The sequence below is a fragment of the Chlamydotis macqueenii genome, chromosome 20 (assembly GCF_036417535.1).
Source record: "Chlamydotis macqueenii isolate bChlMac1 chromosome 20, bChlMac1.mat, whole genome shotgun sequence".
In the NCBI taxonomy this organism is placed as follows: Eukaryota; Metazoa; Chordata; class Aves; order Otidiformes; family Otididae; genus Chlamydotis; species Chlamydotis macqueenii.
In genome coordinates, this window is record NC_141575.1 from 664,889 (window position 1) to 770,000 (window position 105,112).

The 105,112-nt window shown below is 52.2% G+C and overlaps 1 protein-coding gene across 8 annotated transcripts; it reads right to left on the reverse strand.

Moving 5' to 3' along the window:
• Positions 1–23,549: 23,549 nt before the first annotated feature.
• MVB12B (multivesicular body subunit 12B) lies at positions 23,550–94,410 on the reverse strand. Of its 8 annotated transcripts, none has more exons than XM_086763738.1 (11): positions 94,335–94,410; positions 88,273–88,358; positions 87,037–87,159; positions 80,996–81,103; positions 77,297–77,393; positions 74,150–74,279; positions 73,723–73,845; positions 59,718–59,815; positions 38,453–38,508; positions 36,641–36,700; positions 23,550–23,847 (listed from the first exon to the last, which is right to left on the reverse strand). In XM_086763738.1, the coding sequence occupies exons 3-11, from the start codon at positions 87,145–87,147 to the stop codon at positions 23,749–23,751; spliced, it is 882 nt and encodes a 293-aa protein (XP_086619864.1). In that variant the 5' UTR covers positions 87,148–87,159; positions 88,273–88,358; positions 94,335–94,410; the 3' UTR covers positions 23,550–23,748. The 8 variants fall into 8 exon arrangements, with proteins under 8 accessions (XP_086619864.1, XP_086619865.1, XP_086619867.1 ...); XM_086763739.1 differs by having other exon boundaries at positions 88,273–88,390; positions 94,335–94,398; XM_086763741.1 differs by lacking the exon at positions 94,335–94,410 and adding an exon at positions 94,120–94,222.
• Positions 94,411–105,112: the final 10,702 nt, after the last annotated feature.

Genomic DNA, 105,112 nt, shown 5'->3' on the forward strand with positions numbered 1-105,112 from the left:
GGTGAGGTTTCCCTGGTGCCGTGGCAAAGTCGCCCAGGCCAAAGGGTGCTGGGGGGGAGGGGGAGGGTGGGCGAGGGCACAGCCCCAGCCAGGCTGCACCATGCCAGCACTGGGTGAACTGGAGCCACGCGGCCGCTCTCCCTCAGAGGCACCGGACCCCAGGCAGTTAGAATCATAGAATCATAGAATCACATGGTTGGATGGGACCTATAAGATCATCTAGTCCAACCGTCTTCCCACTACCATTGCTGCCACAGCTACTAAACCATATCCTGTAGCTTCTCATCAAGCCGCCTCTTGAACACTGCCAGGGACGGAGACTCCACCACCTCCCTGGGCAGGCCGTTCCAGTGCCTTACCACTCTTTGAGAGAAAAAGTTTTTCCTCAAGTCCAATCTAAACCTCCTCTGGTACAACTTGTGGCCATTTCCTCGGGTCCTGCTTGTTGCCTGGAAGAAGAGGCCAAACCCCTGTTCATCACAACCTGCCTTCAGGAAGCTATAGAGTGCAATGAGGTCTCCCCTGAGCCTCCTCTTCTCCAGACTAAACAATCCCAACTCTCTCAGCCGCTCCTCATAAGACTTGTGCTCCAGACCCCTCACCAGCTTTGTTGCCCTTCTCTGGACACGTTCCAGGGCTTCAATGTCTTTCTTGTAGTGAGGGGCCCAAAACCGAACACAATACTCAAGGTGCGGCCTCACCAGTGCCGAATACAGGGGGATGATTACCTCCCTGCTCCTGCTGGCCACACTATTTCTAATGCAGGCCAGGATGCCGTTGGCCCTCTTGGCCACCTGGGCACACTGTCGGCTCATGTTCAGCTGAGCATCAACCAACACCCCCAGGTCCCTTTCCTCTTCACAGTCCTCTAGCCACTCAGCTCCGAGCCTATAGCGCTGCATGGGGTTATTGTGGCCAAAGTGCAGGACCCGACACTTGGCCTTGTTGAACCTCATGCCATTCAGCTCAGCCCAGTGACCCAGCCTATCCAGATCCCTCTGAAGGGCCTCCCTACCCTCAGGCAGATCAACACCGCCACCCAACTTGGTGTCATCTGCAAACTTACTGAGGGTACACTCAATCCCCTCGTCTAGGTCATCAATAAAGATATTGAACAAGATGGGCCCAAGTACCGACCCCTGGGGGACACCACTTGTAACAGGCTGCCAGCTGGACTTGACTCCATTAACCACCACCCGCTGGGCACGGCCCCCTAGCCAATTCTTTATCCAAAGAAGGGTATACCTACCCAGTCCACAGGCAGCCAGTTTCCCTAGGAGAATACTGTGAGTTGGTCACCATGTCCTCACCTCTCCCTCCCGGGACAGCTGGAAGCCTTGCTGTGCCATCAACCTGCTGGGACCTACTTTCAGGGGGTACTTTTCTAAGAACAAAATGCTTTTTTAACACCTCATTTTTAAACTGGTTGAGAGCAAACTCCACTAAGACAGAGCCTGAATCCAAGGGGACTGTATTAGCACACCTGAACAGCTTTTTTTTTTTCCTTGCGCACACTCACAAAAAAATGAAAGGGATCTGCTTTCATCTGTCTGAAAACAACAATTTCCTACTGAAGATCTTTAGCCCTGAGGGTGCCGTGGGTGTCTCTCCCCCTCCCCATCAATATTCTTCTGCCTGCACAAATGGAAAAAATTGGGGCAGCCCCTAGGCTATTAATACTTCTCCAAAGGTTTCTCTCAAAATAAAACAAAAACCAAAAGCATAAAAAACCTCCAGTGACTGCTGCAGATTGCATATGGAAAATCCAGAGACTTCCCAGCATTGCTCCAAATTCAAAATCCCCCGGGGAAACTGGTCTTGTTTTATAACTAGCACAGGAGCCTGTGATTCCAAAAGGGGTGGAGGCACGCATGAAAAAAAGACAAAGGAAAAGACATGGTATTGAGGGAATTCTCCCGCCGGCTGTGAAGGGGAGGGGGAGAAGCAGGGACCCTGGCCGCAATCACAGACCTGCTCTAGAGCACGTGGCAAGCGACGCCCGCGCCTCCACTCACACCTCCTCCCCACGGGCCTGCGCGCTCCACGCGAGCATCATCGCCGCGGCTGCCGGGGCTGTGCCGGGACCCTGTCCGAGGGGCTGGGCGGGCACGGGGTCAGCGCCCGCTCCCAGAGCCAGGGGCCCAGGGCTGCAGGACAGCCGGATGTTCAGAGCTGCCCTTGCTCTTCAGGAACAGCAAACGCCCCAGTTCAACAGCCGTCTCAGTGGTCCTGCGCAACGGCTGTGGTGCTCACTGGCGAGAACACCACTCTCTGCCAGGCCCTAGGGAAAACCAGACTTGAGCAAGGGTGCCTGCCTGGCAGGCTGGGGCCAGACGCTGAGGGAGGCTGTATAAAGCTGAAAGGGGTTTTTGGTGCAGTTTAATGGCAAAGGGAAAACACACAGGGAAGAAACAAAATAGAAACAGATTAAGAGCAGTGTTAGACACTTAATGCTCCTGTGACATTTCTGAGAGCGCGTCCGGCTGGCAGGTGGGGGCCTGAGTCTAACCTCTCAGTGGCATAAACGTTGCTGAAGAAAACTGAATCAAACTGATACAAAAACCAACAAGATGCATTTGTGCTGCACCCACATGGACCTTCCTCATGGACATCCTGAGCAGACCGAAGCTGCGTACTGAGCAAGTGTAACTTTCCCACACTGTTTCTTTGCTCCCATTTCCTCCCGTCCCTTACCTTTCCCTCTACTTATCAGCAGAAGAAGCAGGGACATTTTTCCCAAACTAATAAAACAGCAATTTGCAAACAGTGCAAGTGACGGCACAGCAGGCTACAGCAGAGCCTCAGAGCTCCACAGGTCTTGACAGTGAGATGTTCTGCCCTGGGATGTCACAAACTGGGCTGAGCAAACTGGGCTAGCTGGAACCAGGATTTGACGCATCTAAGAGATGCCCATGGTTTCAGTACCTCGGGTGAGTGATCACTTGCAGGCCAGGCTAACAATCCGGGAGCCAGCCACTAACAGCTCTATTCACAAAGCAGCTGTGTCATAGCCAGGATCAGCAAACTACGGAAAACTCTGCAAGGGAGCTCACTTTGTGGTGGGTTTCCAGGGAAATTCCCACAGTCTCTGACCATCAGACGCCTAAGCCGAGCTCTGAAGCCCTCTGATTGAGTGTGACGAACAGGGACGGCTACACAGCCCACACCATCCTGCGCCGGGCGATGCTTCTGTGCGTGTGCGACCCTACCGAGACGCCGGGGCCGTCGTGCCGTGCAAGAGCAGCAAGCGAACACCGTGGCTGTGCCTAGTCCACCGCAGTGCAGCCCTCAGCTCTTTAATCCGTTCCCCTCCTCCTCGCTGTTATAAATAACTGTTTAAAGCACCTATTGAGCCCTGTCTGTAAAAGGCCTGGGTGCTTTTTGATCATGCCATGAATCTTTTCCTCGCAGACTTCTCCTGGACCTACACAGTTTTCCTGAAGAGCTGCACACACTTCTGTTCTTTTCAGAGGAGGAGTCCCAAGCGAGGATTACAGAGCTATAAAAGCGGAAGCAGACTGCTTGGCAGAGCATTCCTTGAGATTTGCCAGCCTAAGCACACAGATGTTTCTCAGATGGGTGAATTTGGAAATGAAGATCTACGTGGCATCTGTCAAAGGGCTAGTGTTTCTGATCTGTGACAAACACTGCGCAGGATCCTGTCTGCCCTTCCAGGCTAACGCTGCACACAGCAGATCTACCCATCACTGAAGCTAATCCCAAGTAATTTATTAATCTTCTTGTGCACACTCGTTTGTACCTCATAATTCTCTTGTCCATAATGAAAAATTATCTCCTTGCAGTTGTCCTTCCAGGGCCAAGGAGACCTGCAGCAAAGGCACCCAAACGCTTTTTGGACCATGGACCACCCCTTAACTACATTTGCCGCAGTAGCCCTCAGAAACGTGCCTGCAAGCCTCCTTGGAGGGAGGTGGTTCTGAACCGTAACTGCAGTGACTTTCTCGCCAGCTATCTTCAAGGAGCTGATCTGAGCAGAAGCGAGCAGCTGCTCTGCCAGACACCGGCGTGGGGCTGGTTGCTGGCAGCGTGCCCCAGTGCAGGCTGCTGCAGGAGGGCGAGCTTTTCAGTCTCCAGCCAGTCCCCAGATTTGTTCTTCCCAGCAGCCTGCCCTCTGGGAGAACAGGACTTTTACCTTAAACAACTCACGTGGTGGCCACACTCAAGGCTCACATCCACCACTGCTGAGGGCTGACCTGGTGTTCAGGGTCCAGTCAGACCTGCGGCATGTCACCTCTCACAAGTGCAATGGCAAACCTGCTTCGGCAGCGCTCGCTCCTACACATGACAGAAGTTCCCTGCTCTGAGCAGGGGCAAGCTCTAGATGGGGGCAGAGAAGATGAAAAGGATGGACAAACACCAGAACACATTTGCTCATGATAAATGCTGAATCATAATTCTTCACTTTGGAGTATGCAATAAAAATCCAACTGTAAAGTGCTTACAGTTGTAATATTCTGTAAATCACGAAAGAAAGAGAAAAGAATTAGGCTACAGGTTTTGGAGGGTTTATGAATAACGGATTGTCAGCCTCAGTTCAGACCCATGCTAAAAACCTTTTTAACTAATGCATTAACTCTTTCACTGCTACTGCAGATGAAAGCATTAGGGTCACAAGATGTTACAAATTCAACATCCTGCTCCAATCCATCCAGATATATTGTAGGTGCCTGTTGGACCCAACTCCTCTTTCTGCAGAGTGAAATTTCATATTCAAAGCTGCTGAGAGTGTTATTTAATTGTTAGAGTATTGCAGAAAACATAGGAAACTCACTTGCCTACATTTAAAAAGTCTGCCAGAAGTCATCAAATGAAGAAGCCATGAAAAAGGGAAGGGATTACTGGTAATCCCTCATGATGATACTCATAGCCTGCAACATGCAGTTCTTGCACAGAGGGTAAAAAACCCCAAACTTTTCTATAATTGTCATCCAATGCTTTTTCCTCAAACAGTGCTGCCACAGGACTCCTTGGGCTACTGGGGTATGCTCCAAGTTGTCTTTACATCTGCTGCTGAAATAAGTGCTCACAAGCAAGAGATCCCAGTCCTGCCTGCCGCTCCCTGTCCCGCACCCTGCGGGGGCAAGCACCGCGCAGCCCCACACAATGCTGCTACACGGCAGGCACATCTCTGCGTCTGTTGGGATACAACTGGAGCAGATCCCCCAGCCCAAGTGCTCAGTTCTGTGCTCCTGGCTGCAGTGGGACAGAGGGCACTTTATTTAATCCCTCAGTTTTGTTGCTCTGCTGCTTGGATTCGTTTCACAAGGTCCTCTGCGATTTCACCTCCACCCTTCAGAGTGTGACATTCCTCACTACTTTGTAGTGAGGACAGAGGTGTCTAGCACAAAAACAGGCACGGCATGCTGCTCTGATAGCTGCATGGAGAACACAGTTGGTTTAGGCAAAAGGTTATTGATGCAGAGGCATTGCAGAAGAGGCGAAGGGACATGAAATGCACCAAGCTCATCCAGCGACCTTGCACTTTTCCTTGGGGTTGCTGCTCCCTTGCTGCCTCCTACCCCTGACCAGGCCCACAGCCCCCCCCCCGCTGTGGAGCGGTACCTGCCTGTAAGTAGCAAGAGACTCGGGAAACTGCTGCTGCGGCCAACAGTAACTTCCAGCAGCAGGACAGCAGACGAGTGCTTTCTAAGGTGACCTGCCTGGCTCCTCATTTCTCACTGCTGGAAACCTCACCAGACTCCCAGAGTCACCAAACGCTGGTGTCCTGCACCGCAGAACTTGCCTCTTCCCTCCTGGAAGCCAACAAGCAGTAGAGGTGCTGTGTGAGCAAGGGGGAGCAGCAGGCCCACTGCCAGGCAAACATACCGCACGGCATGTCTGACCTCAGAATATTGATTAACATGAGGACATAATTGCCTGCAGAATGTCTAGCAAAGTGCAGCACTGAATTTCATTCAAATGTTTTTTTGTTTTTTTTTAAAAAAGACACAAATCCATTTGTGAGCCTACCGAGCCTTGCGCTGTTTGTTCCCTCCCCTCCCCAGCAGCAAGCCTGAGCACCGGGCAGGCAGCGGGCAGCAGAGGCATGCTGTCTGCTGGCTGTGGCTTCTCTCCCACCACTGAGCGCTCCAGCAAGGCCAGCTCTCCAGCACCGTGCCAGTAAATACACTAAATATCAAAACAGCATAACTACATTTAATAGCATTAACTGTAGTTAAACCTTGCAGGACAGATGTGGCTGGTGACGAAGGATGCTCACAGCCCAGCGCAATGGAAGACTGAGAGCTTGGAAAGGCCACCCCAGCTGGTGGGCCATAGACACTTTTTTGCCCTCTCCAGCTGCAGGGATTGCTGCACGGCGAAGCAATCATTCAAGCTGAATGTCTGTCTATGGTGCCAATTATGAAGTAATTTCTGATCTCTGAACAGCACTTGCACTGCTATTGTAAAGGCAGCTTCAGAGGCAACTGCTGGGGCTGTTGTTAAGGTCTCAACCACTACAGCTTGGTACCTTCGAACCTCCCACCCGCATCCTCCCACTGACAGCATCGTCGGTGCTGGCACAACTCTCAGCACTTTTGAAAGGAAGCAAAATTGTGCAGTGTGTCTCTCATCGCTAGAAGCAGGGATCCCTGCACACGGGATAAACTCATTAACCGGGCAGGGTGACAAACCCCGGCTTGTGCCGCAACTGCTCTCGGACAGTTTGCATCGCAGCGCCAGCTAGCCGGCTCCGCTCCCCGCGCCCGCCGGGCGCCGCGGAGCAGGACAGCAGCGCACAGCACGGCACGGGAAGGGGAAAGCATCCTCAGCCTTCGGCCCAGCGGAAACCAGAGCGCACGTTTTGGAGGAACGGGCGGACGACCGGCCCCGCTCTCGGGTCCACCCACTGCGGGAGGCCAGCGGCGGCCCCGGCCCGCTCCCGGCGGGGACGAGGACAGCCCACCCGAGGGGCGGCGGAGCCGGGCCGCGCCCGCGTACAGCCCTGCCCGATCCGGCCCGCGCTCCGCGGGGCTGGCCCGCTCTCTCCCGCGATGTCGGCCGGGACCACGGCTCCTCCGCCCCCGCGCCGGGCGGGCCCCGCCCGCGGCTCCTCCCGCCGCCCCGGCGCTGACACCTGGCGGCCGCTCCGCGCACGCGTGGGGCCCGGTCCCACGGGCAGCAGCGCAAACCCGCCACAAGGCACTGCGGGAAAACTCTGCCCCTGCTCCAGGTCCCGCACCAAGGCGAAAGTTGCCGTTTCTTTACCCAAATCTCTCCCTGTGCACAGCGGCCGCCCGCGCGGGCGTTTCTCCGGGCAGACGGAGCCGCGGGACCGAGGATGAAAAGGGGCGGTGAGTGAGTTACGAGCAGCACAAAATAGTCCTCCAGAGTAAATAGTAAAAATCGCGGTAAATCAAAGACAAAACTAAGACCACCCACAATAAAGACGTATGGAAAGTGTTCAGTTCGTTTGTGTTTAAGGTAAAGTTTCCTTCCTGAGCAGGTTTACAGGTTGTGATATATGGGCAGCACATAGGGAGATTTATGCACATCCAAAATCTTGCCTCTCTCCTTCTCCATTGCTTTTGCAGCCCCAGAAGCCCCCTGATGAACTGGAAGGTGCGTGGTGCCACACAGAGCATCCCCCCGCATCGCTACAGGAAGCAGCACACAATGTACAGGAGGGCTTCAGGCTCTCACAGGTTCTGCGATGGCCCAGCTGTGGTCTGTGCTGGATAACTGGCTGGATGCAGGACGCCCATGGATGCTCACACTCCACCAGCTACAGAGAGCAGAAACACCTCGAGTGAGCGAAGTCTGCCCTGCTTCCCGCTTGGCAAGACTGGCTGAAGTGTCAGCTCACACACTGCTAGGCTACAGAGCCTGCACCTGAGCAGCTCTTGTAATCCAGCACGATCTGCTTCCCTCACCTTCCTTAGCACCCTGACTCACCACAAGGTCTTGGCCCCAGGTTGCCTCTCGCCACAAGTGAAAATATTTGTCTCTTGGGATGAACAAAGGAACAAGACAAAATACTCTGCCCCTTACTCCACATTTAGCACAGCTGGCAAGACCTCGATCCCTGGGCATGAAGCTTACTGGGAATAGGTGCACACAGATCAGAGCACCAGCACACAGCTCTTGAGGTTCATGATATTCTCTGGTGACATTTCCTGCCCTCCCCCTGCCCTGTGCAGGCCTCCTTCCACCAGCCACTTAAACTTATTCATAGCAGGAGATGCTTGGCAGTCAGGCACTTGCTTGCCTGTCTCAGAAGAGCTATTTGGTGCCACAACAGATGGACAGAGGTTGGAGAGCACTAAACAGGACTCGAGGGGACCTGGCACACGTTTCTTTAGTCTCTGCTCTTGCACGCTGGCCTTTAGCTTTAGTCATCCTCAACAACGTCAGATACGAACAAACTCATCTCCTCCCCTCATCCAAAGCACAAGTGTTAGCATCCTTCCCTCATGATTGGTCCCACACAACACCTTGCACAAGTCCCAGTGCTGTCTGGGCACCAGGCCAGTTCACTCTCTCCTTTTGGGTGGCTGCCATCCCGTGAAGCCCTGCCTGACCCGGGGCAGCACAGCCCTGAGCCTAGCAGTGTCACCAAGGTGTATGAAGCTGTCCCTCTTCCTCTTGGGAAGCTCCTGCATAGCCAGTGAGCACTTCTGCTTTGGGAAGCAGCTGCATGCTGCCTGTGACACAGGGCGACAGTACACAAGGTCAGATGAGCCTTAAGGAAGCCTACACCTCTCAGGCGGTGGGCAGCAAGCTGTTTGTCTAGCCAGAGCTCCCTCCGCCCGGCCCAGCCCACGCCGCCCCAGCTGCAGGTGCCAGCTGAACCCACAAAGTGCAGAGGGGACAGGGCAGAACCCACCCAGCAGCAGCACTCAGGGCCAGGTACTGCACAAAGCGATCTAATAGGCAGCATTATAATTATTATTATTTAACCAGTGTCAGAAGCACACACGCCGCTTTACAGATTAGTAAAGGGAAATGCCTTACCACTGCGGTTTGCAAGTGTAGAGATTCTGCAGTGGGAATCAGCAGAAATTATTCATCCAGTTGATACAGGAGAAATTAGAAACACATGTTCTATCTCCAGCATACAGTACTCCCACTAAAGTTCTGTTACTTATCTCTAGGTACAGGTACAGAGCGTTCCGAGCGTTATTCCCTGCAAATATGTCTGTTAGTAAATATCCACAAACACCCATCCCCGTGATCTCCCCGAGCGGGACCAGGGCTGGTCCAGTATCTCATAATGGTCAAGACAACTCTCACTGTTCGTACAAGGCAGAAGGGGTTTTTCAGACTGGAAGCCAACAGCTAACACAGAGCTCCTAGGAACATCAGACACGCAAGCCCAAACTGATAAAATATTCCAAAATAAACCCTGCAAATGTCAGCAGCTGATGGTGCAGAGTCTAATCCAGCCTGGCTGTTAATATCCGAGTGACGCATTGGTCATTCTTATTCATTGTGATGTTCATTAGTACCCGGGGAATTCATTACTAAACACACACAGGTTACCTCCTTGTAGCTACTGGAAGAAACAGGCACTTCTGTCCTCAGTTATGTATTTTACAACTGCAACGACATCAGTAACAGGCATTTTTGGATCGGATTTAAAACTGAGAAGTCAAGGCAAAGCTTAGATGCCGCAGTTGTGAGGAACTGCCACAAATACCTTCAGCAGAGCTGGATATTAAAACCTGTGAGCTTGTTTGGTCAGAGTAAAGTAATAAACCCCTATGTTCAATCACTCTGGAATGCAAGGGCTGCAGCAAGCGAGGCGATGCCTCTGTGCCGCCGTGCCCTTTCCAACAGCTGCGTCATGCAAACTTTTCAGCAAAAAATCCAAACGGAGAGCAAACTCTGATGCAGAGAATACACAAAACAATATTGCAAAAAGCAGCAATGACCAAAAACTAATCTGCATGACACTCCAGCACGTATGACCGAAGAACAAGAGACCTGTTGCTGAGAGGCAAAGGGCAGCTGGGCTAAATTAGCTGAGCAAGTTTGAGTCTGGATAGTGTCATTAGGAGAAAAGCAGAACTATGCCATAAACTCTAATGAATGCATTAATGGATGGCTTGTGCCTCTCAAAAGGGGAAAAAACGGTTTAAATAAAGTTATTAACACAGCCCACCTGTGTTTGGCTCTTGGACTATGTTGTTTAAATAGCCCATTAACTCTTGGAGTAACTAATCTTGAAAGTGAATATAGCCTTTCTGAAGTAGACATTTAACTGCATTCATATAATTCAATTAGATTGAGCATTCTTAGTCCAAAGCCAGTATTCTAGGCTTTCATCTCTAATAATGGTGCACAGCAAACTTGGTTAATATGGTGTTAAAAAAAGAATTTGCATTTGTAATGGTAAAAAAAAAATAAATTGCTGGACTGAACTCTAAAATATAACATGTAATTTAAGTGGTATGAGTTCACATTATTATAATAGCAAATTTTAAGGTTGTATTTAATTCTAAAATCAGTATTACAAGAGTGAACTGAGTTTTATGGCTCAGCCTTAAACTTGCAAGGGAAAAATCAATGATTTTTTTAAAAACAGATACTGAGATAAAGTTTCTTCTCCGGGTACCAGAGCTCACATCAGTTAACAGACAATACCCTGGACTGCTTCTGCTTGGGGCTTTAGGGGGGCAAGGGAGGGGGTGAGGAAGAAAAACAAATCGTGGCCTGAACAAGTTCATCCAGTTAATAAATAGTTAAAGCAAATTCATTAGGAAACAGGAATTTTATAGATTTAGTTAAAGGTTTCTTCCTATTTATGTCACTGAGAAATGATAAAATTCCTTTTATCACTCTACAACTTGTTAATGTTTTACCCCAGGACCACTTCATCTGTAATAAACATCTTAACAAAATATGCATCCCTAGGGAGGAACCGTTAATTTCCTTAAGGCCTCACACATGTAATAGGTTTTTATTGCATGCAGGTGCTTTGTGAAATTGCATTGACTTGTAATAAACGTCCAGTAAAGAGCAGGTAGCACCTAAAAGGGGGAAGTGTTTGTGCACCTGTCTGAAGAGAGACTTAACACACCCTAATCCTCCACGGGCTGCTTCTCGGCTGCACATGGACACATCGCCGAGCCTCCCCTTCTAGGTGCCTGCTGCCTCTAATCACTGCAAGGTAAATGCTTGGATTTTTACAGTTGTGCTTAACCAGCTTAACAAATAAATTGAATTTAATATATATTCAGATATATTTATTGCTGCTTTGACTAAAATTGCAGCATAAATTACAATCAAACACAATCTAAAGGATAGGGAAAATAACGCGTGGCAGATTTTCCTTTTCTTTGTAGGAAGTCATCTGTGTAAGACTCTTCATGGAATTAATATCATTTATTAATCTGTTTAGAATTAAGTACAAAGAAAGTTCAACATAATTCTTACCATAGGTAAGGTACCTTCGGTATTTCAGTGAGGATAGATTTGACTGAATGTTTAATTTTGAGAATTTATTATTTTTTAAAAGGCACTTGAACACAGATGTATCTATGTATCTAAGCATCCCCCATGGATGCTTATTGAAGAGGGCTATTTTGCTCATCACAGTAATTAGTAGAGATGAAAACTCTGTGTTTCAAAAGAACCCCCACCTAGAAGCAGCATTGCATGTGTATGTTGAAGCTCTTTGCTGTGCAAGCGATTGCGTTTCCAGTTCTCCGTGTTCTGTCAGAACGCTTGTGCTACCTGCCAGCAAAGATCTGCTGCCCCTCCTATCCTAGGGGAAGGCGGTAGGGGTGTCTGACAGACAGCATCCACAGAGAACTAGGGAGTTCGCGTTCTGTGTCACTATTTGAGGCAATACTACAGAGTTTGTGTCTCTGAGGACTTTCTTAAGTTTAGTTACAAAGTCTAGAATTTACAGAAGTTCTTCAGTAAAACCTCTGCATATTTCATTTCTCTCTCCCCCTTTTTTCTTTCTAATTACTATTTCCCAGTGAAGGGATATCAAGGCAAAATTGCAGTAAATAAGACAAAGAAACGGCTCTGAAGAACTTGAGTAGCTCGGATCAGAAGTCTCTGAGATGGGACTGGCCCCGGTGCCTCGGTCTGACACTGCCTGGGCTTCATTCGCACCAGGGCCGTGGCTGAGGGCAGCGTCCAGCCGCTCCGTGCACCCCTTGGGGAAGCACAGGGCAAGCTTTTCAAAAGCTCCTGTGGTGCTTAAAAATCCAAGTTTAGTTAAGATTTTTACTCAGGTGCATAGGAGAGCCTTTTGACCTTTAACAGGACTACCACTGAAGTACCTAAGATGCTTTTGCATTTCATATTTGGGCATTTTTGAGAACTGTAACCATATGCAAGATTAAGAACTTAAATGTTTTGACTAGCCCAGACAGGACATACACTTCCTAGTCCAAAGCATCACTTGAAATATTTGTTAATAACTGAAGTGTTTAAGCTCAGCAAAAGCCTGTAAGAATCTGGGAAGTATTTTAGGTGTGTGTAATTTAAAAAGTTACGTACTTCTCACCAACACCTTCCTGAACTGGGTACATAATGTAAAAACTCAGGTGTGATGTTACTGAAGTCAAGAACAACAACAAACAAACATACTAAAATGAATCTCGACTTCTTAGGGGGGCAAAAGGAAATTTACTCATTACTGAGGTGTAAGAAAGCTATTCCTATCAAAGCGAGTGAAAGAGACAAATTGAGTCCTACGTGAATAAATAATAAATAGTAGGAAAAAAAGAACTGAACAAAAAAAATTCAAGAGCAAAGACTAAGGTGGTGAATTCTGAAGAAAGTCTCCCTGAATTCAAAAGGCAGAGGAAAAAGAAACAATAAGTAACTTCACACCGGAGCTAAGATGGCAAAGAAATAAATAGCACCGCGAAAATCAGGAAAGCGTTTAAGGACATAAGTCACCCGCGCGCAGCCCCATTAAGGCCGACGGGGCTGCGCGCACACACGGGCTGCGCCGAGCCGGGCCCGGGCTCTGACCCCGGCGGAACACCACACGCCCGGGAGGCTGATGAATTGCTCACGCGGCATCCGCGAGGGCTCATTAGGAAACACTGCAGCGCGCTGCGGGGGCGGGAGGGTGTTGCGGGGGAGCAGGCGGGGGTGCAGAGAGGCTTTGGGGGTCTCCTGCAGCAGGTGATGCTGGGGCTGGGGCCAGGGAAGGAGCACAAAGCACGGCCGGGCACGGGGGCTGGGCTCTCAGCCCTCCTCCTCCTCCCCGGCTCGGAGCGAGCCCTGCTCAGCTTCGGCGGAGCCTGCGCTGCGGCACAGCGTGGTGCGGGAACCGCGAACAGGCCTAGGGCTTGATGAGAAAAGGAAAAAAGCTTATGCTTGTCCACGTGCAGCATTTGAGCAGCTCCCCCCAAAACTGGCATACAGGAATTTCCTTCCCCCCCGAGCAGCTGCCCCGCGCCCAGGCTGTGCTCCCATCCCAGCAGGGACCGCACGTCCCGCAGCGCGGGTCACTGAGCCTGCCCTGCAGCGAGCCCCTGTCCCGCGCGGAGCCCCAGCGAGGGCAGCGCTGTGCGGCAGCCCCGCGCGGGACAGGCAGGGTCCAGAGCCACAGCCCCCACGGACGGCGCGGCGCGGCCCCGCTCCGTGCGCGCAGAGGGGCAGGGCCATCGCGTCCGGCGGCGGCGGCCGCACCGCGCGGGACGGGGCGAGAGCAGCAACTCGCCTTTCCTGCAGCCCTGGCCGAGTTGCTTTTTAAAGGGGTCAAGCAGTAGGAACGGTCATCCTCAGAGAGAGGGTCTCTTCCAAGAGAGGGTCTCTAGACGCTTCCGGGCCCCAGGCTGTGCCCGCCGCAGCTCCGAGCAGACGCGCGCTCCCTGCGCTCCCTGTCGCAACCCCGCGTCCCACGGCGCTGGCGGCGGCTGCCGCCTCAGACATTCCCGCAAAAAAGCTTGACGTAGCATCTTGATTTTTCAAAGAAAAAAACAAACAAACAAACAACAAAACAAACAAACCAAGTAAAACAAATCAGCCCCCTCAGTACAATGGAAAAAATAGAGACAGGAGTCAGAGGCAAATGTAATTAGGAAACATATGAGAAGATTCAAGAAAGTTCAAAAGAATATGAGAAAGGAAATGTATAAAAAGTAAATAAAACACGTTGTTTAAAAATGTTTCATATTAGACTTCCCCTATAAACGTTTTACTTTTTATTTTATAGATTTCATGCTATTCTAATCAACTTTATTTTTGTAACTTCACAACTGAAACTGCAAACCTTACAGCCTGTTTTCACATTTCTGGAGTGTCCTGTCAGTCTTTTATATCTCTCTAGATGGGGGGAAAAGAAAGTCAATGAAGTGAGCCAAAAAATTCTAATTTCAAAACTTTTATAGAAATTTCTCCTGAAGAAATTCGGGCACCACATCATGGAAAGATCATAAAGGTTTGGTGAAAACAGTTCCAACTCCCAGACAAACCAAAGACTAAATAGTTTGCTATTGCTTACGAAGAGTATGTAAACTTGTAAAGAATATTAATGAAGGTGTAAACCCTTACTGAGGAAAAACAAATCTTTGCTGTAGAGGACTGGGGCATTAAAATAAAGCAAACACAACACCTCATCTGCCATGCCTTAAACTGTGCCAGAACGTTAGAATTAGAGAAGCCAGGTAATCTAAAAATCAATTTAAGAGATGCAAGGCTTTTGCTGGCCTGCAGTCATCTGGATGAAGGTCCCATCTCATCTTTACAATCAAAGAGTTAACTCTGATGTCCCAGCACACAAATAAGTAAATGTGGGATAATTAGGAAACAAATTCTGCAAACATCTTGAAAGGGGCTGGAGACCTTTGATCTTTATAGAAAAGAAAACATTACAATACAGTCTAGCTTTTGGGGTCTGCACACATTTTATACCAAGGCAGAGGATGGTATCTTTCTTAAAAATCAAGTAACACCTAATTCCATCATACCCTAATTATCTTAACTGATTTCATATGTCTAAAGGTATTTCACCAAAAGATTAGAGTAGAAAGAGGGACTGACAAAATAATTAAATATGCAATTTGCCAAGCTTGGGCAATATGGCTTTGAAATCACCTTTTCAGGAAGTTTTACAGCTTGTTCATTGACATATATATTGCAGCCTTCAGATTCTTATTTAAGCTCTTTTGATTACTTTAATGGATTAATACCCGAGTACCATCAATGTAAAGTCTAATACTCAAGCCTGTTTCTAATTTGCCAAAAGTCACACGAGTTTCCTTTTAGTATTAGGATAAGAAAAAAAAAAATCTCTATCTTGACACATATATATTTTCTTTTAAATCATAAAATTCATTCTTCCAAAATAGTTTTGTGAATACAGAAATAGGTCTGCATCCAGTGTCTGTTTTGGTTACACAGTGCTTTAATGTTTTCTAAAGTTTTGGTGACCTAACCAACATGCACACAACCATCAACACGTGGGATGTGTGTCTCACCACATGAGTGCAGAATTGCTGCTTTAATGCTTTCAGGTTTATTTTGGCAAAAAAGATCTCCTACCTCATAGTGAATTTGTGTCTGGAGCCTTCACCACTGCACCGTTTTAAGGGGCACGCAAACCCAGGCTGGCATGGCAGCACCTGCCCTGGTGCCCCCAGGAGACACTTCCAGCTCAGCAGCATCACCCACTCTCCCCTCCCACCCCGAGGATGCTCCTGCCTCCGGAGCTGCCGCGGCTGCACGGGCAGCTCTAACTGTACATCCACAGCACGGGAAACACCAATGCGAGAAGATGGCCACGACATATTTCCAGCTCTGTCTTCCAGCCAGACACAGAGAAAACACTTCCATACTCACAGCAGTAGCCATATTCCTACTCCTCTCTCCTGCTCTGCGTATTTAGTGACACAAAGTTTGCGGGAAAACTTTCCATATAAAATCCATGACCCACTAATGGAAACCATGAAAGCAACCACAGGAGGTCAAAGCAAGAGTTGTCCAACCGAGACTGACAGTGGCCACAAGCAAACGCCTGAAGCAGAGCAGTGCATCCCATGGATGCTGTTCTGACACTCCACAGCCAAGGAGCTTCCCAAGATACGGCTGGTTTCTGTGTCCAGCAGCCCTCAGTGAACTCCTTGCCTCCCAGCTCTCATCACAACCCGTCATAAAGCATTTAATCTTATAATGCCACACTGCGTGAAGAATCACCTTCCTCGGCTTGTTTTGCACAGCAGAGCATAGAAACAGCTATCTTGTGCTGCACGTGAATCCATGTTTACACAGCTCACCTGGCTTCTTGTTATTCAGAGCCAGGTGTGGCTCTTTCACCCAGGTGAAATACAGGAGGAACACTGCTGAAGTTGAAAGACATTTTCAAAAATAAAATTAAAATACACATCTGAAAAGCTAAATGATGTGGACACTCAGAAACATCGTTACTCAAATACAATTCAGGTATGAACCAACCAATTGTGTAGAAGGGAAAAGGCAGCCAACTTCTCAAACACCCGAAGCAGTAAGGCTCCCTTTACCTTGCCAAAGTCACCTACTGAGGTTTCCTGCTCTGCCCTGTGTAGAGACCAACAGCCATCCAAAATTCCCGGAGAAACCAGCCTTCTCCTTCTAACACTTGTTTGTCAGACTTTCCCGAGCTACTCAGTCGCCGGCCATGCACACTGCACCCGTACAACCAGGGCTAACCCGGCTCCTGCTGCCACAGCCCGCAGCACACACCATCCCTCCAGTTCAGTTCAAGTTGTAGGAAACCAAAAGGAAAGACAAGCTTTAAATGTCTAGATAGAAAATAAATTCAAAGTTTAGAAACACACAAGACTCCAGATCTGGATTTGGAAATACACAAGAAGGGGGAAAGACCTTCAGCCATTTCTCCAGAAGCCAAAGCACATTCTTAAATGAAGAACAGTTTTTCTCGAGATGTAACAAAACAACCTAACCCAAACCAGCACAGCCTTTGCCTCTTCCTGAATAATTCCAGTCTAATTATAAAGTTCCTCTGAAAGATGAAAAAATATAGCTGATACTCACAGTTTGGAAGAAGATGCAGCCAGCAGCAACTCTAAGGCAGCCATTCTGCAAATGGCTGCTAATTGGCTCCACACCTGAAGGAGATAATGAGAAAAGACCTCCCCAGCCTCCCTCAGAGAGGAGAGCTCTCTGTCAGGTCCCTCCTTTCATCCTCAGTAGGAGAGCCTGGCTCTGAGGGCTCGCACCTGGGTAACTTCCATGGCGCGTGGTCACGCCAGCGTCAGTGGGGGTCCTGGCCGTGCTGTGTGTCAGCGCCCTTCCTTCTCCTCCGTGAACAGACCCAGCTCTAGGTCGTTGGCGTTGTTTTCCTACTGACTTTTTTCAGGTTTATTATTTCTCTATTGCACATTATCGTTTGAAGCCATCAGAAACAACCCAGGGGAGAGAAAGGGCGCTTGCTGACCCCAAACACGTGTGCAATGTTCTCGGTTAGGAAGGTTATCTGGGGGTTACTTGAAGGTCTCAGGGCACGGGATGGAGAAATGCTGCTGGACTCCGGCCTTTGCTGCCCACAGGACACTTCTCTCCCCTCAAAGACAAAGGAGAAGCCGGATGTGCTGGCCGAAGGTCTCTGCCAGGGCCGGGCCCCTGCCCCGCTGCGTGCTGCCAGGAGGAGACCGGCTGCAGCTGCAGCCTGGGACGCCCAGCATGGGGGCTCCAGGGAGTTTGCCCGCGCCCCTTGGGCCCAGTTCCCGTCACCGGGCAGCCTGAGTCCGGACGGGCCGGAGCGGTGCTGCCGCCACGATGCTGCCTGCTGCGAAGCCCACCATCACTGCGGGTCAGTGGCGCAGGGAGCGCGGGCTGCTGACAGGTCCCTGCCGTTGCCAGCGGGAGGGTAAGGTGCCGAGGGCTGGGAAAGCAGGAGAAGAATGGTGCTGCTTTGATGCCGAGGCATAGTTCAGGGCCTGTTTATTTATTAGTGTCCATAAAGTTTCGCCAAGTGACATAGGTTAGGATTAAAAATATAGGTAATGTCAGATGTGTTCCCTGGGAGCCACAGTTCAGCAGAGGCCTTTAAAAATAACTAATTGAAGCACAACAGAGAGACACCAAACTGGCCCAGTCCTTTCCATCTTTAAAATCACGCTCATACACTGTATTTCAGGGTCAATTTATCACAACATGCCCCTTCCTCGCTGGTGCATAGCAAAAGGGAGTGCACAGACATATTTATAGCAGGCACTGCTTATCAGATGGCATAAATACGTCCGTGCCAGAATAAATCAAGACGTGGATGTGAAGCTCAGTGACCCGTAGCCAGAAGGAAGTGTCGATGAGCATCCGGACCGCGGAGCCTCTCCCGCGGGCACGGGGCAGGCTGCCCGCCCTCTGCGCAGTTCCCCGTGTCAGGGCAGCGCAGGACTGCTCAACGCTTCCGTGGGGTTCTGCCGATTTTTTTTCTTTCATACTTGCACCAGTGAGCGAATGGAGAGGATTAGAAGGAGACTCCTCTGTATTCTCTTTTTCTGGTCATTCTCCTGCGGCTGTTTACCTAATTGCATTGTGGATCTAACGAAGCTCCCCAAGACAAGGGTTTGTCTCAGCTTATCCTAGTCAGGTCTTGGACCTGTCTCCCGTGATAGCAGTGGCTTTAAGGCACATTAATGTGCTCCTCTGCTGAACTATCGAGATAATAAATGGTTTTCCTAAACTTTTAGCTGTTACTAATTTACTCTAATCTGATCAGCGCTGTTGTCCAAATTCTAAACATCCCTGCAGCTGAAAAACCCCAAGGAAACTTCCAGATAGTATGAGATCAAGAACAAACCCAACAAAGTGGGCTCCCCGCTAGCCATTGCTTTAAGAGAACAGCATCTTGTGCATCCCCAGGCGCAGAAGCAGGCTCAGGAGAGGGGTGGGCAGACTTTTGGTTCAGGGTTGTTTTTTGTTCACTTGTGCATCTTGTGTCTCCTGCAGCCTTGGGAAACAGCGGAGATTTAAGGTTTGCCAAACCAAGAATACAAATATATTGATAGGAAAATCAGTTCAACTTTCAGACAGAAAAACATCATAATTCACAGATCAGCAGAAGCAGAGCTGCTGGCGGCAATGCACGAAGTATTCACAAAAGAATTACAGAAATTGCACAGAACTGGCCTGTTAAGAGGACCACTTAGCAAGCAAAAGTGCCAGCAAACACTGCCAAACCAGAGCTGCTGTGTTTCCTACGGGGACCGTTTGAGATAACGCCCACTCCTGGGCAGTCGGGGCCTTCTGAGGATAAACTGATTAAAGAACATTTTGCAACCTATAAACCTGGTGCAGTTTAAAAGAAGTCTTTTAACCTTGGAGGTCTTATTTTCCTTAATAAGAAGTTGGGAAACCTCTTGCCTTCCCCAGTTTGATCAGCTCATTAACGGACTGACAATATCTCAGGAGCTGCTGATGCTCAATGCTTTAATAATAACATCTGCTGACTTCCTCAGGGCCTTTTCAGAAGAAATTAGGTACAGGTTTGCATGCCAAAGAAAGCAGGGTTGTCATGAATCTGCGTCCAGCTGGGAGGAGCAGACAGGCCCCAGGTCGCTGCCGCGGCAGTCACCGCCCGCGCGAGGCCCGGCCGGGGCAGGCAGCGTTTGTCCTGTCTCACTCCCCTTTTACGAAGAGCATAAACCCGGGCTGCTGCGCCTGGTCCGCGGGCCCCCGCCCCAAGCATCGCCCGCACAGGACCGAGGGGGTGGGGTGCCACCGAAGGGGCTGGTAACTGCTGTGGGATTTTTTTAATCTAGTTTCCTATGAAAACAAGGTTCCTGTGATCCCTGTGTGCTTGTCTGTCTGCCTGTCCTGCCCAATAACTTTGAACTCTTTTCTTTGCTGATTTAAACCAGATTTCACAGAGAAGTAGAAGCCTCAAGGATAATTAAGTTCCTAAAAGTTTCATATAAGTAGGCATTTGGGCAGAAAAAGGAATTTAGAGTTAGGACAGGCAAAAAGTTTGCATTAAGGGCTTTGAGAGCATCACTGGCTTCTGCTGACTGCAACAGGTCACTGCCAGGAGACTGTGGGAAAAGTTTGAGGTGTAGGTGGGACGAGCAGAAAATCTTTGTGTAATTCAGATAAAAGCCGGTCGCTGGAAACCACATCCATTTCCTCCAGTGCTCGTGAAACAAACTGAATCGCACGTGTCTCCAAAGTTTGTACTTCTTGGTTTTCACCGACAGCGTGTCCTGATTCGGGGACACCATGGCTTTATCCCCGCCAGTGGCGAACTCATTAGTCACTGTAAAATAAAAAAGTGCTGTTGTGGAGCCCGCTCACCGCTTCCCGTGTTCATCGCGATGTCACGCAGCTTAGCCCCGCGGTGGGCAGGGTGCTTTGCTGCAGCATCCCGTCGTGGGGAGCTGTCACGCAGCCGTGCCCTCGCACCGCGCAGCACCCTCCTGCACCCGACCTACCCGCGTCCTGCCCGCAGCTGCGGCCGGAGGGACGGGGGTTACGGTGCCGCGCAGAACTGTGCCGCGGGTTCTGTGCTGCGTGGCTGGGGCGGCTCGGGCTGTTTGTGATCTGGGGTGGAGGGGAATTTTGTACGTGGGCTTTTTACACAGGTAAGAAAAGTGTTGTTCCAGAAATGGGTCCTAGTTTAGCAGCAAGTCTCAGTGTGCTGCCGTTAGGTCCTTACGCAGCACACCTTGCCGTCGTGCTCACACTACACCCAGTGCCTGGCCCGCCGCCACAGCCCTGGTACGGGGCCGGGCAGGCGGCGCGGGAGAAGGGCCGTCCCGGCCGCAGCCACTGGCCCCCTCTCCTCCCCTTGCTGACCTGGTGCCCCGTGCTTTTTGCCCAGTGCATCCCAGCCAAGCCCTCAGGTGCTCCTGCAGGACACAGCACAGGGAAGAGCAATAACCCGCTTGCCTGTTTTTTGCAGAAGGACTATTTTCAGATGCTCCTGCTGGGAGCATTTCCCTGGCAGGAAAATGACCTAAGATGACCTTACGGCACGTCAGCTTCTCGGACTCCCTGTCTTCTTGACACTTCGGTGACTTTGCAGGTGCCCTCCCCCAGCTCCCAGCAAACCCAAACCCCCAGCCTTTGCCACGGCCGTGGGAACAGCCCACCAGCGTGCTCCCAGGGGAAGGGCAGCGCCGAGGGAGGGACGCGGCTCGGGCACCGCTGCGCTCCGCTCCCCGCAGGGGCTCAGCTTTGCCTCTGCTGCTCCCAAGTGTTTAGCAAAGACAGAGACCACACACCCCTCCCAGGGCTCACCTGTTTCCCCTTTAGGACTTTCTCTTAATATCCAGTATGAGTTTTCCATGTTACCATTTAAAGCCAGCACTTTCGGTGCTCTGTGTCAAAGGAGAGGAGACCCACAGGGGCGCGTGGGTCCGTCACCACGGGAGCACATCCCTCCCAGCCTCTTCTGCTGATGCCCCGACAGCGATGCGTCCAGCACCGTCCCGTGGTCAGGGTGCCCCTGGGCCAGCGACGCTAAACCTGCCACAAACCCACCCAAACCTGCCCTGGCCCTGCTCTTGCAAACCATCTGGTAAAACTTTTTAAAGTTGAACATGAGATTTTATTTCTTTGCCCAGCTGACAGTGCAGTTTAATTTGGACAAAAACCTGTTCTGGACAACTAGTATGTTTATTTTTCCATGCCAGATTAGTTCAAATTATAAAACTATTAGCTATAAGCAAATGGTGGGCAGACTCACCTGCTTGGCATGGGTGTGAAAACCCCGCGCAGAGAGCAGAGCCTGCTCCTGCCTGTGTCCGGTCTTCGCTGCAGCAAGGACCTGCCCGCTGCAGGCAGCGCAGGAGCAGCCCTGACCCGGGCAGCGCGGCTGCTGCCCCGGAGCACCCGGGCCTGGGGCAAAGTCCAGTCCCAGTCCCCCCCCGGCTCTGCCCTCCCTCCTCCGTTCTCCAAATGGCTGGGGAAACAATGGGCTTGCTAACTTTTAAAGCGATAACCAAGAGTGAATTTCTGCTTATGATTTCATGTATTTTATTTTCTTTTTAATATCCCCTGAAGTAAAAAATTATGGGGAAAAAGGTACCAATGAAAATGTTTCAGCGGAGGCCAGGAGGCGTGGGGGCTCCCGGCGCGGCTGCTCGGATGCCGGCGGGGTTTCTCTGAGGAGCTGCCAGGCCAGCACGGGAGCTGAGCTCCAGGCACTGCAGCAGCTCGGACCGGGGCTCAGCCCTCCTAGAAAGGCCGTTTGCTGATTAGGAAAAGGAAGATTTTAGCTATAACTGCAAAAAAAGAAACAAGTGAAGGAGGACGTTTTTCTTCCAGCGCGTGGCTGCAGTCACTCGAGGACAGAGGTACCGCCCAGGGTTTCACAGCCACGTGTTGTTCGCAGTCAGTTTACGATCACTGTGTGAATCATCAGCGTCGTCCCCAGGGCTTCACATTGCACTCGCCGACTCCAATTGCTTCTCCTTCCCGCGGGGGCTTGTGCTCTCGCAGCCTCACCCGGGAGCCAGTGGAGCCCTGGGCACCCGGGGCAGCGCAGTGGGGGTGGCAGCGTTGCTGGTGGTGCCTGCAAAACCGCCCGGCGTGGGCCATCGCTCCCCGGGACAGCGCGGGTGCACAGGTATGTTTTGGGACAGCTCCGATACCGAACAGCCTCCATCGCACGAGTTGGTGGGAAGACTGTAAAACAAAATCTGGCAGAGCAGCTGGGTGAATACTCGGTTCAATTTGAGATCCAACACTCACAAGTCAAACTACAAAGTGGTCCCACTTGGGGTGTTCTCACAGTTTTTGGTTTAATCGAGCAAAATTCTGGAGGTCAAATTTCACCCTCAGTGGAAGTATGTAATGAGGCTTCCAACATTTCTGGTGGAAAAAAACCAGCCTAGAACCCGTTTCCTCCGGAGAATTGCACTAGGGTTTGCTCGAGCTTTTCCTCCTTGACACTTCGCCCACTTTATTAACTTCTGCTTCGCTTTAGAGAGAGGCATCTACCGTTTTGCTTCCCTGAAGAAGCTCATGATGTTATAATTCAAGTGTCAGGACAGATTAGGTTAAATGTGCTGTGTGATTCCCAAAGGAAAACAAACTTCCAAACATACTCTATTTGCCTTGTTACATGTCATGGATTGCATTAGAGCTGAACATGTAATTCTGTCGCCTAATGTGTTAAAGTTGGCATGAATTTTATTTTCTGTGCAAGGTGAGAAATTACTTAGCTAACAAAACATTTCGTTTCCCCCTCTTTGCGTTCCTTCTTTATGAGATTCTGAATGTGACATTTTCACAAAAAAATCCCTGCACTTATTTGTGAAAAATGTATATTAAAACCAAAACAGATCAAATGGAAAGAAATCACAGATGGTTTTATTCACAAGCAGTAGAATTAATGGCCTTCCCCACTCTTTATAAATATTGGAAGCAGATGAGTTCATTACTATTTCACTCTAATAAAGAAAACCTGCTTTATTTTGACAAGACATCTACTTATCTAGTGTTTCTACTGAATAATAAATCTATTTTCTTTGAAAAATAGAAGAAAGGTTATCAATAAACAAAAACCTGCTTGGAAAATTTGTCAATCATAAAATTCCCAAAGATCTTCGTTTCTGATAGCACAGAAATGGAATTTGAGGGATTTTGAAAATGTCACTAATTTTCAGAATAAAAAGTTTTGAAATGTTTACTTTGTGGTCGTCTTAAATTTTTACATCTTTCAACAAAGCAAGCAGAAAAGTGAAAACATCTGAAAAGGCTTTTGAAAAGAAAAGAGTCAGCACAAGCTGGATAAGCTGTGGGCTCCTTTATCTTCGAGAAATCTGCACACATGGAGCGGAGTTCAGGACTTTTTTTTTTTTAACCGTGCATTCAAATACTTCCCAGTTCACAATCCACGCTGCGTCGACTCTGCCAGACCTTCAAAGTGCTGTTGGCAGCCTTTCCTGCGCGGGGATAAAACATCTTACCCTGGGGAAGCAAAAGCTGAGTCATTTTTAACCCCAAACAACATTCACTGATGTGGTCATCTTGTTAGTCATGGAAATCCTGTGTTATTTCTATTTATGCTTCTTTCAACACTTATTAACCAAGAAGTGAGGGGGTTTTATTTTAAACGGCAGAAGATGTTTATCCTCTCCAGGGCCATGACTATCAGTTACATGGCTTATCCATCATTTCAGAGAAAGGAAAAGATTTTGAGAAACTCCCAAGGCAAGTTAATTTTTAAAGCTGTAGGAGGGAGTGGAGAAAAGAAAACAAACACCACCACCAAAGCCACAGGCACACAAAGCCGAACACAACGCCCAGCGCCGCGGGGACCGCGGCCGGCTCCTTCCAGCCCTTCGCCTGCTGCTCCCCCCTCTGACAAAGGGGGATTTCCTCGGGCAGGGGTGGCCAGGAGACACCTCGCCAGAGGCTAACGGCCGCTGCGGCTGCCAGGAGCACGAAGCAGAGCAGAAGGCTGCCATGGAAGTTCCAATTAATTTATCGAGTTTCCTTAGAAAACAAATTCTGTGAATGACAAACAACGTAAACCGGCTCCGCTGTCACCCTACGCGCCCGCCCAGGGCCGGGTCCCTGCAGCCCTGCAGATTCCCAGGGCCTCTGGTGCAGCGCGGAGGGGCCGCACGGAGCCGACGCTCCGGTACGAGCCGAGGGCCCGGCGGGTCAGCGCTGTCGACCAGCCAGGCCTCTGCGCCGTGGCGTGTGCTCCGGCTGAGACCCTGCGCAGGGCTCGCTGCCACGCCAGCTCTCCGTCTGGCAGCAAAAGCCCTTTGCAGACAAATTTAAATTTAGTTTGTCCAACAAGGGAGCATCGCTGTTGCTCCTGCGGGGGAAATCCCTTCCAGCACATCGCCACCAGTAACAGCCACGCTTTAGATTACTGCTGTTTCAGGAGAAACCCTGCAGAAATGGCAGAGAGATTTGGTGAATAATTATTATTCTTTTTAAACATTCAATAATTACCCCCAAATTCTGAGCAGTGACATTAGGAAATGTAAAAAATGAGAGGCTGAGCAGAAATACTCGGATGTTGGTGAAGTCTGGAGTATTTCAGCAGCGATCCCAGAGGCCTCTCAGGGAGGAGCACTGTGCACCAGCAGCGGGAGGAAGGGCAGCTCGTGCCACAGGAGTGGTGCTGGGTCCGACCACAAACGATAGCGCAGGTTGGAGGATGAGGGTTCTCCCTGGCAGGGGCGCCTGGAAGCTGGGCCGCATTTCCAGGCCGCGGATGCGCAGCCCCACGCTGCTGCTGGTGCCACAGAGCAGAGCCCACGTCCAGGGGCACAGCTAATTAGGCAGAAGCGGCTTTGATGTTTGCAGGCATCACTCGCTCAGCGATGGCTCTGAGGCAGCTCCGGTGCCTGCCCGCCGCACAGGAAGATGCGAGCCGGCACGCGGGACAGCCCCACTCTGGTTTATGTCCCCCCCGCGCCGCCCCCTCCCTGGCCAGGATATTCAATCAGGTGCTGGTGACGGCTCCCACAGCAGCTCCAAGATGCAGTTTCTTAGGTTTTGGTGAAACAAGTGGTACTCGCTTTCAAAAGGAGGTTATAAAAACATGTGCCTGAAGAGAATGTCGGGAACTTGGGTATTAATCTCCTTTAATTCAAAGGCCACTCAAAATAAGCGAGACAGAAATATTGGCTGGGGTGAGAGAAGATGCCAGAGGTCGTATTGTGCACCACCAGCTTGGGTCAAGTTCAGAAGAGCAATTTAACACAAAGAATAACAATTTCCAGTTTCAGTGGGGTGGTGTTAGCCTCTCCCTGTTTAGAAGTCCATGTCCCCCGGCGGGGCTCGCTGCCGCCAGCTGTGCAGGTACCTGCCCGCCCGCAGCAATGCCGGCCCGGCCACCGCAACTGGGACCCAGCATCACTGCCTGCCCGCGCCCAACGGGAAAGGCTCTGCGCCCGCGCTGCCGCTGGCACAGTCCCTGCGCTGGGTATTTCTTTTGCCAGATTTCACCCTGTCCTGCCCAGTAATGAGGCGTCTTCCCGATGCTGGGAGGTGGCCAAAGGGATTTCAGCCCCTGGCACCGCACGGGCACTGAGGGTGAAATGCGTGCGTCTGAGTCTCCCATCTGAGCCGAGGCCTGTCCTGGCAGTGTCCTCAGAGCCCTCCATGCTTGGCCAAGCACGAACAAAGCTGGGCCGCATCGGACAGACCATCAGTCACAAAAACACAGCATCTCCCCTGCAACTCGCACTTCTGTCCTTAACTGCCTCTCTTACAGCGCAGCCGTATTTCAGAGTTGATTATAAACTCCTGTTTATTTCTGCAGAATCCCAGTTTACAATATTTGTAAAAAAAGAGACCGTGGAGCCCGAGCTGGGCAGGGCCACTCTCAGCCTGCAGCAATGCGCAGCCTCCACCCCGCTGCGCCAGCTCCGAGCTGAAACGCAGCCCCAGAGAGCGGCTGCTGGGGTGGCCTCTGGGCGAGAAAGCCGTGCCCGCTGCCAGGCCACCGTGCAGCAGAGCAGGCAGCACCCAGGGACCTGGGGGCCAGGGAGCTGCGGTGAGGTACCGTGCAGCCCCATGCATGCTGCTGTCACACTGCTCCCTGCTGTCAACTGCTGCACGCTGCAGTCACCTGCTGCACGCTGCGCTCATGCTGCACCCTGCTGTCACTGGCACTTGCTGCATGCTGCTGTCACCTGCTGCACGCTGCTGTCACCTGGTGTGCTCACACTGCATGCTGCTGTCACCTGCTGCACGTGGCTGCAGCAGTCCATTGCTGCTCTGGCTGCAACACCAGGAGCTCCCTGCGAGAGCCATCACTGCCCAGAGCTGCGGCAGCACCGGCATCCCCGGCACGGGCAAGCACGTCCGTACTGGGGGGAAGGACCAGCCACGCACAAGCGTGTGCACGTTAAAATAATCAGCTCAAAGACAGCCGGTGCTGACAAGTCAAGCCCGCGCTGGCGTTCCCAAGCTTTGAGGCTGACCGTGACTTTAACTTCACCTCTTCATAATTACACACAATGCAAACTGTGCAGTCGATAATTACAGGTGCCTAAAGTTGTTAATCTTTACAGAGGATAAACAAGTCGTTTCATTGACACTGCCATCATTTACTGCAGTGACACACTTACTGCCACAAATATTTGGGGCACGGCCTGTGTGGCACTGTAGACGTTACGTGTGGTCCCTGGTGCTCCAGAAAACGCTCCAGTTAAGCTGTTCCGACTTCTGTGTTTTGACTTTGCAGCATAGATTGCAGGAGAGACATTTTGGACAGATTTTTCCAAGGCTTTTTATGTCTAATTGCCAAGGATAAAAACCACAAAGAGAAGCAAATTACCTACAGGGGGATCAGGTGCTCACCACTGAAGTTGACCCTTCAGATCCATGAGCAGACTGGAGCTCCCCGGGTCAGTGGAGACCGGCCAGCACTGCGGGCAGTCACCAGTTCCCTCCTCGGAGGCTTCACAGCCCCACCTCCAACTCTAACGATGCCTCTGCTCCCATTTCGTATTCCTCCTGTGCCTGAAATCAGGTCCCATCTTTGTAGGGTCCTTTGCCTTCCCGGGCAGCTTGAGAGCAGAGGAGTGGGCGTCCCTGGTCTCAGCCCTCACGTCCCACCAAAACCACTCAACAAGTCCCCGTGTGCCCCAAGCAGAAGCAAACAGCAACCTACTCAGCTGTGCCGGAGGAAAAAGCGCCCTTGCAAGTAAGTCTCTGGCATTAAAGCCTGCAATCCCTGTTCTTACCAAGAGTTTCCACACCAAGGACCGTCATGTGTGATGATTTCATATTTTCTTCCAAAACCAGGTCAGAGATCTATGGGTAGGAACAGCCACCTCTGTGGGGCACCACTGGAAACACCCACTGGGCGACAAACCTGGCTCTGCACCCCTGCAGTGGGTAAGGCTGACCGCGCACCGCTCTCACTCCTTAAGGAATGTCCGTCGGGGTACAGCGCCCGACGCCTGCTGAAGCCCAAGCCCACCGTAAGAACCATTACCTGTATCTGAAGACGTCAGTGCAACAATGGGACAGAGAGAAAAGAGCCGCTGGACCCAAACGATGCCCCTTTCCGCTCCCGTGAGTCACGGCTGCGGCCTTTTAAGCTTCTTAAACTCCAAATTTAAAACACAAAGCACAGAGAATAAACTGATTAAAACAAGTTTTATTTAACAAATTATATTAAGAATACAGACTAAGTTATCACACAATGAAACATCCCTTTGTAAAATACAGGAGGGTCATCTAAAATAAATATAAAACGTAGTAACATTCATAAGATTAATGCACAGTAAATTCACTTTCAATAACCCAACAAAATGCATAGCATCTTAAAAAAACACTTTGCAACTGCATAAAAGGTTTCTCTCTTCTGTTTGCATGGTGACATTTAAACTGTTGCTGTTGGAAACAATTTCACAGTAAACAACCAGAATATCCGAGCTGTTTGGTTTCCCTGCGTTGAATGAATTGAGCAGCACCTTACTGAGCGTTTCCACGAGCAGAGAGCCGCCTCCCTGCTGCACCGCTGTTACCTCATGGCTCAGGATACGCCACACCGGCACCGCTCGGCTGCCTCGCTGCCAGAGGGATTCCTGTCTGTTCGTCAAGGCTCGAAGGCTGAGGTAATTATTTGAATGCAGTGAGATACGCGTGCCCTTTAGGAGTGGAAACGGCTCTCTGGTGAGCAGCTCTGCCGGCACCCGCGGGACGCGCCCGCTGCCACCCTGGGCACGTTCCGGGGCTGCTCTGGGAGAGCCGCCGGCGGGCAGAGCCGGGGACAGACCCAGTGTCGCCCAAGGGCGGCGGGGAGGTGAAGGCCAACGTGGGACCGGCCAGCTCCAAAGGCCCAGTCCCATTTTTCCTGCCCCAAGAAGATTTTTAGGGCCCCACTGACGAGGAGGTGCCCAGACCTGCGGGCGTGCGCCCTCCCCAGCAGCGTCCACCTGGCACGTGCCGTGCCCGTGTCGGGACCTTCCCCGGGCTCTGCGGTGTGCGGGTGCAGTCTGGGAGCTCAGGAAACCGGTGGGGGCAGGGGCGGGCAGGAAACCAAACAAGCCCAAAGCTACAGACTACCAACAACCTCGCGCTACAAGGAGGCTCACAGGGATCCTCTCCTACAAACACCACGGGCAAACTCGGTGACAGTCAAAGGAAAAAGGGTTGACAAAGTTTATTCCTATGTAACTACAGCTATGAGATGCTCCCACAGGGAAGACACCTGCTACGTCTGTCCACACTTGAATTTTTCACAAAGTTCACACTCTACATTATTTTTCTGGACTAATTTCTTGCCTTTCCATTGTTAATACATCAGACAGCACAGCCTGGCCCGGACGGCCCACGGGCACGCTACCTGCTTTTTGCCATGAGAAATCCAGGAGGCAACGTGTCACCGCCGGTTCCCATCAGAAGGTGTATGCAAACCCCTCACTGCTGCTTTGCTGTCTCTGTTGCAGACATAGAATAATTTGGCAAATTATTTCTCCATCAGCACAAGACTAAGCTACCTAGAGACTAGTTTTGTTCTAGAAACAGAGGCAAGGTAGCCAAGCACCCCTGGTGAAGCTCTGCAAATCCACTTCTCTCGCTTTCCACTGACTCATCTCCTCTCCTTATGCTCCAGAAGGCTTCTCCACAGCCAGAACACCAGCATCAGGCTCCCTGAATATTTACTGCCTGGGCCAATGCTACCACACTCAACTTCCCGACAGGGAGGAAGCAAGATGCAGAGAGATGCTGGTACTGGCTCTGGCATGTGCCAACGGGGAGGACTTGCTGCGAGGATGCAAGGGCCAGCCTTGCAGTGAGCTGCCAGGAGTACAAACGTTACAGAACAGCAAATAAAACCTGCCTGTGGAAATGCTGACCTGATGGCCAAGATCCCAGGAATTCAGAGGTGCAACAAAAACGCTTCTTATAGTCAGTGGACTGAGAACACGACACATGCAGTCAACCACCCTGCGCCGTGTGTCTCGCTGTGCTTCCAAGCACTGGCTCTGAGCCCCCTCCCCGTTGGAAATGCCCAGTTTTCCAGCCCTTGGCCAGCAGGTCTGAGAGCTCAGCTGGCTCTCAGCAGCTGCAGCTCTCTGCTTAGCACACCTCTATTGCATTTGTACTGAGAACTGCATTTGCACTGCTTATGCTTCAGCACAGGCTATCCTTGCAGCGCCACAGCGCAGAAACACTCTGTACAGATCACACTGAGCTTTCAAGTTTCTCTGCAGATGCACCCCTGAAGCAGCTTTGCTAGACCAGTGTAAGAGAGGGAAGAGTGAGCACCAACTATACAAATACATCCTGAAGATTTCTCAGGTGCTCTTCCCAGGTGCATGTCCTGCCAGAGTTTTGTGCCATCCAGTGTTTCTTGCAGGCCACTGATGAGAAAGTGGAGCTCACTAACTCTAAGGCAGCTCCACAAACGTTACTGTTGCTGTGAGTATTAAAGCACCAACGTTATCTACTGATGCTCCGTAAGCTAAATCTCACAGGAAGGGTCTCAAAGCTACGCACCCATTTTTCCAAGACATTCCCAGGGAGTGCCCCACTGGACGCGGGACTCGGCAGCAATCTGAACCTGTTCCTCACGGAGCGCTCCAGCTGCTCAGCAGTCAGCCCTGCCTTCAGCACGGAAGATGCGGCTCCAGGAGGGGCTCCTGGCAACCGTTTCCCCATCTCCCAGAGGCAGGAATGGCCCCTGGAGTTCTGCAGACTCTGCGCTGGCTGCCCTGCACCAGCCCGCAGCCCTCGCTCCTCCAGTACCAGGGAAGGTCAGCTCTGGGCAGCTCCCGCATCCCAGGGTACGAGGAACACAGCGCTGCGGACAGCTCCTACCTACCTGCAGTGTCCACCGAGCCACAGGAGAAGCTATCAACAGATGCCACAGGAACTACAGAACAAATTACAAGCAGAAAAATAGAAAGACAAAAGATGGATGAGATGGGCATAGTAGTACAGCATGGAGTGGATTTGAACTTCAAGTGAACCTGAGCCGAATGACCAGGCTGCCATGGTATGTTCATTTGTCGATGTCGGCATCATCAATCTAGCCTTTGTGAAGCTCGGCAGTGAGGTCTGGCTTTGCTTTCCTGCAGGATAAATAAGAACTAAAAATGGTGCTGCAACCTCCAAGTAAATGAGCACTTCCCGGGAGTCACCCAGCCCTCCAGAGCTGGTGCAAACGGCACAGCCCTAACTCTCCTGCCCAAATGCAACACACCTGCAGCCAAACCAGCCTCTACCTTCCAATCGCACAGCCTTGCTTTATGGAGGCAGTGTTACAAAATTATTTACCTGACTGGAAGAAGTTGAAGAAAAGACTTGGAATCAGTCTGTCCTGAATGTTACGGTATTTTGTGCTCATTATCCCAATACGGTATGGTGCCTTAAAACCAGAAATGAATCTTTGGACAAGAAATATTTTACATATGTACAAACAAAAAATACAAGCTGACAGTACAAAACCTACCGTTAGTCACCATTCTGTCCAACTAGAAAATGCAAGATCAATCAAAAGCAGTGCAAAGCAGGTCAGGGCATAGGTATGACCCACGAGAGCGGCAATACTGTTACTTGTTACTATGGCAATTGCATTTCAATAGCATTAGGTGATCAGTACTTTACAATACAAAAAGTTGAACGTTTTAACACTTAAAAATTGCCATTTTGCTGCCATGATGTAGCTTTGTTCTACAGCAGAGACTTGAGAAAGCAGCATGGAGTCAGATGGGCACTTCTAAATAACTTATTACAGCAAGAGACTTCTCCAAGACATGCGTCTGACTCGGGAGCGAGCGAAGGTCAGCGATCACAAGGAAGCTGAGGTCAGGGTTTAATGCATCCCACTCTCATCCTGCACTACGTCAGAGTTCAGTGCTTCCCCGAGAGGGCACAAGGGAAGAGGCACATCTCTTGTTTTAGCAGCTAGCGGGGCAAATATTAGAAAACTGTCCAAAGTGACGGGCAGGTGAAGCACCCACGTTGTCAGCAGGGCCCCAGCTCCGCAGGCAGCGTGGCCAGGAGTCAGCGGGGCGCTGCCAGGTCTGCCCGGGCCACTGCCAGCATCCAGCCCGGAAAGAAATACAGGACGTCTGTCGCTCTCCGTCCTGACGGATACCCGGGCACTCTGCGCAAAGCAGAGGTGCTCTGCAGTGCATCTTGTGCTCTGCATGCCCCTCCGCCTCACCAGTGCTGGGGAGAGGGCCCAAGGCAGGTCTGAGCGAGCGACCCTGGCTCTGCCAGCCAACAGCAGAAACAAGCGACCACAGCCTGGGGCTGATCCCGGCCGCAGCAGAGCTGCTGCGCGCCCTCACCTCGATGGAGGCAGGTACAGCATCCGCTGTGGCTCGGTGCTGCCTGCTGGACTGAGCGCTGCAGGGGCCTCTTGCAACGACGCATTGAGAGCCCATCAGCTCCACATCAGTTCGGGTGGGGTGCCCAGGGCCTTGCGGGTTAACCAGCCATATCTTTTAATCTTCCTTACTTTTACGGCTTGCTGCTGAGCACGTCTTGATGGTCTACAAGCTCATGGCTTGCTGCTCGCAGCAGTTTGTTACAGCTCCAATTTTTTTGACTGTCCTGTCGCAGGGGTTAGGAACTGGGGACAACGGAAGGGCTGCCGTCAGGCTCCGAGTCACGTACTCACGTGGAGAGGCGTCTGCAGCAGTGAGGGAGGGTGGGGGCAGCTGCCGAAGGGTTGCACAGTCCCAACGCATGGAGCAGCGTGTGCAGGAGGAGGTGGTGCAGCGCAGGGCGGGTGGTGATGGCCGGATGAGCAGAGGTCTGCCGGGACGGCCCCAGCGTCGCATCCCGCGTCCCGCTCAGTAGTATGCACGCACACGTCTGCTCCAGCGCCAGCGGACCCTCTCAGGACTGCGGGACTGGCGGGCACCTGGTGGGGCTGGGCGGCAGGCGGGCCGCCGCGCTCTGCTCCGTCCGGAAGCTGTAGTCGTACTGCGGGGCAAAGCAAGACAGAGGGAACCGTGGGACACTGCCCGACGGCAGCCCGGGTGCGCAGCCACGCTCCCCAGCCTGTGGCGGGACGATACAACAAGCAGAAAAATGAGGTGAGAACCCGGCCTGGCAGCACCCTGAGCTCTGAGGGCAAGCCTGCTGGCACCGCCTGACCCCATGCTGGTAACCATCTCAAGGCAGGACTCACCCCCCTGCCCTAAAACCCAGCGTTAACACAAACATGACCACACTCATCCTGCGCACAAAGCAACCAGTCGGAAAGATTCTCCTTTACAGGCCTCATCTATACAAGCTGGTACCACCACAATTAACATTTGTGGTTTGGCAAGGTGGGTGAAAATTCCTACATGGGTGTCCCTGCACCCGCTGATGTCACTGCAGCTGGCTGTACGCTGCCGCAGCCCAAGAGATGTCTCTGCAGGTGACAGACATCCTCGCAGCCGAGGGACATCCCTGCCGCAGGCTGGACGCAGCCGAGCGGCCTGGGTACCGCAGCACGCGTGAAGCATGCGGTAGCACGGAGCATGCCGTCGTGGAGCGTGCCGTCGCAGTGCCATCTCGTGGCACGCTGTGGGCCACACCCCGACAGCCCCAGGCCCCCCCGGGCCCTTGCCGGGCCACAGCACCCCCAGGAGAGGCCGGGGCTGCGGCGGCTCTCCCGCTGCGGGTGGCACAGCCGAAGTGGAGCAATGGGCCAGGGCAGGGGCCACAAGTGGCCCCGGCGCATCCACTGTAAGGGCTCTGGACATAGGCTGCGTCCCGTGGGTGGCTCCTAGGATGTCACCACGATGCTCCTCCGTCCCTGCTCCTCGCCAGCCAGCCCGGGACGCAGGATGCACACTACCAGCGAGGTGGTTCCGGGAATTCAGCACCTTCGCTGGCGCCTGGATCGGCCGCAGGCGCGGGGACGGAGCCCGCAGCCGGAGCGGCCGGCGGTGCCGGGGCCGCCGCGGGCTCGCCCCCGCTGCCAAGGCCCCTCGGAGCTGCGCGCGGGCTGCGCGCTCCTTGCGCCGGGGCCGGGGCCGCGCCCGCTCCTCCCGAACGCCGCGCCGGGGGCTGCACGGGGGCGGCCGGCCGGCAGGGGGCGCGCGGGCACCGCGGCGCCTCCCCCCGGGCGCGAGCGGGGCGGGAAAGCCCCGCGCAGCCCCGCGCAGCGCAGGCCGCGCGCCTCGGGTCCAGGGCGCAGGGGGCTGCGCGGAGGAGCCGCCCCTCCCCGGCTCGCCTTTTAATTGGCAACCGCGTCTTCATTAATCTTACCTCAATGTCATGATGTCACAGGCTGCAGCGCCAGCCCCCAGCTAAACAAGCAATAAGCCTCATTTTTCAACACACAAACACATAAAGATGTCAGCTCAAACTGTTTACTAATTAACACTTAAAAAGACACAAATTAGATATGCGTGGCTAAGAGCAATTATAATCAAGACGAATTTCTCTAGTCATTTGGGAACTGAAAAAAATGCCTAATTGCTGGAACCAATGTTTTAAAAACTGAAATCATGCCAGTTAGCAAATATGTTCATTTAAAGAACATTTCATGTGACTACACTCTGGAGAATTGACTACAAACACGAGAACAAGGAGAAATATTTCTGTATAAAATGAAAATTTTAAGCTCTCTTAGATTTACAACTTCTTCATTAAAAATATTTGCAAAGAGCAGCCCATGAAAACTTGTAGCAATTAAGTGGTTAAATGAACTGCCTTCCTTGTCAGTTTAAAAGGAATGATTAATATTAGATGCTCACTTTGCTAATTAGACTCTCTCCAGACCTTTCGCTCAACGCCAAGCTAAAACGAGGCCGAGGTGCGTGCTGCCAGTGCCCCAGGCCCACGGCAGCCCAACGGCTGCCCACGCTGCTGATGGCCACGTGCCACCGCAGCACCCGCTGCTGCCAGAGCCACGCGGTCCCGGCGCCTTCACCCGGGACGGGCAGCAGCAGCGAGGACAAACCCCTCTGTGGCCCCGCAGCGAGAGCCAGCGGCAGCAGCGCCGGGGCTCTGCTCCTCTCCGCCCTACGCCCACCAAAACAGCCGGGGGTGAGCGCCGCCCTCAGCTGCAACCTGCCTTGGCCCGCTGGCTTCAACGCCTCTCCATCCACCGCTTCCTCACGCGCTCCTCGGGCGCGGCTGCGCGGTGCCCGCGCCTGCGGCCGTGCGACGCTGACTCCAGGTGCGGCCTGAGCGCGCAGAACAGGGTGTGGGCCTGCTTCCATCCGTTTTCCTGAAAGGGCGCGGGCCTGTCATTCGGCTTGCCTCACAGCTCGGAGCATGGGTGCGTGCATGTGCAAACGTGCCGACAGAGAACAATAACTCCTGGAATTCTTCAGGAATATTTTTTGCAAGGCATCCAGCTCCAGGGAAAATATTCTCGCTGCTTTGGAAATCCAGAAGATTTGCTGTAATGGTGCTATTGCTTGCAAGGGAAATAAAGCCACGCAGAAATTCACAATATTTATATGCGTAGCTATCTACGTGCAGACAAGATGCTTCATCAAGGAATATGGGCTGCATAATTATACTTTTCATTACTCTGAAACGCACGCAGCCTGTAACGGAGCAGGAGGGTGTGGGCAGAGCCAGCAGGTATCAAACTCTCCCCCCGAGGCCACTCAAACGGCCCCAGTGCCGGTGCCCCCACACCCCGCAGGCCTGCGAGGGGCACAGGGCAGGGCCGCACAGCCCACCCCTCCAGGCAGTGCCCCGAGCTGCCCAGACCGCTCCCGCACCAGACACGCAGAGGGGTACAGAAGCAAACCCAACGCCACTTTGCTTCCGCTCCAGCAAAAGGGACCCACGGCCAGGGGGACAGGCATGGGGGCCACCAGCCCCAAGCAGCCCCGGCTCCCAGCACAGCCAGTCCCCAACAGAAGCACGGCACACACGCCACGCGGCGGGACCACAGTGCCCGAGGCAGCAGGTGCTTCAGCCAGCCATCGCCCCCGTCGGGCAGCATCTTCAGAGACGCCATCGCTGCTGCCCCGGCCCACCGCGTGCCTGGAAAGCCCTGGCAACCAACCACCTTTTCGCACTCAGACAAAACTTTCAGGCAGGAAAAGAGGATGGATTTAGGAAACTGGACTCACAACTGGAACCAAAAAGTGGAGAAGCCATGAAGTGTCTGAAGTTTTGCTATGCCATCTTCTTACTCTCCGCCTTTAACCCAGCTGGTCAGTGCAAGGGAACACGTTTGTGACAGTCCCCAAAGCAGCACTTGCTGCTGAGACAATTTTCCTCCTGGTCCGAGACTCAGCTGAGAGGCAGCCCCTGCAGAGCAGGCCGCTCCTCGGCACCGTGCAGCCCAAGTCACGGGTGTGCCAAAACGCTCCCTCGGGAACACGAGACCACCCTCGGTCTAACGGCTGTGTCCTCCCCGAGCTCCTGGAAGACTCAAGCTCACTGGAAGGGCAGCCTGGTTTTCCTGGTAACAAGTTACCAGCACCATCAGACTGAGAAATGATGAAGTAGTTCACCTGACATTGCTCAGTCAAGTTCATTTGCTTCCCTGAGACGCAAGAGGCAACCTAACACAAACAGCATCGTGCGTGTAACGTGTTTTGTTAATAAACGAGAAAGAACGGTTAAGAGAGGCACCTGGAATTAAACAGAGGGTAGCAGACTTTGCCATCAGATTCAACACCTAAAGCGTCTCACCCACGCAGATCACAGAGGACGTCCCTAATTCTGAGTTCACTGTTGGACTCTGTGTTGGCTTTATCCAGCAGCAGTGACTTGGAAAAAGAAGAGAGGCCTCTTCCTTCAGGGAAGGGATCTTACAGCTCTCACAACGCTTTTGCTTAGTGCCTGGCCGGGTACCTACCTCCTTCTCGATTTCTGCAAGGGTTTTGATTGTGATGCCCAAGAGATCAACTGGCTGCATCTGGCAAGAAAAAGAGAAAAAAAAAAAAAAGAAAAAGAAAAAAGTCAAATTTAGGGTTATTTGGTTTTGTTTTGTTTCAAGTCAGCACATACTCTATCACCAGAGATTTAGAGGCACCATCTGTAAAGACAAGCATAACCCTGTTTCTCAGCCCGCCACGTGAGCGAGGCAGCCGCAGGCGGGTTAGGGCCAACAGCTCTGACGCCTCCGTCCCGAAGCGGGGACAGCCGAACCCAGCTCAGCGTCGCTTGCACAGGTGATGCTCTGCCACTCCCTGCCGCAGGATGGCTGCTCCTGGGATGCACTTGCTGACACCCTACGGACTGTGTACGGCCGTGGCGTGTAGGCATGAGCGGTGCCGGCTGCGGGAAGCCCCAACCACACTGACCATACGGTGGCAATGGTGTCTAAAGGATCCGAGGGGAGGATTAGCACGACCTAATCTCTCTGCATTTGTCCTCACAGCAGGGACTCCAGCTTTCTGGGAATAACGGCCCATAAACAACCCTTTCAGAAAGTAATGGTTGTGAAAAACCACATCCGCTGCACACGCTGGTTGTGTCAGCAGGAAGAAGAAAGCACAAAGCGTGAGCATGACATGAAAAACAAGACACAGCTGATGGCTTTGGTGTTTGCTGTAACAGCTTCTTGTAAACTGATTTTTAAAGAGATACTATTTCAGGACTGGATAGAGTAGGGAACCGGTAACGGGATGCTGAGCCTTTGAGCTCTGGATCACCAACTTAAATTAGCTCAAAAGCCATTCTGAACCGGTACCGGGGTTTCCATTTCGGCCAAGCAAACCTGCCCTCCGCCAGCCGTGCAGCACTGGGCGCCGAGCAGGCAGGACGCAGTGCCCTCCCGAGCTCGCCCCACTGCCAGGCAGGAGCCACGGCCACCAGCAGCACAGGCACTCCGAGCAGGACCCTGCTCACAGAGCGAACTCGCTTAGAACTGTGCCGTATGTGAAAACAACCCAGGCTGATATTTCGGCTCAGATAATCTCCCACATCAGAGGGCAACAGGAATCCTAAAATAATTTTTCCTTCCCTGCTCTTGCTCCCTGGAACCCAGCCAAGGTCCAGCTGTGGCATCATTAAGACTCTGTAAGCTGGAACTGGAGAACAGGAGGGCATAGCCTCCCCTTCAAACTGGAATTTGGCCAGTGCAGCCATGGCAACCCTGCTACCCCCGTCAGCTACAGCCGCTTGCAGAACCACCAGTGCCCATCACGACTGAGTAGCTCGACCTGGAAGATCCTCGCCCACACGCCGCTGCCTGGCTCTGCCCACGCAGGGCGTGGAGCCGGAGGAGCCTCGCGGCAGTGCCAGCACCGGGAACCATGCCGCTACCATCGCCTTGAGCTCCTGGGGTGCAGAAGGAAAGTCATGAAGTTGACTGCACTAGGCCACCTCCACGTCAGGTTAAATCCAGGAGGGTTGTACATTTGTACTCTCTTAACAATCTACACTAAGAAATGGGAAACGCTTCCAGCCCCAGAGTTCCATTGCCATTCCTACTTCTGACAGCGGTAAACCTTCACCTCCCGGGAGAATTTAGTCTTAGGAGTGATCTGGCAAAGCCATTCCCACCCGACGGGAAAGGGCTGTGAAGCACAACCTGGGCCACCCCAAGCACTTGGGTGTGTATGAGGCCTCACAACAGAAAAGCTGCCAGAAGCAGGGAACTTGTGGTGATTGCTCTTCACAAAGACAGATTTCAGACACTGGGAAAAAAGCGAAGGCAACTCACCCCTTCAGGAGTGCAGGCAAACTTCTCCGAAATCATAAAAGGCACTCCGTCCATTGCTGAAAGGGACAAAACCAGCAGACAGGTCACATTTCCAGCTGATTTCTGACAGGCAGCTTCACACATTGCCAGTGACAGACAGGCATTGACACGTGACTGACAGCTCGTAGGAGTTACTGCCGGCCTTCTCCTCCCTCTGACCTGCCAGTGGCTTCTCTCTGGTCGAGGCACAGCTGGGTTAGTCCCCACCACGTCAGGAACCCAACGAACCCTCCCTGCTCTATTCATATACAATTTCACAGTCTCTATTTTGAGTCTTCCAATTTGGTCTAGCTACCGAAACAGGACAGTATTTGAAAGTGAAAACAAATACAAACCGTTTAGGAGGACAGGCATCTACTCACCACCACCCCCCAGAACCACCTGGGCCACCTCGGAGGTGTCTGAGCGGGAGGGTAGGGAACACACCTGGCCGCAGTGAGCTGGCCCTCCCAGAGCAGGGTGGAATGAAAACAGAGACCAGGGCCAAGCACCCTCCCCAGCCCGGCTGCTGCCAGCACAAACTCAGCGGTGAGCAATGGCCCTCAATCACTGGCAAACCACATCTGGAGGGTGGGAGGCAATGGAGCGTGAGGACGCGCGCAAGGACGCGAGGCTGGCACGCGGCACAGCCTCCTGTCACTGGGCCAGGCGCTCTGCAGCACAACCTGAACCATACCAAGGGGACTGTGCATTTCTATTGTCTTGTATGTTCTTCTTAGACTGTGCAATGGTGTTTAGTGTTTCTGTCTTGCTACCACCACCTCAGAACCCTCACAGAAAGCCTCCCACAAGACGCGTCAATACAAGGGAGACACTTATTTTTAAAACACGTAACTCAGCGATTTCCACACAAGACTGAAAAGGGCACGTAGCTAAGGCAGAGCGCAGCCCCAAACACACCCGCTTCATGTCAGTTACATCTTTAACATTTCAACTCTCTAAATTTCAGCTCTGAAAGAAGTAAAAACTTCAAACTAGAGCAAATTTAAGCCCTGAAATGCCCTCAAGTAATCCTCAAATAGGGTTTTCTTTCACAAAGCATCTGCAGCCACAAACCCCGCGTTTCTCTGCCTGCTGTTTGTAACTTCCACCAGCACCAGAGACTTACCACGGCAGTGATTTAATACGGGTTACTTAGGAATACTTAGCATTTTACATTTGCTTTGTATACGTTTGACTTTAAGAGCCCCCTCTGCTGGAGTAACTTCATTACCAAAGGTGCTGTGTGGCAGCCCCAGCGCTACATGAGACAAAAGGGAACAGATGAAAAGCAGCATCACCAAATCCAGGAAGTTTTGAACCTGAAAGACCATCTGCATTCGTTATCCCGACAGAAACCTGCTTTGATCAGTCACATGCCGGCTTTGTAAAGCAATTTAAAGAATAAGCCACGATGAGCGCGCACGTTCCCCGGAGCTCCCCCCGGACTGCTCCCACCCGTCCTGGGGTCCCTGGCGCTCCAGCCCTCCCGGAGCTCGGCGCTGCAGAGCACAGCAGCGGATGAAAGCAGGGCGTGCCAACAGCTCAGCAGCGCAATTAGCACTCTCCTAAACAAACGAGCTTCAACAGAGCTGTAATTAAGCAGGCCTGTAATTAAGTATATGCCCTTTATCATAACAATCATGCTTAAAAATGGCATGATGCATGGAAGTGTGTTATTAATGCTGCACTCCCAAAGCGCAGGAGCCGGTGTCAGGCCCGTCGCAGGCTGCTGGTAAAATGCATTACAGGGAGAAATCGGAAAGCAACACGCTCCTTCAGCGGCTCTTTTCACAGCCAGGCACCGGGAGTCACAAGGACTCAGACACCAATTCAGGAAACTTTAGGCAAATACAAGGCCGTGCTGCCACAGCCAGCCACCTCCGCCAGCGCCAGAGCGGCAGCGTCGCCGCTTCGCCCCACGGCGGGGCCGGGCTGCGGGAGCGCGTGGCGCCAGCTCTTTGGGTGCTGCAGGCAGACAGTGGGGACCCCCCAGGACGTGTGGGGGGCGGCCGCTGCCGCTCGCCTGTGCTCACAGGCTGAAGGATGGCCCCGGACAAAGGTAATGCTGCGGAGGAAGGACACCTCGTCGTCAGAGGTGCCCCCAGTGTCTGGACACGGGTGCCATTGCTCCCACCCTGCACCGCGAGACAGTACGCAACTGCTGTTTACAGCAGCCAGTTAATTTCATAATAACATTAAATGAAACCAGAACTGTAGGAGGCTTTTAATTCCATATCCCTTGTTCTGATGCTGTGCTGTAAATACACATCAGCAGCAGCCTCTGATTACTCCCTTTTTCTATTTTTTTTTTTTTCAATCCTGTTGCTTTTGAAGCATTCCTGGAAGTCTCTGATGAGCAGAGCGCTGTGCTAAGATTCTGCCCGGTGTTACCCGTTTCATGGGCAGCATCAAAACTGACCAGCCAGGCTCTGGCCTGGAGCTGCAGCTCTTGTTTTAGTCTGGTCAAGAGCTGTCCAATGCTCCTTGATGTCAACTTCCGCCACGCTGGAGACCAGCGGACAGTAACTCAACGGGATAAGAGAAGCTGGTGCTGGCGAATGATAAGTACAACTCTTTCCAAAGGCCACACATACCAATTCAGAACAGAAAAGGTGGGCAAGGCCCCATGTTTACAGCATTACCACCATACCACTACACGGTAAGCTCCCGCACTGACCCGCAAAGGTTCTAACATCTTCAAAGTGCTGTAACTAAAATATTTTTAAAGACCTATAAAACGTTTGCACCTTGGACGTTTCACTGACAGCCTCCTTGCACAGGTAGGCAAAGCGTCTCTCGCCCTGCACTGCTGCGAGCAGAAACACCACCTCCGCCTTCCCGTGGCAGCCCCAGCCCTAGGGCGGTCACAGCCCCAGTCCCATGCCGGAATTGCCGCTCGCCCGCAGCGCGTCACCTGCCGGGAGGACGCCCGGGGCCTGGCGCGGAGGGGCTGAACCCGGAGGCAGCAGGTTCTCCTTATGCAACTACACCCACAGCCCCTGCAACAGATTAGGGAGGTGCCTGCGCTATTCTCCCCCAAAACAACAGAATTAAAAGGTATTTCAGGAAGAAAAATGTTTTCAATGGCTGTTTGCTATCTCCCAGGAGCAGCTCCTCCCGGGGGGTCACATCCAACTAGCCCAGTCTCTGCAATCAGGTCAAAGGGCCAAAAGGAGCCAGTGGCCAGAACCGCGCTCCTAAAAACAAGCCCCGAAGGACAGGGTCCCCACGAACCCCCGACGGCAGCCGGGAGGAGGCCGGACCTCTCTGGTGAGGGGCACCCGAACAGGCTCCGGAGCCACCCCTTGGTCGGTGCAGGACCACCAGAAAGTACAACCAACTTCTAACTGGTGGCTACTTCTTTATAATTCACTAAGACTCACTCTCGGCCTTTAAAGGGCAGGCACAAAACCGTGCTCTATAAATACAACTTGTTAGCTCGCTCGGAAATTCTCCCTTTAATCTGGAAAAGTACTGCCACCCTCCCCTAAGCACGCGATAGATGCTGCCTTCTGCACTGTAGACTCCAGCTAAATCTCAGTTGTCAAATTAGTAATTCATCTTTCTTGAATAACTATATTTTTAGCAAAGCTACCAGATTTAAATAATCAGACCTGCCAATGCTACCCTAATTTGAACACGCTGACGAACTTTCACAGGCAGCATCAGCTAACATAATGAGTTTCTGGATGACAAAGAACTTCAGACCGTAGTTCTCTACACTACCCAGCGTAATAAGCACTTGTTCTTTTCTACAATGCGCACAATAAAAGAGGAATCTAAATAATAATTGCTGTAATTATCTTGAAAAATATGCGGTGATTAATGGTGATTATGAAAATCTGTATAATTGTTCATTGAAATCTCCCATGATCAGATGCTTTCTTGAACAGCCGTTAATGAAGAACTCGGGAACACAAAAAGCATCAAAACCCAAGCCAAGCTCCTGGCCGTTTGAAGCGCGCGAGGCGCAGACGCCCGGCTCGGCGCTCACCCCTCCCGTGAACTCTCTGCAAGAGGTTCCGAGATGTCCACGATGTGACGCAAATGTCACCGTGGTTCAAAGCACGAAGTTCAACCTGTTATTTATGCAAATAATTAATTACTCTTGTATCCCACTAGCAGTTTGTCATGACACATTAATGACTTGATAGACTTCTATGAACTAGTGAACACAGGACAGCAGAGCGCTTTTATCGTCATTTAATTTAAAAACGATCCTGTGTGAAATTATCTAGTCGTGAGTGATGGAAGCATAAAGAACAGACTCAGCAAAGCTTCTTTCGGATCATTGCTTTATTAATGGTAACGTCAGGGAAATGAAAAATGCTAACATTGTCATATTTAGCTCCTGGGTGTAGATGAATAGCTGCCTCAGTGCTCGGCGGGCTCAGTTTGCACACTGCAGCGTGCGCTAATTCTTCACACCACTGTTGTGGGGACAGGCAGCCGTGGAGTTCACACACCTCGCCTCCCAAGGAAATAACAGCTGGTTCTGCGTTTAAACTCTCACCAAAAGCTTTTACAGCTTTGCATTTCTTTATTGCTATTTTTGCATGGCCTTTTACACTTGAATTTTCAACTGCTGATATTAAAGATATTTAAATAAATAAATCCCTTGCAAGACATCTCCCTGCACGACTCTCAAAACGAAGCACTGCTAGTCCAAACCAACAAAAACCGCAACGCTGGATGTACTATTGCCACCTTCACAATTTAAATCACCTTACATTTTAGAGATGGCTTTCTGTAACACTGCAAAAGCCTTCAGATCTTCCCCAGACATGGAACACTTGCAGTGTTTATGTTTTACCAGATTAATATTCCATAAAGCAGCCTGCAGCAACACCATCAAACCAGCAGAGCTCACCTGTTTGGAGAAAACATTTCCAGCCAAATGACGCTGGAGGAGACGACGTCTCCGCATTTCCATTGGGAACGTGGAAGTGGGTGAGAACCAGGGGGCTGGCACACAGCGCAGGCTGTGCCCGGTCCCCCAGGCCGAGGAGGACAGGAGATGGCTCTCACCACCAGAAGCGGTGCCCTGCGTGGGGCGAGGCCGTGACTCGGTCACAGTCACCCACAGCAGATGGAGACGGCTCTCCCTCGGTGACCACTCCCTGACTGCAACTCGAGGGGACAGCGCCAGGCTGGCGGCTTCCCAAGGAACAGCACAGGGACTGCCCAAGGGCACGCAGGCTGCCAGGTCCACCACCCGCCCATCTCTGCCAGCGGCACGGCCCTTCCCGGCCAGCCGGGGCTCACACCGCCGGCCAGGTCGGCTGACCGGCCGTGGGGAGCTGCTGGGAGGGCACCGCGCGGGCCAGGCCCTGCTCTCCGGCACCGCAGGCGCTGCATGCGGAAGAGCCCCTGGGCATGGGCTCCCAGAGAGGGACCGGGAACATCCCTGCCTCGTGCCCCTCAGCCCCTGCCTGCCCGCCACAGCCACGCACTCGGCACGCGCAGGCAGCTCTGGCTCCCGTCCGCACCTCTGCTTTCCCCCAAGCGCGCCGGCGCGAGCTGTGCGCGCTGAGCCTTCACACCCGTGCGCGGAGGGTGGCACAGGACACCTGCAGGAACCCAGGCGCGTTGTGCGATCTCAGTATGGGGGAAGTCACTCAGAAGTATGGAAAAAAGTGTTTTACAGCAGTCTGCAACACATCAAGAAAAGGATGCAAGCTTTTCAAAACAAACCATGCTCTCCGTAATGCACAGCTAAGCCTCCTACTTCTGTATCTCTGTACACAGCGATTTAAATAGCAGCCCAAACAGTAAACATGTGTGTGTGTACGCTCTGTGCTACCGTGCGCCAGGTCCCAGACGGAACACCACCGCTCTGCGTTTCCAAATCACTAACGATAGCAAAACCTCTGGGGAAACAAAAGCAAACTCTCCCGCGAGCCGCTGCCAAGCCGGCTGCAATCGGGAACGCTGCAACGCCGCAGGCTGCATGCCCTGCCTGCAGACACTGTCCCCCGCACGCACACACTTCTTCATTTCATAAAGAAAAGTACCCAGATATTAAGAAGATGACCGCATTTCCTCTGGCTCCCCTCCAGTCCCTTTTCAGCCTACCTAGAGCAGCCCTGCAGCACAGACCTTCGGAGCAGGGGCACGCAGAGCTGTCCCAGCCCGGCAGGCCACCGTGAGGTGACAAACCAGCTGCAGCCCGGCGGCGGCCCCAAGACATATTGCAGCCTACACCGTCACTCGGGCTCGCCATCTGCGCCGCTCCCGCAGCGGCCACCATCCTCGGCTGCGCCAAGGGCAGCGGTGGGTTGCTGGCTCTGCACAGCCCCTCGTTAGTCGAACACGCTGACGAGAGGAGACCAGAGCAGACGGGACCGTCCCGTGCTCTGCTCGAGCGAGCAGTGCCACACCTTAGCAGGCAGCGCTGCACGGGCTCTGCCCTGGAGGTGCCCCAGCAGCTGCAGCCCCGCGCCAGCCCGCAGCCGGGGCCGCAGGGCTCAGCCTGTCACCCCTCCCCGTGCTCAGCTCCGCTGGACCAAGGCACAAGCCCCAGCCCAAGCTCACACCAGCGCTGAGCAGGGAGCAGGAGCTCGCCCCAGGGAGCTGTGGCGGGGCAGCAACCTGGCTGGGCGGGCGCCGGCCCCCTGCCCCGCATCCAGGCCCAGGCCAGGCAGTGGGACGGCGGCAGCGCCGAACCACATGGCACTCGGCGCAGGGAGCGGGCGAGCAGGGGCCTCCTGGGCTGTGGAAGGAAACCTCCGTGATGGGAAAGGTTTACAGCTTTCCTGTTCGTCTTGAAATGACTTTGATTAAAAAACCAGACGTGGGCTAAATTTTCATTTTTGCTAATTTGATTGTCAGCCTTGATTTTCTCCGTTTCCTGCATAGCTCACTACACAGCACAATTAGTTCTTTACTGCTAGATCAAGCCACGAAAACACTCGAGAAAATACTCCTGGTTTTGATTATTTTCTTTTTTAAATAAAGTGAAGGTTAAGTACTGCACGGTGACGGCTAAGTGGCACCTCAGCGCTGCGGCTGTATCAGCACCAGAAAACATGGAGAGACTTCAAACAAGCCCTTCAAATTGCAAGTGTTTAGGAGCTCTTGATTTTATTATTTTTTAATAAAATGTCTCCTTTGAAGTCTCCGCACCACACTAAACTTCAAAGATCACACCTAAGCATGTGCTACTTCCAAGCAACAACCCTTAATTAATTAGACCAGAGCAGATACAAACCAGGGCACTGGCGAGGGGCCATGGCAGGGCCGGGGCAGGTCCCGCTCGAGGACAGGGCGGCGAAGCGCAGGCACTCCTCAAGCCTCCGCACGCGGGCCGCCGCGCTGAAGAGAAACACAGACGCTTTTCAATTACTTTCAGCTCTAGCTGTAACGATAGACAGACTCCTTGGAAGTCATTAAAGATGTAATGTCTACCGTAGAGAGGCAGGGAGGCGCAGGCAGGCAGGACTCTGGCTGGAGCGAGCAGTTGCAAAAAGCATCTCGGGCAGCACCCACAATAGCTGCAGTGTTCCCCGGCCGGCAGCCGTAAATTTCTCCCTCTTGATGAGAGAAACATCCTGTTGGGTAAGGGCTGCTTCCTTCCAGCACTGGTGTTTTTTGCAGCTCAGTCATTTCAGCATTGCCGGTCGGGAGCAGGGTGTATTAAAGAAACACACTGCATTTTGTTACAATACTGGCCCTGGAAGCTCTGGTTTTCCTTTGCTGAGACACCACAGGGGTGTGATTTTGTACAACAGGGGCAGGGAGGCTGTCACTGCAAGGGTACCGGGCTCTCCAACTCGGAAACCTCTCTGGACAGGGGCCAGGCCACCGGGCAGTGGCAGATGCTCACGTGTGCAATGACGGCTGCGATCCTGCCCAGCACCGTGCAACCTCCGGCTGTGCACTGGGCAACCAACATCTGTCCCACAGGGCTCCTGGGGGAGATAACGGTGCACAGCGCCCTCTCTTAACATGGTTCTGTTTTAACGGACATCAGTTTTTTTTAAACACAGAGGCACCTTTTTGCTTCCAATAAAAGCAGGGGAAAGAAGATGGACCAGCCGTCCCAAAAGCACCGTGCTCTCCAAACCACAGGCACTCCTAAAGTGGATGGAAAGCAGAAACTCATCACAAGTACAGCTACAAAGGCCAGTGGGACCCCCATCTCCTGCCTGACGCACAGAACGTGCTCCCACCGCCCCGCAATGTAATTCTTATTTAGCCAGAAGAGCCTTGACAAGGACCCACTGCTGAAGTCTCCGGCACAGGCGAGGACGGCAGTACGGCCCAGGCGACATCTGCGCCGCACGAGATATCGCCCAGCTGCAGGAGGCTGCACCCAGCGCTGAGGTTCGGGGAGTCGCAACGACACGGAGAGGTTTGCCTGTCCTCCCAACAGCTGGGCCACGGAGCCACGGCCCCACAGAGCCAAAAGCTCTCCTGCAAGAGGAGATCCACCGTGCCACTGCACAGCAGCTCAGGATCTGGATCTCCTAACGTAATCTAATTTTTAAGTGCTCAGAGTCATTAGTGGAGCCACATATTTCTATCAGGTAAATTTCATTCGCATATGCAAATTACATCTAAATACACTGCACCATTAATATGATCACTAATTACATAATAATAGTCACCAATCTCCACGCAGATCAAACTTACAGTTTTGTAGCTATTAAGGAAATTGTGCTTTGTAATTAAGATAATCCTCATTTCCAGATGCTAATTAACTATATAATAATTAGCTTCTTTTGCTAATGCAAATTAAGTATTTTCATCCTTATTGGTAAAAGAGTTGCTTATCACTTAAAAAAAAAAGAGACAACCTAGAAATAATCCCTCCTTCCCATAAAGGTGAAAAGGTAACTCCATTTTTATCAGTCTCATTTGTGAATGCAAATTAGCCCTGATTAATCAAGTCACAGACAAAGCGCCCGCCTCGTAGCACGGCCGGCCGGAGCCTCCCTCCTGCCCTCGGAGGACAGGCGCCATGGCGGCCCGCAGGAACGCCCAGCTCCCGGACCCGGGCGCGGCGGGGAGCGGCCGTGAGCCCCGCTGCGGGACGCGCTGCCCGGCCGGGCAGGGGACGGGGCGCAGCCTCGCGCTGGTCCCACCCTGCTTCCCCAGGCGCGAGGAGCGCGGCGGGCGCGAGGCCCACCTGCAGCGGGACGGCCACCCAGCGCCAGCCTGGCCGCCGCGGCAGGGCTCGGCCTCGGCTGCAGCGCATCCATCATCCGCTAAACCAATCCACCCGCTCCGCACCACCATTTGTCATTAATTATGCTAATCAGCAAACCATTACTCTCTGATGACACCACAGCACTTATTAGCTAGTTATGGCTTTTCAAAAGCACAGCTTATTGTGCATGCAAGCGCCGCGCATATATTAGCCTACAGGGAAGAAAAGTCCAATTATGAAAAGAAGAAATTTGCTATTATCTCCTTCTAACAAACCAATTTAGTAATTATAAAAGTCTCTGAACTCAGAAGGATTTCTTAAGAAGAGCTGAGTGATGAAACCAGAGAATTTTGTTTGCAATAACTTTCTGGGTTGGAACTGAAGTGACAGTGGGGGAATGAACGGGTTTTATGATCCTAATTACGATTCTTGCATCTTAACTCCAGAAGATAAAAAAGCAGAATTTATGTACAAGCACGACTGTGTTTGGCTCTTTCCTTACAGCGCGCGATTTATTTATTGTAGGAGATACACAACCAAATTCAGTGAGGGGTTACAGATATTTACGCAGGTCTAGCCTACTCTCGCCCTGCAGTTTTCACCACGGTTACCGCCTGCCCAGGCCCTGCACGCCCAGGGGACGACGCAGGGTGAGTGGGTCTGACCGGCCGGGCCCAGAGGAACGCGCCCGGAGCGCGCAGCAGCCAGCGGGGACCCGGCCCGACGCCGGCAGAGCCGAGCAGGCTGCAGAGGGTGTCGGAGGGCACAGCTGAAGAGCAGCCTCTTTGGAGCACCCAGCTCATTTACAATTCCGGAGTTGTTTTGCTTGCTGCGAGAGGAATACCACTAGTTTTAGAAGCTTAATATGTGTTAAGAGCTCATTAATATCATCAGAGTAAATGGGCCTATTAAAACATCTTTAAGCAATATCTGAACATAAATCTCCCTAAACTATATTTAATGACTGTACTTAAGATACATTATATGCAAGTCTTAATGAGACATTAGATAGCATTTTGAAGATTAAAATTAAGGAATCCATATAAAGTCTGTCCACTTAATATAGCCTTAAGCTACACTGATGAAAAGCATTACTACCAAATTATTACTTCATTAGAACAAATATTTTCTAATAATTTCTGATTTATGCCATTAGTTGTCTCCATATATATTATTCGTATATATACAAAACAATTTCCTAGTTCTGCAGGAGACGTGAGAAATTTTGAACTTTCTAATGGCTGAGTTAGTTACTTGTCTTTTTCCTACTGAGTTAAAATAAGCACTCCTTATAAACGTCCATTTACTGTACCCCCACTTTTCTAGTGTAATTGGAGATTTCAATTCCATTAACCACAAGGTCACTTTGGAAACATTTGCTGTTGTGCTCGCCCAAGACCGGTAAGACACCTTGGCCCCTGACCGTCCCTTCAGCCCCCACAGAGGTGTAAGCGCGGTGGCGCAGAGCCCCCGGGACGAAGCCCGTCCCAAGGGACGATCAGACCCTCGCACCGCGAGGCCGCCCGCTGCGTCCGGGGGCAGGCGTCACAGCCGCGGGGCTGGCTCCAGGAACACAAACTGTCCAGCGGCAGGGCAGCAGCGCCAAGCAGAGCGCCTCACACCAGCCCGCGGCACAACAAGGGACGGGACGCAACGCCAATGCTAACCGGGGCCTGGTGTTCCTCCTGGACAAACCCGCGGCAGCGCGTGACCGCCCATCACGCGTCCCGGCTGCTCTGGCAGGGCGCAGAGCTGCTGTGGGAGCCCCCACCCACAGCACGCCCGCGGGATGGGCGCCCACCGCTGGGACCCGGCACAGCCGGGACAGCGAGGCAGCGGGACGCCTCCCCCAGCAACTGAGTCACTGCCAAAACGAACAGCAATAACCTTATTAGCAAGAGGGCTTTATGTGGGGTTTATTTTGTACAAACAGCTTTTCATTAGATAAATGAAGCCCAACCACCTTTAGAAATTTTTTCAATTACGACATTACGCCATTGAGATATCCAGATGACGAGAATCAGGGAAAACACCAGTGACATCTCCTGACAGGAGTCAGAGCACGCTGCCTGGATGAGTGCTCCTCCCAAGAAAACACAGCCTAGCCACACCACTCATTTAAAAAAATCCTCCTTTATGCGATGAAATCTGTAGCAACAAGGCTATTTCCATTTGTTCTGCCCAAGTCTTCTATCCAAAAGAGAGAACATCTCATTGTAACAACTTTGCATTTTTAACTGTGCAAATTAAGCATTCTTCATAAATAACAGCCTGGTTTTCTGCACTAGAACTCCTTTTTATTAGCAGCACAGTAACGAACAATGAGCAATGTGTTCTATTATTCTTTGTCAAATCACAGAATGCTACATTAGAATAACTCTGCTGGTCAATGTAATATAGTAGATTAAATTCAACTTCTGTGCAAAAACCACTGTAAAACAGCATGATAAGAAGGCTATAAAAAAATTTAATTTTACTCCAAACTCCATCAGAAAAAAAAAATGGTGTGAAAAGTAATTTTGCATAATCAGTACACGCCATCTGGAACAATTAACCGATTTCTATAGAACTATGAGGATCAGTCATATCTGCTTATTAAAGATCAGAAATTATACAAGTAATAAATCCTTGAAAAAACTAAGCATACTCCCGCCTGTCAACGCTATTTTAACTTCAAATACTGAAGAACGCCTGATAAGGCTGAAAAGAAGAGATTAATATATGCAAATTACATCCAGCATTTAAAATCCCCAACAACTGTCTCCGGTTTTCCGTCCCTTATTGCTGCCTTTATGTTTTATTCATACACCGACTCACCTGTCACTTCATAAGCTATAATATTATGGGGGTATTATTAAACAGCATAAAGCCGTGCTTTAATTGGAAAGCTTCATTGCATTTTCCAATTATTTGGAGTAAATTAAAAGCAGATGCACATAGTTTAATAAGGAGTCTAATATCAGTTCCGGGAAATCAAAATTCATTGTCATTACTGTGCCGTGATAGTTTTGCAAACTGTACTCAATTTCAGAGGTTTTGAAAAGAAAATCTGTCTATGCAATCTGTTAATTGTCATTCAGTTAATAACTGTTTAAATATCCAAACCACAGAGCAGCTTCCTACTTAAAAAAATAAACTATGGCACTCAAAAAGCACAACAAACACAGCGCAGCGCACCTCAAAGGTTGTGCTCCGCAGCAGCCGGCGAGGTCCCGCCAGCTCGTCCCCCTCCAGCAGCCGGGCTCCCACCACGCCTGCTGCTGGGCGCGCAGAGCGGGGCAGAGCAGCACCCTGCCCTGGGCACACGCCATCACCGGCGTCCCCGCGGCGTCACCCCCTCTCTCCACGCAGCCCTGCTCCAGCCGCCGCTCACTTCCGGATGCTCCCTGCACGCCCCGCCGGCTCAGGGCCGCTGGCGTCAACACCTTGGCCACCGCCCACGCCAGCGGGATGCAGCGGCCCTGCCCCAACACCTGCTCAGACACAACGCCAGGCAGCGGGGCCGCAGCCAGAGATCGACACGCGGCTTCCTCAGAAGGAGACGTGTGATCTCAGGAAAACGGGCGAGATTTGTACGTCCGGTACGGCAGAGCAGAAGGCGAAGCTTCCGCAGCAGCCTGCAGCTTCGTGGGACAGCCGAGAACACGAGAGGAGGAGCAGTGCCACAGCCAGAGCTGTCACGCTCTCCTACAAGCACGCAAAAGCGAGATGATGAAGGTAAAGAGTGCCACTTTGGACGACAGCCGGTTAATCAGAAAAAAGTTATACAGGCGGAGAACTGATGGCTTCACCTCTCACCATTTGGGCCAAGCCTACCTGAGCGCAGCACACGACGTGGGACGGTACAGCAGCACACACGCAGAGTCTGTATAGCACACATGAGCTAATTTAATAAAAAATACTCTTTTTTGAATCTCATCAAATATAGTATTAAGTAACACTTACATTTCCCTTTCTGAAACGCACAGCTGCAGCATTTCAGATGAGACTTCCGTCTCCCTGAACGGCTGGATATTAATAGAGCATTTTACATTGTGAAGATTATCCAGGTATTCAGTCCAAAGACTGGAAATTGCAGCAGGGCAAAGGACAGGCTGACTTTAATCACAGCCTCAGTAAAGAGGCTTCAGTGCAGAATAAAGCTTGTGTCACAACTTGTCTGGTTTTTGGACCATCCTGATTAAAATTCAGTTGCACAAAAAACGACTTTAGTTCTGCTTCTATTCTTAAGAAGCGCGAAGAACGTACGCATGGCAGTCTGGATCGACAGTAAAATGTAGCACAGGGCCTCCCCCTTCAGAGAGCAGAGCGTGCGAAAGCACACGAACATAGGAGGGTATCGCAACACCACCAGAAACTAGGCTGGAAGATGAAGATAAAAGCAATTCTTGTGCAGTGATCCAAAAAATAGCATCTTTCTTTTTTTCAGAATTACCTGTTTTAATAAAGCAGACACACTGTGCCAAGCGAACCGGTTAATTATCTGCAAAAATGATGACGCAAAACAATAGTTTGCAAAAATAAATGACTAACCTCTGATTAAAACGTCTGTCCTCATTACATACAGATAAAAGATACAGTATCCTTTAAAAGAAAACGCACGCTGAAGAGAAGGAAGTGGCAGTTGTGGCATAGATAACCTGACATTTTGCAACAATAAAGAAGGTGACATATGGGCACTGAAACGTAATGAAATCTTCAATTTTTCTTCCATTTCTTAATCTAGAAAGACCTCTGAAAGAGACTTCTTTTGTCATTTAAAGAAAAAAGAAAAAGAAAAAAAAAAGAAAAGGGGACATGCAACAAGGCATTTCTGAGTCACGGGCTGAGCACTGGAAAAACAAAGCTGCCAGCACCCACCGCGGGCAGCCCACCCCCCGGCCTCGCAGCGGTCGCTGCCGCCGGGCTCTGCGGCCACGCGCGGGCCTCCGAGCGGAGCACAGCCACGCTGAACAGATCAACTGAGCTGCAGAAAGGAAGGAGGAACCTGGAAGCAAACCGCTGCCATAGGAGAGGTGTGTGAAACAAACGCGTCCAACAAAGCCCCCCAGACAAATTACAACTCCCCTCTGCCAAGGCCTGCGTTATCCAATGCCGAGAAGCAACTTGGTTTCCCTCTCGGGAATCCCCTGGCTTTGATGTTTTTCCAGACCATTAACATCAGTTTCCACTCTCTCCGCTGCCTCCAGAGATCTGGATTTACCAAGCAGCGCGGGATGGACACCAAATCTCCCTGTTCTTCCGCAGGAGCTGAGGAGCGTCCCCTCCTCGCCCTCGCTGCCCCGGCCGGGCTCCACCACGCAGCCCCACCAGCACGCCTGGCCCCGGGCTCTCCTGCTTCTCCACAACAGCCTCGTGCTGGGAAAGTTTGCCTGGGTGACCCAGCAGACCAAACCCGGACTGGAACCTACATCTGCTAACACACTTCCCCCTACAGCTGCTGCCCCACCGTTCCACGTCACAACGGCAACCGCTTCGAGCGCCCGCCTGCCCCCAGGCGCCACCCACGGCCCCCCAGACGCCACAGCAAAGCCATCCCGCTGCCCCAGCACGTCACGGAGGTGGTTCTGACCTTCCGGTGAAGAGGTAAATAAATATTTAAATATAATAAAGAAATATTTGTACAATAATAAACACCTGTTTCAATAAATATTTACGTCTTTAAGGTAAATATTAAGGTAACAAACATTGGTGCACAACTCAAACATAAACAAATCGGACACCCGGAGAAAGTGACACAGTAACGGCTGCCCACCAAACCACGGCACGCCAGCCAGCACGCACCGGCCAACACCCAGCGGGCGCTCCGTCCCTGCTGCTCAGTCCAGCTTCTCTGGGAAAAATCCCTCACACAAGTAACTGTGTCGATAATGTGGCTAACAACAACTACTAAACCTTTTCAGATAAGCAACACACACAAAGGCACTGCTGCATCAAAGAACTGCTCTGACAACCCGCTGCTCCTGAGCAAGCAAATGGCAAACGTTGTTCTCGATCACCAGTGTCGCTTTATCAGCAGGGGAAGCACCTGAGACATTTTGGGATGCGACATCTAAGCTTCAATCCAGAGGACACGGCAATTTTCCTTTAAAGGAGAACGAAAACCTTCACCTTCACCTCAGCATCAGCAAAACTGATGAATGCTGGCATTTTCAGGAAACAGCAGCTAAAATCACAGATACAGCCTGAACGTTAAGGATTTAAGAGAAGCGGTGTTTGAACGGCGCGGAGCTCCAGGCAGGAGCAGCGTGCAGGGCTGCGGGCAGGCGGCACAAACACTTCACGCCCAGGCTCTGGCCCGGCACGGGGCGAGCAGCACGGCGTCCTGCTCAGCGCCCAGAGCTCCGGCAGGCGCGGCTGTGAGACGGGCTCTGCCCAGAGTCCCCGCGGCTGCTCCACGAGCACTCGCTGCAGATCTGTAACTGAGCGGAGAGCTCTTCACAAGGTATGAGACCGTTAAGCATATTTTCAAAACCAATTCAGTTAACTCTTACACAGTACGAACCACGTGTGCTTCTGGATCCTGTTCTGTTTCTATGGATGAACATGAGCTGAGGTACCAAACCTGTGGATGGCACATCAGTCTCTCAAGCTACCATCAGCTATCTCTAAGTACTTGAGCAAGTGTTTTAATACTTGACAGTTGGCAAGTATTATTCAAAAATACTACCAAACATACAGCAAAGTATGTTCTGCTTTTCTTCCGTCACCTTTTCAGCACAGCTTCTATGTTTAAGTGTTCAAAAAATGAAACTCGGTCCTGTCCAAGGGTAACTGTGATCATCCCGTTATCTCCAGATTTCTGCTAGAACAAAACCCTTGGAGACAGGATTATACGACTGAAGTTAGGTTTCTGGCTATGAGACGACAGCTGTAGCGGTATCTGTAGGTTCACACACTTCCTTCATACGCAGAATTGGTACAGGAGGCTCTCAGGACTTTGTGCATGCGTTCTGATGGGGCTGTGCAGAAGCAGCTGACACACCACACAACGTGATTTCTATCCCGGCAGTGGGAGAGCAGCTCAACAGAAGGTACGAGTACTGACTGTCCCATAGTCAAACTGCAGACAGACAAACACGTCTATCTGCAACACAACTCAGAAGATGGCTACAGTAAAATTTCAGGGCAGAACCAGACAACTCCACGCAGCACTGCGCAGGGTCACACATCAAAGCCAGCAACGGCTGGCCCACCTGACTTCAGCAGAGGAAGCCTATGCTGTGGGGAGGCACACAGCCTGGACCAGCTCCCAATGTCCCAGAAATCACAGCTGAGACCGTAAAAATCTCATTTCGCAAACTCCATCACTAGTTTCCAATGCAACATCCCGCCACATGCTCTGCAAGGTGTGTTAAGCCTTTTTTCCATCCCTAATCCTTTTCCCGAGACGAGTCGGTGGAGTACGTCTCAAACTGGCAGCTCGAAGCGATTCTGAGAGTGAAATCAAAGGTCGGAGCCGGTGCAGGCGTGCGGAGGCTCTGCCAGCTCCGACGGCAGAGCGCTGTCTCCCCTGCAGAGCAGGTCGCGCATGGCTGGCTGTGCAAGCTCTCCGCTGCCGGCCCCGGCCCCAGGCGGGAGACAGCTTTGCCTGCAATCACAATTTGAAGGGGGCTTTCAATGGGAGATTTTGTAATTCCAAAGATTTATGTTTCAGTGGCACTTACGCAGCAGAAAACTTATTGGAGGCAAGATCCCCAAGAGGGATCAGCATACTGGTCTGAAACACACTGTTTATTAACTTCGGAGCGCGCTACCGCGGTATTCGAGCCCATCCAATTAGTGAGGCCTGCAGGAGTATCTGCACTCCCGAATCTCCTGGTTTCTGAAGGGGTTAAAGCTTATTATTAGCATATAATTTACAGGTCCTTTCTCCCAGGAAAGAAATAATGCACAGTAAACGCCACATTCATTTTAATAATACATGTTACAGTCTGTGCCCAACATCTGCACAAAGGTAAAGCAGACAGATTTTTTTGACATGTCCCACTCTGCCATCCAAACACAGGCTTTTTGTTTCTTAAGTGACGGAAGGTTTAATCAAGAAAGCAGGCAATTCATCAATCGAAACAAGGCTGCTCACACCGCCCTGACAGCACACACATGGTTTTATACAGAAGAAACCTGGCCACCTGTCAGCAGCACCTTTTACATCAGGATATACAAATACACTGAGTGATCAATCCTCCAGCTCTTCCCATTCATTTCTGCGTTTTCTTATTATATTTTTCTTTATGCTAGATGTTGCGCTCATTCTCTGCAGGGATAGATGGGAGACAAGGTAAGCTATGGCTGTTTATACACTATCATAAAAATTTATATACCCTTAGAGTGACTTATTTCCCTTCTATTTGAGTACCATTATTATAAATAATTTTTCACTTCATTCAGGAATTTTCCCTGCGCGTTATTATCTGCGGCTGCCTGAGAGGGCTCCCTCTCTCCCTCACTGTCCTTGCAGCCCTGATAAGCCAGAGCAATATGCAGCCAGGAGATGCTCCAGTCTGAAATGAAGGCAGTATGCAGTCACAACAACATCTTAATTAAGCTGAAGGCCATGAAGAAAGACTATGCTGTGAAATACTGAGCAGTGTTCGTCGACAGGTCTGTCTGGAGCAAGGCATTCCTCTTCCAGCAGCTGCCCGTTCCAACATGCATATTAAACCTGTCAGCTCCTCAGCGCCGTGCTCCCAGCAGCACCCCAGAGACCTTTTGCAGATCAACTGGGAAGCCATTCTGTCTTTCGGTCTCAGGTGCACGGCACGGGGTGGGACCAAGGAGCCTGCTGGGCGCGGAGGGCGATGCCAGCAGCGCAAGCGTAAGCGCAGACAGCGGCGCTGTGCCGCACTGGCACGTGGCGGGCTCCCAGCGCGGGGCTGCGAGGTCCAGATGATCGTTTCCCATATGCACCTGGGGGGTCCTGTCAAGGACTGATTCGTTAGCTCGCTGTGCAAAGAGGAGTCTCCCTACCTTCCTGGTCACCCAGTGCTTCATTGCCAAGACTGGAAATGACACAGGGCTGGTCAAAAACAGTAATTCCTACTTTCAGGACCATTTTTATCTTGACTCCAGCTTTGTGCTAATAATTACATCACACACCCCAAGGAGTAACAAGACTGTTCCAGTGGCGATCTGGCAATTTCTGCCAAATGTATTTTGAGATACAGAGCAGGCTCAACAGTCAAAATTCACTCCACCTTCCCTAAACAGGCTGAACCCCAGATGGAAGTGTCATTTTCACTGACTACTGAGAAACTCTTGGGTGTGTACAGAGAATTGAGACCAGGCTGCAACTCAACTTCACCCTCCCTTCCCAAATACCCCATCCCATCCCCACCTCAGGAATTCAGACTCAGAGGCGACACCAGAACTGGAAGATGAGAGACCGTTCAGAATGGCTTTTGCTTCCCTGTGCCAGCACCAGGAAACCTTCTATTTTGCTGAGAGCCAAGAGAGGGAGCCCGCAGGCTTGACCACGTGCACGGCGGGACCAGAGAGGAGTCCGGCACCCCTCAGAGCCCCGGTCACCTCGCCCGCCACGCTGGCCGCTCGCCGCCGTGACTCGCACGCCTTCCACGCGCCCACATCTCCCCCGGTGCGGCGGGCCCCACGGTACACCGCAGCCAGGACCCCGCCGTGGCAAACCACATCCTGGCACAGCAATTAGGGACGACAGTGGAAGCACGTTAATAAATTTCCCGTTGCCATGGCACTGCAGCAAGGCACTCGCATTGCAGCGCAGATAAAATGGACCCGCTGCAAACTACACCGATGTAACAGGAAACTTCGGAACGGTTTCCACAGCGCGTCTGGGGGCCAATCTACCTCAGCAACATTTAAGCACGCAAAGGGCTCGCAGCACCTCATCACAGCTGCTGAAAAGGCAGCAGTGGTCAGAGTTCTGCACGAAGATCCCTGCCAATGCGCAGGATGTTTCATATGACAAGACCCTTTCTTCAGAACGGCTCGCAGCTGCAATAGCCATTACAGCACCCGAATGCACAACTCGTATAACACCACGTCTGGAGGAGAGCGTGCACTTGGGGCGGGGAGGGGGGGAAAGAGTTATAGACTTTGACTGAAACGTACTTGCGCAAACGTGGAGCCCTAACGCCATGCCTAGTTTTGCAGGCCTGCTTTGTGCTTTGCCTATAATTATCTAGTAAAGTATTCGGGTTCTTTGCAAAACAGGTCATCTTCCCAGGCTGCAGCCCGCAGGACGTCCTAGAGCAAGGTCGCTCTCAGTAACGCTCATGTGGAGTTGCTGCCTCGCTGTTTGCACATTTGATGCTTTCTCAGGAAAGTGCAGCTCTGTCCTCCGTGCAGGACTGTCTCGTGTGAACACAAGAACACGCCTTCCCTTACATTTCTACATCCATTTAGGGCAGGAGAGCAACAAAAACAAATTCTGACAAGAATTACGCAATTGTTATATTCCATCTATTTAGGAACCCGAAGCTGCGGTTTCAGTCAGAGATCACCTTTTAAATAACCCTTTGATTATGGTACATGAATTAATGCCATGTTCCCACGTTAGAAGTGTCACTCACTATTAATAGCAAGAACCTGTGAAAGGCACATTTTTGCCATCCTCTCTTCCCCGATTATGCACAAGCACTGCCTACTGTACAGCCCACCGAATCCACTGCTGCTTTTTCTGGGTTTCCAAACTGTCCTGAAAATCTCCTTCAGCCAGATGAAGGGATTGTACTTTCATTAAGTTTTGACAGAGTCAGGTTTAAAGCCAATATTTTTCTCCTCTTGCAAAAATGACATAACAAATAGAAAACCGTGGCTAAGTGTGATTCTACCATGCTTATCACAATATTTGTTCAGGTGTAACATTACTCAAAAAAAATAATCCTAAGGAAAACTCTTGCCCAGCAGCCGCACCCAGCTGAAGCAGAGAACATGAGCTAGCCCACCAGAGGCAGGTGAGACACACTGCTGTGCACAGCTGCGCCGAACACTCTCCTTTAGCTTGCAGAACCAAAGCCCTTGCTGTGGTTCATGAATAGCTTCCAGACCACACAGTTCAGCACGTCCAGGAGCGACAGGCTCCATGAGGTACAGCTCTGTAAAGCATCCCTGCCTCGCTCTTCCAGGGGCGTTCCTTCCTGGGCCCTGAGAACCAGGCTACATTCCGCTTTACCTCCCTTCTCCTTCAAGAAAGCAAACACTTAAAGGCAGGACCTCCGGAGGAGGAGCAGAGCTCGCAGGGATCCCAGCCCCAAAGTGAACCCACTGTGTGGTCCTGAGCACAGTAACAAGTGCCTGTACCTGCATGGGTGAAGGAACGGGCTTGATCCCCACCACTCTATTTAAATACACACTTTCCCTGCGGACTAGTACTAGTTAAAAATAAAAACCAGTTAAAATATTCATTGGTAGTTTTTTTCCACATTGACATCTGGAAGCTATCCCTAGCTCCAGCACTTGTATACTAGCCTGGAATGGGGAACAGGGGGAAAGCTGCAGCTGGAGAGACCAAGCGCGCATGTGCAAGCACACCTCTTAAAAATACTGCAGAACCTCCCCATATCCTAAAATCCAATTTCAAATTTGCCCTAATACTGGGGAAACAAATCTATACAGCACCAGTATGCAGAATATAGACATGGGAAAGAATAAAGATCTCATCTGTTTTTAATGTGTATGTTGAGCATAGTAAAGCACAGCGTGTAAGAAACTCGTCCTTGCCAGGCAGGACAGAGCTTCCTGCGACACGGGCAGAGATGTCTCTTATGGCTCACCTGTGAAGATCATGAAGACGACGAGGAGCAAAGTTTGTGTCAGTGTTGCTTTCCATCAGAGCTCTCACCCAGCACCTCTGTGGGCAGCAGCATCCCTCCCAGAGGGCTGCCATCTCCCCAGGGATCAGGAATGTTTGCTGCCAGTAACGAGTGCCTGGGCATTTCCTGGGGTCTCTCTGCACCCCTTCTGCTCCCCACACTGAAATGGCACTGAGGAAGAGCTGGACGTAGGGTTGACGGGTACCACACACCTGGCTGTTTGCGCAAGCAGGGCTGCTTTGCTCGGTTACATTTCTGACTGGGCAGAAGAGCAGGGAAATCACTGCGTGCACCGGCTTACCTGATATGGCATACAGATTAGAGTGCTGGTGCTCCAAGTCCAAGCGAGTGCTGTGGCTTTTCCCTCGAAAGCTGGCAGGAAGCGTTAGCGAGATATGCCTAAGGAAGAGAGACGAGAAACGGAGATGACGTTACTACAAGCGGAAGATACTGCTGCCGTCAGCTCGCTCCTACTGGACAATTCCGGCCAGGTGAAGCAGCAAGCACAGATTTTAACTTTGCCTGTGAGAGTCAGAGTGTCAGAGAGCCAGACACCATGAGGAGACTGAGGTGGTGATTCAGCCATCACAACCACGGGTGGTTTGGTAGCTTTACCTGCTCCTCCGTCCAGCTGTGAGCGAGAACGTCTACACCCTGGCGCAAGCCCCCTCTGCCCCGCTGACACCGGACTCAGCCAACAACCAGCGTGCTGCAGAGGCAGCCATCCAGCCCTGGCAGGACACGGCAGCTCCTCGCGAGCCGGCAGTCGGGGATGGCCTGTGCGGCGGCTGGCGAGTACGATGCCCCTCTGCAAACCCCAGGCTCCACACAAGGCACCGAGAGCACGCCCAAATACCCGATGGGACTCAGCTGCCTTTTCTTCAAGGCAGAAAGCGCTAACAGCAAGTGCTTTGGATTTATCTGTGCCACAAAATTCTGAGTACATCCATAAATAAGATCTTTGAAAGTCTCTCGATGACCAAGGCCCGCTCCAGACCTACCAGAGCCCGCCGCACGCTCCCGTGCTCCCTGAGGCGGGGGGGTGACGCACACGCTGAGCTCCCCCGCACCAGTCTCTGAGAAAAGGGAAGCCAAATTTCACTCATCACCTCTATAGCTGCAGCAGCACACAACATCCACCCTACCAACAACGCTCTGCCCAGCATTCCTGCAGCAGAGAGAATTTTTACATCTTCCATTAAACCTTCCTATAAATAGGAAAAAACAGAGCTTGTGGAAGTGAAGTCAAAACTATTTTCAGTGGCTCAGAGCTTATTAAAAGGAAAACCCTGCACATGGCAAGTCTGGACACAGGCTAGCAGACGAGCTGGGCAGCCTTCCCAGGAGCGTGTGGTGTGGGAAGCTGGGACGCGGCACCCAGCGAGCCCCGCTCTCGCCAGAGCTCAGGGCCGGAGAGCGGGCCGCAGACAAAGCTGCCGGAGCCCAGCGCCGCTCTGCGCCGTCCTCTGCGGATGGAATGGGGAGCCCTCTGGGCAGGGTGCAAGCAGCCAGCGCCAGTTCCTCGCGCCCAGCGGGACACAGCCCGGGAACGCTGCCCGGGCTGGGGCGCGCTGGGGCTTGGGAGAGCACGAGCAAGGCTGCTCGGCACGCGGACACAGCTCCGTCTCTGCCGCCACGCTGCCCACCCCGGCCAGCCGGCCAAGGAGCTCCACTGAAATATGCTGTGAGAAAAGACTTTGCCAGTAACCATTACTGACATCCCACAGATTTCTATGCTTTGATGAGAGATGTGAGCTTTTCCCTTTTAATTCAAATCTGTATTTTTCTAGTGCTGATCCCAGATCTGTGTGAATTTTTATAAAACGTCATCATTCATCTTCTGGGCCCTGTTGCCACACGCAATGAAGATGCTCCCTCTTCACAGACAGGCTTAGCGCAGCACGAGAGCAGAGGCAGCAGCTGCCGTCCCACGCCAGTGAGAGCTACCGGCCACGGCAAGACCCTCGGCATCGCCCTGCCCGAAAAACCAGGCGGCCTTTGTGTCCTCTCACAAATGCCTTGTCTGCGAGAAAGGGCTCTGCATCTTCTTCAGTAGAGCATCAAATCCACGTTCTTAGCTAGCAGGTTTTATCTAGTGAGCAAATCATCTGGAAATTATCTACCTTCAAGAACAGGACACTTTTGTGAAGAACTATGTATTTTTAGACCTTGACGCAGCTGATAGCGAACAGCACGGATAAAATGAGAAAAAGCAAACATCAGTTTGAGTTTGCTTGTGTTTCCCAAAGCTATTTCTAACCAAAAAAAGATGGTGTGAAAATATTTTTCAATTTGGCTAGCAGTTTGCTGTTTAAAACACAATCCATATGAGACTCCGCGAGCACAGGCAGGTTTGTCATGAACACACTTTAAACCAGAAGACCGCTGCCTGTAGGCATTACAGGCTTTTCATTTGCTTTTCAATAGCGGTATCCAAAAATACTTTCTAAGGCATCAAAACAGCTAACATAAAGACTTTTGAATTTCTCTTGCTTGTTCGGGGGACTGCTTTCTTTATCCCAAACAAAACAGCAGGAATCGTTCTGGAAGTAAACAAAGCGGATCTTAAAAAGCTCGTTTCTGAGCAGCGTATTCTAAAACTTTCTACCAGCTTCTGCTGCATGAGAGGCTGACCCTCTTCCCCCCGGACAGCCCTCCTCCACAACTACCAGAAGCCGGCCGGACCACCGCAGGCTGCCAGGGAGGTGACAGCATCCCCTCGGCCTGAGGAGACAGTCCCACGGGCAGCTCACGGCAGGCACGGCGCAAGCGCCACCAAGGAGCCGTCGCCCAGCAGCCTCCCAGTAAAGCTCCGAATCCTCAGTTTGTAAAAGGCTTTCCAAACCAAGTCCCCTGTCACCATAGGTGTGCCTGGCAGCTCACGCAAGCACCGGGCTTCACGAGCGCCATATGCTGAAGCAGTGCTCACATTCCATGTGTGTAATTAAAATGAATCGCTTGCCGTCCCAGGGACTCTGACCACACACGCACAAACGCAGCGGCAGAGGATGACGTACCCAGACCTCGCGGCTAACTCCGCAGGGTGTCCCCGCTTCAGACGTACCAACGTTAAAAGACACGCGGAGGTATTCCCTCACCGGAGCGGGAATACAAACTTTACGCGTGGGGATGCGGCGAGAGACCTGCTCTCAGCAGGCCGGCACTCCTGCAACCGCTCGTGAGCCGAAAGCGCCAGTCCAGCCGCTGCTGAGACCGGCCTGCCAGCACCGGGGGAGGCTTGAACCGGGGCTGCTACGAGAGCGTTTGGAAAAAACAGAAAGAATCCTGCCCCCTCCATGGCCACCTTCCATCTCGGGCGTTGCATCACTCCCACCAAGCTGCACCGAGGACAGCCAGGTCTCTCCAAGGAGAACATCTAGCTGCAAGACCACAAGACGTAGAGCAGTGACTGCTAGGAGGAGATCGGCTCTCCCTTTCCCCGTCTCTTTTTTAAAAGCATGGGAAACAAAGTCTAATTTATTTCAAATTAATGCAAACTTTGGCCAGGATCAATATAACTCATACCTACAAAGTTGACTGCATAATGCATTTTCCTTATGCGTTGTGAAAGCCAAATCATTTTGTGTTGTAGAAGACAAAAAAACCCCACCAAACAAAAAAGAGACTGCCACTGAAAAGCAAGAAAATCCCAATTACAAAGTCCCCAAGTTCCTAAACACATATCGTGGAAGTATGTGCAGCGCTGCAGCATATGGCAAATCAATTACTAGTTTAAATTTTAAAACAAAAACACGGTAAATGTGTTGCAGAAATAATCAAGAACAACGGTTTGGTTTAGATTACAGCGGCCACTAGAGTTTTGAATACAATTAATCATCATTCCAGGCAATGGGAAGCCATATTGACACTTATTCCTAATTTGAATATTTAATTAGGGTGAAGTTCTTCATCAAATTATCACAGAACTGGGAAGAAAGCCTAAAAGATTTAAACAATTACTACTTTAACCCTTCACCAACTGCTCACCTGTGAGCACAAGAATCTTCTCCCTGTTCTGCAAAGCAAGAACTCACTCGGGCAACAGGACAAGTCAGCCCTGAGAAGACGCTACAGACATCCAGGGAAAGGCACGTGGACACGGGGCATCCCGCCTGGCTCCTTCCGCGACGATGGACTGACTCAGGCTTCTGACTGCTCACGCTCCTCCACCTTGGCAGAGCCAGGCTCTCAGGTCAGATCTCTATTTTACCACCATGTATGGTTCCTACCAGGGCTTGTGTGCCTTCTTTTGGTTTTTGGTTGGTTTGTTTAAATTGAAGAGCCTGTCCAGAATCATCCACCAGGTCCACGTGCCAAGGGACAAAATTCTTCTGCAGGACACCGAAGCGGCCACCCAAGGGCTGACCTGGCGCAGCCGTGCGGCCCTGCCCGCCCCGCACTGAGGTCTCCCAGCCCCTGCCCCGCACCAGGGGCTCACGGGACAGAGCCAGACCCCGCGCTGCTCCGGACCCACTGCACCTCCCAGCACCCCGTGGGCACTCCTCCGCACAGCTCTGCCTCAGACCCCTCACACACCCCTCACGGGCTGTACTAATCCGTAGAAGAAAATCTCTTTTAATGAGGAGTGATATAGTTATGAACTCTCCAGAGCCATAATTAGAGCAAACTAATTGAAGTTGTGTTTTGACACACTTTCCAAATTCACGGGTACTGCATGACATATTCACAACACTGCTGCTGCACAGGCATGGCGACAGCAGAATCATTAGGCTAATAACGCTTATTTGCATTCTTATCATGCCAGCAGCGTGCTGTTAAATACTGCTTCAGCCAGGGCTCGCTTACTCCCAAAGTTTCCACTGGAAGATATTAACGGTAATTACTAGTACTTTAGTGAAATCTCTAATGCTGGGAACGACAACTCACATTAACCATCCCCATGCCAATTAATTTCTTTGGGAATGTCACAAAAAGCAGCTTTCCTCCTCCCCGCCAAATGAAAGCGATGAGGCGGGTTTGCGGCTGTCGGGACGGACGGACGCCTGCCCCGGCGAGGCCAGCACCACGGCTCCACCCTGCTTGCTCCAACTCAAGTCAAAACCACGCTGCTCCAGCACTGGTTAAACACAAAAACATTTTTCCCCAGCATACAATAATTTCCAGGCAATTTAGGACGAAACAACTGCAACAGCACAGTTCAGGACAGGATAGATTTAATTACTCTCTTAACTTCAGTTTTCCTTTTGGTCATTAAATCTACGGAATCCGTCTATAGACGACAACAGAAGCAGCACGTGATGAAAGAGATCCCTCACAGGCTAGTAAAGGTGGTTTGAGGTCTGCGTGCATTATGGCCATTTTTTGAATGTTTTTGGAGAGAAACTCACATAAAACAGGCCCAGGAACGCCCGACGGTTCCAAATCAGTTATTAATAACTGTCTGCAGGAAGGTGATGGACTGCTTTTGAAGTTAGGGGGCAAGTACTCATAAAAAGCAACAGAGGATCGTAAGGGGAAATGCCAGATATCAAAGGATGCTTCATAATTCACATAAAAATATCAACAAGGCACAGCAAAGGAACAACAGCAAGTTTTGGCTTCCCAACCGGATTGGATGAGTGTGGTCAAGACATCAGGCAAAGCCTTTAAGAACTGCCCCACGTTATCAAATATATTAGAAACCATGATGCATACTGAGACTGGAATTGTCCTGTTCTTTCACGTACCGCTGTCGAGACTGCAACTTATCTTAAACAAGCTTAAGAACAGTGTCACAAAACTGCAGCCTCATAGGAACACCCTCAAATAAAAAGAACCCTACCTTCAGTAATCAATGGATTATGCAAAGATCATGCCTCATGAAAAAACAAGGACAGAATAATTAAATTCCAAGCTGTAGAAAGCTGAAAACACACCTACAAGACATTAGTATCAGGCTGTAGCTCTCAGGAAATGTAACCCCACTTGAAAGCTTTGCCTATGGAGGGAGGAAAAAGCTGATTCCTAAGAAAGGATCATCTGGAGTTTCAGTGACAGACATCAGAGGACCTCTCAGCAACTGCTCCCTCTACCAGAACGCTTTTTCCAAACCGCAGCTGACAGACAACGCCGTAGCGGGTATCCATGGCTCCGGTGGTGTCCAGAATCCCATTGACGGTATTAATTCACAGCCCTTAACTTGTACTCTGCTCAGGCACTGCCACGCCAGAACACCTACCTCATACTCCAAAGAACTGCAGTGAAAAACAAAACTGTGGGGCAAGAATCACTTCAGGTAATGGACTTCATTCCAGACAATCTATTCTAATCATGTAAACCAAATATTTAAATACTTTCTAAAGCCTTCCTGACCCTTTCCCTAAAACAAGCAACATATGGGCTTTGCAGGCATTTCATCTCCTTCCAAGCTACTAAAATATCCTGTTTCCCAAAAATCAATGAGAGCTGGTGGTGCCAGATTCAGATTTTATAAAAGCCCAAAAGCATGAGAGAATGAAAAAGGGAGTGAGTGATTCTTTCCACTTTTAGATTTACCCACTTAATTTTCCCAGCTGTGGAAAGGGAAAAGGGCCTGCCTGCAGCACACGTACCCCATGCACAACAGACAGCACGCCTCTGCGCATCCCCTCCCAAACGACCACACCCCAGAGACACTGGAAAATGATGTTGTGCTACTTTGTCAAAACCAAGGCAATCACCAGCTGAACAGAACAAACTGCAACGATGCTAACAAGGGAGCATGATCTACTGCAGACCAGCAACCCAGAATGTAGGGCTTAATGCACAAAGAAGCTCCTGCAGCTTGCTCTGTACAGGGATTAATTTAGATCAGAGGACTTAACTAACCAGGATAGAACAGCTGCCAAACAACAGAAAAGATCCAGCAAGTTTAATTTACACTGCCTGAAAGTCTGAGCTGCAGCCCATTAAACTGTTATAGGCGGAGGACTGCATCAAAGAACGGAGACCTCATACTGAAAGCACGAAGAGCTTATGAAGCGGTTGTCTTCGATGAGCAGCGCTGTGTCTCTGGAGGCTGCGGCGGGAAGAGCGTGGCTCTCCCCATCCTTCACTAGCTGCTCTCCAGAGTCAGGGGTTTCAGATAATGAAGCAGCAGGGAAAAATTGCCAAGCAGCAGAAATACTCCAGAAAGATAAATTACACACGGTGTAAGCTTCCCGGGATAGGATTTTAAAGTCTGTCCAGTTAACCAGCACAACGCAGCCTGGGCTCACCGGTCCGACCAGAACTCACCGCTGAGGAGAGCCCCTCGCCGGCGCGGGGCGCAGAGGGGCTGCCACCCAGAGAGACCCCACAGCACCAGGGCGCGGCAGGCAGAGCGCAGCGCGGGGAGCAGCGACGCCTCCCCTGCAGAACCTGCTAAACAAATACTCCACATAAAGACTCATTTGGGAAGAGCACGTTGTCAGCACTTTGCCAGTAATAAATAACGACAGTCCAAACACTTTACTAAAAGCAATAAACTCGAGAACTGTTTTGGAAAATGGTGAAATTGATCGATTTAAAGAAGGAAATATCTGAACACAACCACATGCACTTCAGGGTGAAAGCACAGATTACAAATCAACAGTGGCAGAGATCATATTAAATAGCAGACAACACAACTTTTAGGGGAAAAACGCTCAATTCCCCTGCAGGGCTTATTTAAAACTGAGTATACAGCTCCGCTGAATGAATACCTTCAGTCTGTACTCAATGACCCTATGCTATGCCCCAAAGAAATACGCCTCCAGGAATATTGCTGTACCAGGAACAGGGCTCTATAAAGAAAAACGGCTCCAAGGATATCGAACCCTCTTCACTCAGAGCACTCCCCAAATTTTTCAATGCATGCTCGAAATCAGCTAAATCAATCAAACTTCTTCTAAGTACAGTTAACGTGTGTCTCTCAGCTGCTGCAAGGGATTCTTGTGCCTGCAAATCACTCGTATTGTTTAAACGTTTTTTTCCTAATCATCATTTTCTACCACTAAAACATACTGGACTGTGACCAATTTTTGCACGTCTTCATCCAGCTGAGTTGGATGCAAGCCATACGGTCAGCGCAGTCTCATAACAAATTCCTGATGGGAAACAGACTCCGGATAAACATATGCCAGCACCCCTTACCCACTCAAACAAACTGTCATGTTCAGATTTGCACAGCGTGCACGCATCATGGACATTTCATCCTTAAATTCTGCTTCTTACCGTACCCACTGGAATGGGTCTATGGAAACACTTCCCCCAAGCTTTAATTTATTGTTTCAATCTCTTTTTTTTTTTTTAAACGCATAGCTACTGTGATGTGAACCCAGCCCTTGTACTATCCTTGGCCTCTTGTAGGGTACACAATTTAAGAACTAGGAATATTGTGCTGTATTTCACAATACGAGTGATTTGAGCCAAGAAGACGTTTTACTAGTTGTAAATCAGAAGGTAGTTTACTTTAGAGCTCTTCTGATGAAACAGATTAGAAAATGCAACTCCATCAAGAAGGAAGCATTTTGTAGGAAGGATCAGACTGTCAGGAGATCCCACTGGCAACGTTTCTCAGAGCAGCTGCCAGTCAACCTGGAAACATCCACCCCAAAGTACTCCTTACTTGGCAGCATCTGGTTCAGATGAGGGACTTTAGGGCAGATCCCCGACACTCTGCGAAAGCATCCCGGCCATCAGGCTTCCCATGGTGTTTGCCTGCAGTCCACAGCAGCTTTCTGAAGTCTGGGCTTTGTTTCCCAACAGAGCAGAAAAGCACTGAAACCCTGGAACCTTTTCCTCTACAGACTCTCCATAAAATCTATTTTAAATGTCTTAAAGAAAAAAATTAAATAGTTATTTATAAATAATATTGTTGCTACTTAAAAAAATAGGGAAGGTAAAAAGCCTTTCCACTTCCCTTCAGTTAACTCACTGCCCAGAGTAAGCCTGGCTTATCGTCAGACCGAGCTCAGGTCTCCGACGTGCCGGCTCGTCGGTGCTGCTTTATTACCTGCCACCCATTGCACATCATCAGCCTCCAGCAGAAAGCCACACACTGATCGCTTTCCAAGCTCACACGACAAAGTTCAAACACCGTGAATAAATCAATTTGAAAAATCAGACTTCTCTGCCTAGAAAGGAAATTCTTGCATTCCTTAACATTAAACTCCCCTGGGAGCAGAGGAACAGGAGCAAATAATTCCCCTTTTCTAAGGAGGGGTAGCTTAACTGTTTAAGAGGTAACTGGGAGCATGGGAGGAGGATGCACACATCCTGCTGTTATTTCAGGGGTTTAAGTAGGGCAGTTGTTATCTTCCTATCAAAACCAGGGCAGCACTTCCCTGGTGCAACACTCCTGCCAGATCAGCACTTCAGGACCTGAGCACCCAGTGGCACAGAGCAGGGAGAGGGCGAGGGAAGCGATGGCTGCAGCCACGCTGTGTGCCCGTGGCTGCGAGGGCTGCGAGCTGCAGCACAGGCAAGCTGTTTCTCCAGCTTATTAGCCATGAGCGGGCAGGAGTTACCAGCCCAGCAGACACACGCTGGGCCCGCTGCCCCCTCCAGCCGGGAGCACCCGCTGCCTTTTCCAGTGGGCCCCAGCTCCAGCACCAGCAGCCTGGACCCCGGCCCGCCAGCAGTGGGGGTCTCGTGCTGCCCGGCTGGATGCAGGCCCCCTGCACCCGAGGAGGCTTTGCCTGATCCCCCCGACCAAACACGCTGACACACTCCAGCTCACCCCACACTCGCTGCCCGCAGCGCCTCAGGCCAGCCTGGCTGCTTCGCCTTGCTAACCCTGAGAGAACCCTGCCCTTTCCACCCCGCTGACCTGTGCCGGCCTCGGCTGTCCCACTGCTGTGCGCATGCACCAGCAGCGTGCCGCTCTCGGGGAAGCGGCCACCCATCTCCCAACCCTCTCTCTGTCTGTCTTTCCAAACTGGTGCCTCCTTCTGCTGGTGCCCACGATGGCTCGCGCCTGGCTGCACCATGAGCCCCATGCGTGAGAAACCCACCTGAGCCACTCTGGCGTTCCCAACTGCCGCCTCGCCAGGATAGCAGCTCCCTCCCGAGCTGCAGCGTTCCCCCGCCGCCGGCCCTTCCTGGCCTGGCCAGGCGTCCGGCTGCTCTGCCACCTCTCTGTCACCAGGCACGCCTGGAGGCGCAGCACTCAGGGCTGACGCTGTTCTGCTTGCCCGTGTGCCCTTCTGGTCAGCCCAGAGCACCAGCGGCCGACGCGCGGCTCGGCCTCCCGGACGGCAGCAGGCACCATGAGCCCCACCGAGAGCCGCAGCTCGGCTCAGCCCCTGCCCAGGGCCGGCCTGCCCTCGCTCTGTGGTTCTCAGTCAGAACAGCCATGGAGATGTGCCACGGGCATGTCGGGAAGGCAACCGGAGGAGTTCTGTCCTTCTGAACTGAAACGCCGAGCACCCATCCACGCTAAGGCGTGACACGAATACAAGTGGATTCGAGCAAGATCTTCCCTCTCCCTAGTAAGCCGTTAACCTTTCAGATGACAGCCCTGCAAACGAGATGACTGAACGATTCCCAGGGTCAGCGCAAATCTACATTTTCAAAACCTGACATCAACAAGTAAAAGTTGTGACTGAATCCCAGTCTCTCCGAGAGGAAGATTAAACGCCTGTGACACATCATCTGCAATCAGAGTGCTCCATTTCCCAAAGTATCCGTCACAGATTGATAACATCCACGCAAAAGTTAAGTGCAATTATGTCTGTCACTGTAAAACACACTTCAGCAGCACTGACTGACATCTTGCTTGCAGCTGACAAATTGTGAGAGGGCTGTTTGAATGACGGTAGAGACTCCTCCAGCACCTCAGGAAGGGCTGCGAAACACGCTCCTGAACCACAGAAGCCACACGGGCTCACAAAGCACCGCGGCTGCGGTGGGAGCCATTGCGTAGGCAGCCGCAAGGCAAGACGGTTCGAGGTGGGCTCTGCTCGCATTCACAGAAGTCAAGGACTTGCTCCCAAAAGGCTGGAGCTAGGCTCAGGAAGAGGAGAACGTCACACGCAAATCCTGCTCTACCCTACTCCAACAGAGCCCAAGGCATGGAGGGGCTGAGACACTGCTCAAACGCTCGGGACGCGCACTTTTCCCCAGGTCCCCAGCCCATGCGCTGGCAATTGCCGATCCACAGGCGGGTGAAGCAGAAGAGTGCGAAGGGCCAGGTGAGTTACCTGCTACGAGCACCTCACCTAGGGAAGGTTACCTTCTCGTTCCCCAAAGCCACGTCACCACGCAGCACCAGAGCGCAGGCCCTGAACACAGCAGAGGTACCGAGGAAAGCCACATTAAACCCCCACCGATGACCCACGCCAACAAAAGCAGTTCTTTAGTAGCAGCCTTTTAGGATGGGAAACTGCAAGTGCATTCCTCCAGGCTGCCATTAGTGCCAAGAAGCTGTCGCAGGATTTGGAGAGAAAAGACAGTAAAGCAGCTTGATGCCTCGCACAATGGCACGGCTGTGCTCCACAGCACAGCATGCCATCCTCACTGGGACGCGCGAGGGCTGCCGCTAGAGACCATTAAGCCAGATGCCTGCAGTAGGAAACACCAAGAAGAAATGGCGGAAAAATAACATATGTAGTCCAGCACGAATATCAAACAAAGCCTCCCCTTGCGCAGTTCTGACTGTGAGCTGTAACCCCGTGACACAAGGAGCGGAAGCAGCACTGCTGACGTGCAGAAAGCTGTGGGGGTCAAACCTCTGAGATGTGCCGCCATCCACTGCCACCAGTAACTTACACCACGGATCAGAGGAGGAAACACGGCTGGCACAGAAATAAACATCTCCCGCAGTAAAAGGGCCTTCCATTTAGGAAGGTTTTGCTGTGCAGAAGCTCACTGGTGTGTTTTACTGGTTTAGTTTATATCCAGTGTTAGCAATTGTTCTGAAGCACCCCAGCATGCCCTCCTGATTTAGAATTATTTTATAATGCGAGACAGCAACTGAAGAGGATAGCTTAACTATCTGACCAGACTCCGGGCAGAACCTCCACAGTGCTCTCTATCCAGCACTGCCCGCTGATTTTCTCTTAGCACTCACAGCAGCATCAGAATAACTCGCTGCTGTTCCTGTTCGGATATATCCACTTGGAATAAAACAGCAAGCTGGCTACCAGTGTAATCTCATCTCTCTATGGTGACGTAAAAATAAGAGGTCACTTGTGCCTATGATCTTCCACAAACATTAAACGTTGAGTAACTTACCACACTGCTGATAAAGTATTAGAAAAGGCTTTCAAGCAGTACGTATTCCCTGTAATAATGAAATATTTGCAGGATGCACCTTTATATACATTTCTATTTCTTAAAAAATATATTGGATAATAAATAAACAGAGTAAAAAAACAGACATGAAAGATGCTTTGAATGATCAGGCCGGTAGTGTAAAAGTTACCTGTAAATCACGCACAGGGCATGAGTGTGGAGCTGGCTACAGACAGGTGGTTTTTACTGGGAGGCATTAATGTAACATTCAATTATTCCACTGCATACTGGCTGTTTTAACTCAGCCAAATTAGAATACATTTTATATTGACTATTTTGACATTTGCTTTATTTGGCAAGTAAAACAAAACTGATCCAATTTCCTTGCAGCCATTGTAAACCATAAACTGTACAACAAGAGGTTATAAAATATATAAGCCTTGTAAACACTTCTTTTCAGACTGTCGCTGATGCTCTGAGCTCTAATTCTGGCCCTGTTCCCAACAGCTCTGACGCTGCTCTGCAGCCTTCCCTGCTCGGCCATAAAGTGACCCTTCCACACTCAGCGATTAAGGATCGCCACTGACATTCTCTTGCTATGATAATTTTTTCTCTTTATTGTGGAAATCTGCCCAGGCAGGAATCTCCTGCAGACAGAAAATGAAAATCTGTGCTCTAAAATCAAGACATCTTTTTCTCTGATCTCGCATGGCCTGTGCTAGCATGTAGCTTATGTCCAGCAAAGCTTCAAAACAACGGATCAGCTCCCAGTGGGACAGGCTGAAGTCTCCGGAAGACTGCTGGCTTTTCATCTCTTTTGCCTCCATCTCTGTTTGAAAAGCAAGACAGCATCTCTGCTTGCAGCACACCTAGCAGTGCCGGACAGAGAGCAGTGTGCCACAGCACGGCAGGCGACCGAGAAAAACTCTCAGCAAAAGAAACGCCCAAATGCTTTGGAGAGTCCAAAGAGCCGCCGCAAGACAGCAGATTTAAGTCTGGGTCAGGGGTGAAGGCTCAGATGTACACATCTGCCTTAAAAAGACACCTGATAGCTCTTCCAGGAACAGTTTACAGCAGTTTAAAAGCGTCACTCTCTGAAACGACCTGTACCAAGGGACATGAGTATTTTCCACCCATAAGATACAACGACCTTTGTACACAAACCAATCCCCCCAGAATTCCCCTCTGCTGTCTCCTTCGAAACTCTAGCTCTCAACAGCTATTGTAATACTGTAAATGTATCTGCAGTACACCAAACGCCTAGCACAAAAATACGTGTTCCCTTAATTAAGCAAAAGCCCAAAGAAGCCTGTGGAGAACGCGCTGTCCCCTGGCACAGCCTGGCCCCGAGTGCAGTCAACGAGCCTCATCGGCAGGAGCCCGTCTATCACTGGATGCCATGCTTTCCTAGCAAGTGCTGGAAGTATAAAGCACTCAGCTCAACCTCTGTCTGGGCTGGTTTCTTGTTTAACAACACTGTTTTGTCCAGAGAAACCCAGCAAGTAAGCTGTCAATACAGGACTGCTGTAGATCTGCACACAGATACCGTCTGTAACTCAGGGAAAACACTTGGCCAGACACCACACCAGCATCTGCCCAGAGGTGCCGCTCCCGTCAGTCACTGCTCCGCAGGCTCAGTGTCAGCTGCAAGACTGACGCGCAGTAGTCAGGTCCCAGAAAAGCAAAACCAGAGCCAGCACTTCAAACCATGACTGGGCTGATTATTGTCTCCCTGTGCATTAAAATCTGTGTGAACACTTCTCCCTCTCTTTTGCCAAGGAGAGAAATCAGCTGGGCTACAGCTCTGGCCCATCCTTCAGGGGTGACCCGTGCATACTTCTTGGAAACTACAACATCCTGCACAGTTTAAAGCAAAGGTGTAGTTTGCTTTTCCCTTCCTCTGCAGGCTTTTTCTTTCTTCTGACTTCTTCATCCGTATGTCTTTATACAATGACAGCCAAAGGAACTTCCAATACACAAATACTTGGAAGAGCACCACATTCCCTCATTATCAGATAACACCATGTACTCATCCACACTGATGTGGTACTCTGGTCTGATTCCGCAGGGAAGGTTTGTAACAACACACCCTGCAGCGTCAAGCAGAAGCGGCTGGAAAGCAGAAAACTTACTTCGGCAGATTAGGAGCTGGTGTTGAAGAGGGTACTTGGGAAGGAGGCGTGGCAGGCTGTGAAGATTCATGGTTCCTCGGAACTCTGCCCATCCGGTACCAAATGCCCATGTTGTTCAGCTCCCTGCGTAACCAACACAGAAGACATCAATGCTACAAGCAAGTGCTGCACACCTGTACAAGTATCAAGCACTGACATGTTTCACAAACACCTTGGTTAGTGAGAATCAGTCTACTTGGAAAAACAAACAAAAAAGGGGAGGTAGTTAATTCCTATGTCAAACTCAGTAACACTTGTACTTATGTAGACTTTTCTAAAGACATGCTTCTGCTCCTACAAACCACTGCTTAGTAACTACAGGAGAAGAGTGCCTAGCCTTGGTGCAACTGAAGTCACGGCAACAGCTCCTGGAGTGAGCGGTACTTACCCTATGAATGTGTACTGAGGGGGGGCTTGTTTAGATCTCCCCAGGATTCGGATATCACAGATTGCTGCCTCTGTAGAATCTCGCGGGATGAATTTAATGCACAGCCTCTTCTTTCTGAAAGCTACTTCTTCTGCAAAAACAACCCAGGACACGGGGTGGTTTTTATGCAAGATTAGGGTATAAATGTTATTTATTGTCTCTCCAGATATTAGGCAGATAATTATGGCAGGAACTGGAGCCAAAGAGCAGATATATATCAGCAAACCAGACAGGGCAGTGCCATTCAGTGACTGGAGAAATTTTCTATCAGGAGTTCTCTGTACACTGTGTGAGATTTGTTATTAGGCGCTGTGATAAACCAGTACTCCCTACTACCCTCTGCAGAGAAGATAAGACATCCTGTACGCCACAGAGTAGTGCATCACAGAACAGAAATGCCAGGTGATTTTTCCACTTCCACATACTTCTCACATTTGCTTTCTCGTTCCAAAGTAATATTCGCTTTACCGGCCCGGATAGTCCTATCTACATCCCCCTCCCACAAGGATCACCTCTAGGAACACACCTGGAGGCTGCTGACACAACCAGTCAGTTCATTCTGCCAAGTGCTTCCAAACAGGGAACCAAACCGAGACGAGGAGTAGGCAGAGAACCAGACTGCCATGCAGAGCAGCTAACGGCAAAAGCTGGCTGCCCAGAGCTCACACATCCCAAGTGTTCGTGACCCCTCGTGACTCAGCAAACACTGAAATGATACTCCCACCACATTTGCCGTGGTGTCTTTGTAGGGATAAACCAGATTGCCAAAGCACTAATTGCTACCATCTCCTACGGGGCAACTGTGCTGCACTGACCTGTGTCGGGGGTGGATGAATCCGCTGCACGGCCCCTTCCTGCTACGCATCACACAGCAATTTTCACTTGTTTCCATGTTACCCATCAAGAAAAACCCAAGCCCAGCAGAGTTAAGGCTTATCTGTGTAATGAATTCACGTTACGCACGCTGCCTGTCTGCACAGATACAATCCATCCAGCTGTGGGTCAGCTGCATGACAACGGGTGGCACTCCACACAGACACAGATTTGCATTGCTCTGTCCCACCCTAAAGAGCCCGGAGAGTCCCAACGCGAGCAAGGTGAGATTTCCATTTGTGAATGCGCGCTCTTGAAAGGCCTGACAGAAGTCTATCGATAAACTGAAAATCTAAAGTGCAGACACTGAATGAAAATCTGGAAGCAACCAGCAACTACAAACAAGTGCCTGCAAAATAAAAACCCTTCAGTCTAATATGAATAAATATCCTTCAGCTTAAAAATATGCTCTCACTTCAACAGATGGCAAGCAGCCCTGTCTCTACAGGCTCCTCCTGTTTCGTAATCCGCACCTTGGAGAAAGCAATCCATCCTGGCCTCTGCAACTCACTGTCGCAGCAGCACCAATACATGCACAGACAGTGTGAGGTGTGTCACAACACAGCATCTGTGCACGCAGCTCTGCAACTGCAGTGCTGCTTTCTAAAGATATTAAGTACCTGTATCCCTGAAGTCTAGTCTTCTCCTGCTTTGGAAAACTAGGGCTTTATTTGAAGTACCTAAAACCAATTTTAGGAGCCCAGGATTTAAGGCTTCCACATCTGAAAATTCTCTCAGAACCTAGTAAGGAGTCCTACATTTAATAGATTTACTACAAGTCGCCTGGTACTTAGAGAAGAGCACAGAAACACATGTAACCATAAACTTAACTCTGAACAAAATCAGGTCTCTTATTTGACTTTCGCAGCAAGCTGACTATTTGCTTTTGTCTTTGGTCTCTTCACACTTGGCTAGAGTCTGCAGTCTGTAGCGAACTTGGTTTAGGAGCTGGATTCATTAATTACACATGCTTAACCAGAGTTAATTTTAAGTAAACATATTATAAACAGTCAATCGAAATGTGTTCACTCACGCTAACAGAGGCAGGGCCATGGCCCACTTCATTAACACAGACAGTGCCTCTGCCTTGGAGATTGGATGGGCTGCAACCCAATGCATTTCACATTAACTGCGAAGTGCCCTTCCTCCTTTCCACCAGGACTTTCACAGACACCACAGCAGCACACGGTTAAGCGTCCAGCACTCCCAAGGGCGAGAAGGATAAGCCGATGACTCTCCCCGGTGTCACATGGGCCCAGGAACTCTCCAGGGAAAGGGGGTGACCCAGGGGAAACAGGCTGCAGAACCTTTCACGTCTAGGTCACAGGTTCAAATAAGAACCAGGTCAGCAATGACCAAAAAACCATCCTCATCTGCTGCAAACCCAGAAGAATTATTGCCTGCAAAGCAGGCTCACGTAACTCCGTTCTACTCATAAGTAGGCTGGATTTCGTTACCGATGAGCACTGGTACCAGCCCTGCTCTCCAGCAGTAGCTGTACACTCAACACCAGTGCAGGTGTCCTGCAGCTCTTCCACACTCGGCTCCCACGGGGCTCGTCCCCCGCCTCCTCCGCACTGCAAGCCCAAAGCGCTTGGTGCCTGCTGCAGAGCAGAGCGCTGCCGCCAGACATGGCTCCAGCTGCTGCTGCCACGAGTCTCAGGGGATCCGAATACACCGCTTGGGAACTGCTGCCTTACGCATGGCAGCAAAGCCACTTCTGCCTTGCAGAAATGAGGATGCTATTTTCCCTGGACAAGTGCAAGCATTCCTCCCCATCCTCAGCACCGCCCGCCAGAACACGGGCTTCGTTTCTTCACGGAGGGAGGTACAAAGCTGGCGTTCACGAACCCAGCACCACGAGCACACGCACTTCCTTTCGGTGTCCGTTTGCGAGCGTCCCTCAGCACAGCAGCTCTGCTCCCACTAGGCCTAGTCCACCCTTGCAAAACGAAAGAATGAACCATTCCTTCCTGCCCCGGAGCTGTGCTGCTCTGGCAGGCCAGCCCGTGACAGTCAGGCAGCAGTGTTAAAAAGCACGAGGAGTACAGGAAAACCGAAGGCTGTTTCACTGCAGTGCAGAGCTGCCTCCAAACACACACTCGTAACCCCGGAGAGCAGCAGTGCTCAGAGCATCCCTCTGCCTGGGACACAGCCCTCCGCTGCTGGACCACGCAGGCGCCAGTGGAACGGCTGCTCCGAAGGCACGAGATTGAAGAACAGACACCAACTTACGCGTATCGACGGTCTCCTGGATGGGGATGAAGCCCACGGGTAAAGTGTCCTTGATATCAATGAGCTTCATATCAACCAAGACGTTGCCTAAATGACTCTTTGGAGAGAGAAAAGAAACAGTTGACTATGACAATGTCACCAAATCCACACCCAGCTTTTCTCACCTCCTGAACCCTGAGATGGCTTGCCATTGTACCTGACCATCAACTTGAAAAATGGTAAGGAAGTACCAAGCCTGTCGCAACTCCCCCCTCTGCAGGAACTACACAACGATTGACAGGGAGACACCGGACAACGTCCAGCATTTACAGACTCTTACACCTCATCCACTGCTGTACTTCCGGATGCTCGGAGGCACAACCAAATTCCTCCCTTTGGAAACACGGCAGTTCAAAGTCTTATCTCCAGCAACTCATCCACTAAGCAGGTCACCTTAGTTCTCACACACTTCACACACAAGAGCAACATACCATTTCTATGACAGTGACAGCAGAAAGCGTTACGGGAAGATGGTTCATGCAGACACAGCCAAAGTTATTACATGCATTAGCTAATTAGTACTGAACAGACATGGTTCTAGCTCCAAAGGCAGGCGCACTCCAGAAGAGCAGGCCATTTGGAACGGAGAACTCCATTTGGAGCCTACACGAATTCTGAACAGATGCCTTGTCCTGTTAATCAAGGCTTGAAGAGCTCAAAACACAACTCAGAATGACAGCCTCCACAATTGTTTAGAGACCAGATTTTCTTTGTAGTTCTCGTTAAAGCCAGCATTGCTGCCAATAATCTGGATTCACATATGGAAGAAAAAAACACTTTAGTTACCACACAGCCTTTATAAACAGAAAGGCAATACAGAACAATTAAAATTTCACCCTAAGCCATCAAACTAAGCCACGTCAGTGTGTTTTTAGTGGTACTGGTTGCTAAGTACCTCCTTTAAGTTTTTATCTGGCAGAGTATTTCCGGCAAATCTCTACTCTCTGATTATTACACTGAACTATTTTAAAACATATTTAAGTTTGCAGCCTCTGAAATAAAAGGAGATCAGATTGGAGTTTATTTTTTGGAGGTTCTGCATTTCCTGTTTGACTCCTCACAGAAGGGCCACCACGCCCGCAGCCCTGTCCCACCACACCAAGCATGGCACACGTCCTTTGCTCACGCAAAGCAGCTGGCGTCGGGCAGACCCTGCGTGCCTCCACCCCCACTTTGGCCAGGGCACCTCAGAACAGGCAGTGTTGGATGCTGTGAAGCCCGAATGTGTCAGTTAATGCTGTCCTGGCACAGCAAATGGTAGATGAAGTGGTCGCTGCTGATTCATCTTTCATGTTTTATTTATCCAAACTGTCTGGCCGTGTTAGATCAGTGTGCAACTTCCAGCTGAGCTGACAATCGCTCCTCCAGCAACGGCACAGGCAGGAGAGATGCCTCTGCTAAGTTCAGTAGCCGCCGAAACACTGGCAGGCAGCACTGACACTCTGCCGTATGCACAGGAGAAAAGGGCAAAGCCCCCTGTTTGGGAGGTGCACCATTTGGGGTCTCCTCACCACGACACCCAAATACCAGCAATGTCCTCACAATCTGTCAAATCCTGAAAGTTATTGAGGATGACAATTCTGATGAAGAGACACTACAGACTGTCTCTGTTATAAACCAAGTATCTGAGGTGCATTAACTCTGCTAACTACACATGTTCTTCAGGACAAATAGTACCCAGTGTTTTGTTAAAAATAAAACAATCCTGTGCAGCAAAGCTTCCAAGCCAAAGGGCCAGGTGAGAGGAGCCTCTCTTTCCCAGATGAGGGCTCCAGGCCACTGCTAGGGGGAGGACCGGTCGTTTAACCCTTGGAGGTCCCCAGTTGGGTAGCACATTCTACCCCCACATGGTCAGGGAGGACTGAGAGGGGAGGGAAAGCTCTTGTTGGGATAATCAGGCACAAGGGTGCTGCTCCCTCACCGGTCTGGTCCCCTCCTCCTCCCAGCTTCAACCTTCCTGCAGCTGGAGGACCAGGAGTGCTGATCAGCTCTGTGTGCTTCCCAGGGGCTGGCAGACTGGCGCCAGCATCTACAGCTCTGGTCTCTGCCTCACAAAAAAAGCCCCCTTGCACGCACGAAGCCCGTGGCCTCAGGCAGCACGAGCGCACATTCTGTCTGACATGGGCAGAGGCCTGTGCTCGGGAGGGGGCCTGCTCAGCTGGCCGGAGGAGGCTGGCCAGCCTTGGGAAATCCACTTTCTGAGAAGAGAAGGCACTCCCGCTGTCCCCCAGGTACAGCCATGGTGAACCTCAGGATCACGGGCTCCACGCCAGCGCCTGAACACAGGCAGGCTGCCGCCCAGGAGCTCTGCCAGAAGTGCCCACGGGTCTAACACCACTGATAACCCATGCACGGGACGCAGCGCCTCGCGCCACACCTCACACACCAGGCTGCTGTGCAGCCGGGACCGGCAGTCCTCCCCCAACACTCCCTTTAATTCACTCCCCATCAACACGAGGAACCTATTCCCAAACGGTGCCGAGCAGAGGATTCACATCAAAAGCCCAACAGGCACAGACTGAGGGTATTTACACTGTCTCTGGCAGCCAGCAGTTGCTACTATCCTGTAATTACTGCTGACAACTTCCCATTTAAGGTAGCCACAGATAAACTTAAGCCATCACAAATCTTTGTTTAATACCCTCCCTGCCTATTCTGGGCCTAGTATTCCTGCTACTGCAGGTACTGCAGGGTGAAAAGCACAGTTATTGCCCATTCACCCCAGGAAGCAGTATGTCCCATAGCTCTGGAGCTTTATTTTAACCTAGAGGCAGGCAGGGAAGCAGATGGAATAAAGGTCAAATGCTGGAAACTGGCAACCCCCGGCTTTCCTGTCAGGACCCACGATCAGCCCCTGAAGTCACAACCGCCCTTCTGTTCCCATCGTTGGTGAAAGCACGAGCACAAAATGGTATCTCCAAACCCTGACAACAGCGTTGCTGTGAATATCCAAAACACGACGAAAAGCAGGATTACCCACTAGATGGAGTGCATTCATTGTAGAATTAAATAGTTCCTCCAGAAAATAGGAAGTTTTCACACTACCCTCAACCAAAAACAGAATGCAAGGCATGAGGCTCTTGGCGCACGCGGTCTCCTCTCCCCCACAGAAGACGTGGGCAGGCAACTGCCACTAATCAGAAATGGACTTATCATTAATAGCCATGCTAGAAGATTATAATATGGTAGCATATGCACAACATGGGCAAATTTTCAAGAATCAGTACCAAAAACAAAGAAAGGAAAGCTAATTCTGCAAGAAAATCTCTGTGGTGCCCCTGGATTCAGAAACTAGTATTTCCTTCACCAACACTACCTGCAACATTTGCTTCTCTAGGTAATCACAGTCAGAAACTCATCAGGATCACGAGCATGCAGCACCTATTGCCACAGCAGGAAACTCTAGCGTGAGGGGTTTGCTGAAATGCAAGCATTCCCTTTTCTGCTGATTATTTATTGTAGATTTTACCAGTGATTCCTTTCCATGAAGAACATAGACCAAATGCAAATATCGAGCCATTGCAGTTTGCCGCCTGACTCACCCAAACCCAGTGAAATGCCTGCTTGAATTATAATGGCTCAATAAAATGAATCATCTTATGGGTAACAGCATACCAGGCACAGATGCAAATCATGCACACGCTCAGCAAACGGACTTACATTTTCTTTTGAAAATGATCTTGTGAAGCACAGGTATCGTGTGACCTTGGATTTAAATAAGCCATCTTTCCAGAGGTCAGCATCCAAGCCATCTGCTGTTTGTGCAACCTGGAAAGAAGAGAGAGGGAGAGAGGAGACATGTGAGCAAAGATAAAGTTAATATATGTGCAGTACTTCTTCCTCAGACCTCTTCTAATTAACGGCAGCCTGAACTCTCACAGCATCTCATTAGTTTCTTCACGAGGTGCAGTGCAAGGAAGTTCCAAGAGAAGGTATAAAAAGAAGTTCTAAAAACGTTGCCTCTCGGGAGTCCGTTGATTAAAGATGCTCTGACAAAGGCTATTCTAATGAGGAAACAGCAGCTTTGGTTACGGTCTCCAAACAACAGTTTGGAGAAGTCAGCACATGGAGGCTCTCATTACCACCCTAATGCAAGGGCGCACTGCGGCAAGCTGTGAGGAGGGCTCTGTGTAGACAAAGCACAGGAACGGCCCAATCTCGGTGTTACCTTCACAGAAAAGCCATCGAGGAGTTCTGGCTCCCAGGCCAAAAAGTTGCTTCCAGCAGCTGGGGAAAGCCCTGGTCGCTCGCAGACTTTAGCAGAGGTGCAGCATGCGAGGACACACCCTGCAAACATCCCTCTCCAATGCAATCCTGTGTCCAGCCGAATCAGTGGCACACGCTGCATGGAGGGCAAAGGAAACCGACCCTCGGCCCCCCACCAAAGAGACAGAAGCACATGCAGGAGGAGAGGAAGGCAGGAGACGATCTCGCCTTTGAGCTGATTCAAGGAGTGGGCATGAGGCCGCACCACGTGCAGGGAAAGGGCTCTGCTCTGTTAGCAGCCGGGCACTCGCCCTGCATGGTGCAAGCTGGTTCAGAGCCTCTGCCCCTAAAGGCTTGTTGTCGAATAAGAGAGGAGACAAGAAGGCAAACACAAGAAGAGCAGTAGAAATAAGATCACCCCAGCAGACTAACACCAACTGATGGCTCCCCACAGGAGACTCCAGCATGGTCTGATGCTATGCACAAGCACTGCTGAACTTCTGCCTAACGCCTCTCAGTCAGGGCAAAGCGCTCCACCACAGCCCTCCCCAGTCTGATCCACTGAACTAAGACCTTGGCCCCAGAGCAGCCTGATAACAAGGAGCTGACATTTGTTGTTACTGTTTGCACCCATGTTTTGTTGAGCAGAAACTCGGCGCAGGAAGCAAGAGATGTGTGCTGACAAGACCCTCCAATTATCCGGAGTGCAGGAGAAAAGTGTGTTTATTGTCTGATCAGCAAAGGCAGCAAAGTGTGTTGGCTGCTCTTCGCATTTCAGCAGCGTCTGCTCACAGCCCCTGCTCAGCTCACACCCTTGTACGACATACACGGCTTCTGCGGTCAGGCTTCTGCAAAGAAACATGCGTCACAAATAGTAAAATTTTAAATCAGGATTTTGGTGGGATTTTTTGTTTCTTTATTATTCCTTGAATTCAACTCTTTCCTAAGGTGCTAGTTTAGGAATATATAAAATCCACGTGCATCTCCCTCCCCTATGGGTAACTCAGTCCTGGTGGAAAGATACTCAGAAAATGGACTGCTTAGAAAAACCGCTGGCATACAGGGATACCTAGCTTGAACTCCAGCCCTGTTAGAAACAGTTTTGAGGGACTACAACCAGATTTAATCACTTTGTTAATTAATACGGTTTGAGTTCTAGGTTTCAATTTCTCTTGTGTTAGCCACTTTTGCTCTCTTTGCTCCCACATTAAAGATGCTCAAAACTCAACAGGCAGCAGCTGTAAAACCGGTGCTATACAAGTTGCTGCCAAACGCACTTTTAAATCTAATCTCTGTAAGCTTTAAGAACTTCATGTTACTTACAACAATACCAAATAATTTTTAAGGTGGAAGTACATCACTTCAGTTGATATCAGCTCCTCTACAACTCCCTGCCCAGGGCACAGCTGGATCACAGCTGGCTGAGATGGCTGAAGGGCCCCCACGCGAGCAGTGCCACCCCCCGAGAGGAAGGGAGCGCAGCTCTGTTATACTCTGACTTAACAATGGAGAAAACCCCGAAACTCCAACCCACACCCTTTTAGGAACAACCCTGCCACTCTAACCCATCAAATATCTAGTAAAGACCCAAGCTGGTTGCGTGGGCAGCCACGTGGCAAGGCACCCGACCCGCCTCCAGGGAGGCACAGCAGCGCATACTCCCTTTCCCGACGGCCGGCCTGGGCAGCACGGGAGCCGGGCACTGCTGGCAGCTGATGGCACCACCCGGGTCCTTGGCTCCCGGGAGCCAGCAGTGCCATGTCTGGCCCACAGCACTGTCCCTTGGGGACAGGGTTCCTGCTGAGCAGCCACTCGGGCCCCTCCAAGGCCTCCCCACCCAGCTGGGCTGCCGGTCGCTGCCCTGGCAGCACCGTGCACCTGCAGAGCCTCGCAGAGCAAAAAGCCAGTTGGGGTAAGAGCTCGCCTGCCTCTAGGCCTCACGGAACACCAGCAAAAGTATTCCTGCTTCTGCCGAAAGGCAACGGTCACAGGCGAGAACCCTGAGTGCTCTGCCTCCGCATCATCCCGCTGAAGACTTTTTCCAAGCCTGGAGAACGTAAGCATGCATTAACTTGTCAGAAAACTCATGGGGAAAGAAAACAGAGCAATATAAACAGGAAACTTCTTGCATCATCTGCTGGGCTCCTGCAGGCAAGGAGGATCCCCACCACCTCTCGAAGCAGAGCTGTGCCCCAGCAGCGCTGCTTCACGATGGCAGCGTGCCCTCGGTGGGGCAACGCAGGAAGGGAGCCAAGCTGGAGAGGCCGAGGCAGACCTGTCCTGCAGGACAGGCGCTGCGCAGCCCCAGCTCACCTTCTCCTCTGCTTGGCTGAGAGCTGAGGAACGTGTGGGACAGAGGAGACAGCACTGGGCACCCAGTGCCCCAGGCACAAGGGATGGTCCTTCTCCTCATGGGGCTGGGGGAAGACACTCCTCAAGCACGTGCTACAAACAGATAGACTTGATGGAGTGACGCCCAGGAAGGAAGGTGTTTCCCAGCCCACCTCTCCATGCGTGGGGTGACCTACCTGCTGCCCAGCAGTTGGTACGGGCTCACTGCTACCACAGGGTAGGCCTCTGGCAAACAGTCCCACTACACCGCCTGCCCCACAGCGGGGTCTGCCCCACCAGTGGCGTGCAGGGCTGTCTGCTCCAGCACAGCCCTGGGTGAGCAGCACGCTTGGGCTTTGCCGCAGAGCAAACCCCACCGTGGAGCTGGCGTTCAGCCTGCAGCAAGGAACGCGGCTGCATGGGAACCACACCTCTCTCCTACACCGGGGCTCCCTGCCTCCCCCCTCTCCTCCCTTTCCTCCCCACCCATACACTCAGCCTTCCAGTTTGGGCAGATTTTCAGGAATCTAAGTTCAGATACACTCTACATTTCAGCAAAATCAAGTCTTTGGTGCTTCAGCTGCTAAAAGACCTGGCTAGTCATCACAAGCATCAGTAGCTGCTTCGTGAGCAGACACAAAAGCAATGGAGATGTCAGAGTAGTTAAAAAAATACTGAGGGACTCTGACCCATTTGCCACGATTCCCTCGGGTCTGGTACCCCGGGCTCTGCCGCACTGCCACCTGCAGCTGGGCAGTACGGCAAACCCTGGAGCTCCGTGCAAACCTGGGAAACGGCCTGCGACATCCTCTGGGCATCTAACATACACCTGGGCTGAAACAACCCTTTGCCTGTTTGCTTTAAAGAAGAGGAAAGCGAAAAGGAAGGAAAAGAATACAGCAGTGGTTGTTTATTGGAGAAAGGAGAGGAATGAAAGTGAAACTGGGTAAAGTCTATAAATAACACAGCTGTCTCAGAAAAACAGAACGGGGTACTTCACCATCACAGAACTCAAAACCATCAGTGGAACTACACAATGTGAAATTCATCACTCCTACGAGGAAATATTTCCCACACAGCTCTGAATCCATCTGCGGAACGGAATGCTGCAGGATGCTGTGGCAAAAGGCAAAGCGATCAGGTCCCTAAGGGACTACGACAGCATCCCAAGATAAACTGGTGTTAACGCTTCTCAAAAGATGAGAGTGGCTCTCCTTTTCAGAGCGCAGTTTGAACCTCTATCACAGCATTAGGGAGGTCGCACCAAGGCTTTACACCCTGAAGCAACCGTCAGCTGTCAGTGGGTGTCTCATTAGGGAAACTGCACATGCGGAAAAACCCAAAGCCTGAGACCGCCCAAGCCTGCACGCTGCCCGTGTCTCAGAGCTCAGCTTTCTCGCTGCACCAAGAAGTGCCCTTCTGCACACGCAGCTTCATGCCTTCAGGTAGGACTGACTGGGCTCCAGAGAGGTCACGGGGAAGTGGCAATCCCGCATACCACACACTGCTCCAGAGCCCTGCCTTGCACAGGGAGCCGCCTTCCCAGGCATCCAGGCAAGAAAAGCACAGCCCTGCGTGCCACCATCCGTGGGTTTAGGCACCAGGCTATCCTGTCACCCCAGGGTGGCACCGGGACACCCCCATCACAGCAGGTGCTGTACGGTGGACAGGACAGCGACTGCGGCTCACAGCACCCAGGCACGGAGCCGGGCCGTTGATTTGCTATACAGGAGGCTGAAGGAGTAAGTGTGTGGAAGCCATGCCTAGGGTCCCACTGCAGACAGCAGGCACTTCCCCACAGCCTGCGGCGGGGACTGCTGGCCCCAGGGTCAGAGCAGAGCTCCTTGTGAACAGAGAGGAAGGCAGACGGAGCAGAGGAAAGGCAGCCTCCTCCCTGTGCCCCCTAGGAGAGAGCGACCCACGTTCACAAGCATTATTACAACACCAGTGTAATTGGATTAAGCCACAGGAAGACTCTTTTATCTTGTTTAGTTTAAACTGTGTTAGTCTGAAGCTCCCTATTAAACCACAGACAGGCTATCTGGGGTGAGCACGCTCTCTGCCCAGTCATTTAGGCAGAATGCAATTCTGTTATCACAACGCTCACATTGTCCTGTGCTCCTTTATCAGGGCAAGCAGCTAATTACACAGCCTGGCTCACACAGGTAATCAGCACTCAGAAAAATGCAGTAAACCCAAAAACCTCCCAGGTTTTTAAGGAGCCTTTTCAGAATTCCCTCCCTCGTGTCCTTACTTCGGTTTGATCCATTTTCTTCCTTCTTACACTGAACAGTGCGTGCAGTGACCAGAGCTGAAAAGGTGTGAGCAGGGCCTCCAGTCAACTGGTTTCCACTCCCGACCACACAAGCTGTGCGACTCTGGAAAGCCAAGGGGTGATGCAGCACGGTTGGAGCAGGATATACAGAAAGGAGAGCAGATGGACTATGGGCCAAACCTTTCTCTATAGAGCTCTGCCAGGTCAGTATTCTATGATATTTCACTGTTTGGGACACTAACCTACAGGAAGAAAAATCATGCTGTTGGTTACACAGCAACTAATCCAAGGCACAAGCAGCTGTTAAACACTGACCTCCCTTTGTCCATTCACATATTCATCTCCGCTGTATCCAGCTGCCTTTTCCTGCTGCCCAACCTCCTGCCAAAGCTTAGTTTAGAGGTTTGCATTCTGTCCATCAAAATCATCCTTGCAATTCCAGCTGGATGCGAAACTCTGCTTCCCATTCTGGAGCTTCTCATCATAATTGTGGAGTGCTGATATGTGGGATTAAACAGCTGATGCGGGATCCATTTATTCAGAGATATAATTTGTGCAATACTTAGCACTCCTTCAGGATGAATGTTTCTAGGATTATTAAATTTGCATGCCACAGTGGCCAGCTGTTTCTGAAAACTCCTCCTCCAGGTAATTATGCTCCTCTGGAGTGGCACAGATGAAGTAGCATGATAGCACCCACAAACCTCCACTGAGGGAAAGACACTGAGTGCTGTGGGCTGAGAGCTGGGCAGCTGGAGATCAAATTACTCCTTAAAGCACATGTCTGAAGGCAAGCTCTCTCTGGAAGAGATGCTGTTCCCAGCAGAGTAAAGCCTCATTACTGCAGAACCAAAGAATTAGCAATGGCAGCCGAAATAGCTCTACTTACTACATCATAACCTGTCGGTGCTCGGTTCCGGGACGCAACCACACCAACACCCGTGATGGGATCCATCGGCATGTCAGGCAAGGCATCTGAGAGGTCTCGCACTTCAGGCATTATGGACTGATCCTGAAAGAAAGGGGCAGAATTAAGGGGCTGTTCAGGAGCACATCGCAGCAGGAGACAGAGAGCACTGAGAGCCTGCATGCACACCACAGTGCATGCTATACAGCACTGAGAGCCTGCATGCACACCACAGTGCCTGTGCTGACACACCACAGACTGCCAAGTTAAACACAAGATCAGGCCAGACACACCTTCTGCACTTTCATTTGCTTTTGATAAGAGGGTACATTTGTGCAATGCCCAATAGGTTTGGAATTTGGGCCACCAGCCTCTTCCGAGATTAATTTTGTTGTTTCCGGGATATTTAGTGTGGGCTGCTCTCCATCTAGACATGATGGAAAAACCCAAGCTCATTCCCTTCCCTCCCGAACAGACAGCAAATTTCATCCCTGACTCCGGCCAGTTGAAGCAGCTCTGCCATTTTAAGCAGCGAGAAATCTGCTCCTAATGGTTTAATTGGGAGGTTCCCCACCTACTACAGGTGTTAGACACACTGAGGGTTCCCTCGCGAGTCTTCAGGCCCATGGCACCCCCCTGAACCGTACCATTTTCATGGAGCAGCACAGATGTATCTGGCACTGTATGCAAAACCCTGCTTGCTGCAGAGAGCCTCAACACCAGGGGAACACGCATGAAGCAGCACAGGACGGTCTGATGCAAAGCAGACAGAGGCCCTGAAGAGGCCTGAGCATCTTCCAGGAGAAGGGAGACATCACCAAATACTTCAGGGGAGCGGGGTACGCAAAGGGGGATAGCAGCAGGTAAGACCAACCAATTTTGGAGAGATGCTGTTGCAGGAAGCAGGAGGAGAGGACAAGAGAGCTGCTGAAACAACTCGCTGAGGAGGAGGATGGGGAAAGGTGCCACTGCCTCAGCACGTGGTCTCCTGCCGAGAGACTTGCCCTTGTTAGGGCAAGTCTTCTCTGGTGTTCAGGCAGGAATGCCCCAGGAAACCGCCCCCCACGCACCCCGAGATAAAAGGATAGTGCTTTGTGTAAACAAGCGTCACTGCTGCGCAGCCAGACAAGCCGTGAACCAGAGCTACCTAATCCAATTTCCTCCTCAGAAGGACTAACCCCCAGCATTTCTAGGCCACGTACATGGCTGGTTACTTACTGCTTCTAGAAAAGGCAGAGGTGAGTGGCGGTGCCAGTGGGACCTGGGTTTACACTTCACAATGCCCAGTCAGAACAAACATCGTGCTGCAGGCAACAAAAAAGAGCAAGTCTGGGCCCTATGTAAGTAATAATAATGTCACAAGAACAGCCACACTACCTGAGGAGACCAAAACAACATAAGCTAGTCACCAGTAATAGTGAAAACACTGCTGGCGAGGAACCAAACCCAGGAGAGAGCTCCGTTTCACAAACGAAAGCACGCGCCACGCACAGAGCAAAGTGGATCCACTTTGCTCCCTATGCAGCGTAAACCTCCAACACACGAGCAGAAGCGCACCCTGAGCCGCAGGGGCTCACCCTCCCCTCCCGACCAGCTCCCTGCCCTCAGGGGGGCAAGGAGCCCAGGACCCTGCCGCAGGAACGCTGGTGGCACCCGGCACAGCCCAGACAAACCCCGCACCGCTGCCTGCGCTGCTCCACCGGCTCATCCAGATGCTTTGCAATAATCCTGAACCCATTGCCTAAAATGCGCAGTACCAAGGAAACAGTGTGAATTTGACAAAGAACTGACAATCTGATCCTGATACAAATGCACGTTTTCTGAAACTTTTCCAAGTCACTCTCAATAATACGATGACTGGTTATTACACACTGGGTGGAGCTGGGAGATAATGAATGCTGATATGGGCTTCCCATGTTGTTCTGACGAGAAGTCCAGGTAAGCGACGATATTCCCCAGCACGCTGAGAACACTGCACGGCAGGTTCCCGCACAGTTGCGGCTGCACATGAGAAAGCAGATCCATTCCGCCAGCACCTCCAGCCAAACGTGCCCTGACGAAGCAGCAGCTCGCTCTGCAGAGGCCAGGGGAGCAGGGGTGGCCGCTGGCACCGACACCCCACCTCGGGGCGGGGGAAGCCGAGGGGCTGTGCCCCCCCTCAGGCCCTGGCAGAGCCCAGGCGGACAGGGAGCCCTGGCACTCCCTCCTCTTCCACAGCAGCGATGGCAGGGCCAGGGCTAACGTGGGCCAGGGGTCTGCTGCCGAACGCTGCCCAGGCCCTGGCTCACCAGGCTGGCCCGGCAGGAACCCGAGCAGCAGCACGGTCGGCCTGGGAGAGGCCGAGCCCTGGGGGTCTCCAGCACGGCACCCCGTCCTCGGCAGGAGGAAGAAGGGCACCTTTGTTGGAGCCATTTGCGGTCCTGCTCAGCGCGGCGGGGGGAGGGGAAATGGCATCAATCCTCACTTTGTGCCGGCTCACACAAAGCCCCGCCATGGCGGCGGCAGCGGCTAGGCACGCAGAGCGGGGCTTTCCGCCCTGAGAGCGCAGGAGGCGGAAGCCGCAGGCTGAGACGTGATGCAGCACCAGCGCAGCGCCCACGACAGCGAGGGCCCAGCCGAGCTCCCCGCACCCATCTCCACTGCGCAGCACCCGGAGAGCCTGGCACCTTCATCTCCCCGGCGCTCAGACCGCGGCCCGTGCCCACAGCCGGCGGGGACGGGTGGGCAGAGCATCTGCCCTGAAAGCGAACCACCGGGTCTCCGGGCAGCAGTGCCCCCTGCTCCGCAGCGGGAGGGCTGGGGCAGCCGCGCTCGAAGGCAGCAGCGCAATGCTCTGCCGCTCAGGCCAGCTCCCCGCTGCGCGGGTGGCATCGGGGACGCATCTGGAACAGATAGGGAGCAGCAGCAATCGGTTTGCACACTCGGATAAATGTTTTTGTGAGCTCTGCACAGCTCAGAGGGGAGTCCCCGGCTGGGCAATCGCGCAGACATTAGTTACAGTGCCCTTCTCCCTCAGGGCGCCTGCAAAGTTTGGGTTCTTTTCTATCACGCCTTTGAACTTAACAATAAAAAACAAACAGTGCAAGAACAGATTAAATTAAGGAGCAGGATTCTACAAGTACTCCTATTAGACCGCTTATTATTTTAATGAAGTTCTCTTTAAACGACGCGAGTTTGACCTGTACGCCCGCCTAACACCACGGTGGCCGAGAACTCAAACCAGCTGACCAGGAGAAGGCCTCTCGCCATCCTGCGCTCAGCTGCGTTTGCCGAGCTCCATCAAAGGGTCTCTGCTGCTCTGCCTGCTGCAGGGATATTCTGGGAACGGCCCAAAACAACCAGAAGAACATTTTTCCCAGCAGTTGGGACCGTGCTCCCTGGAGGTCGTTCTCAAGTGCAGGGCCGCATCCAGGCCCCAGCAGGCCCAGGCAGCGAAGGGAAGCCGGATGCCAGCCCTGAGGCAGGAAGAAGTTTCAAAACACTGCAGGGCCGCTCAGGCAAAGCCAGCGGGGAAAGGACATGCCTCACCAGAGAAAGTCACCGCGCATCCTGTCGGCACCGCGCCCCAGCACATGGCAGAGAGGGGCAAGACGGCCACGGGACAAGAAGCATACAGCGGGCTCTTGGTACGCAGCTGCCACGCTGCTGGCTTTATCCCGAACACCACCTGCCCCCTCAAACTGGCTGTGCTGCGAGGCAGGAGGCGCAGGGGTCCCGGGGATCTCAATGCCTGGCTGCAGGAGAGGCCTTCGGGGACCCTGCCAGCCTCTAGCACAGCCTTCGTCCCTCTGCCCTCAGCCAAGGCCCTGCTTTATCCTCTTTGCCCCCTCCTGCCCAGGGTCTGGGGGGCCACATTCTCCGTGCGGCACCAACCCAGCCCCGGCCCAGCACAGCTGGATGCAGAGTGGTCCCAAAAGGCACGTGGCACAGACCCCATTCTGCTCCCTCACCAACAGCCCATGCTTCAACCCAGCAGGGACGGCTCTGCGGGCGGCGGCCCACGCGCAGCGCAGCAGAGACCAGCGATGGGGTGCCCTGCAGCAGGCAGGCACCAGGCAGAGCTGCTGACCTGGCTTAGGGAAGTCAGCGCACCAGGGAGCTTGCTGGCGGGGGGCTGATGGTCTTTGACACAAACCGGAGCAAGCGGCGCTCTGTCCTGTCCTGCCACTCCTGCCTCAGAGACTGCCAGCCTGCAGGCACAGGCAGCGGAGAAGAGCAGAGGAAGTGCGGGCAGCAGAGGGACATTTATGAAGAAAGCCACACATGCACAGTCCAGCCAGGGTCTCGGTTTGATCTGTCACCACACAGTGCTCACCGGTGTTCCGCTCTGGGTCCTCCTGCTGCAAAGCACCTGCTCCCAACACACCCGGCAGGTCTGCCCCTAGGAGACGCGTGACACGGGGCCTGCGCTGCCCTGGCAGTGCCAAGCCCTCTGCCAACCCGCAGTGCAGCTCCAGGCAGCCGCCCCAGCACCCCACACCCTGCGGAGACAGCAAAGCCGAGGGCAGCTCGTCACCCCAGAGGAGGCCCACAGCCACACACACCTCCCCTTCTCCCAGCTCCCCTAAGACCAACTGTTTACATCCTTTTCACTTGCTGGCACTCATTCTCTTGCCAGCTCTCCTCCACTTCCATCAGTTTATCCTAGGCATGCTTTCTGCTGGCTTCGCCGCTGGTTTCAAGGGCTCCACTGAGGTGACTGACCACACATGCTGCTGGACTTTGGCTGGCACACATATAGAGCAAAGGAATGCGTTTTCAGAAATGAATGTATTACTGAGAATTTGTAGAGCATTTTTCCCTCCTGGTGTTCCTTTTCAACACGTTAGGCAAGCTCAAGAGCTGGTAGGTACATGATCAGATCAGGCCTGATGATGTATTTGCTACAGAAGCATCAGGCTGCCAGCAAAGCAGGCCAAGTTCTGAAGTTAAATAGCAAGGGACTTTGAGAGAGAATGGTCTTATTGTTTCTTCCTTCGACTACAAGCCCTGTACTTTGACACTGACTTGCTCTTCCCACAGGCAGGAAAGTAGGAGCTAAGGCAAAACTGGAAAAAAACTACCAGCTACCTCACTGAGTTCCCGCACCCTGCGGGAAATAAACCAAAGCAGACGGGCTGCTAAAACTTGCTCGCATGCTCGGGTTATGGCTCCATCATTTTCAAAAAGCAGTAGGTACTGCTGGCACAATGCCGGTTGCTTAGAAGTGACGCTGACGTACTCCTCTGTGCGCCCAGTCCTCCCACCGCGTCCAGGAACAGGACGCAGCCCCAGCCAACTTTCTATTTCTGCTCGTGGAATAGGACATAGTTTCAATCAGAAAAACAGGAGACTGCAGGGCACAGGGTCAAGGCCCGAGAGGCCTCCATCACAAGCAGGCAGAATTTCAGTTTCACGTTTCGCCCCAAACGAAGGCATGTCTGGAATCACCCCTGCACCCAGGCTCCCATCTCAGAGACAGCTGTCCCCTACCAGCTGCAAACTCTCTACAGGTTGTGACTGAACTGATGGAAACAGGAACTTCAGTCCCGGAATGAGCAAAACTGAGATCTTGTATTGCTTCACAGCACTTCCAACTACGGACACGCATTTATGAAGTGTCCTGTTTCAAACCAAAATAGGTTTCCATAAACAAATGACCTTGTACCAGGGCAGCAAAATTTAAATGACATTCAGTTCAGTTATTTCTATCTTGGCACGTGTACGAACAAGTCGTTGGGGGCTACAGGAACCCTTGAGCCTGGGATTCACTTTGTCAGAGCAGTTTGCGCTACAAGACTGAAATACGTGCTTTATTTCACACCTCCAGAACCTCAGACTAAGCCTTTCTCCTAGTACACTGAGAAAATGTAGCAGGTGACGCTATCTCAGCTAAAAATTAGAGATCACACTGCCAGCCTGCCACATGATGCGCAGGCCCCGCTAAGGCGTATGTTAACGTGTTCTCACTCAGTTAAAATAAAATACAAGATGGAGAAACCTAAGTTCTAGCTGGACTAGCTGAACACCTGCTGAAGGCCAGCCTGTCTCGCGTCAGCTGAAGGACTCTGCTCGTGTTACCGTGACGAAGCTGTGGACGACCTAGCTCAGGAAAAGCACAGAAAATACTGAAGCTTGGTGGATCTTTGAGAACCTCTCCAGAAACCACAATGAAAAGCTCGGAAGCCTCGGTAATGCGAGAGGCGAGCACACAAAAGCCAGGCAGCTCAGCATCACTGCTCCAGCCACTGCTGTAAAGAGAGAGCCCACATTACCACCCCCAGGTACACGGAAACCCGAGAGCAGGCGAGAACGGGCAGCCAAGCAGACCCACGCTGTAAACGCTTCCAGCAGAAGAGCACGTGAAACGCAGGGGGGTTGTTGCTTTCTCTAACCAGCCACCAATACAACCTGCAGTAAACTCTCGAGCAGGTCAAGGTCAGCGGGGCTTTGCCCGCCGCCGATGGCCGAAGCCGCGCCTGCAGCGCTCGGCCGGCCCCCGCGCAGCCCCGCCATGGCCGCCCGGGGGGCGCGGGGGGCTCAGGACCGCGCCGGGGCCCGGCCACCCGCACGCCGGGCCGGCAGCGCTGCGAGGCACGGCACCGGCAGGCCCCCGCCCCCGCTGCTCCGGCCGGCCCCTCCACCGCAGGCAGCCGGGCCGGGAGGGCTCTGCCCCGGCCGCCGCAGCCCCAGGCCCGCGGGCCGCCCCGAGCGGGTGGGCCCGGCCCTGTGAGCGCCCCCCGCCGCCAAGGCCCCGCGGGGCCGGGAGGGGCGGCCGGGCCGGACCCCGCTCTCGGACGCGCCGCCCCGGAGCCCCGAGCGCCCGCCGGGCCCGACCCGCGCCCGGGAGCGTGGCGGCCGCGCCGAGGGCCCGCGGCGGGCCCGGGGACACTTAACTGTTGCCCGTGCGGCGGGCGGCGGGTCGCGGCTCCCCCGTCGCAGGCAGAAGCAGCTCCTCATCGCCCGGCGGGGCCGGCGCGGCGCGGCGGGAGGAGCGGCGGCGGCGGGGGAGCGGCCTGCGGGCCCGGGCGGAGCGGGGCGGAGAGCGGCGGGCAGGCCGCGGCCCGGCCCCGCGCAGAGCCTTACCCGGCGGAACGCGCTGTGCCGGGCCCCGGGGAGCGGCGGGGCCGGGGCCGGGGCCGGGGCCGCAGCAGCGCAGCACGGCGCAGCCCGGGCTTCCCCCGCCGCCGCCGCCGCGCAGGCCTCCGCCCCCGCCGCTCCGCGCCCAGAGCCCGCCCCGCACCAGCCCCCGCACCGCGGCCCCGGCCGCCCCCCCCCGTCCCCTCCCACCGGGCACTCACCGCGGCGGCCGCGCAGCGCTGCCTCCCGCTGCCGCCCGGGCACGGCCCAGAGCGAAGCCGGCCCCGCAGGCCGGCGCTGGGCTGGGCTGTCCTGGCCCGGCCCTGCCCTGCCCCACCACACCCCCGGGCCGCGGGGCTCTGCCCCCTCCCCGCCGCGGCCCCGCTGCTGCGAGCCCCGTGCCACAAACAACCAACCTTCGCCCAGAAAACAGCTCAGGTGCAGGACGCCCAGGGGCACCTCTGCACAGCCTCTCCCGGGCGGCGGTCTGCCCGCCAGCAGCAGTGGTCCCCGAGCCTGGGGAAGATGGGCGATGCCAGGTGGAAAAAGAGCAGAATAATTGTAATTCAGTCAATACAGCCTCAGCCTTCCTTCTGAGACAAACCACACCTAGCAGATAGGCAGCAGCTGCTGTGGGCTGACGAAGGGCAGGTCGCGTCAAACCGAGCTGGTGTTCTCGTGAGAAGACAGTCCCTGGGTTAGGGGATGAGCAGATTTGGGAGCTGCCTTGACTTCAGTGATATATTTGATGCGCTCTCTCACCGTGGCCTGAAAAACTAGGCAAACATGGTCCAGAGAGGTCATGGCTCACCAGGCTGGTTGGGCAACCAGAAGCCGGTAGCAGTCAACTTGCAGCACAGAAAACATCCCGACCTAAGTTCTGCAGAGGTCTGGTTAAGCTCAGTATTATCACATGCCAGTGATGAAATTGAGAACACACTTATTAAGTTAGCAGATGATGCAAATCACCACGTAACCTGGAACAGCAGCATGGCCTGTAGCCGTAATCACAGGACTAACCCCGCAGCTGTCCTGCAGTTGGCTTTGAGCACCTTACCTCAAGCAAGGTCATCAACGAGGATCTGGAGAGCAGCAGGACTGGCATAACTGTTGACATCAATGGCCTTTGATGCAAGACTGAAAGAGTCTGAGATGCTAATCTGAACAAAAAAAAAAATCCTGGAGTGAAGAATGAGGAAGGAAAACATGTTAATTTGTAGGTGAGTTAAAGAGGAGGGCAGTAACCTGGTCTTCTGTCCTTTGTGGCAAGACTGAGAGGTGATGGGCGTGAAGAGATTGGTGAAAAACTTGACAACACAAAGACAGTGAAGCACAGCTTGGAGAGTTTTTATCACTGGTCAAGTTGAAAGCCCTCCTAAAGGCACTTACCAGACACTACTCAGTTGTTGCCTCAGGGCAGGGAGCAGGCAGGGTGGTCTCCTGGCTCCTTTCTAGAGCTGGTGTCCTCTAACTATTTTCCATGACACCCTCTCCTTCGAGCCACGGTTTCTTTTGTGGTGGAAATGTGACTGTAAGAGAAGAAAGATGTCATTCAGATGACATCACCCAAATTTCCTCCTCTTCCTCTCTTTTGGCCTGACAGAATCAGGCACCATCTGAAGGGGTGGCACTGTTTCAGCACATTTACTAGATGGTCCATCTCTGTTGTCACAGGGTCGTTCTTTGTCTGACATTCTGCCTTTACCTACAGCACTAATTTCCAAAGAGTCCTGATTTTTTTTTCCCCTCTCCCGCTTTCTTTTTGCTCAGATTTGGTCATCTTGTGAGGAGCTCTGTTCAGCCTGTTCTTTTCCCACCTGGATACCCATCTGCATCTTCCATCCTACTTGGGCTCTCTGTCTACGTGCGTCCCTTCAGCCGGGCTGCACTGCGCAGGAGCGGCTGAGCACACAGCACTTCTCTTTCCTTCGGTGCGTGTCTCCAGGCTATTTCTGCACCTCTCTGCCCCTCACTGAGGTGCGCAGGAGCTCGGCTGACCAAGAGTCTCTCAGAGGCCCAGCTGCGCCTGGTCTGTAGTCACTGAGGTGCCTGCAGAGCTGGGTGCAGCTGCGGACCAGGGGAGCTCTTGGGTTCCATCCTCGGGGTTGTTCCAGCCCCTTGCTCTTCATCCCGGCTTTGGTCAGTTAGTGTTTGAGAGGCTTGTCTGAAAAGCAACACACACATCAGTGTTCCTGTACTCCTGTCCACACAGCAAACAAAGTGTTCTGCAGCAGCAGAGTCCTGGCATCCTCCTTTCTCCTGGATACAACCCTGGACGGGGAGCAAACCTTTCTCCTGTTCTGGCTGGCGCTTCTCTCCAGTAAAGCTTGCTAGACTGGTGCTTGCTGAACTATGGTAATAACTGGGTGTTCTTAACTATGGCTCTTTTCCCTCGCTGTTCAGCCAAGGCTTTCTGGCTTCTGCTGCATACAGCCCTGATGGTTGGTAGCTGCTTCTGGGTCCAAAGATTAAATATATATATATATATATTGAGCGATAAGGAATACAATGCATTTTTTTATTATTTGGAGAGTAATTTAGAGAGAAGAAAAGATGATGCCTGGTGGAAATGAGAAATATATGTCCCATACATAATATATGCCCCAAATGCCCTATTACAAATATAACAAGATTTCCTGAACTGGAGAAGTTGTTACACATTACAGTGTGCTAATGCTCCCCCACAGAGATGCTGATACTGAGAGAGTCTTTAGTGTAATAATGTTAAAAATCCTAGAGTTTCAATAAGATCCTCCCTGCTACCGTGGCAGTAGGAAATGAATTGATTCCAAAGGAAGACTTTAATTGCTGCTTAGTATCCACAAAATATTCTAAGATACACTACAAACATGTATCCCACCGTGTCTGTGGCATGATCTGCAATAACATTTTTTCCAAAGAGACAGTCTCTTTGCAGCACGGTTTAGCTGCTGCTTCGGCTTCACCCTGGCAGAAGCTGCCGGAGGGAGCCACCGCCTCTGCGGCAGCCGGGCTGGCCGCACCGGGCACCTCAGCGGAGGTTTGGGGCTGGGGAAAGGCACCCCTGTGCTCTGCCACAGAGCGTAAGCACAGGCTCTGAATCAGCAAATACTTACACACTTGGTATGAGGAACGTGAATAACTATACTGGAGTTGGTTAACCTACCTGTGTAAAGTTACTCAAAAGCATAAGTATTTGCAAGTGTAATGTTTGCCTCTGAATATTTTACATAAATATTTTTCAAAATGCATTTATTTACTTCTGTTTATTCAGAGCATGTCATTTCTCACGAGTTCTGCAGTCACGTACACGCTGTCCGGTTCGTACCAGTGCCTTGTTTTCAGGACGCTGAACAGCAGGAATTTGGCTACCACGCTGGAGCGGTGGCTGAATGAACACGGCTCACTCATCCCTGAGCCGATGACCGCCAAAATTCGCATCCTCCAGAACAGTGTTCCAAAAGAACACGTGCACTAGCCAGGTTTGTTAGCGGTGCACAACTCACTGTGTTTGTGTACCCCGCTCCCTTCAGCCGCAGCAGCATGGCTGTGCTGGAGGGTGCGCTGGTGCCAGGGTGGGGCACGGGGGGCTAGCACAGGGGACACCAGCCCACCCCCCCAAGGGAGAACAGAAGGTCCTGGCAGCTGCTGGTCAGGCTTCACCATCAGAAAAGATCCCAGTTTGCAGGTGAAACACTATGACAAACCGTAAAGGATCCTGCATCCTCATCCTGCCCGTAAGCTCCAGCCTTTGTTAGTTTAAAGTCCTTGATGTTGCGGGAATGAATCTCTCTGTCGCCACATTTAGTGTAGCAGAGACATACTGCTGCATGTGCCATTTTTTCCACGCCTGCCTGTAGAGAGAAATGAGCCCACAGTTTTCTTTCATGCTGGAACAGCTGCCTGGTTCTGAGGTTTCTTGGAGGCAGGTTTATCCTGCTGTATCTAACCTAGCACACCAAAATGTCTCTGCAGCTACACCTTCCCTTCTTTTAAATCTGGATCCTTCTATAAGGAATGAAAATGTCCTCAGATGATGGGTGCACATTTTAATTTGGGCACTGCTGTTCAGAAGGGTGTGGCTGTCCATGTACATCTCCCCAGTCACTAAGGCATCTTGAGGGACCGCAACCAATCCGGAGAACGAGGGAGGCGCGCAGCTGCAGACCAAGTCTACCCTGAGAGGGCTCCGGGTGGTTTTGTCCCTAGGATACCCACAAGGTTTGCCAGAGACCCTACGAGTTACTGACGCTCCTGTCCTCAGCAATAGCCAGAGGCACGGCCCTGCCCCAGCAGGCGATGGACAGCAGTGGGGCCAAACCCCTACTTGTACAGCAGTGGCAAGTTCTTAACTAAGGCAAACAGCCACTCAGAAGGTTTTTAAAGACCTGCAAACTCCACAGTAGGCACCTGCTTCCACCGGGATGCGTGGGGGTTGCTCTTTAATAAAGAGATCCTGCAGCATTTCAGGTAGTGACATGATCCTGAGAAGAGAGGCAGGGATATTTCAGGAGCTCGCTGTAGTCAAACCCCCAGACCACCCACCAGGTTTCACAGCATTTTTGCATTTCATTTTACTTTGAGTTTAATGTTTTGTTCTTGTTCAACAAGGCTGGGTAATATTTCCTGCAGGGAAAGTAGCTCACCATTTCACTCCTGCAGCCCTCCTCAGATTTGGCGGTTTGATGCCCCTCGGTGCGCGGTACGGCCGGCAGGCCAGGCTGCAGCCCCGGCAGAGCTCCTCACCCGCTGGACCAGGCACGCCGTAGCCGGGCAGATGCTTTGCTGAGTCCAGCAGCCCTCATCTCTGAGCTGTGCTTTTGGTTCCTTGCCACAGCAGCACGGCCACGACACCGAGGAAGCCTGTGACTTCAGCCAAGGTTAAAGGACATCGTTCTGAATTTAAGCTGAAGAGGGAAATGGCACACAGCATCACCGCATCTTTGGCTTTGGGGCAATGCCTGCAAATACCAGCTGGCAGCCTGGGGACATGAGCCCACGGCGGGCAGCACAGCCCCCACATCTGCTGCCTACCCCACAGCAAGGCTCTCCCGCCGCCGGCCTCACCCTCCCCTCCGACCGCAGCTGCAGCAGTGAGCGTGCTGCATGACCCCAGGATGGGGCAGAAGGTGATTTTCAGAAGCACCAAGCATGTGTGTGAGCCCATGGCTTGCAGACACCTCCTGGTGCAGGATTGCAGCATGCACAGGGCTCTCCACAGCACAATGCAGCAGCAGCACTCGGCCCACTATTTATATATTATGGATCATAATATTTAAGTAGCCTGGCTATTACTCTGTAACTAGTTTTCCTCGACAGAATGAGTATTGCTCCACACATACTAACAGCTGTCTGTAAAACACATTTATGAATTGTTCATAAATTTCCCCAACAGTGGCAAACCCTGTGTTGAGGCTCCTGTGCTGCTCCTGAAGCCCCCATGTAGGTAGGTGCCACTTGTCCCCCTCCTGTCACCAAGGAGGACACTGGCGATGGCTGTGCCCCAGGGACAAGGAGCCCAGGCCAGGCCCTGGCGACCAGAGGCAGGGGGTGGGAGCCTGGGGCAGTGCACATTTGGGGGCAGACACCTGCCTGGGGAAGAGACTCCAGAGAGTTCCTCCAGCCGGGACACCAGCACAGAGAATAAACAGCCCTGCTTGCCCGCTGCTGCATCCTCGCCAGAGTTTCTGTTCTGACTCCTGTCCTTCCTGGTGGACAAGGTGCCCCAGGGGCAGGAGCACCACCTTGGACCACGAGGGTGGGGGCACTCCAGCAGAATGGACATCGCGGATGGCTCGCTCCCACGCTCCGTCCCTCGGGTCTGCATTGACGCTACCTCCGAGTCCTGAGGAGACGCTGCAGCTCATGCAGGAGCCGGCACACCAAAGGGAAGTGCTGCATCTGGCGTTATCAGCTCCCCACTCAGCCCAGGTCACAAAGCGCTAAACCCAAGAGGTCAGCCTCAAGCACGCACTTACCTGGGGAGGGCTGCGGGGTCAGCGGCTCCGTGGCCGCCTGCGTGCCTGCTGGGTGCAGCCACCCGCAACAGCGGCGGTGAAACCACCGCCATGCCCCAGCTTTGGCAGGCTCCTGCAGGGAGGGCAGGTCCCTCCCAGGGACAGGGATGCGCTTGGCTGTGGGGCTGGGTGCGCGTGGGCGATACCTGCGCCCTCGCCGCAGGTGGGTGGGTTCAGAGCCTGGCAGGCATCGGGCAGCCAGCTCACTCCTGTCCCTAACAAGGGGATCAGACACCCCGAAACACATTTGCTGTGGGGCGGGGGAGGCACTTACCCGCCTGCACAGGTCAGTGCCCTGCACGTTCCCAGGACTGCGCGCAGGAGCCAGCGCTGCCTGGCAGCAGACTCCTCTGTTCCCAGCACATGCACGCTTAGGAAGATGTTAGCCAGTGTGTGTTGTCTGGAGCAGCGGGCTCACAGGACAGGAGTGAACAGTGCCTGGGAGGTTACCAAAACCGCCTTTGCGAAAAGCTGCTCTGAGCTGCTGTTTCAGGGATCCGCTCTGGAACTCTGGAAAGTGACCTGGAAAAGGCGCTATTCCTTCATTTATTTCATGTTTACTTTCTTGTCCCATAGCTGTGGCTAAACAGCACCCATGCTGTCTGGGTAAGCCCGCACGTTTGTGCTGTAGTCCTCGTTCCAGCTGCGATGCGCAGAACAGCACCACACACCACTGCCAGTGACAGCGTGACTTACAGGGCACCCAGCGACCGCTCCGGCCGGGGCGCTCAGCCCTGCCCTGTCAGGGGGCTCGGGGCATCCCTCGGCTGAGGGGATGGTCCGGGAGGGCGGGTTCCCACCAGCTCCCTCCCACGGCAGGGAAGCCAGGGCCTGAAGCATGCTGGGACCCGCCCAGGTCACGGGGAGCTGGCACCAGCTGATGGCACAAGGCTGGGATCTGGATTCCTGCGCCACGTTCCCAGGCCCCGCAGCCAGGGCCAGCCACGGCTGTTCTGCAGAGACAGCCCGGGACCAAGGTACGGCTGTTGTTCCACCCAGAGAGAGGGCAGGGAAAACTCCACATGGCTTAATTACCAAGGAGAGCCACACATCCAGATTCTCCAATTATGAATAATAGCCACAGCAAGATGGAAACCTTTGCTTGAATAATTTTGAGTGATGAACACATTTGGGGAAATAATGTTTTCTTTGCAGACCTCCCCTGATGAAGTGCTACTGCTCGCCTGGCTTCCTGGCTCAGGGCGGGCACTGTCCCGCCAGCGCTGCCCCAGGCTCGTGCCACCGGCTGCTGCCAGCACGGCGCAGGGAGCTGGACCAGGCAACACACCGCTCGCCGCCTCGCCCAGGGCTTCCCTGCAGTTACACACAGGGAAAATCCACGGGAAGCGGCTGTCAGGGATGTGAAACTGCTGTCCTGGGAATGTGCCGGCAGCAAACGGCGCTCAGCAGACTGGGCATTGGCAGAGGAGTGCCAGTGAGTAAGGGCACAGGCGATCGCTCGGCGGGCAGTTCACGGTTCAGCTGCCTCCGCAGGACTTTGTGTGCGGCCCCTGCTCCACGCAGCCATGCAGGACCCCAGAAATACAGCTCTGCTCTTCAGACTCCCCAAAGAAGGGCCACAGCCAGCACCCTTCACGCCTCTTAAACCTGAAGAAGTAACTCACATATTGGTTAAGCTGCTGCAGACAGAATTAATGCCCCTGGTTGCAGCCCCAAGCCACCACCCCTGCCCTGGCTCCCGCCATCGCAGAGCACGGCAGCGCCAAGTAACACCGAGGGCCCCATCCCCTCCCGCAAGAGCACGTCGGCTCCCGCCGCCGCAATTCCCAGGCCAGCTGGCAGCACTGGACGCTGCTGCTTGGCTCCTTGGCTGCTGCAGCTTGTGCATATTAGCACCCCAGCAAGCTTCCCATCCGTCTGACAGGACTCGGCGTGGATAACGATGCCAAAGTTGGTCATAACTGGACAATTACAGTATCACTGGGAGATCAGAAAAATTGCAATCCAAATATCTTTCATGAAGAGCCAGCAGGAACAGTGAGAGCCTGCCTCACCTGGCTCTCCCCACACACAAGGTCCCAAGGGCGTCACTGGGATCCAGCCAGATGGGCTGAGGGCCAGAAATGGGGCTACGAGCTCAGAAATGGGGTCCGCATGGAGACACCTAAGCCCACTGCGGCCAGCGGCTGAAGCAGAAGCCCCTGACTGCCACGCGGTTCGGAGCCCCACCATGGTGCGACTGCCAGCAGAGAGAGGCCGCACGTTTGGCACCTGCTTTAGTGTCCTCCCAGCTTCACCAGTACCTGAAACATCACATCTGCAGAATCCCTCTGGGTAAACACTGAGCGATCCTTACAGGGAGGGAGATAAAACCAAAAGGAAGTGTATCTGCCAGCTCCCTCAGATGCCTGCGTCACCAGGAAGTACAAGAGGATGGTGTCGTGTGATGGGAGCTTCTACAGATCACCCAGCATCACTAATGAGAAGCTGTTCCTTGAATACATAACGTGACATCCCATTTTGTTTTCTTTGCAGCTTTGAGCTCACTCCTACACCAGTTTTAAGGTTTTTTGTTCCACGGTTACAGGCTCACAGTGCCCTCAAAGCGCATCCCGAGAGCGCAGACGCTTCTGAGGCGGGACCCCTGCCCTGGTGCCGGAACCGCAGCTCCCGCTGACCAAAGGGAGGTCCCGCCTGAGGAGAAGGCTTCCCTTTGGGGCATGTAACAAGCCCCAAGGACGCGATACTGAGCTGACATTGGAGGGAGAAGGGCTCTCCCAGCTCCTTTCTCACCTGGAGGATGCTTCTGCAGAGCATAGCCTTCATGTGGAAAGTGGTGCATTTTTTCAATGTAAATATTTAAAGAACAGTGTTTTATAAGCGAGGAAAAAAGAAACAAACTCACCTGAGTTTAACAGGGAAGCACATTCACAGGGTTTCCTTCATTTTCTCTCAAAGGTCTCCTCGCAGGGCACTCCGCTCCATCTCTAGCATAACCCCAGACTCACTGCAGCAGCCCCTCTCCTGTTCCATTTCCCAGCTATCCCATTCCCCTACGAGCCCCTTAGAGCAGAGCTCAGGCAGGGGCTGAGGGGCCAGAGCGGAGCTTAAATGGGTCCGGTCCCGGGGGCAGGTGGGGCCGGTCAGGGCAGTTAGTGCCATTAGTGCCCATGCTCTGGGCTCAGCTCCCCGGGGAATGCTGCGTCTCCCACAGCTGTGATGACCTGCGCCCGTTCTCAGCGGGACAGAGGCGTCAGGTGTTGCTGTGACAGCCTGACCAAGGACCCCCGGCCACAGCCATGCTGAGGGCACCCTGCCCACCCTCCCTGCTGACACGGTGACTGGAGACTCACCCTGTGTCTGTAAAAACCCTCTAAACCAGTCAGAGACAAAACCTTGTGAAGTCCCCGGGTCAGCCCGGTGGCTGGGAATCCTACCGTGCTCCGGCGACGCCGGCTCGGGTCCAGGCAGCGGCTGGAGGCCAGAGCCTGGGTGGCTGCAAGCCTGCGCCACCGCCCTGGCGCCGGGGTGAGGGCTGCCTGGGCACCGGCTCCCCGGGGATTTGAGGGGGCACGCGGCCATGCCGCACGCCCAGCGCTCGAGGGCTGCCCTGCTGCCTGCCCAGGCTGCGAGAAACGGGCTGAGAACCCCTGGTCCTGCCCTGCCCACGCACGGCACGGCCGTTTGCATCGCAGAAGCGGCAGTAAAACAGCAGCCGTGTTACGGTGACATTAGCGGAGCCGCTGCCACAGGGCTGCCTCCTGCTTTATGCTTTTCAGGCAGAGGCCAGCAGCGAGAGATCAAAAACTGTTTTTATGTCGCTCCCGAGCTGCGTCGGCTCAATGAGCCAACAAACCCTGCAGTGCCGGCGTGTGTCCTGCGAGCGCTGCTTAGCACTCGGAGCGGTAAATTATTGACAGGATGCTGCTTGTGAACCTGCCGTGCTCCTGACCCAGATACTCAGCGTCACTAAACCTGGAAGACAGAAGTCTCCAAAATGTCAAATTTGCTGAAATATTCATGTTGTAAATACAGATGGTATAAAACCTCCAGCAAGGTTACAGCCTGCGTATTTACTTATGTCAGCTCCGCTACCGAGAGCGAATGAGTCACAGCCCCTTTATTAAACTCACACGCAATCGCAGGGAAGGCGGCGCACGATGTTGAATGGGCTTTAGGTGACACAAGCTCCTTGCATACATTACAGCTGCCAAGAAAAACTGCTCCTCTCTTCTCTCCGCGCTGACACGACATTAACTCTGCCTTCGCCGCCGGCCCGCTGGCAGCAAGTCAAGGCTGCAGCATTATTTCCCCAACAGAAGGTGCAACAAGCAAAAGGGCATTAATCCTGAAAAATGGACCCAGCCGTGTCGGGGACCGGCCTCTCCCGCTCGTCAGGAGTGCAAAACCCCGGAGAAGGCAGGCACTGCTGGCCCGGCCTGGCAGCGTCCCTGGCCAAGGCTTTCGGAGCTGCGCTGCCCTTTTGGAGTTCAATCCAGCTCAGCGGTGGGAGAAGAGCCCCTGTCCCAGGAGGATCAGCGTAGGGACGCTCTCTGCGAGGGGCCCCTGCCCTCCGCCTGCTCGCTGAGCGGACTTCCCCAAGAGCGCCCGCAGCCGCAACCAGGGCCAGCAGCGCACAGAGGGCAGAGGGTAGACCTCCACCCCTAAAATGTGGAGATGCCTCTCCCCAGCGACCCGACCTCCACCATTAGCAGAAACATCCCAGTCAGGTGGAAGCACAGTTTTCCCTAAACCCCCATCATCAGCTGAGAAAATGGGTGAGCGGATTTCAAACTTCCGTGAATAGGGCCCAGCCTGTAGCTGGCTGACGATTTGGGCAGGAGAAACAGTGGATGAAACCCGGATCCGTTGCAGGGATGTTGGGCCAATCCCACTCAGCACTGGAGTCTGAGGACCAAACTCCCTCTTCCTACAGCCAGCAACGCCTTCAGCCCCTACCCCATGGCGACTTGATTCTTTTTTAAGGATTTAAGGACCCCAGAGCAAGGATGGCCGGAAGCCTTGTGTGGACCTCCCCAGAG

What these genes read in the sequence shown, in the direction of transcription:
- MVB12B (XM_086763736.1), bottom strand. Translation starts at nt 93,993, where the DNA reads ATGAGGAGCTGCTTCTGCCTGCGACGGGGGAGCCGCGACCCGCCGCCC. An exon ending in CACCGACAGGTTATGATGTA is followed by an intron (nt 81,104 to 87,036) that starts GTAAGTAGAGCT and finishes TCTTCTTTCCAG; the next exon opens with GTTGCACAAACAGCAGATGG. An exon ending in TTGCCTGCACTCCTGAAGGG is followed by an intron (nt 36,701 to 38,452) that starts GTGAGTTGCCTT and finishes TTTTCTTGCCAG; the next exon opens with ATGCAGCCAGTTGATCTCTT.